The 138,680-nt window shown below is 36.4% G+C and overlaps 6 protein-coding genes across 7 annotated transcripts in view; 1 reads left to right on the forward strand and 5 right to left on the reverse strand.

The window, feature by feature from the left end:
- Positions 1-4,223, forward strand: part of LOC129235486 (uncharacterized) — a 10,472-nt gene extending 6,249 nt beyond the window's left edge. Inside the window, exons 2-3 of the mRNA XM_054869353.1 lie at positions 536-783; positions 3,406-4,223. Of these exons, the coding sequence (XP_054725328.1) occupies positions 536-783; positions 3,406-3,835 (678 nt within the window). The 3' untranslated portion in view covers positions 3,836-4,223. The remainder of the gene's footprint in view (positions 1-535; positions 784-3,405) is intronic.
- A 16,098-nt stretch (positions 4,224-20,321) lies between these two features.
- LOC129253038 (uncharacterized) lies at positions 20,322-32,164 on the reverse strand. The gene is made up of 3 exons (XM_054891266.1): positions 31,854-32,164; positions 21,394-21,633; positions 20,322-21,296 (listed from the first exon to the last, which is right to left on the reverse strand). Exons 1-3 carry the CDS (start codon positions 31,869-31,871, stop codon positions 20,472-20,474), a joined length of 1,083 nt encoding a protein of 360 aa, XP_054747241.1. The 5' UTR covers positions 31,872-32,164; the 3' UTR covers positions 20,322-20,471.
- A 19,087-nt stretch (positions 32,165-51,251) lies between these two features.
- LOC129235490 (uncharacterized) lies at positions 51,252-53,496 on the reverse strand. Its single transcript, XM_054869356.1, has one exon. The coding sequence runs from the start codon at positions 53,458-53,460 to the stop codon at positions 51,574-51,576; it is 1,887 nt and encodes a 628-aa protein (XP_054725331.1). The 5' UTR covers positions 53,461-53,496; the 3' UTR covers positions 51,252-51,573.
- A 7,898-nt stretch (positions 53,497-61,394) lies between these two features.
- On the reverse strand, positions 61,395-86,006 carry LOC129235493 (transcription factor SPT20 homolog). Of its 2 annotated transcripts, XM_054869361.1 has the most exons (8): positions 85,425-86,006; positions 79,959-80,386; positions 77,654-77,812; positions 70,937-71,510; positions 67,801-67,913; positions 67,329-67,721; positions 66,898-67,239; positions 61,395-66,504 (listed from the first exon to the last, which is right to left on the reverse strand). In XM_054869361.1, exons 2-8 carry the CDS (start codon positions 80,256-80,258, stop codon positions 65,995-65,997), a joined length of 2,391 nt encoding a protein of 796 aa, XP_054725336.1. In that variant the 5' UTR covers positions 80,259-80,386; positions 85,425-86,006; the 3' UTR covers positions 61,395-65,994. The 2 variants fall into 2 exon arrangements, with proteins under 2 accessions (XP_054725336.1, XP_054725335.1); XM_054869360.1 differs by lacking the exon at positions 61,395-66,504 and having other exon boundaries at positions 67,181-67,269; positions 67,353-67,721.
- Positions 86,007-92,402: 6,396 nt separating this feature from the next.
- Positions 92,403-93,813, reverse strand: LOC129251048 (uncharacterized). The gene is made up of 3 exons (XM_054890495.1): positions 93,455-93,813; positions 93,288-93,376; positions 92,403-93,214 (listed from the first exon to the last, which is right to left on the reverse strand). The coding sequence occupies exons 1-3, from the start codon at positions 93,724-93,726 to the stop codon at positions 92,538-92,540; spliced, it is 1,038 nt and encodes a 345-aa protein (XP_054746470.1). The 5' UTR covers positions 93,727-93,813; the 3' UTR covers positions 92,403-92,537.
- A 4,462-nt stretch (positions 93,814-98,275) lies between these two features.
- LOC129235494 (prosaposin) lies at positions 98,276-120,167 on the reverse strand. The gene is made up of 12 exons (XM_054869362.1): positions 119,951-120,167; positions 119,715-119,796; positions 105,970-106,252; positions 104,946-105,902; positions 101,369-101,695; positions 101,078-101,300; positions 100,882-101,009; positions 99,822-100,002; positions 99,395-99,751; positions 99,180-99,325; positions 98,975-99,116; positions 98,276-98,910 (listed from the first exon to the last, which is right to left on the reverse strand). The coding sequence occupies exons 1-12, from the start codon at positions 119,994-119,996 to the stop codon at positions 98,906-98,908; spliced, it is 2,877 nt and encodes a 958-aa protein (XP_054725337.1). The 5' UTR covers positions 119,997-120,167; the 3' UTR covers positions 98,276-98,905.
- Between the last annotated feature and the right edge of the window lie 18,513 nt (positions 120,168-138,680).

Consider the following 138,680-nt stretch of genomic DNA (forward strand, 5'->3'; position numbering starts at 1 on the left):
TCCTGGCTAGTGCTTGTGCGTACTATAAACTGCTATCATTCTGGCGTCGGATTTATTGGTATTGCCTTGCGGTAATTTGTGCCGTTGCTGCGGTCCTAGAATCACTGCGTTTGTGCGGGTGATAAATGTTCGGAGTAATGCGCGCTGTTGCCACGGTTTGTGTGCGGCATTTACCTACACTGGTCGACCCTTCTCCGTTTTTGGTAAATTTTGTCTATTTGTACTCTTTGTAAATGTTGTGAATTTATTTAGATATATATTCTTTCCCTCTCTCTCTCTCTCTCGCATTCTCTCTCGGGTCTCTCCTTCTTTCTTGGTCTGCCTTGAAAGTTTCACTTCTGTTATGTGCACTACGCTACACGTATTTTTTTTTTAATTTTAAGTGAAATGATTTCTTTATAATGTTTTTTTTTCTCGAAAAATTTAAGCTTCCAGCTCACTATCACTTACTTAAATAAATTTCAAATAATTACTTGCAAATATAAAAAAATGTCTATAAAGTCACAACTAATTTATTTTTTCCCCTTTTCTGCAGTTCGTTTTAACCACCTTGATTGCCATTGCTGCGAGTCAGGGTTACCATCAAAATCCCAAGACAGCGGCAATTATCAGTGAACAACGTTACCTGGCCGGCGATGGCAAATTCGGTGCAGCCTACACACAAGAGGATGGCATCAACTTCAAAGAGGAGACCGACTCCGATGGTACACGTCACGGCAGCTACAGTTATGTTGATCCAACAGGCGAGCGCCGAACAATTTCCTACACAGCGGGCAAAAATGGGTAAGTGTAAAATTGTTTTTGGAGCTACTAATTGATTCGGTTACTAGTTACTAAATTAATTAAGCTGCGAAATTTATTTGAATTCCATTGCATGACTTATAAGTAGCTTTTGGAATATAATGTTGATAGAAAAATTTTTAATATAACTCATCGAAGTGGTTTGTAGAAAATTCTATAAAAAATTGAAATTCGATTATGTGGAAATTCTAAAACAATTGAGACACACCTGCATTAATGTTACATCTGGAGCCAGGTGCCTATTCTACTAACCCAAGTATAAGTGCTTGTAGGGTCAAAAATACAAAATACCATCAATATCTGACTGAAAGTAATGAGTAAAATTATCGCTCTCTGATTAGGTCAATGTACACGTCATAAATAATTCCATTTTGGGGGCGAGATACGTATATCGAATGAATGTTTCAGAGCTACCAGAAGACGTTGGCTGATTATTTTGATAACAAAATGTCACTTAAACTGAAATATAGAAATCAAGGGGAAAAGGAGCCTGAGATCATAGTGCCTATTCTGCTACGCTCTACTAAACCAATCAATCACTTTCACTGTTCTTTAGAATCTACTAGGCTCAATTTGAATGCTCCAGTGCCTCTTAATAATTTCATTTCATGCAAAAATATTATATAACATATCAGCTAAACAACATTAGGTTCTGTTAGGTTGACCTGGCTGGCTGAAAGTCATCACATAGAGCTTTTAGTCCTTAGTGTTACCTGATGGAGATAGACTTTTACGTTTCTTTTGCGAATCTAAGTAAACTCTGCAGCTCTAATCCCGAAAGGCTTTCTAACTTCTCATACTGTAAAGCTCCTAAGCATTTAAAACTGGTTCTAGTTAACGCAGCGCAAAAACATAGAAAGTGTTCTAGCGTTTCCCTCTCTTTCAGTTCATGTAAAATCTGCAGCTATCGTTGTTTGTAATTTCTGTCTTATATGTGTGTGCCGATTGCAAATTATGGCCTGACAGTATACTTACGATAGTTCTGCTTTCTTTTCTAGACAGAGGTAGTACGAATCGTAATATATTAATTTCGATTTGAATCAAACCTTACCTTACCATTCTCCCAGCTCTGGTAGTAGTGTTGAGTACGAGACATCCTATTTCAGGATCTAAGATATTCAGTAAAAGGATTGTTGTTGTTAATATACGAATATGAATCCAACGCATTCAGATTACTTGTCTGTATAGAAAGTACCATTTTTTTCTCCCTCGCACTTGATTTAGTATCTGTGTAATATCCTGGATAGCCAGCACTTACACTTGATATTCACTGCAGTGGACAACTTTCCTAGCTCCAATTATGAGCAAAAAGTTTATGTTCCGAACTCTCTTGTCAACTTTAGAACCACTCGGATATGTAGTATGAAGTAAAGTCAAAAATTCATCAACGTCTTTTTAACGTTGAAATTAAGATAATTGTAATTACCCTTATGCAAATACCATCGCACCACAAAATTTTCCGACTAGTCTTTAGAAGAGAACTTCTGCTGGCTGTTCTTCGGACAAGCTGAAGGAGGACTCCAGCCTACCCAACTCAGCCGCGTTTCGCTACCTTTTACTTCACAGAATATTTATCGCATTATGCATATTGCTCGTTTTCCTGAAGAATGTCATAACTAAAAAGGCCAAAGTGTGAGAAAAACGGCTTCAAAGTTAATAATGTATTATGCCTCCCTTAGTAAATCTAAATGAATTTATTTCAAAGCGCACTTATCTTTTTTGGATTATGACACTTTTGGTGGCGATATGGTGTGGTGTGTTGTACTATAAGTAGTTCTGTACGCGAGCTAAGCCTTGAATTAATTTAAAGACAATGTTACGAAATGGGCGAAGGAGTTACTTCAGTAATAATTAGAAAGGTCGGACAATCACTTTGCTGAGACTTCTTATGAAGCCGAGTTTAAAATAACCGATCAATCAGTCAGTCGTACAGTAATAATTACTCCTACAAGCACAAGCACAAGTACAACTAGTCGGCACTTCTATTGTGCTTAAATGTGAATGTCTTTTGCAGTCTCGCAATATATTTCCATTTGTTGATCGATAAAGCCTGTGGTCAGTCGGTTAGTTATTGTGCAAATACTTGTACTATATATAGTTGGCAATTAAGTACGGTGAATTATTGCAGCCACCCCACACCCAAAACACAAACTCGAACAGGCGTACAAAAAATTTTGAAATAAAAAAGCTGCATAAATAAATTATTGTTATCGCTAAAGTGAACTGAAGTGTGGTGATTGCAGACTTTTTTTATTATTAGTTCTTTGTGGGCTAAGTTGTTGGAGCGTTCAGCTGTGACCATTGAACCAATTGGTAAACAAACGTAAATGCAAACTATTAAAAATGTTTCGAATTAGTAATAAAAAATACTTACAATACTCGTATTAGCATATGAATGGTCAGGCGCGGTGTGTGTGTTTTTCATGTGACAAAATAATTGAAGACAATTTAAAAAGCTGTATTTATGAGTATTGAATTGTTACCAAGTTAGTGCCAATTATACTATAAATCATAAATTTATTAGTAAAATTTTATTATAAATTATTGACTAAGCCCCTCATTTACATTTTTTCTCACCAACTTCTATTCCATCTCTTTCTACAGCTTCCAAGCTAGCGGCGATCACTTGCCCGTTGCGCCACCAGCCCCACCACAGCCCGTACCGCAGCCTGGCTATGCACCACAGCCGCAATACCAACCACCAGCACAGTCCGGTGGCTACCGCAGCAATGACTACGATGACGGTTCCTACGATACCCGCTACAATGATCCCGGTTTCGATCAAAAGCCCGGCGCATATCAGCCACCACAACCACAATATCAGCCACAAGCGGCGCCTGCTTATAATCCACCACCAGCACCAGCATACAATCCACCTGCGCCACAATACAATAACTACCAGCCACAAGCTCAACCACAACAACAATCCTACTATCAACCGACCACACCCAATCCACACCGATTCGCGCCACCCGGCAAATTGTCGCTGAACCGCACACCGGACGGTTTTAGCTACAGCTTCAACAAGGTCTAAGAGCGTACATGTGTGGGTGTGTGAGGAGTAAGTGGTTGAGGCGGGGGAGTGTACAAGTTGGGGGTGAGCGATGATAACACAGTCTGAACTATGCTATGCGCACGGTGTGTATGAGGAGAAGGTATGTTCGGCAAAGTTGAAGGCGTTTCACTGTGGGCATAGGACAGCCGCCGCGCATAGTCTGCATTTCTGTTTTCCCTAACTCCTAGCGATTTTTCATACAATTTATTTCTATTATTTCTTTAAATTTTTCGCATGCTTTTTGTTTCAATTTCAATCTAATTTTAATTTGAATTTGCTTTAGTTTCTTTTAGCTGAGTTTTCAGGATCGCGATCAGTTCTTTTGTTTGTTTTAATTATTTTAAAGTTATAGTTAATTATTTTTTCTTCTTCTTTCTTTTTGCTCATACCTTCCTTTTTTAATTTTTCATGTTTTTATTAAATTGCATTTCAGTTTTCACATATTTCAATTTCTCTAGCTTTTGTTTCCTTTACATGAACGTTCACTTTGTGATATCTAAAAAAAAAGTAATCGCATAAAATTGTTGCAACAATTCCTTCAGGTTACTTTTATATGTAATTTATTTGTGCTTCCTTTTAATTTGTGTATTTTGAATTTTGTTTAATGCAAATGTGTCAAGTTTAAATAAAAAAAAATGTTTTATTGTGAATATTAAATAACAAAATTTATTTCATTGTTATATGTGTATGCTCGTATGGAGCTTAATGATAGTGTATTCGAAACTATTCAGGGAATGCCTGGCTTCACTTCCGATTGCATCCGAATTGTTTGACATAAAGCTAATTTGGGTTCCTGGTCATAGCGACATTGTGAAAAACCTGCCTCCTGGAAGAATGGGCTTAGCGTCAAACTCAGCAAACTTTGGGCAAGTGCACAAACTTGTAAGGTCGCCACGCCTTCTGGCCACGTGTGGATTGGAAGCGTTCGAGAGATCTTCTGAGATGAGACAAAATCTCAACACTCGAATTTCGTGGGTGTCTCACAGGGCACTATCTGCAAAGTGTACATGCTGTGAGACTTGAAATTACTTCGAGTCCTTTAGTCAGCAATATGGTGGGTAAGGGGGAATCATGTCAGCACCTTCTCCTTAGCTGCCCACCTCTCGCGGGTCTAAGATGTATGCATCTTGACTCGCACTTCTTTATCACTTTTGTTGATATAGCAGGCTTTGATATTAAAGATCTGTTGATCATAAAGGATAAATTTCATTTCTTCGTCCAAGTGTGCCCAAGCTTTTGGCAAACATTTAACCTAGTCTAACCTATACATGCTTATCGCTCATGTGCTGGCAGGGAGTCATAATAGTAAAAAAATTTGTTTTTAGATACATAAAGTTGCAGAAATGATTGTGGACTCATTAGTTGTATTTCCTTTAACTTAGACATTCATAGTAAATAGAAAACTTTGAAACCGCTTTTCTCAACATTTTATGTTTTGAGTCTAGACAATCTTCGAAGTAAATGAGCGATATGTGTAAAAGGATATACAAGTATTTTTTGAATTACTACGAATTCTTTTTTGAAGTACTGCATCGTTTGATTAGCTGACATTATTTTGCTCGAATTTCGAATGTGGTACCAAAAGTCGTAATTTAGTTTATATTTTCTTTATAAACTCTTTTAAAACATCAATGGGCGCGAAATTCGTTCAGAAACGTGTGAACGATTTTTGAGGCCTCCTAAACTTGTTTGCGGTTTAAAAAAAAAATAACTGATTCTTCTTACATTGGTAAAAGAACATAATAGACCCTAATTGTACAAAAATTACATAATACAATACAAAACAAAAAAAAAAAAGTATTTTAAATGAAATAGAAGCGCGTTATATTCCAACAGCAGTTAAAGAACAAAAATAAAAAAGTGTATACACCTGCCTTCCCTTAAACGAGGCTACATATCCGGTGAGTCCAATCTAAACATATACAAGGTGACCCTAAATTAATCATCCATTTTGTTTTTAAATAACTTTTTTACAAAACCAAAAAAAAAAGGTTTTGAGTGATGGAAACCTTTGTTTTGACTTCTACGCGATCCTTGGCTTGTCTAGCTCACAAGTGTCAAATATGATTGGCGTACGACGCCATTTGCAAAATTTATAAATCTTCCGATAGGGTGATTAATTTTGTGCCACCTTATATGATTGAATAATTAAATTAAAAATTACCAATATGAAGTGAGTGACTATGTAGGGATAAGTTTTGACTTTTTTTTGTTTAATCAGTTTTATTTTTATTTTTTTTTCTTTTTTTTCAAAAATATATTTCATTCTATGATATAACAAAAAACATTTTTCAAACATTTATCCATTTGCGTCAACCTTTCAGACTTTTTATTCAGTATTTTCAAAAAAATTTTAGGTATGCAATTTATAGCCTATTTAATTTTGTTATAATAAAATATTAGCTTGAAGTTGCTCAAAATTCTCGCTGCTTTTGATAATTTGTTCCCGTGAGTGTGTGCTTATTTTCTTTACATTTTTTCATATGTCGTGTTCGTTTTGTATTATATTACTATAAAATATTATTATATATAATTAAAAATAAGGAGACTCGCAATCCATTTTAGTGCTATGCTTCCATGGACTTTTCGCCCAGAATTCTGAGTAGAATACATCAATCGCCAAAACAAAGTAGAAAAAAAAGTTGCCACGCTCTAAGGTATGAGATCTTCTCACTATTCCAGAAGCAGGACGTTGCCAGATGGATTAACACGGCTACCTGCAAAATAATAATAATTCAAAAAATGTGGCCCAATTTCAACAAATTCAGAACTGACGAGTTGTTGAGAAAGCCACAAGCAAACATGTTTAGAATTAAGTCAACAATAACCGTGCCAGGAAAATGGAAACAAGCGAGTAGTGTTAGAAACAAATTAATGTTGTCCGCAACCTGTTTTCGCCTGAGAGAACCCCTAACAAATTTTCCGTGGAAGTTTTTCATGAATCACTTTGACACTCCATCGTCTCTACAAACTTAATATTTTAAAGTTTTTTTAAATAAAAATTTTTCAAATTGATTGCCCAGTTAGAAATGTTGCGTTGAAATATATCACAAAACGATGCGCCATTCAATTTCATCATAAGCTCATAAAGACAATATTAATGGTAAATGCAGTTTAACATGAGTTTTCCCAAGTAATTAATTTAATCAACTTAATTGCAAATTAAAAAAAAAATCAGGTCACTGTTAATTCCAACTGTGATGTTTAGGAACAAAATCACAGGTGGTCCAATATTCTACAACCAAAGCTCTGCCTTTTTCTTAGCTGCGGCACAGCGTTACTCGTATTAATTTCTGAAATTGCAAGCACATATTTGTGTATAGACCAACTTATTTCGAAGCAACAGTGCAACATTATTAGTATCATGTAAATATTATTAAAATATTTCTACACCAACAATACGCAATTAACCTTCATAACTGCATTTTTTCCGATTACAAAGTGCTCTCTAATTAGTTGGAAATAGTTAACTGATTTGGAGCTTTCGATAGCAAAAGTGTACTTGTGTTGGTTAGAAGCGATTTCGGGGCGCTCAAACTACAATAGCTGGTAATTATATATATTACAGAAATATGTATGTATATAAATATTTTAATTGTTATTCGTTGAGGTTCCGTTTGCATTTGGTAACTGTGGAAATAATTGAATATAAAAACACTCATAAATACAGAAGTACATAATTACATATACATACGTACATTCTATATACATAAATATATATATACATAAATACATATAGACACATACATAAGCACATACGTGCATATATTGTATGTATTGTTTAAATGCTGAAAGCTGAACCACAAATGTCCACACCCACATGAATTCAGTAACCAAGTCAGACCACATTGCCCAAGTTGATCTTAGATGGCGGCAGCTGCGTTGTTGGCAAAACTTACGCTGAGCCAACTATGTTTGTGTAATGTAGCACACATACATACAGAAATATATATATATATTTATTATTTATATACATCTACATATATATTTGTGCATGTCTGCAAAGCGCGATAAATACAATTTACTTCTACCTATAAGGCACTCTGCGTGGGTTGAGCCGGAAAATCGCAAACTTTTAGATTTTATGTCATTTTGCACAATTCAGATTTTTCACACAACGTTCACCTCACAATTTAATATTTATTTTTTGCTGCCATTTTATGTTTAACTCTTAGTATTTGTCGTTTTTGTGTTTGCCATTGTTTTATTGCATTGGTCGTTTTGCGTTGCAAGTTGCACCTGACATGTGTACGTGTATATAAATATATATATTTTTTACCCTAGCACAATCAATTTCAATTGAAACTTCAATTTTTTTTTTCAATATTTTTTTTTTCAACATCAGTGAAAAATATTTCTAGCTGATTTTTAAAGTAATTTTTATATACAAATTCAGGAATGTATGTATGCTAATAGAATAAGAAAAAAATCGCATACGGTACATCCCTGCAGGAAAAACTACTATCAGTTCACTTTTCAGCTCAACCAGTTCGTGTTCAATCATTTTTCCACTTTAGCAAGTGGTACATACTTGCAACACGGCGATGCCCTACGACCAAATCAAATATACGGCCATGCATCAGCAAAATGCCAGTTAAAATGCCAATTCATGCTAGCCAAATAAATTCTAGTCGAATATGGTTCTAAAACAACCAGTTGGATACCAGTTGAAATATTAGTTTGGGGAAAAAGAAATGCATTATTTTCTCGGTAGAAGACTGTAGAGATAGATAACTCGTAAAGTATCGATCCAACAATTTCAAGTTTATACTCGTTTCTTTTGTTATTTTTTGTTTGTTCCATTCAATTGTGAGTTACAGGGTGTTAAAAATGGAAGTCAACAAAGTGAAAAATCTGTATATTTTACAGTTTTTCTTTCATAAAGGCGAAAATGCAAGTCAGGCCGCTGAAATTGTGAATGGTATTTATGGTGCCGATACTGCAATAACTAATTAGTTGCAATTTTGGTTTCGTCGATTCCGTTCAGACATTTTTGATGTTTAAGAAAATGTCGATAAAACCACAGAAATAGTCGAAGTTGACCGGCACATTAGTAGTCGTAGCAACCCCCAGAAGCAAAAGATGGACCATAAAACAGTTTTAAACCATTTGCGCGAAAATTTACACAAAAAATAATGGATATTTTCTCCACAAACTAATATTATAAATCTGCGCCTCAAATCTTACTGACTTGTGAGGTGAGTTTACATAAAAAAATAAATTTCAAACAAATATAGGGTGGGCCATGTAAAATTTGCTTCTTGGATCGGCTATAAAAAAAACTGATCAATATTTTTTCAAACTTTTTTTTATTTTGAAGATTGAACATTGTCATTTATGAATAAAAAATAATATCGTTCAATTGACTGCCACGACTGGCTTTACAGTAGGTCATTCGATCAACCCAATTTTTAAGCACACTTTCGATTGTTTGGGCTCCAATTTCATGAATGGCAACTTCGATTTCGTGTTTTAAAGCATCAATCGTTTCTGGATGGTTCGCATAGCTTAAGTCACAGCTACGAGGCGGCCAATTGATATCGAAAATTCGGCTGATTATTCGGTTTTCAAGTGTGACAAGTTGCACCTCTTCAATTTTTGGAAACGACTCGTTGAGCATGTCACGATAACGCTCGCCATTTACTGTAACCGCGGCTCCTCGCTCATTTTCGAGAATAATTGCCCAATGATGCCACCAGACCAAAAACCGCACCAAACAGTAACTCGTTGTGGATGCATTTGCTTCTCTACAGTAACGTGTGGATTTTCTGAGCCCCAAATCCGACAATTTGGCTTATTGACGTAGCCACCGATGTGAAAATAAGCTTCATCAGAAAAGAAGAAGAAGACTCACCACTTTGGAAATAGGTTTTCAATATTTCCCAATTTTGTTCAAGCGTATAGCGTCCCATTTCGTAAATGTCAAACCTTTAAGTAAATTATGAACACATTTGACATGTCATTTGTGTTACCATTCTCAAAAAATAGGTGGTTTAAACCGCAAACGCTATATGGCCCACCCTGTATTTGTGAATTGATGATTTTATTTCACAGACTTGAATTAGTCATTTTCAAATAAATGCATTCAGTATCAGTATCTACAAGGTGGCACAAAATTAATCACCCTATCGGAAGATTTATAATTTTTCCAAATGACGCCTTCGTATGTTAGTCATATTTGACATTTGTGAACTAGTAAATAGCTGCAGTATACAAACAGGCATGCAATAAAGCGCTTGAAAATAAAATAACTCAAAATCTTTTTTGTTTGTTTTACTTAGTAAAAAAATATTCAAAAACAAAACTGGATGATTGGTTTTGCGCCACCTTGTATAATCTTTTTATTTATAAATTATTTAATTTTGGGTTTTCATCACCCAAAATAATTTTTTTTATTTTGCTTAGTAAAAAAAAAAATAATAATTGGCGCGCCTACTTCTGTTAGGTGTTTGGCCGAGCTCCTCCTCCTATTTGCGGTGTGCGTCTTGATGTTGTTCCACAAATGGAGAGATCTACAGTTTTAAGCCGACTCCGAACGGCAGATATTTTTATTAGGAGCTTTTTCATGGCAGAAATACACTCGGAGGTTTGCCATTGCCTGCCGAGGGGCAACCGCTATTAGAAAAATGTTTTTATTAATTTTGCTTTCATCGAGATTCGAACCAACGACCTCTCTGTGAATTCCGAATGGTAATCACGCACCAACCCATTCGGCTACGGCGGCTGCTTAGTAAAAACTTTGTTCAAAAACCTGATTGGATGACTAATTTTGTGCCACCTTGTACTTATTGTTGTTATTTAGTAAAAATTATATTAAAACAAAGATGAATTATTTTGCATCACATTGCATCACATTTAATATATCATCTTATTCAGAAAGAGATATATTAAAAAAAATGGATGATTAATTTTGCGCCACCTTATGTAATCTTTTTATTTGAAAATTATTTATTTTTAGGTCAAAATAAAGATTTTCAGAACTCAAAATAATTTTTTTTTATTTTAGTTAATAAAAGCGATGTTCAAAACCCTGATTCGATGATTGATTTTGTGCCACCTTGTACTTATTTTTTGTTATTCAGTAAAAAATTTATTCAAAAGCAAAATTGGATGATTAATTTTGCGGCACCTTGTGTAATCTTTTTATTTGTAAATTATTTATTTTTAGGTCAAAATAAAGATTTTCATCACTCAAAATAATTTTTTTTTTATTTGAGTTGGTACAAATGTTGTTCAAAACATGATTGGATGATTAATTTTGCGCCACCTTGTACCTATTGTTGTTATTCCGTAAAAAATGTATTCAAAAACAAAATTGGATGCTTAATTTTGCGCCACCTTGTACTTATATATACATATTTAAAGTCATTTTACTCCTGGAATTATTCTAGTCAATGCCCCCAGTTTCTTCTATTAAATACCAGTACCTGAATTAAAATGTTCCCATACGAGTTTTGCTGTTCCCTGCAGGGTTGTTACAACACAAAGTATGTAAGTGCACTCACGCTTACACACATACACGTCTGCATTCTAAATGTGTACACAGTTATATACATACCTCCATCTACCCATAAAATTATAGTGAGTGCTGCATATTTGTAGATTGCAAAAGTCAATTGCCAATCCCCGAGTTGGTTAAGTTCTTTCCAAGTCGATTTCCTTCAGCGAATTCTTTCTTACTTTTTTATGCAGCCGCTAATGCTGGTTAGTTGTTAATTTATGCACTTTACTTAAGTAATATAAATACGTAGCAATAACCTGGCTATTTGCAATTCAATCGTACAAGTGCAACACTTCAAAGTGCAGATACAAACAAAAGTGTGCATGCGTACGTACAAATATATTAACGTTGTTTTCCTCATTACATATCAAAGCAAAACAATATATGTATGTACATTTTTTCATCACATATTCATGAGTAAGTTTACTTTCAAGGCCACCATTGTTTTTAAAGTTTTTTCCATTTCGTCTGGCATGCTTTCTGTTTCTTGTTTATGGATTTTGCTGGCGGTAAGTCACTACTTTGGTTAGGCCATGCCTGCGGGCAGTGTTTGAATCCATTAATCATATGAGTAGTTATTATGTGTTAACTGGTAAGTACTTTTCTCTGTGCTATTGTATTTTTTAACAGTGAACAGCTAAACTCTGTACAAACCGATGTTAAATTTTTTCAACATTTTCTCAAACAGTCAAAGTTTAAAGGTAGTGCAAAAGTGGGCAGATAATGTTTCTTCATTAGTTGTAATAGGTACCTTCTCTCAGTAGTCAGAATATTGTATATATAAAATGCCAAATGAATCATCCTATCGGAAAATCTATAATTTTTGCAAATGGCGTCGTACGTCAATCATATTTGGCAGTTCACAAGGAACATCAAGGCGCGCACAACAAATAGGAGGCGAATCTCGGCCAAACGCTCAACAAAGGGTATACGCGTTAATTAATGTTAGTTTGAGGAAAAAGAAATCCATTATGTCATTAAGTATCGATCAAAAAATTTAAAGTTTATGCTAGTAGTCAAGGTGACATTTCACACACACCTTATAATTTTGCACCAGTTGTATTTGTCTACTCTTCTTTTGCCTAACACAAATGATGTTGTTTTTGTTGCTCCCTATGTGAATTTGTTTGCCTTAAAACGCTTGTGCATATAAAAAATATTTTCCCTAACCACAATAAAATATACAAGTAAAACTATTGTACCCTTATAATTATGCAACGCGGTGTATACTAAGCTGTTTCCGTATGAAAGAGTTAAAAGTTTGCTCTGCGCTTGCGGTTGGTGACACCCTACACTTCATTTCCTATAAAAGACCATCCGTGCTGCCTACTTTTAGGCGCAAATGTTTTCATAAGTTAAGTAAGTAAAAACGCAGAGTATATAGTGAGCTAAGTAGCCAAACCAAAAAATGTTTACAAGATTATTTGACAACTCGTTTGAATAGATTGGTTGACAACTTTCATTAAGTGTCATTAGTTTTAACCCGAATGAAATTACTTTGGAAAATTGGAAAATAAAAATTTTGTACAATATAAAATAATAAAATTAAGAAACCAATGCTGCGAAATTCGGGAGCTGACAGTAAGTTTTTTGTTTTTATATAGTGCTGAAATCTTAGTATTGGCCAATCTAAAATTTCGGGCGAGATTGGATGGTTATGGGTGGAAAATTTTTAAATAATCTAAAACTTTTGAAAATGTATGCTTAGAAATTAATTCCGCGAAACATGATTAGCATTAAAAATTTAAGTGATGCATTATTGAAAAAAGCAGCAACGTCGCAATTGGCATAGATGTAAAAAGGTTGTTTTTCAAAAGCAGGATCCATTTCAAACATTTGAACAAAATTTTGAAGCAGTACGAAATAAAAGTTTATTATAAAAAAGAAAACTTATTTCAGACTTATTTTTTTAATATTATTTTAGAAAATGGTGTACAAAATATCATATGAAATTCTTAGGTACTTTTATCGTATCTCCTAGCTATGGGTTAGTGGAAGAAAACTACATATAAATCTCTTCACATACAAATTGTCAAATAAGCAATTCGTCAATGGATGATTCCCTGTCAGTAAACGCAATGAGAGAATACCAAACGACCAAACCAATCACATAGAAAGAGCATATGAAAAAATTTGATTTTTTGAAAAAGAAAAATTACCAAATTTTTCAGAAAACTCCCAAAACGATGGGGTTTATTTGACCGACCGTTCATACGAGAATTTGAGTTATCGATTGGTCACCAGGAGGCAGCACCCGCCACATGTAATAGTTTGGGCCACTGTAACCGCAGATGGACGCTCTCCAATCGGTTTCATCGAGCCTGGCGTCAATACGAAATGTTATCGGAAAAGTATTGTGAAGATTGCTTTGAAGCCGTGGGTAGACAAACATTTCGGTAGCAGATCATGGACGTTTCAACATGGCTCGGCACCGTCTCACAAAGCTCGAGTGAACCAAGAATGGCTAAAACACAACGTTCAAAACTTCGTAACGTTCACACAATGGCTCTTAAATTCACCAGAACGAATACGATGGATTATTCTCTTTGGGCCATTTTGGAGAGCAAGGTCCAAACTAAAAGATTCACCGGTCTTGGGGCGCTGAAAAAAGCCATTGTTCGCGAGTGGACCAAAATACCTGCAAGTCACATTCGGACAGCTTGCGATTCATTTCTGGACCGTCTCAAGGCAAAAGGTAGTCATATCGAGCAAAAGTAAATTGATTCTTAATTTTGTAATATATTATTTTCACACATCTTTTATTTTGAATTGAATAAAATAATTTTCCAAACTAAATTGATGGCATTTTTAATTGGTTACACTTCGAGTGCCTATGAAGCATGGGACCAAAGTAGTATTTCTAATTCATTTCGAAAGCAGTTAGGGCGTTGGGTATAAAGTGCGTATGTACTTATGTGCACATATACTTATGTACTCGTATAAGTACATACAAATTATCGGCTTCTTGATTACAAAACCGAAAAAAAACTATATGTTCAAAGTGATATTTATTGGTTTAGCTCAACCTTAAAACTACGCTTTACAAAATTCATCTTATTATTAATATAAACTAAAACTACTTAATCCAGCATTTCTGAATACTGGAGAGTCGCATTTACTCTACGCATGACGGCTGTTGTTTGATGACCCTCTCAGCTTCTAGTTTACTTCCTGTTGCTACTGTATTGCAAAAATTATTGGCAAACTTGTTGTTGTTAAGTAATATAAAAGATATTAATATATGTTAGCGTTATCTATCAAATAAAGGGCCTTTCAATTTTTTTCTACAAATTATGCTTCAGCTGGTGTATAAAAGAATTTTAGAACACTTAAAACTCTTATTGATGGTTGGTACGTCTATCCCTCTCAATGGTGCGTGAGACAAAGTTGGCAACGGAATTCAACACAAATAATTTGAAAAAATTAATTATACAACTATGACAAGAATATCCAAGTAAAAAATGTGTAATAAAAACATGCAAATCACAAGGAAGGTAAAAAATGAATAGCTTTGCCATATCTCCAAAACCATTACCTGGCGGACTATTTTGCGTATTTCGCTCCATACTATTGTAATTACTACCTACTTAAGTATTTTTCATACCTTATATACTTGCAAATGGTCTTTCAAAAGTGACACCTAGATATCAGTGAATAATTCCTAGACGGTGTATTTTTTATCTCATCTCTGGAATTTGTCAAGTAGACAGATATACAGTTTTACATGATAGAACAACGCGTTAAGATTACACAGGCCGACAGCATCTCAGACCCAGAAACCGGACTATATATTTTCGAAGGATTTTGATGCGATAAATCCAAATCTGGCCTCAGAATTGCTCTATAGCTCTGGTTTTCGAGATATCCTAACCTAAAAGTGCAAAAAACACAGTTTTTGCCCATATTTGAGGTTATGTAGCCTTGCAGATGTTTTCTTTCACCAAAATTAAAGGATGGGATCTTTAAATACAAGCCTTCTTTTTTCAAATGGCGTTGAGTTTGCTCAATTATCATTTTTTTTCGCTGAGATATCGCATTTTGAAATTTTCATGTTTCTAAATTTTCCTACACCTGAAAATCGATTTCATAATAATTTTTTTTATTACAAGATTCATCAAAAAGGAAAAATTTAAACAAACTGCAGTTTATTGAAACGGCTACTTTAAGATGCTAAATAGCGTTTTTCCATAAAGAAAAAGGTTGAATAACTTTTTTTCTTTTTAAGTTATCTGTTCCATTTTTGTTTTAATTTGCAGATTGATCTTTAAGATTTATTAAAATGGATAACTGGGAAACGCAAACAAGAATTTGGATAGTCCGCCGCTATCACGCACTGGAGTCCGTAGTTTTGGTACAGAGAGAGTACAGACGGATGTTTGGCGGCGATCCCCCGAGCAGATGGACCATAATGAGACTGGTGAATATTTTTGCTGAGCAAGGAACAGTCGCAAGAAGGCCTTATCATCGAAACCCACCAGTTCGGACGGAGGAAACGATCGCTGCTATAGCTGCAGCTATACAAAGCAATCCAAGGGTTTCAACAAGAAGCTTATCTGCTCAACTTGGTGTCCTACAAAATTCAAATGGTTAACAAACTGAATGCAGCAGACTTGCCGATTCGCTTGGAATTTTGCCAGACGATCCTGCAAATGGTGGAAGAAGACCAAAACATGTTAAACTGCCTTTTCATGTCTGATGAGCCCCATTTCGATTTAAACTGCAATGTGAACAAACAAAATTGTCGAATATGGAGTACTTGTAACCCACAGATACTCCACGAGACGGAATTGCCTCCTCTTCGCGTGACAGTGTGGTGTGCGGTTTCTTCACGCTGTATTGTCGGGCCTTATTTTTTTGAAGAAAATGGTCACACCGTTACGGTTACTGGAGACCGTTATTTGAAAATGCTGAAGAATTTTTCTATCCAGAACTACGCCGAAAGAGAATTCCTTTCAACTCTGTGTGGTTTCAACAAGATGGGGCAACGTCTCACATAGCCCAGACTGTTATGACAGAGTTGCGACGAAAATTTCCCAATAAACTGATTTCAAGAAACTCCGAATTTCGTTGGCCCCCCAGGTCGCCTGACCTTACTGCACCTGACTTTTTCTTGTGGGGTTTATGTAAACAAGAAGTTTATAAAACAAAGCCAACAAATTTGGATGAACTAAAACAATCCATTCGGGCAACAATTGCGGCTATTCCTGTCGCAACTCTCAAAGCAGCAATGAACAACTTTTTACTAAGATGCCGCACTTGTGTCAACGAGTATGGGGGCATTTAAATTCAATTATTTTTAAAACTAGTTAAGCTACATTTAATAAAATTTAATGACCTTCAACTTGAAAAAAAAATAAATGAATTCCATACACTAAAAAAAAAGTTATTTGAGTTTCTTAATGTAGCAAAATTCATCAGCCACCCTGTATAAGGTTAAATCTCTATTTTTTCGCTTTTAGGCTAAGACATTTGATTGGGTGGTTTAGCTCGCTTGTGGTATAAAATTAAATTGTTTCAAGAAAAAAAATGCGTCTAAACTCGCTGTTTCTTGTGTTAGGTGGGTTAGATTACTTGCGGTGTAATAGGGGTGGTTTCTAAGTGTTAGGGGTTTATGGGGGTTGGTGGGTTATACGTTAAGTAAATTAGCCCACTTGTAGTACGAGATATCAAGAAAAATAAGACTTATTTCAAGAAAAATATGCGACTAAACTCGCTGTTCCCAAGGTTAGGTGTGTTAGCCTGCTTGTGGTTTGGCAGGGATGGTTTCTAGGGATTAGGAGATACGTGGGGGTTGGTGGATTAGGAGTTAAGTGGTTTAGCCTACTTGTGTTATGAGACATCAAGAAAAATAAAATTTTTTTCAAGAAAGATATGTGACTAAACTCACCGTCTCCAGGGTTAAGTGGGTTAGCCTGCCTGCGGTATGGTAGGGGTGGTTTCTAGAGGTTAGGGCTGTGTGTGACTCGGTACCCAAAGGTTAGATAGTGTAGGGGTGTGGGAGTCAGCACACTTATGGTGTGAGACAAAATTTTAAGAAAAATAAGACTCAATTCAAGAAAATTAGTAATCGACTATATCATGTCGATGTTATCTCAATCGATTTTCAGGTGTAGGAAAATTTAGAAACATGAAAATTTCAAAATGCGATATCGCAGCGAAAAAAAATGATATTTGAGCAAACTCAACGCCATTTGAAAAAAGAAGGCTTGTATTTAAAGATGCCATCCTTTAATTTTGGTGAAAGAAAACATCTGCGAGGCTACATAACCTAATTAATTCATTGAACGATGGCTCATTTATTAATTTTAGAAATTTGTTCTTAAAACTTACAAATGCCCTTTTCCTGCTTAAGCTGAACATCTCCATTGAGCATCTGAGCATCTTAACATTGTCCATTGAGTTGCAATTAAATCTGGTACGCAATGTATTAAATAACTCAACTCTGCACTCAGTAATAAAATCGATATTTATTGGTTAGACATTATATTTATAACTGCAAATTACTTTATTCTCCTACCGGGTTTCTTTTAAACTCCAGCGCATATTCTGTAACTTTATGTGAGTGTATGGCTCAGCACTTTCCTGCAAGACTTTGTAAAATTTTTGTTATATATCCGGAAAGATGATTGTTGCAATGATAGTTTCATTGGGCTCACAGGAGTCAGATTGCAAATGAAAATAGTTTTCAGACCATGCAGTAACTTTGACTGCATTTGAATATTAATTTCCGTAAAAAATTTGAAGTTTTCAGAAGCTAAACATCGCATTTTTATTTTGAAGAACGCTTCACCATAAGATCAAATATTCAATTCAATACCTCCCTCATTAAAAGTAGATATTTTCAGTTTGTAGCATAGTTTACCTAACCTGTTTTTGACTTCTAGAATTTCGAGCGAGCCAAATCAATGAGTCTGCTATTGACACCGAGAAGTCGTGATTTATTTCGCCATATTGGCTTAATGGCATCGATTAATTACATCAAGAAGCATTTTTATGAACAGACTAGGATAACTAATATCAAATATAAAATAAGTATAAATTCATACAGTGCACAGCATAAATCTTGATACCCTACCATTTCTAAATATAATTTTAAGAAATTTCACAACTATTATAGATTCTGCAAAACTTTATTAATATATGAATAATACATTTTGGACCCGTTCGTAATCAAAAAAAAAAAAACGAATCAACTTTGTCTGCTGCATCAACAACGGCAAGGAAAAATGTTGATACGCTCGCACTTTAACGGTAGTTTTGATTTGCGATGCTTCGAAATATTATAGTATTTGTTGGCGGACTAGATACTGTATTGCAAACATCTCTAAACACCATTGTTTCATCGGATATAAGAAATGGAATCAAGAAATGGAAAAAATCCCTAGAAAAAATCCCCTTGTCAGTGATACTAATTGAAATAAAATTTGCCAGAACTTATCAAAGAATTTGACTTCTGGGACAAAGTAATTCTCTTCGACCCCTAAATCCAAAAAATACAATTAAAGCAGTCAAGCATGGAGGTGAAGGCGTCATGGTTTGAAGCTGCATGTCCACATCAGGTGTTGGCAATCTCGTTATTATTGATGAAATTATGACAAAAGAAGTATATTTAAAAATCCTTCAAGAAAACTTGTTACAAAGCGCTGAAGAAATAGGATTGTCTGGTGGATTTTAATTCCAGCAGGACAACGAACCCAAGCACACCGCGTCCATAGTGAAAATGTGGCTAATAAATAAAGTACCTCATTTGTTATCAACCCCTCCACAGAGCCCAGATATGAACCCTATAGAGCATTTATTGGATTATTTGCAAAAACGATTAAGGAAACACGACACTACTTCCAAAAATCAACTTAAAAGCGTGCTCCAAGTCGAATCGCAAAATATAAAATGCGATAATACAAAAAACTCAATGCCTGACCGACTAAAAGAGGTTATTAGATTACGAGGATATCCTACTAAATATTAAATGTAATTTTTCTCAAATTGTTATTAAACTTTTTCATACATAAATACTTTGTTGCAAGTGTATCAACACTTTTGCTGTGCGAATTTTCAGATTTTCTGTGGTTTTTCCTTCTTATTTGAGAATAAGATTGGTTGGTTGGTTAGAGTGGTGATTCATCTAGAATCCAAATAGTCTGTATAGATTGTAGTGTCGAAGTTGTTTAGGAAAAGTCTATTGTTCCATTCCTTAAGAAATGGAAAGATATTGGCGAAACTCCTATTAAATGTTACCGCCGGGACGATGTAATGAGTCCTTCCCGAGGTGAACTGAGTTTTTCGCAATAATAGACTGGCATAACCACACGTTTTTTTCTTTCCAGTGATCCGCTTCATTTAACCTAAACCCACTCATGCTTCCTTTCTTCTTTCACACGGGAACAATTGGATTTATTTAAATTTTAATAAAATATTAAAATGCTCTAACTTTCGTGATACTTTTTATAAAACATATTCGAAGTGGTAAGGTATCAAGACTTCTGCTGTACACTGTATGTATTTAGCTAAAGATCATGTTTCACTGAAAATTTAGTAATAATGCAATTCCTTTTTCACTATCACTAAATTTTCAATGGTAATGGAGTTTGCATTTTAACAACCATTGAATAAACCGCGATAGCGCAATTTAGTGGTAGTGCAAAAATGCCCAACCCTACGTATTTTACATAACAATTGGAAAGTTTGATTCTTAGGTAAAAAAGTTATTAATTATTTATTTTCGAATTTCCAGATGAAACCGATTAGATATTACCCAGTGCATCGGTATACAAAGCTTTCTAGTAATTTAGAATATTTTACAACTTTTAGTAATTTTATTTCGTCCCTCTGTTAAGTAATTCTGTCCAGTTTGAATTGTCTATTTTTCATGAAGGAAGCAAAAAAGTAATTTTTATAATTTTACACAAATTTACGTTTATTTACTAATTTGTATGTTATTATAAGGTATTTAAAAAGATATTAAAAAATCAACATCTTAAGCAAAGCAATCATAAATAAAAATTAATACGTGCACTAGAAAAAAATCGTAAAAGCACCAGTAGGCGCGCACCATATCTCTATAACTAACTGAATTTGTTGACATGCACAAATATCCGATAGGCTCTGCCACCCTCAAACATTGATGACAAGTGCTGGGCGAAATCGCCGCTTACTCGTGCCAATTATGGGCGTCGGGGGCTTCGGTGGTGACTTCGGTGACCGCTTCAATTCTGCACCCTTTGGACGTCTCCTTGCACGATTCGATTTGAATGTTAAATTATCATCGAAATTTGAACGATAAATTGGTGGAGGTTGCGGGTCGACAGGCAATTCCTCATATTCCCCCTCATCGTAGTGATGTTCGGCGGCATCTTTCGTCTTCATCAAGTGGTGAAATTTTGGATTATTCAACAGCTGTAGCTTAAGCGCTTCATCTAGTAATTTTTGCTGATCTTCTAGATATTTTTCGATTTGCTTCTGTGAGGCAACACCCTTAAAACGTTCGCGCAGCTGAGCTTTGACTCTATTCGAATTGGTTGGATGCAAATCGAAATCCTCTTGTTCCGGCTCATACACATTATAGTTGAGACTGGGTGTTGGCGACACAGCGGAGAGTGCGGGTTTGGGTGGTGCAACAACATGGAAGGGATCCGATTCATAGTACTGTGTGTATTTGTGATGATGTATGTGTTTCTTCGATGGCTGTAGTTTAGTGTCGTGCGCCTCGGTAGAAAGATTCACATCCGCATAGGTGGTACTCTTGAAATGATTGGGTAAATGTGTGCTGTACTTGGTATGCGAAGACGTGGATTTCTTTGGTACTGTTATAGGGTGTTGCACACGTATCTGTGTGCCAATGGTGTATTCGCGACTATCATTTTCCTTCGAATTAAAATTATGTGCCTCATTTGAGAACTCACTTGAGCCGTAGCGTTCGCTGGAGTTATCTTCCTCTTCCTGTGATTGATTACATAGATTATAGGGGAATAGGAAATTTATGGTATTTAGGATTTTCAAACAGTTAGCTAAACATATAATATTTGTACTATCTTACAGAAGCGATATGCCGATAGGATATTTTCTTTGCATACTTCTTGGAAGATTCCTTTCGTTTGCTCTCTTCGGTGTGTAAATCGCCGGCGTAGGAGAGTGGCATAAACTCGTGGCTGCTGGGATGCGAGGAGAAGTAGTGTGTGGGTGGTGAGGAAATGGGGCTGTAGTAAGTGCGACGGTAGAATGAAGAGCTTTGCGCTCTCACAGAAATTCCAATCCACAACAAGCTGAAGTACAGTAACTGCAATTAAGAAGACAGAGAAAAGAAAATAATATATTTTTTAATAAGCAATGCTACTTATGCATGTGTATGTATGTATAGCAATATATACAATAGCATATAATGCTAATGCTGATTATGAGATAAATCATGGAATGTTGGAAATGTTTTAATCGAAATTATGAATAATTACATCGCTTTAACCGTACAGGCAGTTTACTATTGCTCTCAATGTACGCCTATATGCATGTATGAATGTAGTTCAATAAACGACGTTGACCCTGAAAATATCACTGTAAATATCTTTGCAGTTCATTCAATGTTTCACACTTAATATTATAATGGAACGATTGCTCGGAATTATAATTTTTTTGTTTCACAGAGAGGCCTTCTAAGAAATTGCCGCTGATAGCAAATGGTTATTTCGCAATCTGTTTAAATACTTGTATCAATTAAAATTAGTGTTTTGGCAAATAATGTATGCGAACACTCATTTTAACAATCTATTTATACGACCTTCGTTTCTAAAAAAAAGTTAAAATATTTGATGTGAATTCAAACAAACATTGCTTGATAAGTTGAACTAAAATGTGCAAATCAAGTCTGGTTGAGTTTGATAAAAAGTTTACAGACATTTTCACGAAACTTGGCACTGCCACACCCGTTTACCAAAGTCTTTTTATCGTATTTCTTTCCTCACTTCGCATCACTTAAGCACATTTTTTAGCAGATTTTCACTGTTATTTATAGAAATTTTGCGTTCTTGGTATATTTGAAAATATCCGTTATATGAAAAACTCAACCATTGGGCGACTAGAGTTATTTGGTGTATACGTGGGTTGCCTTTTATATTTTGTGTCTTTCCAACATTACGGGAGATGATCTCTAATTCTATATTTTTATTGAAAAGCTAGGTAAAGGGTGTTTTTTTAGAGGTTAGGTTTTCAAGTAGGCACTACTTTTTTCGTAGATGGTCTTTTTGACAGCTGTCACTTGATTTATGCTCAGTTTGGTTTGCCATTTCATAATGAATAGACTTACACCTGAACAACGTTTGCAAATCGTGCAAATTTATTACGAAAATAATGGTTCGGTTCGCGCGACGCATCGAAGAAAATTTTGTTCAGCGATGAAGCTCACTTTTGGTTGAATGGGTATGTCAATAAGCAAAATCGTCGCATTTGGAGTGAACATAATCCACAAGCCATTGCTGAGACGCCGTTACATCCTCAAAAAGTCACTGTTTGGTGTGCTCTATGGGCAGAGGGAATCACTGGTCCATATTTCTTTAAAAATGAAGCCGGCCATAATGTTACAGTCAATGGAGAGCGCTATAGAGCTATGATTAATGACTTTTTCGTGCCTGAATTGGACGATGTTGATGTGGACGACCTTTGGTTCCAACAAGACGGCGCTACATGCCATACAGCCAACGCAACAATCGATTTATTGAAGGAAACTTTTGGTGAGCGCATTATCTCGCGCCGTGGACCTGTGACGTGGCTTCCAAGATCGTGCGATATAACACCGCTGGACTATTTCTTGTGGGGCTATGTGAAGTCGCTTGTCTACGCAGACGATTGACGTCTTGGAAGAGAATTTCGGCGCGTTATTGCTGACATACGGCCCCAATTGCTGCAAAAAGTGGTCGAAAATTGGGCCTCTCGGCTGGAATTTATTCGAGCCAGCCGCGGCGGCCACTTGCCCGAAATCATTTTTAAAACATAATGGCAAACCCTTATCTTTATAATAAAGCTAAATTCTTGGCCATAACATTAAATTATATACGTTTTATTTCATCTTGAAAACCTAACCTCTAAAAAAAACACCCTTTATTCTTGAGCATAAACGTACATATAACGTTTTCACTTACGAGCTTTATTTGTTTTTTTTTTCAGTGAGTTAGAAAATTCAAAAATAGAATTAACTCGTGAAAATTTATTAGGACTTTCGACGTAGATTATTGTGACAACAGTGCATTGATCAACTTATTTCGACTTTTGGCGTTGGAGTGCCACACTTAGCCACTGTGAAGCGCTGGTACCACGAGTTTAAACGTGGCCGTCGATTAATACAGGATGAATTTGGTGAAGACCGTCTAAAAACGGCTGGTGTGACAGAAGGAATCGATGCTGTATACAAATTGATAACACAATCGTCTTGTGACATATACCGAGACAGACGCATCAGTGGGACTGGCATACATTCAATATTGCTCGAACATTAAGTCGCCAAGAAAATTTGTTCTCATTGGTTATATCATAATTTGATAATTGCCAAAAAAGGAATCGTGTCGATTGATGTAAAGAAATATTGAAGAAACTCAGCCGTGTTGGTTCAAAGCACATCCGTAACATCATAACAGGTGACGAATCTTGGGTATCTGCATATGAGTCGAAAACAAAACAACAAGCGAGCTTAATCGAATAACATTTGTTTGCGGGAGAAGCACCTCAAAGCAAATGGAAGCCTGTTTTTTCGGAAAATCTGGTCATGACGCAACTGTACCACTAGAGAAACATAAAACAGTCAATTCTGAGTAGTACACAACTGCTTACTTGCCGAAAGTTTTCGAAGAATTAAGGAAAACTAGTCGCAGAATACAAATCCTACATCTCCAAGGCAATGCGAGCTCTTACGCATCAGCTTACACAAGAGAGTTTTTGAGCACTCAAAAGATTGAATTAACAGATATCCGCCTTACAGAACTGATTTGGCACATAATGATTTATTTCTGTTACCAAATATCGAAAATAAAATTCAAGGTGAACATTTTTCAGGGCCTGAAGAAGCTATTGAAGTCTTATAGCAGCTCGTTTTGAAGCTTTCCACTTAAGAATTGGTTCAAGCGAATGCAGAAGTGTATAGACTTCCAAGGAGACTATTTTGGAAAACAATGAAGCCATTATCTTTATTATTTAATTTTTGGGTGTAAAATATCGTACACAACACCTTTTAATGATAGTGAATTTTACGTAATGGATATTTCACCTAACAGATGAACGCCACAAATATTGATTTTTTTTCATTTTATTTGATCAGTAGATCAGTGTCATTAAAATATAAAAGGCAACCCTGGTACACAGTCGGACGCAAATTGTGGTTTTAATCAAATTTTAATAATTTTGAAAATCATATTTGATAGGGTTAAATCATCGTTTCTTTTATCTCCCATTGGAGCATAGAACCAATTTAATTACAATTTTACAGAAGTTTTATAAATATTGCTTTTTTCATACTTAAGTAGGTGGCGCCACGTTAATTTTCATATTATTTTTAAAAATCATACTTATTTCTCTGATTTCTCGTTATCATTAAATAATTTTTACCAAACTTATTTTACTAATCATATTTTTCTCAATTTTTGAAAGTTACCGTTATATGGAAGATGGTTGCTATTTTGCTAATTTTCAACATCAGCCAAAAACTGTGGTACAAGAACATATGATATGTACCTAGTAGTGTGCAGAAGTACGGACAGACACGACTAAATCGATTCCTCTTGAATATATTATTATGCAGATATTTGCAAATACCTATACTTCTGAAATTCTTTAGGCTGTTACAAAGAATCGTTATGTACTCGTAGACAAACTTATAACACCCTGTACGCTCTATCTTTCACAACTGTGACCCTTTAGCTCGGTATTCTTCACCCATTGTTTTTCCAAGCAATAGGTTTTCCCGAGATCATCATAGGCGACGTTTGTTTCACCGATGATATCTTCCGTCCGCTCAAATCTTTTCCCACTTAGCCACTTCTTCATATTTAAAAACAGAAAATAATTACAGGGGGCTAAATCTGGATAATATGATGGATGAGGGAGCAATTCGTATTTTAAACAAATTCATGCAATTTTATTATTGTTCTCCTGAGAGAAAATTTTTTTTACTCGCGTTTTGCTTTCGCTTCTACTTCCAATTAGTTCGAATCAATTCAACGGCTCTACTGATCTTTTCGCACTTTTGAATGATACTGCGTAAATATCACAAAACTCTCGCTATGGGCCTGTTGGCCAACAAATCTACTTTATAATAGGTTCACATATAACGAGATTACCTACTTTTTCGAGCTTAACTCCCAATCCGTAATTAAAAAACGATATTACCTATATAAAATTTCTCTCCCGGAATCCGGGATCATAAAATAATATTAGATTATAAAAATATTTTTTTCGGTACAACCCCGTGTTTTCTGTGTTATGGATAAAAAACGTCAATGTAAAAACGAAATAAAATGAACAGCGGCAAAGAAAAGAGGTTTGTAGATATAATTCTAATAAAATTCGTTAAACATTATTAATTATGCATTCGTATTACAGAAAAAAGCGTACGTCCGACGTTTTACCTGTTATTGCTTGTTACGAGTATGAAATGTAATTTCGAATTTCGCATGCGAATTGCTGCCATAATTTTTTGCAACCTCAGTAGACGTCGTTTACGGATTTCCTCCAACTGTCTATTACTAGCAGCAAATTGCGCTATTAAATTAACTTTTGCTTCTCTTTGCCTTTTCTTCATATTCTTTGCCATTCTTCATATTAAACAAACCAAAAACACTAAAATATTCTACCAAACCAATTTCTATGAATAAAAACCTTTCAAAACAGTCTTGACAGCTGATGGCCAATTTTGCAACTACTCTACCATACGGATAGATTAATTTTTCTGGATTTATTGCTAATCACGGCATATGTGAACGTACTTTTAGCCGTGTTTAGCATCGACTGGTTGGTTGAAAAAACTTATTCGAAATGGTTCAGTAGTTATTCTGTTAGTAGTTAATTTATAATGCAACAATCGCTGAGTTAATGTTGAACATTTTTTGTAGATATATGTATTATATAAAGTATATAGGTCTATCGATAAGTTCGTGCGGTTTTACAACAGATGGCGTAACTTGATTATTATTCCATCGATCCACATTTCCAAACATTCATTGGAGAGCTACTGTCGTAAGGCACAAACGTCAGTATAAGTTTTTTATTTGAAGCGTAAACAACAATATTTTTACCACACTTGAAAATGTCGAATTTCGTGCCAAACAATGTGCTTTTGCGGGGAATTTTTTAATATGAAGAAAAAAGCAGCCGAAAGTCATCGTATCTTGGTGGAAGTTTATGGTGAGCATGCTCTAGCTGAGCGAACGTGCCAGAAGTGGTTTGCACGCTTTAAAAGTGGTGATTTTGGCTTGGAAGACGAAGAACGCGAGGGTGCGCCGCCAAAGTTCATGGATACCGAATTGGAGGAATTGCTCGATCAAGATCCGGCTCAAACGCAAGAAGAGGTTGCAAAAACTTTGGGAGTTGATCAATCAACCATTTCCAAACGTTTAAAAGCCATGGGAATGATCCGAAAGGTAGGCCATTGGGTGCCGTATGAATTGAAGCAAAGAGACGTTGAACGCCGTTTTATGGCATGCGAACAACTGCTTCAACGGCACAAAAGAAAGGGTTTTTTGCATCGAATTGTGACTGGCGATGAAAAGTGGGTCCATTACGACAATCCAAAACGTCGGGCAACGTATGGATACCCTGGCCATGCTTCAACATCGACGTCGGCGCAGAATATTCATGGCCTGAAGGTTATGCTGTGTATCTGGTGGGACCAGCTGGGTGTTGTGTATTATGAGCTACTGAAACCGAATGAAACGATTACGGGGGATGTCTACCGACGACAATTGATGCGTTTGAGCCGAGCACTGCGAGAAAAACGGCCGCAATACGCCGATAGACACGACAAAGTTATTTTGCAACATGACAATGCTCGGCCACATGTTGCACAAGTGGTCAAAACATACTTAGAAACGCTCAAATGGGATGTCCTACCCCACCCGCCGTATAGTCCAGACCTTGCGCCATCCGATTACTATCTCTTCCGATCGATGCAACATGGCCTGGCTGACCAGCACTTCCGTAATTACGATGAAGTCAAAAAATGGATCGATTCGTGGATTGCGGCAAAACCGACCGAATTTTTCACAAAGGGAATCCGTGAATTGCCAGAAAGATGGGAAAAAGTAGTAGTAAGCGATGGACAATACTTTGAATATTAAATTTGTAACCATTTTACGTCAATAAAGTTTCAAATTTCGAAAAAAAACCGCACGAACTTAAACATAGTCCATTAATAATAAATATAATTGATATTTTACCAAAACAAAAAAACATTCTTGTGCAGCAAAACTAAATTAAAATGAGATTCTATTAATTAGTTTTTTTTTTTAACTCTTTTAAAACTTATAAAACTTATACTTTATGAATAGCAGAAAGATTACAAAAAAAAATTATTAACTTAAATATTTATTTTTTAGTAAATTAATTTTTATCCAAGCAATTTTTTTACAAATGCATTAAGGTAAAATAAAAATGGGTTTTTGTTCATTTAAAAATTTGCTTACCAAGGATTTACAGTTGAAAAAACTTATTCAAAATGTTTATAAAATATAAAATTTTTTTTTTTTGTTAGAATATAATTTTTTTGGTTATATAGACTTATTTACCGAAAAAATTTTCTTAGTTTTAGAAAAAACTCTTTCCAAATGCTTGTAAAATTTTTAATATTTATTTTCTTGACATTTTTACCAAAAAAAAGTTATTGTGTCTCAGAATTAAATACAGTTCAGACAATTTTCTACCAAAGGCCGAAAGTTGGAAAAATTTATTCAAAGTGAATTAGTAACTGTAAAATTTTTAACAACTTTTTTTATTAGTTTGAAGCTTTTTTTTTTTGTTTCTTGGTAAATTAATTTTTTTAGTAAAAGATTTGTTTGCAAATGAACTAAAATTTGACTGAAATAGTTTCTTATATTTACAAAAAAAATTTATATAAAATGGTTAAACAACACTAAAATTTTGAAATTTATGTATTTGCTTAAACATTTCTTTTGGTACATTAATTTTTATAAAAACAATTCCCTTTTATAAATACTTATATACCAAAGTAAAATTCAAATGGTATTCTATATATTTAAAAGATGTAAAGGCGAAAAGTTGAAGAATTTCATTATAATAATTAAATTTCATTTTTGGTGAAATGATTTGTTACTAAAATTTGTTTAATAAGTGTACCAAAATAAAATTAAAATAGTTTTCCATTACTTAAAAAATTGGTTTTCGTTCGATGGAACTTCTTTAAAACTGTAGCAGTAAAATTTTGAAAATCGTTTGTTTCTTTAAAGCTTTTTTTGGTAAATGTATTTGTAACAAATTAATTTTATTTACATACATATGTATATGAACATAAAATAAAATTGAAATGGTCTTTTTTTAATAAATTTTTTTTTTTTTTTTGAAAGTTCAAAAAACCTGTTAAAAGTACTAATCGGAAATAAAATTTTGGATGATTTTTTTATTAAAATTTGCTTGGACAAAAAACCAAAGAAACTTTTTGCCAAAAATAAAGTTTGTTTTTAATTATTTAATATTAAATTAAAATAGTTTTCGAATTTCTCACAATTTTTTTTATTAAAATTTGTTAAAAAAATTATTTGTACCGAAAAATTTTTACCAAAAACCAAATAAACTTTTTGTCAAAACAAAAAAAATTCCGAATGTGTTATATAAAATTAAGTAAGTTATCGAATTTCGCATACTTTTTTCTTTTTTATTAAATATTTGAAATTAGAACAAAAATTTTACCAAAAACCAAAAGAAATTTTTGTCAAAAAAAATATTTTAAGTGTTTTATATTGAATTAAAATAGTTTTCGAATTTCGTATGATTTTTTATTAAAAATTTGTTTTTAATTATTTTATATTAAATTAAATTAATTTTCGAATATCTCTTCTTTTTTTAATAAAATTTGTTTAAATAAATTTATTTGTGCCAAAAAAAATGTGTATCAAAAACTTAGAAACTTAAAAAAAAATTGAAATGTGTTATATTAAAGTAAATGGTTTTCGAATGATTTTTTTATTAAAGTTTGTTTAGAAAAATGTATTTGTACCAAAACATGTTTATCACAAACCAAAGAAAGTGATTGTCAAAAAAAAAATAATTTCAAATGTGTTTAATAAATAAAATAGTTTTCTGGAATTTTTAAATAAGACTTTCTGATATAAGATAGTTAAAAACCAATAATTGTTTTGTTAAATTAGTAAACCCACGAGAAAACAGTAAAAAGAGAAATCATGCTTATTTTACAATGAAAATTTCAAACATGAAATATCAATGCACAGGATAAAGCTGGCATGTAATAAACATAAAACTTTAATAACACTAAAAGATCAGCTATATAACCAGTAACCCACTCGAGTGTATAATAAAGCACATACTTATATACTGTATTTTGTCTCTACGCAAATAGGAGGCTAATGGCAATACAGTTTTTTTATTGATTGCATGCATGCCCCATAGCACCACTGGAGTCGGCGAAACAAAATAACATTTTTGGCACACATTCAAGCCATTCGCTGTCACTGAGTGTAGTACTATGCATGTATTTACGTATGTGAGTAATTTTAATAATATTTCTTTATATGGATCCCGTTAGATTTCGTGATAGGATTGATTAAAATTCATTACTAAAATATAGACTCATTCTCTTTAATGACACCTTTAATTTTTTTCCTTATATCTTAAGCCACCTTGGCAATTTATGGGCACGTATAGTACATACAAATTTAATCCATTTCTGCAGCTAAAAAGTGGTAATATGCTTAGCTGCCTCCTGCCGACATGTGTGATGTAACCTACATACACTGCACGAAATAATTATAAGACCAAGGGGATTATGGTTTCACATCCACAAAAATGAATAGTGTCATATATAGTATTATATAGAATTTCTAGACTCAACCGGTTGTCAAAAATGGAGGCCAGTGTGATAGCGCTAAAAGCCCTACGAAGTACGATTAATGTCGAACTCTCAACAATTGATCAAAATATTATAAAAATCAAAGTATCAAATCGATGATTTCAACAAGTTATTATATATTCAAAGGAGGATCCAACTCAAATTACTAAGCTACAAATTGTCAACTAACCCCAAAAATAATATTTGTTTATTTTCAATGTACTCGTCGTACTACATATGTACATTGGTCTAATACTTTTTTCGTTCTATCGATTTTACTTTTGTTAATAATTTATTTAAGTGTCGTGAAAAGTGTGCTTATTTCTAGTTATCATTAAAAGTTTATATATAAAAAACATAAATAGTTAGCCCTAAACTGATAATAAAAATATAAGAAATTTTGTTGGTCTCATAATTTTTTCGTGTGGTGTACTGTCAGCGTCAAAAGAAAGTGTACACACCATAGTGATAAGTTTTGACTTTTTATTTGTTTATTTTGTAATTTGAATTTTTTTATAAAAGTATAGTTCATATTACAACGAGAATCATATAAAGCAAAGTTTTGAACTTTGTATAAAATGTGTAAGAATTTGGCAAATTTCATATACAATTTTAACCCTTTTACTTTATGCAAAAATTTCAATTATGCAATTTTATAGCTCGTCAGATTTTGGTAGAATGCAAGTATCAAGTAAGTCAAAAATCACACTCAGTTTTGAACATTTTTTCGGTTGCGGTTTTGTGCAATTTCTCCATTTAACGCCTACTCCGCATTTTTTTATATGGAAGAAAACACCAAATACCGGTAACAGAAAATATAATCAAAAATCAACGGGATTCTTAAACCACTTGAAACTTGCATTTCATTATACCAAAATGAGCTATAATATATAAAAGTGCATACCCGATTATATTTTTAATTTTAAATAAAAAGTTTGAAATTTTGAAAAAAAATTTATTGAATTTTTAAAAATTTTGTACAAAGTTTGAAACTTTGCTTTATATGGATTTTGTTGTAGTATAAACTGTGGTTTCATAAAAGAATAATTGAAATTGAAAAGTAAATGAATAAATTGTCAAAACTTCTCAATATATGGTGTGCACTTTCTTTTGACGGTGACTGTACATGTTTGCACATACGATGCACTATATACAACTACATACATACGTATGCGTGTTACAAATATTCAAACTGGACACTCAAGAAGTCTTGTAACTGTGTATTTGAAATGCCGTGAAAAGGCTCATACGAAATTACAAATTATTACGTTTCATTGAACATAAACGAGTATTGGTTTTTATTTGCTCACGCACACACACATATGTATGGTATGTATGATAGTCAAGTGAGTTTTGATTTATTCATTAGATTCTCTGACTTCATCACCTGTTGCTACATCTGCATACATGCGAGTACCTACGTACATGCGTTCAATAATACTTACATTCCAAAGTCTCTTCATTTTCGCGCGAAAATCGAAAATCCAAAATTCACAAACACCAAAATGCCGCACAAACCGTCCAAGCACAGCCAGTCAGTCAATCGAAATTGCAAATGAAATTTGGCATTAATTTCGGCTATACAAATACATGCACGTATATCCTAAGTCTATTGCTTAATAACTGTACACTGAGTTTGAATAAACACAAAAGACACGAACCGACGCGAAGCGCACCTCATTAACAATGCTATGATATATGTATACGCAGAATTATATGTACGAGTTTGTAGACGCCACTAAGTCACAAAGCAAACCACCAAATAAAATAACTAACGATTTATGCGCCAACGTTGTCTCTATGAAACTGAAAGTTTTTCCAATGAGCGCTTTGGTTTTATGCAGCTTCCTAATGCCAAAAGCACATCGCGCCCTCGTCTGCACACCGCACCGCACCCCACATCGTTACCAGCCACAGCTCTGCTCACTCAACTCGCGGCTGCCATCAACTATGTAGCTGTCGGTTTGACAATGAGTAGTGGCTCTGGCACTGGCTATGCCAGCATTTGTTGGCCGTTTCGATTGTTATCTGCAAAGCAACAACAAAAAATGAATATGTTGCCAGTAGTTATTTGCCCCTCTCTTTCCTCTTTGCTAGCGGGCACCGCATCTATGCAACAAGTGGCGTCTATGTGCATTTGCATTTCCCGAGCCATTTCGAAGGAAGACATTATTGTAAGGCGATTGGAAAAAAGTAGGAAGTGGAGAAAACTACAGAAGTGGAGAAACGAGGTGTAATATTTCGAATGGTTTAAACAGCATAGCTACTTACTTCTAGTTTGCTGCTATCATTTTATGCTGCGTGCATTTGGTTGATTTTTATTTTATTTGTTTAGTTTTCTTTTATGACCACGACTCGACCGCAGTCAAGGTAATTAGTTTGCGCGCTGTCTTTAATGCTTTCATATATTATAATATTTACATATGAATCACCTCACTCTTTCTTTTTTTTATAATATTGCACTTTCCTCGCGTTGCGAAATTATACTGGCATTTAATAAAATGGGTTTGTTGCCCCCATTCAGCATTTGCCAGGTCAGGAGCAGCCAAGGTCAATGAATTTTGAAAGGATGCTGCATTTCAACTCAGAATGGTTTGCAACATTCCACACGGAAATGCTGGCAGGCATTCATATCAAATTTGGGCATGTGACAATTTTGCACGCTTTTACATTTGTGTGTATTTATCTTCTTGATGCCAGAAGAAATTTACACAGAATTCGACATTCGAAAAGCTTTTGTCCTTTCTTTGGCTTCATTTATTGCTTGTGAGTGGCACTGAAACGAGTAGCTCTCAATGTTATTTAGAAATGTAGCGCCAAAGACCAGTCAAATTTTTAGTGACCTCTTTCGAGCAAAAAATATTAATTCTTGATTAACTTTTATGATTTCAAGGCCGCTTACAACAAACATCTCATTCCAATAAATCGACTCATTAAGATGCAATTAAATTTTTGCGCTTTGAAGTACTTGTTTATAGTGTTTTATTGGGCTAGAACTTTCCGTCAACAGAGGTTGGCGTTTTTGCAGTCATTATTAAGATTAAACCATTTTCCTACACAATGGAAATGCGCGGAAATTGTTATGATTCCCAAGCCAAATAAGCCTGAAAATGAAGTAACGTCTTACTGACCAATAAGTTTACTGGCACTTTTCTCTAAAATATTTGAGAGAATATTTTTACGGAGAATATCGCCAACTTTAAAACAACATAATATAATACCTGAATATCAATTTGGTTTTCGCCGACACCATGGAACTCCCGAACAATGCCACCGAGTGGTCAACTTCATTGTTGATTCTTTCGAGAGAAAAGAGTATTGTTCATATGTCTTTTTGGATATCCAACAAGCATTCGACAAAGTTTGGCATCATGGTCTTTTATACAAATTGAAAAAAATCTACCCCTCACAGATATATTTAATTCTAAAATCGTATCTTACTGAAAGATCATTTTACGTGAAAGTGAAAGATGAAACATCTAGCATTGCATACATCAAAGCTGGGGTACCTCAAGGAAGCGTACTCGGTCCAGTTCTTTATACTATTTTCACATCAGATATGCCAGTAACTGAAAATATACTTATTGCAACATATGCTGATGATACCGCTTTTCTTGCATCAAGTTATTCTCCAACCGAATCTACCTCACTAGTACAAATTGCATTGAATTACTTGCAGGTCTGGTTAGACTGCTGGAAGATTAAAGTTAATACCAACAAATCTGTACATGTTTTATTTACACTACGGCGAAATGACTGTCCTGACTTGCAGATCAATGGAAACATTATTCCTAAATGTAACAGTGTAAAATATTTAGGCTTACACCTAGACAAGCGATTAACATGGAAGTGTCATATACAAGCTAAAGCTAACCAATTAAAAATTAAAACAAGAAAACTTTATTGGTTACTTGGACCTAAGTCACCACTTTACCTTGAAACCAAATTATTATTATACAAAGCCTTATTGAAGCCAGTATGGACATATGGCGTACAACTTTGGGGAACAGCCTCTAATTCAAATATAGAAATCTTACAAAGATATCAGTCGAAAACCCTTAGATTGATAACGAGTGCACCCTGGTTCATTACCAATAAAGCCATTCATTCAAACTTTCATATTCCTTTCATAAAAACTGAGATTAAAAGATTCAGTACAGCATATTTGCAAAGGATCAGCTATCATGAAAACCCCCTTGCAATAACTCTCTTAGATGAAACCAATGAAATAATTAGACTGAAAAGACAAAATGTTCTAGATCTCCCATTTCGTACCTAATCACTATTTATTAATATGTTTACAACATATTCATATAACGTTATCACATATATAGCCTTAACTTTGTATAAATATATGTATTACATATAAGTATATTATTATTGTTTTCACTGGAGATCAATAATACATGTCAAATAACCACAATGTTATATAATTTGCTTATTGTTCTTAGAATAGATTGCAAATAAAAAAAAAAACAAAAAAAAAGAGACAAACAAAAAAAAAACAACAAGCAAAACCAAATTCGGGCTCACGAGGGAAAACAAAAACTTATTCTACCTACTTTTCACACATCTTCCCAAAAATGTCTCAATCAGAATAAAACAAAATCAAAAATAAATAAAATGCGACACACGAGGTGTGGCTATTAAATAACAAGACTGACGCTGTAAAGCACTTTATTTTGAGTTTCCACTTACATTTTTCTTGTTTACTTCAATATATAAAGCACTTCCATCTCTACAACCATCGCCATAGCCAAATGAATTGGTGCGTGGACTATCATTCGGAAATGCACGGGTTCGAAGCATGACCACGAAACACCAAAATACGAGTATAATAGCGGTCGCCTTCCAGCAGGCACTTACAAACCTCCCAGTGTATTTCTACCATAAAAAAGCTCCCCATGAAAAAATCATTTGCCGTTCGAAATGTGCTTAAAACTTTAGGCCCCTCCGCACACTACAAATAGTAAGAGGAGCTCGGCCAAACACCCAAAAATATTGTAAGCGCCAATTATATATATATACATATATATATATCAATCTCTATCACTTTCATGTAAATCTTTCATTATTCGATCAATACTGGCCTTTTCAATGGCAGATCTTAGGAAGTAAATGAAAGATGAACGGCACATCCGAAGAATAAGATTGTACTTAGCCACACGGACAATGCGGAACGAAGCAGCGCATTATGAGCACTCACTTCTCTCAACGATATTTGAGTCAATAACATCTCTCGATATCATGTTCTTTCTCATTTCTCTTCCATGCCTGATTTTAAATCAGGGACTACTCGCCTAGCACAATGTGCAGCCGACGAAAGCTGAACACACTCTTATATTGAGCTATCGCTTCCATTCCGTTATTGTGTTTTGAGGCGTTTGTTAACCTACCTGTAGCTCTATATCGTGCAACTCAGCCCTGAAGACTAACTTTTTTGAGTCTTGCTTACTGTTATAGAATAACTTGGCCTTAATTAAAATACACCGGGGGAAGAGCTATTTTGAAATTTTTCTGAATTCCTGTATTTAACAGTATATTTTATAAAAATATGGCGGTACGCTTTGAGTTTCGAACTTTTTGAAGGACGAAGAAAGTTGTATGTGGGTAAAGCAGAAAAGAGTACCCAGTAACAGGTTAAGATTGAAACGAATGGAAATCTGTACCGAGGCTGTTGCCTTTGTCTTCACTGACGGGTCCAAGATGGAATCGGGAGTCGGAACAGGGATTTTCTCTAAATCAGCCAATTTATCTATTTCCCTAAAACTACCGAATAGTGCTACTGCAGGTATACAGAACGCTTAGGGAATGCGAGAGCAAGAGAGCGAGAGATATCAATATTTTTTCTGATAGTCAAGCTGCGATCAGGCCTATGATTTCATGGTTCAGGTCCAAATCGATCAACTCCTGTAAGACGGAGATCAAATCTCTTGGGTTTGCAGGTATCGTTTTTTTGATCTGGGTTCCAGGACATAGGAGCATAGAGGGAAAGGAAATGGCTCAAGAACTTGCCAGGAAGGAGTCGACTGAATTATTCCCTGTTGTAAAAAGAGAATTGTTAACTTGTTTCTCAGGAAAGCGCAGATCAGATGGAGCTGCATTTCTTCATGTTAACCCTTTGGACGGAGGACTCAGATAGTCTTGTGGACTCCTTGCTATTTATTTTCCCAACTCGTAGTTAAGTTAGCCGGTCATTAGACGAACAGCACACATTCGGAAAAGCTAGATCTACCATTTAACCGCCATTGCAAAAGCTGTGGGGACCTTTCAGATAAGGAGACTGTTGAGTAGTTTCTCTGTAAATGTCCAGGCTTGGCAGCTAGGCGATTAAGGTCACTGGCTGCTCCTTTCTTCAACACCCTGGGGCAGTGCGCCAACCTAAATGGCATTAATCTTCTTGTATGGGCACAGCACAGATCTCTCGAAGTCCTTGAGTAACGAAGTGTGGTGGAAGGGCATGTCCATGGCTTTTGCTACCCCCAACAGCTAAAATCACAATAGTGGCTGGAAATTTCGAGGGCATGACAACAGAAACCTCTGTAGGATTGGAATATAGGTATCTGTTATTCAAGTCATGTCTGCAGTTGATCTTTTGGTCTTGGTCAAAATATATTTGGTTAGAAAAAGCCATAACATCTCAGGCATTTCAGGTGTTTAATTTTGTTTAGAAGGGGTTTTGATCGAATAACTCGTCTTCTTCGCATAACGTAGACTTTATACCGGACGGATAAGACCTTCAGAAACATTAAGCTCCCTCAGAAGGACCTCATTGAAGAGTTTTCCTCAATGATAGCTTGCAGTTGTTGAATAAAATCTGCAGATCGGACAGGGTCAGAACGTTCAGCCAATGGTTCACTCTTCACATTAAAAATAATAATAAATAAATAATGAGCGCGTAGACTTCTGTTGAGTGTTTGACCGAGCTCCTCCTCTTATTTGTGGCGTGCGTCTTGATATTGCTCCACAAATGGAAGGGCTTACAATTTTAAGCTGACACCGAACAGCAGATATTTTTATATGAGGAGCTATTTCATGGCTGAAACACGCAAGAAGGTTTGCCATTGCTTAGCGAGACCCACCGCTATTAGAAAAAAAAAGTTCAATTTTGCTGTTTCATGCACAGAGATTCGAACTTACGCACTCCCGATTGGTAGTCACGCTTCAACCCATTCGGCTACAGCGGCCGTCATCCTTCACATTGATTTAATCAAAACAATGCGAGTTACGAAAACATCATTACGTTAATAATTCCCTTACCCATAACGATATAGAGGTATAGCAAATGTCCGAACATTCCTTTTAAATTTCAAGTTTGAAAATTTGAGCGAGTGGTTGTCACTACCAAAAAATTGTATGTATTTCCCACTTTTTAAAATACATTTCGTTGATTTTTATTCAGCTTTTAAATTCCAGAGTTTAAACCACGCAAGCAATTGTTAAAATTTTTACGAGTATTGCAACAGTAACAAAAAAACTTGATTGGTAATTTCGATTTCTGCCAAATATTGGTCGTAAGCTTTTGTGGCTACAACAGGTTGACTTATTAGTCCAGCCAATTTCGATCTGCTAGGTTATGGTAAATACATATATACATATGTTAGAAAAAAACACAAGCAGCAAATTTGGTTGCAAAGTGGCGCAACCCATCAGACTGGTTGAATGCAAAGATGTATAGTAAATCTATCTGCTTTATTACTGTAAATTGCAACATAGAAAAAATGCACACAATTCACATGCGTGTGTGTATGTGGTTCTCTTTGTTTTTTTCTTTCCTTTATCCACAACAAAATTGATTTAATTTTTTTGAAGTTCAGGTTCAAATGCAGGAAACGTGCGAGTGCAACTGAGCCACATTTCGCAGGCACGGCACCATTGCAATCACTTTTGCTTTTTGTAGTCAATCGGGTTGCCATAAAGCGTTAGCATGTGGCATGTTGCATGCTGCACGATGCACGCTGTTTGCTTGTACTGCCGCCACCAAACCCAACTAACTGCCTTGCCATTGACGTCGACCGCAGCAGCCAGCTGTTCATGTGGCGCAATCAATGGCGCTACAGGATGTGCTAAGCACAAATGCGGAACAATTTTGTTTGGTCGCTGGCTTTGCGCGCATTGGCAATTTATTTACTTGTATGTGCACGGGCCTCAACTGGTGGCCGCTCGACTAGCAAGTGGCAGGTTTCAGTTATTTTCCTCGATTGCTGCCGGTGTTTTTGCAATTGATTTTTGAACGCTTCTTTTTTTCGATTGCCTCTTTTTTATTTTTATCTCAGTACAAGTTGATGTTGCGTAATAATTTTGCTCGCTGCTTGATTTTGCGGCAGCGTATGACTTAAATATTTCAAATTACTTCATACTCACATTTCCTCGGCATATCCTGTCTGGCAGCTTTTTGTTTTTTTTTTTCGCGCCCCTTTCGCATTTGCTTTTTGTTTTTTTCGTCACGCACAAATGCGATTGCAATGACTAAATAATACTAAAAACCAATTGCTTTTAATTGCCATCAAGTAGCAGGCGGGAATATCCAAATGCATTTGATTGGATCTCTCCTAAAACTAAATAAATTGGAATTATGTACAGCGAGATTTGTTTTTAATTGCGTAATAATGTCACTTGCGCGAAAAGCGGCGAACACCCATACTCATACAACTACATAAACATAGTTATAACTGAATGTGATGCTGTTCGAAAAGTACTCGGAATTTCTCATTTAAACGAAAAGCGCTTCAGATATTTTCAAAGTCGAGTTTTCCTAAGTTGGCATATCTACCGCTTACTTCCACAATTTATTAAGGGGTATTTTCAGGATTTTTTTCCAATAAAAAAATGAAAAACGATATTTAAATTGTTTAGGTTTTTTATTTAACATTATTTAAATACAGAAAAAAATGGACATGGATGGTGTTGTCCATTTTGGTTCTTCTATTTATCTGAAGCCGTAGCCGAATGGGTTGGTGCGTGATTACCATTCGGAATTCACAGAGAGGTCGTTGGTTCGAATCTCGGTGAAAGCAAAATAAATAAAAACATTTTTCTAATAGCGGTCGCCCCTCGGCAGGCAATGGCAAACCTCCGAGTGTATTTCTGCCATGAAAAAGCTCCTCATAAAAATATCTGCCGTTCGTAGTCGGCTTGAAACTGTAGGTCCCTCCACTTGTGGAAGAACATCAAGATGCACACCACAAATAGGAGGAGGAGCTCGGCCAAGCACCTAACAGAAGTGTACGCGCCAATTATTTTTTTTTTTTATTTATCTGAAACACAAAAACCAAACAAATTATTAATCAGTATAACTGTAGCTAAAAAAAAAATATTTGACAAAATGGCGCAGTTTTGAATTTGACACTCGGGTCTTTTTCATTTTTTTTTAATCAAAAATATACAAAATAATTGAAATAATAATATGATTCTAGTACAGGCGATATCCATTGATGTTGTGAACAACATATTAAAATTTGAGACGATTCAGTAGAATAGTTTTTTTTTACAAAAAAGGTAGTTTTGAGATAATTGAGTTTAAAGTTTGAAAGTGGCCACGTGACGAATGTGACTCTACCTGCGAAAACGGCTGTAGAATCGAAAATAGTTGACAGAGAACTCTACAGTGCCCACGATATTTGTAGCGCGCGTCTTGATGTTTCCGATAAATGAAGGGGCCTAGGTTTTATGCCGCATATGGCACTCGGAGACTTGTCATTGTCTGCTGAGAAGCGACGGTTATTAGAAAAACGTTTTCTCTCATTTGGTGTTTCATGCCCGAACGATAATCACACACCAACCTATTCGACTACGACAGTCGCCTTATATGTACAAAAGAAAATTCCATCGTTGGCATTATTGCCGATGTGATGAGGCATCGGTATATGAATTTAGCATCAAAACAAATCAGCAGTCAGCGGAAAGGTGCTTCTAACATAAGCTAAGGTTCTAAAGCAGTCAGGAATTGGATCCAAATCAAAGTTTACTTAATCGTTTTCTTTGAGTGCCACAGAATTTCTTTAATCAATCTGAAAACCTAATAAGGAGTATTATATGAGTGTACCTTCTTAAATGAGAATACGAGGGTTCCTTTTTTATATTTTGCGCTAAATAATGAAAAAGTATTTAGTATAATAAATAGTAAGGAAAATGGGTTTGTTTGTTTTTCAAAATATTCTCCTTGGAACTCAATACAATTCTACATTCGCTTGAACCAATTTTCAAAGCACTTTTGTCAGTCAGAAGTAGATACCTCCACACTTTTTTATTCAGGCACAAAAAGATATCATTTAGTGCTAAATCGGAGTTGAAAGGCGGATAACTCATTAATTCGATCTTTTGAGCGCTCAAAAGCTCTCTTGTGTGAGCCGATGCGTAAGAGCGCGGATTGTCTTGGTGAAGGATGGTTCGGCTTTGCGGTTGGGTTTCCTTAATTTTCCAAACACTTCTGGCAAAAAAAATAGTTATGTACCACTCATAATTGTGTGTTTTAAGTTCTTTTACTGGTACAGTTGCGACGTGCCCAGATTTTCCGAAAAAAACGACCATTTGCTATGAAATTCGTCTATTATTCCAAGCTTTCGATAAAAATATCTTATTGCAGCTAATTACACCTCATGTTGTAAAGGCGCAAAATATCAAAGACAACCCTTTTATTTGTCACAAGATGAGAGGAATTGAAAAGAAGAAACTTTCATTTTGTATGGTGTACACCTGACCTGATAATGTATAGTATAACATAACTGTGCTTACGTTTTTTCTCGATAATAGACTGTATCCACAGCACTAGGCTATCCACAACTCTGCACTGGTGAAGTTCTTCATTAATTTACTCCCGAAGAAGTGAAATATTTCTCATTTGCGTGAATATTTCTCATTTTGCGTGAACAAAAAAAGCATCCACAATACATTGTAACTGGCAATGAAAAACGGTTCGACCGCAATAATTCAAATTCAATTCAGGCACCTCGCCTGAAGTAATAAATTGGCAATAAAAACGAGAATAATATTGCACGCGCTCATTGCCTGGTAGAAGTTTTAATCCAAGCAACGTCAGTTTTAGCAACTCTAGCGCGGGGAAAGAAACTCCCTATTTGGAACAAGACTATAGGGAAAGACCGGGTTTGTGAATATTCATGGCGACAAGGTTATGCGCTGTATCCAGTGGAGCCAACTCGTCTTAATATACCTTATCTCGTCGCAAAAGAGGTGAAGACATACTTGAAACACTGAAATGGATGGTGTTACCTCACTCTCCGTACTAAGATTGTTGCTACCGGTCATAATTTGTTTCGTTTGGTGGTACAAGCTCTGGCTGATCAGCACTCTTACTCACTCTTAGGAAGATGTCAAAAAATTAATCGACTAAAAGACGAGGAATTGGGATAGTGCGGAAAGATGTGAAAAGGTGGTGGCAAACGAGGATACACTAACTTCGAAACATAAATATGTGATCACTTTTTTAAAATAACGTCTTAAAGTTTGAAGCAAAATAAGCGAAAGTAAAGTTATGCACCTGTATCTTACAATGTTGTTGTTTTCTGTTCCTGTTCTGTACCTACGAAGTGGTTTTAAGAGCCTGCATTTCTGCCACGAAAAAGCTCCTTATAAAAAACTATTTGCCGTTTGTGCAACAACATCAAGATGCACGCCACAAATAGGAGGTGGAGCTCGACCAAACACATAACAGAAGTGTACGCTCCAATTATTTATTTTACTTCTAATTCACGCCTATTCTTTTTATTCACAAATTTCGGGTACTTTTTGAACAGAAGGCATGTCTAATAATCTGACATCCAATTTGTCTGTTACCGCACTCTGCGTTATTGGCTGAATCTCACACATACACATAAGTAAACAAGTTAAGCGCAATGTCGTACGAAGTGTTAAATTCAATTATTTGAAAAACTATTAATACATTTTTAATTTGGTCTGTTCATACATATGTAAATAGGCAGATGTTTTTGCCACTTTTGAACCAAAACTCAATGCGGTTTCTTACGACCTTCACTCAGTTTTCTGGAAGTTACATTTTTGCGTTACAACCTAGGCTAAAACTTTCTATAGTTTCCTGCGGAAGAGAACGCAAAATCTGTAGCTTTTTGGTTAATCCAATGACATCAGTTGCCGTATATGTTTGCAGCGTGACATTGATAAGAGGGAGGGCATCATGTGTGGAGTAATAAATTGGCAATAAAAATAACAATAATATTGCATGAGATCATTGTCTGGTGGAAATTTTAATCAAAGCAATGCCAGTTTTAGCAGCTGTAGGTTGTGAAAGGAAATGCCCACCACTGCTACTCTACGGCTTAATGTTATAGATATTCATTAAAAATTACTACACTGTGTATCACGATCAGGTTAGATTAGATTAGATTAGATTAGATTAGATTAGATTAGATTAGATTAGATTAGATTAGATTAGATTAGATTAGATTAGATTAGATTAGATTAGATTAGATTAGATTAGATTAGATTAGATTAGATTAGATTAGATTAGATTAGATTAGATTAGATTAGATTAGATTAGATTAGATTAGATTAGATTAGATTAGATTAGATTAGATTAGATTAGATTAGATTAGATTAGATTAGATTAGATTAGATTAGATTAGATTAGATTAGATTAGATTAGATTAGATTAGATTAGATTAGATTAGATTAGATTAGATTAGATTAGATTAGATTAGATTAGATTAGATTAGATTAGATTAGATTAGATTAGATTAGATTAGATTAGATTAGATTAGATTAGATTAGATTAGATTAGATTAGATTAGATTAGATTAGATTAGATTAGATTAGATTAGATTAGATTAGATTAGATTAGATTAGATTAGATTAGATTAGATTAGATTAGATTAGATTAGATTAGATTAGATTAGATTAGATTAGATTAGATTAGATTAGATTAGATTAGATTAGATTAGATTAGATTAGATTAGATTAGATTAGATTAGATTAGATTAGATTAGATTAGATTAGATTAGATTAGATTAGATTAGATTAGATTAGATTAGATTAGATTAGATTAGATTAGATTAGATTAGATTAGATTAGATTAGATTAGATTAGATTAGATTAGATTAGATTAGATTAGATTAGATTAGATTAGATTAGATTAGATTAGATTAGATTAGATTAGATTAGATTAGATTAGATTAGATTAGATTAGATTAGATTAGATTAGATTAGATTAGATTAGATTAGATTAGATTAGATTAGATTAGATTAGATTAGATTAGATTAGATTAGATTAGATTAGATTAGATTAGATTAGATTAGATTAGATTAGATTAGATTAGATTAGATTAGATTAGATTAGATTAGATTAGATTAGATTAGATTAGATTAGATTAGATTAGATTAGATTAGATTAGATTAGATTAGATTAGATTAGATTAGATTAGATTAGATTAGATTAGATTTGTGGGACCTCTCAGTAAGGAAGACCATTGTACTATACCCGGATAGATTACAATGGAAGGAATATAGGGACAGGACAGATATAGGGATGGTAAGACGGGCCAATTGGTTGGAAGTCTCTTCTGCGAATCTTTTGGATTCATTGATGAATCCTAAGAGATCCGGAAGAGGAAGAGTATGAACTTCATCCATGCTCAGAACATCGCACCTTAACAGCCTAAGTCTGAGTCTAGAGAACGCCGGATAGCTATAGAGAAAGTGCTCTGCAGTGTCCTCGTTTTCACGACAAGACAGGCATATCGGACCGTCGATGATTTCCATGGTAGCCATATGGTGACCACAGGCGTTGTGACCTGTGATTACACCTACCAGTACTCTGAGATCCCTTCCGCTAAGTTTTAGAAGAAAGGTCGCTAATTTCCTGTTTGGTTCTTTCATAAAACACTTAGCTACTCTGCAGAAGCCCAACTCATGAAGTCGTCAATCCGTAATTGAACCGATGCAGAATTCACTCCTAGGAAGGGTTGAAGGCCCAGTGGAGTGCTTGCACAGTCAGCTTATCAGCCAACTCCTTCCTTGTAATACCGCAGTGTCCAGGCACCCAAATAAGACAAACTTTTTTGTGTTTTGCAACACTGTTTATTGCTCAATTTAAGATGGCATAGACTTCCGTTAAGAATACCATAGCCATCTGTCCTGTAGCGCAGAAGTACTTAGTGTCTTCATCTAAGTACCATCCAGATCGGCTACCATTGCTGGTTTTGGTTCTGTCGGTGTAGAAAGTGTTCTGAAATCCTGTTAATACGTTATCTGGACTTAACCATTGATCTCTACTTGTGATTAAAACTTCATACTTCCTACCGAAGCCAACGTAAGGCACCCGATTGTCCTCTGGTGACGGTCCTGAAATTAGTATGATCAGGTTACAATGCAGTGTTCTAAAATAGAAAAATATTTAATTGAAAATTCTATAAAATATGTATTATGTTCAAAGAGGGGAATTCTAATATCATTAAAAAAAAAATAACTTAATGATATGAAATAAATTAAATTGAATACTATTTTTTGTGAAACTGATACATAAATTCTAAAAACAGAAAAAAAAAATTATAGATATTTTTATTTATTTTTATTTATAATTTGAGTCTAGGAAATAGTTACTTACTAATTTCAGGTAATTTCTTCAAAATGCCAACGAATTTGGCAAAGCTAGGACAGAAAATATTAAATAGTACGATTTTTGCTCGCAGTTTTGACTAAACAAAAGTATTGAATTTTAATTTACTTTTTCAAATAAGCTACGACAAGTAGCATTTCTATGGCTCAAAACCATTTTTTTATTTAGTAAACAAGTTATTAAAAAAAATTGGATGATTAAATTTGCGCCACCTTAGATAAACTAAACTTCTGATGCACAAAGGAACGTAGCACTCTGTATAGTGTATTTAATAGACGATTTACTCTTCTTGTTAGAAAATGTTTTTGTTCTAACGGCATCAAATATTCTCCATGAGGCTTTGGAAAATTCTGCAGAAGTAACAGTCCTTGGCTAGATATGTATGAAACCGGTTCGTTCCGGTGATATAGACGTATAGGACAGCCGGATCCAGTATAAGAGAATATCTCTCACGTCTGTAATAGAGAATCAGCGGAAATTTTGCGTCTTCGGCCAATTTCTTGTCAAGTAGAAAAAAGTTTCTCGTATCGCGAATAGGCAATGTATCGCCTTTGTCTAGCTTGATTTGATACTGGCACACTTTCCGTGGACAGACTTTGCACACATCTACGAGACTTTTGCATCAAATCGCATAGTATAAGTGGGAATGTGAGCTTCAACTTGTGACAAGTTGTAACACCTTAACTTTTCCTTGGATAACTTTTAGTTAGGAATCTATTAAAGAACTGAGTTTAGAAGTATTGAAATTTGAAACTTATATCATAAATTCCTCTATCAAGCGTGGATCATGAAGTTAAAACTATTTTTCTAATAGAGCCCGCTCTAGGAAAGCAATGATAAACTTTGAGTGCTTCTATGACATGAAAAACCTTTTCGTCGAAACTATTTGCATTTTATAGACGGCATGAAAGTGTATAGTAGGGTTTCTCTCTCGGGATTTCCCGTTCCCGATATCCCGGGTAATCCGCAAAAATATCTATTCCCGATTTCCCGAAAAAAAACGTAAATTCCCGGGATTATTTAACATTTATTATCATTTAAAATGAAAAATTCAAATTACTTTTTTTATTTAAAAATATTCAAAAACAAAGTAAGCTAAGCAAGCATTGACTTTCTTGTTTTCGTGATTATACAGCTGTGCAACACAAATATTTGAAAAGTCATAGCGTTTGGGTGTCTTTACTTTTTGTATTTTAAAAAGTTATATATTAAAAGTGGTTAAAAGATTTCTTTGTGAATTAAAGTAAGTTTAATTGAATTTTAATAACAATTAGTTATTATTCCACTGATATTTTAAATATTAAAATTAAAGGGTTATTAAAAAATACGAATGTCGTCAGAAAGAAATTGGAGATTTTATTTTACCATTGATTCTACTAATAAGGACAAAGCAAAATGCAATAAATGTAATCAAGTGATTATGAGAAAGGGAGGTTCCACAAGTGGAATAAATCGTCATATGCAAATCCAACATGGAATAGATTTGGTTACCAAGAACAATAAATTCGACGCTCCAAGTACTTCATCGCCGGACAAATCTGATAAATCAATTTCAGGAAATCAAAATTCCATTTTAAAATATGTAAAGAAACAATCATTGGAAGAAATTCTTGCAAAACTAGCAGCTGTAGATGGAATTTCCATCAATGTTATTTCGAAAAGTACGTTCATTCGTGAATCTATTTGTGCGAAAGGATATTTTCTTCCTAAAAATCCTTCACACATAATGAATCTTATATTCAACTATTATGCCGAAGTTAAATCAAAACTTAAATATAGATTTTCAACTATTCTAAATGCAAATCAAAAATTTTGCTTAACTGTAGATGAGTGGACAAGCAGCCGTAATCGTAGATACATGAATATCAATGTTATGTCCAATGGTGGGATATTTGAAAATTTGGAATTAATAAGAATTGAAGGAAGTTGTGGAGCTGAAAAAACATTAGATTTAGTTAATGAGCGGTTAAAGGAATTTAACTTGAATTTATCTACAGATATTATTGCAATCATAACTGATGGAGCAGCCGTTATGGTGAAATTTGGAAAGTTAGCTCCTGCCTTCCATTTACAATACTACACGCATGGGATTCATTTGGCTGTTCTGGATACCCTTTTTGGTTCTACTAAGACAGAATTATTATTGCAAAAAAATCAGCAGCACCAAGTAGACCAATTATTAGATTCAGATGATGATAGCGACATTGATAATTATGATTGTCTTGACAAAGACGAAAATACAACATTTGAAGGGATGTCATATGAACATGATACAAATATAAGTGACCTTAAATTCAAAGATCTAAAACCTCATATCCAGGATGCAATAAAACAAATCCGCAAGATAGCATCATTTTTCAGAAAATCGCCAGTACGTAACACAATTCTTCAGCAAAATGTCAAATTAGAATATGGTAAAGAATTAAACCTATCATTAGACTGTACGACAAGGTGGAATAGCTTATTAGATATGTTGGAAAGATTTGAGCAAATAAGAATTCCGATTAAAAAAAATCTATGCGAAGTTAATGCTACACATCTACTTGAAAAGGAAGATCAGCTGTTCCAAATTGTAAGCACATTAATTACTTGTTTACGTCCAGTAAAATTAGCGTCCGATGCATTATGTCGACTTGATATGGATTTAATAAAGAGTGAGGGCGTTAGATAATTCAATATCTCGAGAATTATTACAAAATTTTAAATTCCGTATGACAACTCGAAGATCCAAAATTTTAATTTCATTGGTAAAGTACCTAAATAATTCAAGTTTATTGTACTCCAATCAAGATGATATGTTTTTTGAAATGTCGTCGAAGTCTGAAATGGTTAAATTATCTAAAGAATTGTTACACCGCCTATTTCCAGTTAATATCCTTGAAGACACCACTGTACTTGAAAATGAAGAAAGCGTTTCCGAAACGGAAAACAATATAGAAGCAGAAATGCCCGCGAATGTTTTGAAACGAAAGCTTGAAAGTGCTATAAATAGTATGAGCGCCAAAAAACAAAGTACTGGAGATACAGAATATAAGACTATATTAAAAGAATTTAATTTATTTGAAGCTAGTGGAAAGTTAACCAAAAATTTGAAAATGCTCTTAGATGCTCTTCTCTGCATTAAACCAACTTCAGTGGAAAGTGAAAGAGTATTTTCGACTGCTGGCGTTTTTGTCACCAAAATTAGGACAAGACTCAACGACAATTCAGTTAATGCGCTAGTTTGTCTCAGAACTCATTTTAAAAACTCTTCTAATAAATAACTTTTTTTTTTGTTTTATGAATTTGAATAAATATGAATTTTTTTGTTTTGTGAATATGAATAAAATATGTGAAAATGAATTTTTTAATTGTTTTTAAATTAATAAATTTATTTTAATTAGTAAATATAAAAACTCGATTTTCCCGGGAATCCCGGGAATATTTTCGAAATATTCTCGTTTACCGGGAATCATTATGTGACGGGAAATGAGAAACCCTAGTATATAGAGACATGGATCTGTCGAATTTGACTTTAAAAATCCAATCCTACACATTGCAGATAACAGCAATAAAATAATAAGGGTTTTCGCGGTACCTGGATTAAAAAAGAAAAGTTTTTGGGTTATTTTTGTTAGATTTTTATTAAAGATTTTTTTGTATGATTATTTAGCCTTAATATAAAATTTACATTGATTTCAGTTAAAACTTAATATTAAAAATAGTAATGTCAAATTTTTGTCTTTCAACATACACTGGTACTGAGGTACAACGAAAGATAGAATGTCAGCACCGTTCTTTGAACTAAAAATTAATTGTTTTGGAAACAAAAGTTATGTATGTATATATATACACTCACTAATAACATTTATTCGGTTTTTTATAACAAGTTCCATACTTAGGGAGTTATATAAACAAACAAAAATTAGTAAAGGCGCTAATGCTACAACTTCATACAAACATTTTCAGGTTCTGCGGTTTCATTTCGTGGAAAAGAAGTCTGATATGCTCGACTGTTTTTGAAGATGAGACATTTTGAGATAGAGCGCTCTTTTATATAAGTTTCTCAAAGAAAAATCTTGGCTTACATAGTTATATATATATATATATATATATATATATAGTATTACCGATTACACCCATTATTGGGTGATTGGCCTGCTCATATTTGTGGTGTACGTGTTGATGTTGTTCTATAGTATAGGGTTTTCCAATAACAGGTGTTACAGGTCAATGGATTGATTAATGATTAACGATTTTTTATGGCCGGAATTGGATGGTATTGATCTGGACAACGTTTATTTTCAACAAGACGCCGCTACGTGCCACAGAAGCAACGAAACCATAGATCTTTTACGGGAAAAGTTTCCGGATCGTGTTATCTCTCGAAGAGGTGATCACAATTGGCTACCGAAATCTTGTGACTTAACACCTTGTGACTTTTTTCTTTGAGGCCACGTGAAAGAGAATGTCTACGTCAACAGCCCAGGGTCGATTCAAGACTTCAAAGATGGAATTCGTGAGGCACCTTGCAATTCGGTTATGGAAAATTTCCTGAAAAGGATGTTGTCCTATAAGCGTAGTCGCGGTGGTCATTTGCCTGATGTTATTTTCCACTATTAACGGCATACCCTCCTCTTTATAATGAAATAAACATCCGATAATTTATATTGAAAAATAGCATTTTTCTTTGAATATCAAATAACACCTCTTATTAAGAAACCCTTTATAAATGGAGGGATCTGCAGTTTTACGCTGATTCGGAACTGCAAATGGATTTTTATAAAGATACTTTTCCATGGCAAAAATATACACGGAGGTTCGCCATTGTTTGCCGAGGGGCGATCGCTTTTAGAAACAACTTTTTCTCTCATTTTCTGTTTCAAAAATTGTCGATTGGTCCACATAGTTTTCTTCAAATCATTTGTTTTCTTCAAATGCATTTCGCAAAGCTTTGAATTTAGTCCAGATACAACTTCTATGGTATCAACTTTCTCCTCATCCAAATAAATCAATAGAAATTTTATTTTTAGCACTCATATTCTCTCCAATGCACAGAGTAAGAAACTAGCAAAAATGTGTAAAAAATATTTACCAAAAACTACTGGAGTTTTAAACTGCGCATGCAGTTGATGTTTTGTTTTTTGTAAAACAATCAAAGACAATTAAAACGCAACGTATTCGTAAATCGAGTTCTTCTATGGAGTAAACTATGCATTGAAAAAAAGTGTTCGTTATATCGGTATTCGTTATATTGAAACACTACAGGTACTTTACTCTAAAGCACACATATGTATGTACATATGTATGTATGTATGTAGATTTATTAAAAAATTAAAAGCAATACCATACATTTCTGAGCAGTTATTCAACAGCGATAAAGAAAATTTTGAAAACAAAAACTTGTATTAAATTATAAATGTTTATGTGAAGATTTATTTTGTCTAGTTGGAAAAGTGTTTAATATTACAATTAATTGATCGTAAATCTCAGTAAAATGTTTGATCAAATTAAATGTCAGGTATATCAAAGCTACTGTTGATACGGCCTTTCTACTTCCTATGAGGCAAGCAAGAATCTGGACTAATACCTTCCTAAGTTAAAGTCAAGACATGCAATCAGTCCAAACTCAAGCGTAACCGCTCAGAGGATTGTATGATTTTCGTTCGTATCTTTTAATTTTAATAATAAATTTCTGTTGGACCATGAATTTTGCGTTTTAATCGAAAAGCTTTGGGTAAATTTTGTCAGCTATGCTGTAAAATAAAATCTTGAATATACAGATTAATGGAATGTAGCCTTCAGCGCGCCCAATACAGCAATGCACATCAGCCAGCGCATAGAAGAAACAAGAAACAACAAACCAAAACACTATTCGATACTCATAACACGATTTAAACGATTATTTGCTTTTGGCCACACTGTTGTGTGTATGTATGTGTAATCAATTAAACTTAGAGTTAAGAACAGCATTAAAATTATTAACATATTTCTGTAGTATTTTTACACACAATTGTTTACAAGTGAGTGCTCTTTGAATTCTGTGTAGGTTGCGCCATACATGACTTCATTCTTCAACATCGCGCAACTCCATAAAAAAGTTGAGTTCCAAACAAACACAACCAAAACCTCATTTTTGTTCATTCATATAGTTTTTTTGAATATATGTAAGTGCTTGTATGTAGAAAGTGCATGTATGTAGTATATGTACTGAAGCATACATACCTACATGTGCACATATGTACTAGCGCATGTGTTTGAATTAAAAGAAAAAAAATTAATTTGCATGTGCAATACTTAAAGTCACTTTGTTAATTTTCCACTTAAATTCAATACATGTTAAGACAAAAACAAAACCCACTACTACTTGGCTCAGATAATATGTATTAGGATTATTACGTTCAATGTAATAGCGGGCGCGCGCCTTTGGGGGGTGCAACGTTTTAGCCATTCACTATGCCCGCGGTGCTCCACACCAATGTACTTATAAATGCATACACATGTAGATGTGTAAGCAGTTTGCAGTAATAAACTTTAAATTACAACTGCGCGTTCAGCTGCGCCGTCGCTCACGTCAGCGCCGAGTACAACTCAGATTATTAATCGGGCAGACCTACACTAACGCGCTGACGCGTCGCTGTGCTGCGCGCATTGCGCGTGGGTGCTTTTGCAGACGTCGCACCGCCGTCATCGCTCGCTATAATCTCGCCATTGTGAAGGCAGAGACTGCTGCGCAAATGTTTTTTCACATCAGTTCCCACCGCTTCAGCTGCTTCCACAGCTACGTTCGTTGTTGTGTCGGCGTTTTGCTTTGTTGTTACGACATTAGGCATTTTTGGTGTGATTTTCCGTGCAGCTGACGCGATTGTTTGATTATTGAGTCTACTTGTCGTATTATTGTAGTTCGCATTCTTGTTGTTATTTATTTTATTAGCCAAACTGTTGCGCTCTTCAACTCTATTATTACTTTTGGCAATGTAACTGCTGCCGACATTTAATGGCTTGATTGTTGTTACATTACCGCGCATGTCGTTTTCCATAAATTTTTCCTCCAACGCCTCATTAGCATCCTCCACGAAATCAATTTCGCTATTGTAATGTCGTAGCTGGCCGCTTCCGGTGCGCATATGTGGTGGTGCGCGATTTTGCGACGGCTCGCTCTTCGTCAGAGGTCGTTGTGACTGACTTGGCATTTCCTCATCGTGCGAGTAGGTGTCATCGCTATAGGTGACATGCTTTTTTGGCGATGTACGAATACGCGAATTCCTCATGCAACCCTCTATATAATCCACATCGGCATCAGCGTCTGCATCGTTGAAATCTCTGTTGTTGCGTATTTTATTATCCCTCTCTCTGTAGCGGTCATTGGCTCTGTTAACTTCACTGCTTCTATAGCCATCATGGCCATAGTCACTGTTATATCTTCGTTCTCTTATGGGATTTCTTAGTATACGTTTAGGTGGACTCGTAAAGCGTCCAACACTATTGGAGCGTCGCACTGCCACACCATATCGTGCGCTGGGTGCATAATCGGGCAGCTCATAGTCATCTTCGTAAGCCTCACGAAAACGACGCTCACGCCTATAACTGTGCTCAGGACTCACAGTTCTTCTACTTTCCAAGTAGTCCAGCTCACGCAAGCGTTCGTCTCTAAGACGTTTCTCGCGCAAGCGCAAGTTTGTTTTATTTGCCAACAAATCTCTGCCACTATCTTCGAATTCTTCATCAAATCCTCTGCCCGCATATCGGCCGTATTCTCTGTCATCCACCTCGTCGTACATATTATTTTTGTGTGCTATTTCAGCATCATCCCTAAAATTGGTATTCTTCATTCTCTCTATCTCAACTTTCTCACGGCGTTCTGCTGGATACAGCTTTTCGTTTGTGCTCAAACTGTGCATATTGTTTTTCACTTGCAACTTCGGGCTGTTCTTCGAATTCCGCTCCATCTCCTTCTTATCATTCATATCCATTTTTGCGCGTCTCAAATTATTGCGATTATTTAACTCATCACCCGCATAGTCGTAGAATTCGATTTTCGATGTAAAGGCTTGTTTTTTCTTGGCGGTGGTGTAACCCGTATTCACCACATTCTCCGGCAGTGGCAATTTCAGAGCTGTCGGCTTAGCTGTCACCTCACTACTAACGCTCCTGTTGCCTCTCAAAAGCAATGGCTTCCTTGGTTTTATTTCATCGCATAGATTATCCAAAAATTCAATTGATGATTTTGAAAATTCTTTTTGGAATAAATGTTTTGTATTCACATCTGCATCGCCACTACCGCTCACCGATGATTGCATGCGAAGTTGTGGGCGTTCGGTTTGTGCAATTTGTAAGCTGTTACGTCGTTTGACACGCGTCTCCAACGCCGAATCGACTTTGGTGTCATCAGGCCAGAATATACTTGATTGCAGGCGATTACGTTGGGTACTGCCGCGTTCAATCATATTGGGTGGCAGACCCGTATAGAATTTTCCGTTCAGCATCTTGACATACGATACCAAAAAACAACCGTCTACGCGAGAATTGAAAACTCAACTGAACAGTTGTCGTGCACTCAGAATCGATTGAAGGTAATAAGTTGGTCGGCTGGCTGCTGCAGCTGACACTTACTGACGCTGCCGTGTTATGGCCGAGATTACATATTAGTTTTGTTGGTAGATACTCTTATGTAGTTATTCCGCTTGTAGGCGTTGTTGTTATTGTTTAAGTGTTTAATATTTAATTTTCTGTTCTGTGCTAAGTAATCCCAACCAGCATTTAGATGACTCAAATCCAGCAATCACTAAGGGAATTGAACTTGAGTTCATTACATTTATGATAAGGATGAGATCGTGATTAAAAGTAATGTAATTAGATATATTGATTGTATATTTCCATGAATTACTATTACGCAATCGAATCCTTTACTTTTTTATTATAGTTTTTCCTTGAACTTTCTAACTCCTCCACAGCTTTCGCCTCCGACCGGTTTTTGTAAGAAGTTTTTCATGGTCGAAATAGACTCGGTGATTTGAAACTGCAGTCGAAGAAGACCTCTACTACCTTTTCTATCATAGGATGATTCTTATCCACAGTAGTTTTCTAAACTGGACTCTCGGGCTGGTTATCACGCGCGAAACCAGTCAACTGTAGCAACCGCCTGGGTTCGGTAATTAATTTACATATACGCACATATATGGATCATGTGGCGTGGGAACGGGAAATCACGACTTGTTACTTCAAAATTCCGGCTTCTAGCGAAAAAACAATCTTCCTCAAATGATGCAGTACCCCCACACATAGTACGGTTCAGTCCGTTGAAAGGAGCTCGTAGTGGCCCTTTACATGGCAATCAAAGTAAACTGTCACACAAAACTCACTATTTTGAATTGACTTTGATGTGGTTTTTTGAATTTTGGTTGATTTTGGAAGCGCCATTCCGTTGATTTATAGACCCATATCTTATGACTGGTAATAATAATTTAGATAACATTTTGACCTAATAAAAGCTTGATTTTTTTGTCGAGGAAATCGCTATAACTTGTAATATTCCTAAATCAACATGTACCGACCAGAGCGGCACATGAATACCTCCTGCTGCCACCCTCTAGTTATATGTATTTATAATCGGAGCGTACACTCTTTTTTGGGTGTTGGGCCGGCTGCTCCTCCCATTTGTGGCGTGCGTCTTGATGTTGTTCCACAAATGAAGGGACCTACAGTTTCAAGCCGACACCGAACGGCAGATATTTTTTATGAGGAGCTTTTTCATGGCAGAAATACACTCGGAGGTTTACCTTTGCCTGCCGAAGGGTGATCGCTATTAGAAAAATGTTTTTCTTGATTTTGTTGTTTCACCGAGATTCAAAACTGCGTTCTCTCTGTGAATTCCGTAGTCATGCACCAACCCATTCGGCTACGGCGGCCGCCGTTAAGATAACGATATTCGGATAGATATGCTTTGTCGACATTTTCGAGCCTCCGTAAGGAGAACTATAGGAATGCTTAATTTTAGTTTACATACACAGTAAATGTCAAAAGCAAGTCCACATAAGATTTGAAAATTTTAATCATCTTCTTAATAATATTCAACTTTTTATAATTCTCATTTAGTTCAATTCATTTTTAACGACGTCACACGTGGCGATATCATATATTTTCAAAGCGCTAGAAGCTTGGAATAAAACTTCGTTCCCTTTACAAGCTACTTGGACAAAAATCAGAGCTTTCGCTGGACAAAAGCCCTCGAGCTTCAAACCTATCACACCAAACAAACGTCCCATGCAGACTTACAACTGCCTACTGATCTGCCACAAAGGTTTAAAATATAATATAAACTTAAGAATAGAGTCCCTATTAAGAGTTCTTACACATGTCATCTTTTCAAAATTTTAATTAAATGTAATACTGAATGTTACGTATGACAGATTGTATTTAATGAATGGAGTTAAAAAAAAAAACATTTTAATTTACAAATTTCAAATGCAAACTAGGAAGAATACGACGTTCACTACCGATGGAGGACAAAGAGTTACGGAACGTTAGGTCAGACTACAGCGGAGTGAGTTGACGTTTTAATATCGGCAGTAAGTTCAGAATTCGGTGTCCCTTGCAAATATAAAATATGAAAATGCTAGGAAACTAGTTTCAAATTTCAATTGCCTCTGAAGTGATAATTTACGTAACTTGTTGTATGTACCTTGTTAAATTAGTTTTTGTCTGCTGAGATGCAGAGAACATTTTTACCAACGACTGATATACTTACTTAGATTTGTATAATCCTATGTCGGATATGTTTCCATATCTCGAATGATCATCAACATTTTCATTAACTGCTTGAAAGTAGACTTTCCAGTGGTGGTTATATCGTTTTAAAAAAATTTTCAAATTTTCTAATCGTTGGCGTCACATTTTATGCCTCCGTTGGTTTCAAATCTGACAACTTGAGGACATTTTGCGATTTTGGTTCCCAAACTACTAAATTTTTGGGAAAAAGAGCGTTACGTTAACAAATGTAGGTAAAATAGATGACTACTAAATTAGATGCGGTCACTCGACATACCATAGCTACAAACAAAACTCGGATCAACTTAGAAAACTAAAAACTAGGTTATACTTTGTTAAAAGTTTGTTGGCTTATAAAAGAGAAAAATACGACTTTTGGTTATATTTCAGATTTGATAACCACCGAGTGATCATAAAAGTAACAGATCTACGAGTACACCATTTTCAGTCGGATTTTAGAAAGCGTTAATTGAGTTCTTGCATAGTCTCTTGCAATCCATTGAACAATTTTCAGACTTGGGTGTTATATTATATTTGATGCTAACCATGTCATAAAACGATGATATTCGATGCCGAATTTCGTATGTCGAAATTTTTCTGCACTCTCTAACCCCCACATTCTCAAAACATTTTATTATACTTTTGTCAGATCGAGGTTAGAATGAGCATATGTTATCTGGAGCCCGTACCAAATACATAGGTCTCTTTAATTGGATTGAGGGAGCTCAGAGAGTTTTTCTACGATTTGCGCTCCGATCTTTAAGCCTTTCAAAACTCTTATCATCGTACCGCTCTCGACGCTTATTGATTGACTTAAACCCACTTTATAGCAGAAGATCCATTCAATCGTATTCATTAATTATTAATATAATTACTGGGACTATTGATTGTCCTTCCTTTTTGAATAAAGTTCAGTTTAATGCATCTAGCAAGAATCTTCGACAGTTTCAAACCTTAAAACTTGGCTTCTTTATGACGAGTATTTGAGGAGGGTTGGTGCGTGACTGCCATTCCGAAGACATAGGTTCGAATCTCCGTGAAACACCAAAATGATAAAAAGTTGCTTCTAACAGCGGTCGCCCCCCAGCAGGTAATGGTGTACTTCGGAGTGTATTTGTGCCATGAAAAACTCATAAAAACTTTGCCGTTCGGCTTACAACTGTAGGCTCCGCCATTTGTGAAACACACCAAGACGCACGCCACAAATAGAAGGAGCAGCTCGGCCAAACACCTAACATGGCAGATTATTAATAATAATAATGGTGTGGAATATTAACGATTTATTTGTTAAACAAATTTTGAATTTTTGTTTTCCATTAGAAGCCCTATAACACTGTTGTTCACTGGGTTAACTCATACAATCACACACAATCTATATGCACACACACATGCAGCTAGATACAGAGCGATTGCGTAGAGTAATTTATGCCACCACTTGCTGCTTTTGGCTCGTAAAATGTTGCTTTGTTGTTCTTCTTGTCGTAGCAGCTATTTTTGCAGCAGCAAGTTTCTTTTTATGGTCAATACAACAGTTCGAAAACAGTTTGATATAAGTGATTGGTGTTTGTCGTTTTTATTTATAATTATTCGTATGGTTTGATGGAATTGGTAAGCAGGCATTTTAGTTTGAAAGACTTTGGTCAGAAACTTCTAAGCTGAAGTTTCATAGGCTTTAATTGGGGAAAAATAAGAAAACAGCCAACTTGTTTGGTATCTGTACAATGTTGATAATTGCACAACTGTAATTTTTGCTTAGAATTACGGTAAAGCATAATGCATATGGATCGGCCTTAAAGTTGCTAGTTGACAAGTTTTCCTAAGTCTTTTGTTTTCTCAATGTCGTGAATTGAAGCTACTAAGGTAATCTCAATAATCAAATGAGTTTAATTGGCGTAAACGGTATTTATCTTGAATATCTCATTATGTGAGACAATTGTTTACACATTTAGATACAGGGTGATCCATGCAGTATTTCTTTTATTGAGATATGTTATTTTGAAATTTAACATTTGTTTGTCGCTGGAAGTCTTAGCTGAAAGTCAGTATCTTATCTTTGCGAAACGAAATGAATCGTTTTACGCTTGAAAAACGCTATGAAATATGGAAAACTTATTTCAAAGTTGTGAACACCATACAGTGCGGTTATTGGAAAAAAATGTTTGGCCAAAATGAGGCAAACCCTACGCCTGCTGTACGCAAATTTGTGCAAAAAGATCTTTAAACTGGCATACTAGTGGACAACACTCAGGGTCTCCGCCTTCGCAAGGCACGCACAGAATACTGAAACACTGTATCGCCATCGATCTCAACAACTCAACATATCACGCGCCAGTCTAATGCAAATTTTGTGCAAAACCCTCACACTATTCTCATATTATACTTCTAAGGTTCAATAGACTCAACCACTGGAGGCACCCGACCGCTACAGAGTGCTATAGAGGCATAATAAACGATTTTTGTGGCCGGAAATTGAAGACGCGGACTTGGATGATCTTTAGTTGGAGCCATCACCAAGGTCTTAGAAAACTTTGTTTACGTGATGCGCTACTGCGAAATCAACTGAGGAAGTCACATGAATGGAATCGTGTTCCATAAATAATGGGAGTGTTTGTTCTTTCGAATAAACCAATAACGTACAGCTAAAATTCAAAAAAGAAGCCACTATATGTGCCACCCTTTTTATTATTAATTAGGCTATTTTACGAACCTAAAGAAAGAGGCGTTGTATGAGATGCTTTTGATTACTCTAGTAGTTGGCGCAGAAGCTTGGACGATGACATGAGGCAATATCCCTTGGAGTGTTAGAGTAAATATTCTGCGGAAGACTTTTGGACCTTTGCACGTTGTTGACGGCGAGTATTGGTGGCATTGACATAGTGCAGCGAATAAAGATTCGTGGCTTCGTTGGCTAGGTTACGTCGCCCGAATGGATACAAACGCTCCGGCTCTGAAAGTATTCGATGCGGTACCAGATGGTGGTAGCAGAGGAGAAGGAAAGCCTCCTTAGCATTGGAAAGATTCACTTGGTGTGTGCAACTGGCACCGATTAGCACGAGAAAGAAACGACTGGCGCGCTTTATTAAACCCGGCCAAAATCGCGTAAGCGGTTGTTGCGCTAATCAAGAAGAATTAGTTGGCAACAAAAGCGTCTGGAGTTTGAGCCGTTCATTATGCTGATAGCAAAAATTTTAAAATCTCATCTAAATTATTATTATTCGAAATCATGCAAAAAACCGAGGCAATAAATTGAATATTTTATCTTAATATTACGCTGATGTTGAAGTCTCATAGTACAACTAGAAATTGCGTTTCTTTTATCCGCAAAAACTCTCTCCATCCATAAACATGATTTCTTATCAATTTGTACTGCATGTAGCGCTGTAGTATTGACCTCAGAAATGCGTAGATATGCACATTTCATGCCACAGAACACCTTTCAATGCTAAGAGGTAGTCATACTTTTCGATTCTTTGTTAATTTGATATAAAAATGGGACCCTCCTTCGTTATCTTCCATTCTACGCATCAGATTAATACCTAAAATTTTGGTATCTTGAAAATAATCGACTACTTTTGTTCATACATTCGCTCTCTGACATTTTAGGCTTGAACGAGCTCACCTTGAAACTACTCATCTCCCCAGTACATTAGATGAGTTTGATTAAACTAACCTGCTCCATGTGTTTTCCCTCCACTTCATGTATTCTGCTGCACAGTTATCTCTACACCGACTTACACTTTTAACGCATTGATGTTGATTTGCCGAGCAATCCGATCGAGCAGAGCAATGGTAATGGACACCATTACTCTGTTTGACCGACCTGATTGTCTGTCTTCTTCATATACATTCGATTATTTTACCAATGAAGGAGCTCTAGAGATTAACAGTTCGTTATTGTTTGTGGTTTTTTTGTTTTTGTCTACACAAGTTTTTCGTTCTCTGGCAAATACTATCTCATTATTTTAAGAAGGCATGTCTGCTTCGAAGTCTTTCTGGCCCATTTCAGATACCTTGCTCAGCTCATGAACCAAACATTTGCAAAATCGGTTTTGTGATGGTTTTCCAACTTTGAAGAATTGAACTTGTTTTTAGACATTCTCCCTTGCAACCGACCAATTACTTATTCTGGGGCGTCTTTTTGTACTACAGGACAGGGAAATAGAAAGAAGTTGCATGACGTATGAAGTAGTGTAGGTATGAGATGTAAAATAGCATAAATGACGTTGAGTCGTTGTGGCAGCAGCTCTTGGTAGAGAAAATCTCGCGCCGTCCCGGTACTTAGAACAGACTACCATGGGAATGATTCATACCTAAATTAAGGAACTACCGGATTCGATGGAGAACAAACAGGGTTATCAGAGTCCAACCATTAACCAATTGCATATAAAAAGCTTTAGCTGCCTCGTTAAGTTAGCGTTCCCCTGTCCCATATACATATAATTGGCGCTTTCAACCTTTGCTAGATATTCGGCCGAGCTCCTTTTTCCATTTTAGTGTCCGCCTTGATATTGTTCCAGAAATGAAATTTAAGTGACCTTACGGAGATGATTTTTATGAAAAACTTTTTATGGCTCAAATAGCCTCGGAGTTAAAACTGGATGCTGAGGGGCGATCGCTATTAGGAAAAGTTTTTCTATCATTTGACGTTTCATAATACACACAACTGGTTTCGAACACGGGATATTCCGAACAAGAGTCACGCAAAGACCAATAAGCTAGGGTGGCTGTCATTGCAGTAGCTTAAACTTCTACTTGGCCAGAATTGATTTCGACATACACAATAAATGTTCAGCAAGTGAAGGTACTCCGCTTAACCCTAACCACCTCCTCACTGTAATCCTAGATAAACGGTGGCGTTAATCAGGATAAACGACTTAATTCGTAACTATATCAGATTGTATGGAATTATATCGGATTGACAATTAGACTTAATTCTCATAATTTAAGCGAATTAGGGAATTTTCGATGGCAACATTCTCGAAAAATGACAGTTAGTATCTATTGTGAATGAAAAACAATGAAACTTTTAAAGAGAAGAACAAGAAAGATTGAATGCAGTGCTAGTTTGCACTAACACGTACGAAATTACATTAATTGTTTTGATATTTCAGAGCAGTTTGTAAAATTACAATTAAAGATTTTTTTGAATAAACAATTATTTCTTAGTATCAGGACAGCTAATACCCATATTTGTTCCATCTTTTACTGACAAAAGTAACCAATAAGCAAATAAGCTGCTCACTAATCCTGTCACATTACAATGTTAATAATATATAAGACTCCTCTGTTTTTTTCCTACCCAGTCGAAACTGCTCGCTTACTGTGCCTGCCGTTGGATAGTGGCAACGACTATTGATGATTTCACCGATCTAGGCAGGGTTGTGTAAGCTACAAAAGCAACAACAACCATTTGTAAAATATCCTTATCAAGGTCTTTCAAGCCAAAAAGGATCGAGGAAGTTAATAAGAGCAAGTTTGTGTCCTTAGATGCTGATATGCATATTTCGATATTTCTGCAGTGGTTGGTTGGTTGACGCTCAGCAGTCGTTTAAATATATGGAAATCACTGAGGAAATATGAACTATGATTCGTGATTTCAAAGAAGAAATACCATTTTTTTATTTATTTTTTTATACTTTTCCATTTTATTTATTATCGCAAATTGTGGTTGTTGTTTTTGTTTTTGCTTTTTGCATCAACTACAATACTTGCGTTCGCTCTCTACATTTGTTTTTGTCTTTATTTTTATTTAATTTTTTTGTTGTTTTTTTGCTGTAATGTTTTCTTTCGACAATCTACACATTTAAGTTATCATTTAACGAGCCTTCAGCTCTCTAATACTACAAATATGCATACATACAAATAATATTTATAGGTAATAATTACAAATGTATATTAATTAATTTTAAAACAATTCTTTAATAACTCAGTATTACAAATATATTATGTTTACAGTATGCATGGGGATGTTTGTGTAAATCTAGCTTGGGGCAAATAAAACAATTTCAAAACTCGTGCGTGCAACAATTAATGGAACAAAAAAAACATGTACTCTAAAAATGCATTTTGACTGATTTTGGTTTGAGAATTTAAAAAAAGTTAAACATTTTTTCATACCAATTTAAAATGCACATGTCATTTAAAATCGAGCGAACTCTGACAGTTAGTTTGCGAGTGAAGTGCCTGAATTCGAGTACTCCGATGCTCTCCCTGTTACCAATGGACTTACAATATCAACGAATACCCCCGTCAGAATAAAAGTAGGTTATTTTAGACAGCCGAAGACTTATTTGCTACATCAGTTTTTACTCCCACTACCCTAAACGCTAGAATAGAGTTTAAGGTAAAATTCCCCATCCGAAATAAATGTGATTTGAATTCAGTAATCAAAGAGAATACAAGATGGATTGCGGCGTCGGCGGCGGTGTATATCCGAAAGATCTCAAAACTTCCAAGCCTTTTCACCTGGGTAATCGGAATAGTATTTTTAAAGCAGAATAAAATAGACAACATAGGCAGAGTCATAGTCAAATCAAGATAGTTGAACTAATAAAAAGCAACGGTTCTAAAAGTGACGTATCAAAATGGAATCTTTTGTGTTAATTAGGCCTGGATTGTGACTCAAACAACACCTCTGTGGGGAGAGAGAGAGAGAATTATGAGTTTTGCACTACTGTTATAAGGGGCATCCCAGTTTAATGAGCATCCCACCAAAAATCTCTCAAGTCGATAAATACTTCACATACATTGTGAGACTGCTTTACTTCCTAAAATCCTGTTTTACAGACTTGCTGAAAGCACTTTGCTTGCCACGTCGGACAGTGCCTTTATCGCTATGATTTTAATATGAAAACGAAATTGAACTTATAAATAAATAACGTATGTATCACAAGCTGATGGTGGGAATGACGGAGTAGCAGAGTTAGTCAAGATGTTCATAAAATTAGAATCATATTGGCAAAAACTTAATTCATTTCAAAGTTAAATTTCTAAATAAAGAATTTATTGCAGCTTTGTTTTTGTTAAAAATATCAAGTTCACAGTTTTTGTTAAATTTTTTTATGCCTGGATGTAATGTAATTTAAAATTATATTTTCCATGCCGAAGGCCCTAGTAGCCAGCGCTTAACTTTAGTGGATTAATTATTCATAATTAGTTATCATGTAAATAAATAAGTATAAAAAACAATTTGTTTTCCATAAATGTATGTAAATACAAAGAAGGTTTAGCTAACTGCCGATTGTTTAAGAGTGCTCTATATTTTCTTCTTTTCTTATCCCAGATATGTACTTAAAGTTTTTCTTAATACTACTCATACACAAACATAGTTTTTTGTTTTTCTTCTTTTAAATTTATGAGGGCTATTTAAGGATACATTTTATGCTCAACTTTTTAGAGCTGGATTCCTCTCGTCACTATAAAATCATTTACAAATTTCATTTTAAAGTTATTTTAAAAAGCGCGTATGCAAAATTTTGTGGGTGCTACTACATACGTACATGCACACATACATATGTACGTGTTTCGCTTGACTCTGTTTTTCTTTTTTATAAGTAAATGGCGCTGTTTTTCTTTGGTAGATACAATAATTCTTTTCTTTTTTCTTTTATTTATGTTTTAGAGTAGTTTAATTGTATTTTGTGTTTCTAATTCATTAAATTATTTACAAACTTTTTCTTTTAGCTTATATTTTTTAGTTGTACATAAATAAATTATTCTTAACTAGTTAATTCTTAACTAGTTAGATTTAAATGTGTAGCTATTGCAACATCATGGCATTCACTTTTTTGGTTCTTTGCATTTCGTTTTTAGGTGACTTTTATTTTATTTGTAAGTTTTTTTGGGATTTTTTATTTTTTTTTAATTTTTTATAATATTTTTTTTTTATTTTATTTTTTTTTTGGAGTCAGCCTAATGCTGTGAAAAGCAAATACTCAAACTTCTTCTCTGAAATCAATTTACAGTTTCAAACTTACGAGTCTATACAATTACATTTAAAATTTAAAACTTTGCAGATAACGAAACGAACCATAGAGAGACATTTTTAATGCATACTTGCAATGCTTGAATTTCATTTTTTTATTTTTTTTTTATTTCTTTTTACTTTTTTGAACTATTATTACAGACATCTTAATAGCGAACCAATTTCCTACATTGCAATTTCTCCCAACTCACATATGTGTAATTTTGTATTTATTTTTCTATACCCAACGCGCTTCATGCTCAGTTATAATGGTTACACAAACCAAGTGTTTGAAAGAGTGAAAAAGGCGACCAAGTGCAATTCACAATGCCGAGTCAAATATGCCGAGCACTTATGCTTTTTATTAAAAACGCGTTTAAAATGCCTGAGAGCCCCATTGGTTGAGGGTCTTCGCCAAAAGCGCTGATATCCTGCATGATGTATACTTTCGATATTCATAGAGGTCGGTCTCCATCTGATATAGCTAGGGTCTAAAAGGTCTATGCGTGGCTTGTTGTCAACCAGGCTAACATAAAATAAGCTATGCTTTTTTACTCTCGAAAGGTTTTCCAAGAGAGAACAATCCACACCATGAGGAAGATTGTAGTTATTGGAAAATCTTCGGTGAGTGACAAAGCATGGAAAAGGGTAGACACTGAAAAACAATGGCTCTGTTAGCACTGGCCATGAAAAAAGTTTTCAATACCGGAAACTCGGTTAGTAAAAGCAAGGTTTTGTAGGGAATTAGTACTGCTCACTATTTAATAAATGTTATGCTGAGCTGCATTTTTCTATTTCTGTTAATCTACTCTGGATGCCACGAGATAGGGTACTGTAAGGCAAGTGAGTTAGATAGATTGATTTCCTTGCTCCAAACTAGGCAGACAAGGTCGACATACCCATACCCTTTGCAACATATAAACTTTTAATAGGCATGCACATCATTACAATTGCAAATTCCAACCGACAACAGTTAAATACCTACGCTATCAACCGACAAACGTGGCCCGAATGGGTCGCACTAAGAATCTACTCAAATTAAGTACGAAGGATCTAAGAATCATAGTAGATGACCTATCTGGGCACTATGTAATAGGAAGACATGCCAGTAGATTAGGGGCACCATAAAATGACTATTGTAGAAGATGTGACGATATAGAAGACAGTCGAACACCTTGTATGCGGGTGCATGGCTCTGTAAAGAAGACGATTGGGAATGCTCGGTCTCGCTTTTCTGGACAACATTGCGGATATTACGAATCTCAAACTAGCTAGTATAGCCAGCTTTTTCAAAGCCACACCATGGTTTAAAGAGAACCAAGTAGAGTAAGTTTAGGGTAGTTCTAATGGTCTCTAACTGCCCTATGTACATCGAAGGACAGCCACTTCACCTAACCTAATCCAACCTATGCTGAGCTAATTTGATGGTATGGCCCTCCCGCTTGATACAATTGAAGGCGTAAGAACCATTCATTAGCCAATGTAGTACCACAAGAATCCATTTTCCTGGTTCCCATCTGTGAAGTCTTATGTACGCTGGGTAAAAAACAGATTTTGATGTGGTGTGGTTCCAAGAAGCAGCCGCAGAACATCTGCAATAACTTCACCGTGACTGCAATGAATCTAACTGCCGTTTATTGTAGTAGTTCGAATTAATAGTGGGTTAGGGCAAAAGACCTTAGTCTTGCTCGTCGGAGTACCCAGCAGAAATACCTGGGCGTAATATTGGACTACCGCTGCAGCTGAATGGGTTGGTGCGTGAGTACCATTCGGAATTCAGAGAGAACGTAGGTTCATATCTCGGTGAAAAACCAAAATGAAGAAAAAGTTGTTTCTAATAGCGGTCGCCCCTCGGCAGGCAATGGTAAAACTCCGAGTGTATTTCTGCCATGCAAAAAGCTCCTCATAAAAAATATCTGCCGTTCGGCATATTAACCATAACTCAGTGAAATCTATTTACTACCGACTCTGCATGTGCATTGGGTATAATGCTTGTGTATATACGAGACTAACCTCTTAAAATGTTAGTATTACTAGTTTCCACTCTAATTTAATGCCTTCCACTTAAGCTAAAAAGTAGAAATTTGGAAAACCATTTAATTTGTTGATTTCGATTTCTCGTTTACAATCACTCTGCCTTCCTCACTGCCAGGCAGCCAAGCTGCCCGATAGGTTGTTTGTCCGCTGCCTTCTGGCTTCCTACAATTACCGCCAATAAATACACTCCTTCCATTCCTGGTAAGCCATTTCGTTACACCGCCCACCTGTTGTCGTGCCGCCCAATTTGCATTCAATTCGGATTTTGCACCTCCACCTGCATTGGCACGTGCATCTGCATTTGCATTGGCACCGAAACGGGCATCGCTGATACCGGCGACATCAGAATGATATTCGTTTTGCCCTCCTTGTCGGTGGTGAATTGGCCATGAATTTGTAGCAATTCCGATTTCTCTGCGGCGCCCGCATCATTTCGTGTGATTACACAATACTGATTGCCATTGTAGGTGACGACCGGTACACCGGCCGTATTGCCACCGCTACCGCCAGTGGTGGTGTTTGTCGTATTGGTGGCGATAGTGGCATTCGAGTTGATGTTGCTATTTGAAATTGTGTTGACGTTGGCGTTGACGTTGGTATTGGCGTTGGTGTTGGCGTTGGCGTTGGTGTTATTAACAGAAGCGGCAATGCTGTTGGTAACGTTGGCGTTAACAGACCGGTTATCTGGAGTGAAATTGATGTCGTTTAGTTGCGCTTGGACGTATGTGGCTGCCGTGGGGGAGTGTGCAAATAAATGGGAAATCTGGTGGAAATGAAGCGAATAATTGTTAGTGAAAGTGTTGACTAAACTGGAGTTGTTGCGGGCAAGGTGGGGAGGAAGTTGTTGATAAACAATCAAGTAGAAGAAGAAGAAGAAGAAAAAATGCATACACGCATAACTGTATTATAGACACATACATACATAAATACATATACATAGTGTAAGTAGATAAAAAGATGTACAAGTACTGAGAGACGCTGTAGGTGAGGGAAGTTATCAGGAGGGGTGGGCGAGTGTCACTTGTCACTGTCTGAGATACAACTGTATGTTTCCGCTGTTGAAGGATCACTGGGGTGAGAATAAATATAATTCTACTACACAGACATAACTACAAATAGAGATATAAGAAAAAATTGCTTAGGTAATTTTAGTTACTTCATTTTGATTGCGATTGTTGTTACTATTGTTGTTGTTATTGCTGCTATTGATACTACTCATGTTGTTGTTGTTGCTGTTGTTCAACATTGCCGCCGTTGTAGAAAATAAAGTTGACGGTTGTGTGAGCTTCTTAAACTTTTTACTAATATGTGACTGTTGCTGTTGTTGCTGCTGCTGCGGTTGTTGTTGTTGTTGCTGCTGTTGCTGTTGTGTGCTTATAATCATTTGATTTTGAATAATTATTTTCTCTCTACGTGCCTCGGCCTGCACTGTATTCGAATTGGACTCAGTTTGAAAGCTGCGTTGCTTTACCGCATTGGCTATTGCTGTTTTTGTTTCCTCCATTGTTTCCTGTTCCTGTTGTCAATACTGCAAGCAAATACACATAACAATAAGTAAATAAATATTATATAAATACATTTCTAAACACTTTTCCCCGTCAACCAACTCACCTCTAGATGGCTCTTGGCATGCAATGTCCACTCGTCCCGACTCGAGAACATGCGTCCGCATAGCTCACAAGTCCATGACAACTGTTGCTGATGGTGATGCGGTATAATGATGCCCGGTATAGCTGTGGTTTGTGTACTATGCTGGCCACTGGTCGTTTGCACTATAATATTTTGTGTTGCCACTTGTACGGCCTGTTGTTGCAGTTGCAATTCCAGATTTTGTTTATTGTCCTCGGGCTCAGGCTCTTTCTTCTTCACCATATTATTTAGCCGCTTGCCCAATGGCGCTATATTCGTGGGCGTCACATGTTTAAATTTATTCATATGAATCACAAGTTTATCGCGTCTAGCGAATGCTTTATTGCACACCTGCAAGTAAGAAGATTTATAAAATTTTTTATTAGAAATGCTCCAATGTTTTTTTTTTGCAAAACATTTTTTTATATACTTCACAAATATAAGGTTTCTCGCCCGTATGGATGCGCATATGTATTGTCAGCTTGTCCTTTCTGGCGAGTCCTTTGCCGCACACAGTACATTCGAAAGCCTTATTGTTTGGATCTGCAATTGGAATGATAATTAAGTGTTAAAATGAGAATTTAAAAATAATATTTAATAATAATAAAAGAATATTAAATAAAAATAAATGACGCATGCACTTCTGTTAGGTGTTTGGTCCAGTTCCTCCTCCTATTTATGGTGTACGTATTGATGTTGTTCCACAAATGGAGAGCCCTACAGTTGTAAGCCGACTCCGAACTGCAGATGGTTTTTATGAGAAGCTTTTTGCATGGTTGAAATGCACTCTGAGTTTTGTCATTGCCTGCCGAGGGGTGACCGCTATTAGAAAAAAAAACATTTTTATCACTTTGCTGTTTCATGCACGGTGATTCGAACCTACGCAATCCCGAATGGTAGACACGCACAAACCCATTCGGCTACGACAGCCGCAATATTTACCCAAAAAATAGTATTATAATATGGGTTCCATTCATAACATAATGCTGGCACATATTAACCCCCGAAAACCGGAAGCAAAACTATACTGTAATATTTGGTCCGAAGATGCAATAGACCTGTGAAAGATATGGTTCCGTCCAAACACCTCAGTGCATTTGGATAAATGGGATAAGTTTGAGAGGCTGAGCATCTATATAATACACCTTTTCCTTAAATTATTTACTTTCAAGTAACTTCTATATGCTTTAAGTATGAGCCAAATAAATTCATACATGATTTTTAGTAATAGCTGAACCTTAGCCCATCTAGTGGGTTCGTCAACATATCGTATTTCTTGCCGTGGAAGAATTCTTGTATAAATATGGAACCAATCGGACCCCAAATAAGATTTCATAATACTCGACCTTCTTCTTCTTGATTGGCGCTATAACCGCTTAAACCATTTTGCCCGAGTTTAACAAAGCGCGCCAGTCGTTTTTCCTTGTGTAAATCGATGTCATCCGCCTCATTGGCCAAGCTTTTACGCTATATAATAGCACGGGAATGAAGAGAGAGTTATAAAATTTTAGTTTGGTACGTTGATAGACGACTTAACAACTCAATTGCCTTCTAAGTCCAAAGCAGCGGGCTTTGCAAATTGCTTAGGGAATACGGGACAGAGGGAGATAGTCAAATTTTTTCCGATAGTAAAATCGCGATCAAAGCTCTGTCGATGCAGGTCAAAACAAGTCTACTCCTATAAGGAGGAGATCAAATCCCTTGGATGTGCAGGTAACATTTCTCTGATCTGGGTTCCAGGACACTTGAACAAAAAGGAAAATGAAATTGTTGATGAGCTTGCCATGCAGGAGCCGACTGAACTGGCCTCAGAGATGTCCTGCCCGGCCATCAGCATCCATCTGACTGTTGTTAAAGGGGAATTGCAAAACTTATTCTCAGGAAATCGCAGAAAAGATGAAGCTCCATTTCTTCATGTGCTATCCTGTGGTCCCAGTACAATAGACTCAGAAAGTCGACCATTAAATTTCCAAGCTCGTAGCTGTGTTAACCGGTCATTGGCTGATCGACAGAAAAGATAAGTTTACCATTTAGCCCCCGTTGCTGTGAGGACCTTTCAGAGAAGGAGCTTTAATACTACTTGGGGAGTGTCAGAGTGGTACTTAAAGCATTTTCTCTACCTCACCTGCCAAAGTAGCATTTATTGGTTGGAGAGATTTTCGATTGGATTTCAAAACTGTCATAATTATCAGCTGCCGCTGTAACCGAATGGGTTACTGCGTGATTACCATTCAGTGGTGCACAGATTCAAATATTCTGAAAGACGGCAGTCAACAGATAAACCATTTTTCTGAGCCCAACTTCCTCAAAAAAATTTAGTATTTATCCTATTTTATTAGCAAAGGCAGAATAAAACGGATGGTCTGAAACTTTTACAAACCAGATCTTTCGAGATCAACTCCAATGCAGGCAGATTCAACAAGATAGGGGATGTTAATCATTGGGGGTGAGATGACCAAACAAAACATATTCGCCCTCACTCACGTTCCAGATCATATACCCCTATGAGGAGTGAACTGTACTAACGAGGAAAGTAGGTACGGTAGCAGAGTGATTGCTTTTTTGGGCGAATCCAATGCACTAAATTCAACATTAAAATTCCATTGGATTCCATTTACATTAAAAAACAAATATATAAATATTTTGATAATTGTCTACAAGGTAAGACACAATCTTGGAAAACAACTCGTTTTTTCCACGTATCTATATTTCTAGTAGACAAGCTAATGAAAAATATAAACAAAGTGCAGCTTATCGTCACACGAAGTGTGTACAGACTGTAAATAATCGGCATATTTACTATCATATCAAGAAGGAATATTTTCAGATTGCTTGTTATAATTGGAGGGAAGAGACCTTTTGGTCAGCACACTAATAAAATGGGCGGGCCTCCCGTAGATTACTCAATGCCTCAGGTGTAAAATCGACATATGTATGCAGTATTCAGTCCTGACGAGCTACGCAGAACATCCTGTCTACTAACTCGTTCCATCATGTTAAATGCCTTATGGCCGGAAACCCAATAGAAATGTAGCTTACAATACGCTGCCAACCTTTCTACTGCCTCCCTGCTCTGGAGAACGATTTTGGACGTTATACTAAACGATGTAATTGCTTTAATTGCTGCCTGACTATCTACATATGTAAAAGTGAAACAAGCTAGGTTTGCTACCTTTCTAACTGCGGAAATCTCAGCCTGGAATACACTTCAGTAATCTGGACGTTTATACGACTTCCTTAGGTCTAACTCTGGATAGTATATTTCAGCGCCTAATCCACTAGTCATTTTAGTCTGCCTGCAGACTTTGCGGCAAGGTTTTTTGCAAAAAGATCTACCGCTGGTAAGTCAAGTTTAAGCTGATTCTTCAAAAGGACACATTTTTTAAGTAAAAAAGTTGGACCAAATCATTTAAGTTGGTTTATTGAAATATCATTCATTAACCCTAAATATGGAAGCTCAACCTCTTTGGTTTAAAGTGTAGACAGACTCTCCGCAGTTACGAGTAATAGAGAAAATTAAAAGAAACATTTGAAAAAAGTAAAAAACTCATTTCGACCCTACTCACTTTTAGATGGATTCGTTTTGCGCACACCCGAGGAGGCTTGTTGCACCTGTTGCAGTGCCTTGAGTCGGCTGGCCGGATGCATGGAGCCACCCTCGACGTAGGGTTCGGTGAATGGTATAAGATTCGGTTTAGGTATATTGTAGGTAACATTATCCGGTGACCAACTACCTAAACTTTGTAGCACACGTACACCACCCTCGAAACCCATCCCCACATCATCGGGTACAGTAAAAGTGCTCTCCGCACCACCCGAACTGGAGGAACTTATTTGTGGGACCTTAATCGTACTGGCATAATGTGCTTGCTGTTGCTGTTGCTGCTGTTGTTGTTGTTGTTGCTGCTGCAATTGCTGCTGTGTCGAATTGTTGTTGTTATTATTGTTATTATTGGTTGTGGGGGAATTCTGTTGCTGTTGTTGTTGTTGTGCAGAATTCGTGGACGTTTGCTGCTGCTGTTGTTGCTGTTGCTTAAATTGTATTGCTGCTTGCGCCATTTGTTGCTGGACTGCCATGTGCGCCTCAAGGTATGCATTCTTTTGGGCAACCGTCATTTTATCCATATTAACGGTACCGTCCTGAAAGTAAAGCAGGCAAATTTATGAAAAGTGAATAGGGCACAGCGGAGAAAATGGAAAAAAAGTTTGTCTCCTTAAGTTTAAATACACTTAAGTGTTCCATGTATGCATATATTATATGTAGTTTGTATAGCATTCAAACTTTATGATTTGTTTAATATTTCACATTTTTTATTTCACCAAATGCCATTTTGTTTCACTTTGCACTTTCCACGAATTTCATGCGTTTCACTAAGAATCAAGTTCACACTCTCGCATTACAACGCGCGTACTTCCTCGCACGCTCTTTCACTCATTATCTCTCTCCCTTTCTCTTTCTCACACACACACTTTCTCGCTCTTACACTTGCACTCACTTTCCGTTTCGTTGTCAATTATTCAAGTAAGAGGTGGTCATTTTACCCTTGGAATGTTTGAGGAAGTGAAACATATTTTGGGGCGCAAATTACGTTATTCAAATGTTTTTCTTGCTTTAATTGTTCAAACCGGGCACTAATCATTTTTTCCTTGGCTACTTCATTATTGCATGTATTTTGTGTATTGAAATGAGCTTTTCCTGAAGCATTTCAACTTTTTAAGTTCGTCAAATATAATATCTACTCACTACGGAAATGCTGACAAAAGTAATTTGTGTATGTGTATATGACAAAGTCAATATATGGCTTTGTGCCTGTATGTTTGAGAGTGAAGTTTGTTGTTAGTATTTGGTACATATGCCGGTTGAGCTGGTCTTTGCCGTCTATTATGTATAGGTATGAGGTGAAAGTGCTTTAGGACGATTTTATGCAAAAGCGAGCATTGCTCTCCGAACAATGAAATAACCTTATAAGGTCCAGCTAAGGACAAAATGGCATACATACATACATATTTAAACATATGTATATGAAAGCGTATGGCTAAAAGTGAGTATGTAAAAATTTCGATGTACTTTAAGCTAATATGAGTATGAATATATGTATGTGTGTAGATATAAAAGAGATTATTAATAAAAAAAGTTAAAAAAAATGTACAGACTTATTTAATGCACAAAACTAATTTAAGTAATTGATATATATACAAGAAAAAAATTTGTTTTAAAATTCTGGTATACAAAACGAAGTTAAAAATGTAAATAAATTGTATTTCGAATTAAAAAAATTATAATAATAAAGTAATATGTTTAACTTGAATGCTCAAAAAAATTGAAAGTCAATTTTTATGTTAAGTCCCTCCACTTGGCTATATAAACTTTTTAAATATTTTCTCAGCTAATTTATTTCGACGAAATTTATCCCAATTACTAATTTTGATTATCGCTCTTGTCAAGTCTTCTTCGCCATCCTGTAAAAGTTTTAAATACGTAAAAAATTTCACTTCGCTTCCAAAACAAACTTTGCCACTTTGCTCTTCACTTCTCATAAAAATTTAAAAACTTTATACAAACTACTTTAGTTTAACTAGTTTTAGTTTAACTAGTTTATTTAGATTAACTAAATTTTTAAACTTTAATCTAAAATTTTTTTAATTTTTTCATTTAAATTATTCACTCCTTTGGATGAGCATTAGTCTTTTTTCATTTAATTTGCTCTTCGTATTTGCCTTTTTTGTTTTTTTTTCGGCAGCTTTCCTTTCTTTCTTTCAGCTGAAGCGCCGCCATTTGTAGGTATACTATTGGGGAGCTAACCGGCAAGCACTTCCGTGGCGGCGATATGGCGTTGCTACAGCTAGCTGCTTCCTGATTTCAGCGCTCTACCCACAACACCCACATACACACGCACATACACTTATACAGATTTTGACAATTGTGAAAACCTCTTTTCCCCAAATTAAAAAGTTTTAAATGCGCTGGTTTTTGTTTGAATTTTTTAGCATTATTATATTATGTAGCTGAACATATTTTTTTTAAATGCATGCATATACTTATATACATATGTATATGTACCGCTTAAACACTCATACGGCAAGCCAACATTTTTTCATTTGTCGTAAAAACTGTCTCTGTCACAAGAAAAAAAATCAATCGATATTCACATTTATTGTACTTCCGCAGCCTTGTAGTCTTTCATAATATGTGCATTTTCTATTTCACTGCAGAAAAAATAACAAACGTGAGTTTTCTTTTTTTTTAATTTAGTTGCAATTTTTACTATTTCCGTTAAATATTCCTTTTTACGATGTGTGTGTCGCAAAAAACACAACGCGCTTTGTGGGTATGAAAGTACTTATGAAAAAATTTTCATCATCACCTTTTGTTTGTGTATGTATTGCGAAACTGATTTGCCACTCATGGTATGCCTGCCTTCTGTTTTACTTTTTCGTGCATTTGAATTCACATTTGAGTGATTTCGGATTCAGACAGAACGATTGTTGTACTAACTGTAGTTTGTGAATCGTATCGAAGTGAATCGAAGTGTCTGCCCGCCGAAGTGGTTGCTGGTTGTTGGTTGTTGGTTGTTGGTTGTTGGCGCTAAGCGATCTCAATGTTGCTCCTTCGACCACCACCTTCTGCGTGCGGCCACTACCACTCTGAGGACTCACAGCTGCCTCATTTAGCTGCCAGTATCATCACACACAAACCATGCAAATTAAGCTCCAACTTTGTTCCAGGCATTCATTTATGTAAATTTGCTATTTCGTTTGAATGTTTATGTGCGCGCGTATTAAATATTTCTACTCGAATTCGCCAATTTTAGAATCGAAATCGGAATTGAAATAGCAAATTTAATTGCCATTGGAAATGTTGGTAGCTTGCCGGTTGGCCTCTGCTGTCCTCAGCGACGCGACGCTTCACCAAAGAATGGCAGGAAGAAATTTTCAGCGTTTACTAAGCTTTCAAGCGCATTCACGAGAGTACAATAAATTTTTCTTGCGCAACTCATCAACACCGGCTACCACTCGCCGCTACTCGTATCCTTGTGACTCTTCGTCTCCCTCCCACAAAAAAAACCACGTTGCATGGGTGCACAAAACCCTACACAATGTCAAAGTTAGTGTTCGTGTAGAAATTTTGTGTGAGTATCCACTCATTGCTATGCCTTTCCCAACTTTTTTCTACGTATTTGTGCTCGTACTTATTGTATTTGTGTTTGCAGATGCCGGCCGGTCGTTCGTTTGATGGTGGGCGGTTTTTGGGTGGTTTTTTTCTTGCCAGTTGGCATTCCAAGAGTGTCGTGGAATGCGTGAAAATGAAACAATACGTAAACCACTTGGCTTCGAAGATGTATTAAAGTTTCCAAAAGCTGGATGAAGGAAAAAAGAAACAAAAGCTGCCAAACCAGTGATTCTTAATCCAACCTTTCAATTTTTCAAGCAGTCCAGTAAATAAATAAGTGGGCTCTCGAAACTACGTTCCTAAAATCGCTCGCTAGAAAGACTATTGCGCATTTGCCTACTCAGGAGCGATGACGGTGTTGATGATCTCTAAGTATGCGAAGTAGTTGGGACAGCTGACGAATTGATAACTTTAATAAGTAGGTATAGCCATGGCTTCTTTGGTGGCGAAAAGTATGCGACTGCTGCTCGAGCTGTCCGTTGAATAAGATGGGAAGTCATACCAAATAAAGCCGCGATTGATATTAAATTACTCATACAGTCAATTTTCAAATCGTGTAGTCCAAAATAATCTCAAGCTAATGTTAGCCGATTACACTTCGCTTCCGAGGTATGCCAAGTGACTAACAACTAATCCGTGGTAGATTTACCAAGCCTGAAGTTATATTAATGAAATCCAACGGAGAATTTCTCTTACCAACAAGATAGATTGCCTATGTAGGGAATTGAGTAGTAAAAACCTCTCTCGACGAACAAAACTAGCACTTTATAAGGCTCTCATCAAATCTGTCCTAACGAATGACGCAGAAGCTTAGACAGTGACAATATCTGATGAGGCTTCCCTTGGAATGTTTGAGAGAAAAATTCTGCGAAAGATTTTTGCACCTTTGCACTTTGGTGAACAACGAACTACATACATATATAAGCTTATCGACGGCATAGACAAAGCGTATTGAATAAAGATCAAGGGGCTACGTTGGCTGGGTCATGTCGTTGGAAAGACCAGATGGAGAAGGACTTGGCTTCACTTGGTGTGTCCAACTAGTGCCGATTAGCACGAGAAATAAACGACTGGCGCGTTTTGGTAAACTCGGCACAATCAAGAAGAAGAAGAAAGTTACACTAACAGGTCCAGTTATTCTATTCAATCTTTCATTCTACGCAATATTCACGGTATTTAAAAGATTGATTTAACCATAGCTTAGGTTAGTTTGGGCGTTCGCCTCCAATGAGGAACACTTTGGTTTCGAACGCTTTGTGCATTCTCAATTAGTAGGTACTCAAAATGAATTTCTAATATTCAAAGTCCTGGCTGTCTTAAGTTTCCTAAGGAAAAGTCCATCGAACATCGCTTTTGAAATCAGCGATATTTGCTCCAGGGGTTTGATAGCCGCCTAACTTCTAACAAAAATGTGAATCACGCGACTCATTTTTGGAAACTGCCACCAGTTCTTTGCGAATGTTTCTATAATTATCAGACAGTAGAAAATATGATGATGAGCTGTCAGCTGCAAATAAACTCTGTCCCAAACACTGCCATCAAGTTTAGACCAAACTTTGTTCAATTTGTGAATCCACACTTTCTAATCGCGACAAATTTCTACTAGCCTCTAGAGGACATTATGAGAATTTTGAATTTGCATGAACGGTTTGAGGATAGTGGTACTTTTTCTTTGGATATCACGGTGTGTTCCTTTTCTATTGCATTCCGAGAGGTTCAATTTTCTATGACACTGCTGCAAAGATTAGGTGGAATTTGAGCAATGTCCTGCGTTATGTTTGCTTTAAGAGCATCGGTTAAACGCGCCTTATGAGCGTAAACTTGCTACTTCTAAATCTCACAAGAAAAATGCTAGCAGAGTCTAATTGTATGGTCTCGGTGGCCAAATCACGCCAGCTCCGCGAAAAAAATCATACCCTCAAATCGTTAATGCAAAATGACTAAAGAAGCCACCGACGCGAAAACTTTCAAACTTTAAAAATTGTATGATAAAACTATCTTTCCGTGGAAATATCGGTGTTAATTTAAAATATAACGAATTTTCACACTTTTTTTGACGTTGTCCTGCATTTTCTTCATATGAAAAATGCTGTGCATTTAATACAATGAGAAAATTGTAAGGAAAAAAGAAAAAAGGAAATATTTCAGCAACTTCACTGGAGATGCAATATCACGAACTTGCATTTTATTTTATGTACTAAAATTTATTGAGCTAATATACATATCTGAGAAACTACATATCAAAAATCTTTCAAGAAATTTGAATTAAAAACCGTGGAATTCGGATCAAAAGTTTGTAGAATTTTGCAAATTATTACACAAAATTCGAAAACTGGATTTGTACGGTTTTAATTATGCAACGAGCTGTATTTTAATAGAGAAATAATGGACATGCAAAACATAGAAAGAAAAATAGTCAAAATTTAGCCAAAATATTGACGTGCTACCACTTTGATGCGGAGTGTAAATATGTGAAGGAAACTCAGATTCCGTTGCTCTCGATTATTCATTAACTCCACTTTTTTGAAAATAACCTCGTTTTTTTGTCTAATTTTCGCACTACGCTTCAGAAAAAATACAACTACAGAAAATAAAGTATGACATTAATTTGTTATTCAGCTTATGTTAAACACATTCTGTTGCCGAGAGATAAGATGTAGGCGGAGACAGTTAAAGCTACCAATAAGCATTTTCGACAAACAATAAACAATAAAAATGTAAAAATAAAATTCTGATCAAATTTTTTTATCAAATACCAGATAATGTGTTTATGATTTGTTTTTCCCCCAAACACAAAAAATATTTTTTTGCGTTTTGTTGTGATAAGAAATATAATCCAACAACAATATTTTAAGATATGGAGTCAATGAAAAAGTTTGTACTGATTCACCTGTTTTCAGAGTTAAATTCGAAAAATTATTAATTAAAAAATTGTCTACTCTACCCACATCCTAAAATAATTTAAAATAAATTTAATAAAAGTGGTTTAATAGCATTTTTATTTTTGACCTAATCTCGTGATATTGTTTGGTTGTTGAAAATTTCTTTTGTATGGGTGCCGACCCGCTCTAATACATGATTAACGAGTATAATGTACGAGTGCGTTATTCACCTGAAAATTAATTGTTGCCGTCACTGCTCTCATCGAGTCCGCGTAATTCTGCAGAACATTTTCAATCTGCAAAGACGATTGTCGCCAATCAAACAGTTGCTCCACTTTGTGCACGCACTGCTCACAGATATTCTTTGGAAGGTAGTCGTCCTTGGATATCTGAAAATGCATAACACAAACGCATTTGAGAAATGTAAAAAATTGAATTACTTATAATTCATTGGATTTTAAAAACAAAAATTATGAGAAAAAGGAAAAAAAAACAGAAATGTTGGGCAGATAGAGTTACGTAAACCAGGCGCATTAAGTTACTGTTGCAGTTATATTCATAGTCACAATCATAGTCATGGCCATACACTGCGTTAAATATTATTACTATCTATTACTTTTTAATCAGAGTACTTAGGGAAATTTGGAGCATTCGTTAGAGAAAATACTCAAGACCGCCGGCAAAAAACAAAGTCGTAAACCAATCCGATTTTTGAGCTACTTGAATCATGCACTTCATTCATACCAAAATTCAATGGGCTGTAAAACTGCATTTTTTCAAAATTCTAATTAGAAAGGTATAGTTTTCATGACAGTTTGTTGAATTTTTCTAAAATTTGCAAAAAGTTTGAAACTTAGATTTATATGGTTTTTGTAGGACAATAAACTATAACTTTAAAGAGAAATCTTAAAAACCTATCAATAAATCCCAATAATATATAAGTTAAGTATTTATTTAATGTAGTGTACATATAATAATATTCACAGTCATAGTCAAATTCATAGTCAAAGTCATAGCCAAATTCATAGTCACAGTCATAATCAAAGTCATAGCCAAATTCATAGTTACAGACATAGTCAAATTCATAGACGTGGTCATACGAATACAGTCTAGCCTGACCACTTCTTTTTTGAGCAAAAAGAAATACTTTTTTTATTGAAATTGTAGGCACAAGAAGAAAAACAAATATAATTTCGTAACCAATATTTCAAAACGAGAAAAGAAATATTCTTCTTCAAAAAAAAAATCTTATTATAACGTTTTATGAAAACTGAATCGAAGTTTCTTTATCAAAAGTAGTTGCTGGCGAGGCACCCTCATGATATTGTACTTCTGTGGCAATGAAATTTTCTTCAAAAAATCTGGGTTTTCTTTCAAATAGCCCTAGAACTTTAAGCATATTTCTTCCAAATTATGTTAAATGAACAAGATGACTTCAGCGTTTAGAGTTTTAAGCAATTTTTTTCGGTCGTCCAGATACTTTTAATTGCCAAAACGACTCGTTCAACTGGCGCAAATGTCCCTGATAGAATAAAAGCATATTCAACAAAACCCTGAATTCTGGGAAGCGTACACCATTTTTTAAAAGATATTTGAAACACTGAACCTCCGTTCAGTTCACCAGATGGCTAGCCATCTCTGATCCATTCAAAATTTATTTCTTCTTCGGAGATCCAAGAAAATCTTCTAACGGCGTTAGGATTTGCTCAATAAGGAAGTTTCCCCCATATTGTTACGCTAGCTATAGTCGTAAAGCATAACAGCGGTGCCAGGACTATTTTCCAAAAATTTCAAAGAATCTCACAACTTTCTTTAGGATTATTTTTGGCATTAAATTATCTAAATTTTTTTCTTGTTTTCTACCTTGGCTTAGGATAAGTAAAACAAAATTGCCGCAATAGAAAAAGATAGCGTATTCTTAAGAACGTGGTGACTTTAGATCAATTTTGGTATATGTTAGGTTGTCCAATTCGAGATATTCGATTTTTAAGTGCGATAGAGCTTTCAGTGCCAAAATAAAATGTCGATAGCCACTTTCTTATAGGGAATGGGAAAGCCATTTGTAGTAAGTCTGAGACATTGGTCCCATTTCGCTCATTTAGAAAGCCAAACTTCCACGGCCTATTTAATATTTGTACTGAATAGGGATATGATTTCTGCGAATTTTGGGAGTTTGGACAGTGTCTGTCTCTCGTCTGATTGAGGGTTTTGTGCATATGTATGTTTGTATGCATATCTACAGCAACCATTTCATAGACGAACTTCTCAAAAATCTTTATATATTTAAACGTTGGGTATAAAAAGTAAATATCTGAACTCATAAAACTAATAAAACATTAAAAAGAATGCATTTGTCTCCAACCCTCCTCAACCCCCACAAACCAACCATCGGCAGCTTTTGATGTTGGTCGCTACATTGAAACAATGAAAAAAAACTTGCAGGCACTATTTAATACATAAAAAGATACCTTTGTTTGTGTGTGTGTGTATACATACATACATACATATAATATATGAGTTTTTGTTGACACTTACATTTGTTGACATTAGCGTGCGCAGTTTGTAGACCAAATTCCTCTGCTCCGCTTCTTTTTCGAATAGATGAATTTTGGCGGGACCATTTCGTATTGAGCAGAGGCGACAAAGTTCAGCGAATGTGGTGAAGTTCAAATCGCCGTTGTATACTTGTTGTGTTTGTTGTTGCTGTTGCTGTGTGTTATGTTGTTGAAGCTGATGCTGATGTTGGTGCTGCGCGTGGTGTTGCTGTGTTGATTGTGATTGTTGTTGTTGTTGTTGTTGTTGCTGCGACTGTTGTGTATTGTTGGAGTTCAACATAACTAGACTTGTTTTGCTACTACTTATACTTTGGTTTGTTTTTCTTCTATTTTCTTTTACTGTCGTAAAACAGGCATCCGGTGCCTAAGATATTATCGCATTACTTTTCGTAATTTTTGGATTGAAATCTAAAAATGGAGGAAATACTCATATAATAGTTAAAATTGATAAATCATTAGTGTAAAGGATAATAAAAAAGGAAACATCTATTTGAATTCAATCTCAATCATTAAAGGAAAATCTTTCAGAAATGTTAGGGGATAGGAGGTGATAGCTCTAGGGGACGAATGTTGCACTCCAGGAGCTCTAAATAATTTATGAAGAATAAGCCGTAGGAAACGACTCAAGAAAAACAAAGCCTCTGGAGCCGACGGACTCTCTGCTGAGCTACACAACGCTGGAGGTGAAGAGCTGACAAATCTTATGCATCAGATCTTTTACAGGATATGATCGGATCAGACCATGTCCATCGACTGGAATCTGAGTATGCTTTGACCAAAATATTAGACGGGTGATCCAGCAATCTCAGCAAACTACCGTGGGATAAGCCTACTTAACATCGCATATAAGGTTCTGTCGAACGTATTGTGAAAGAATGAAGCCCATCGTCAAGAAACTATTTGCCCTTATCAGTGCGGCTTTAAACTTGGGAAGTCCACCATAGGCCAGATCTTCACAATACACCAAATTCTGGAAAAGACCTACAAAACAAACACACACCCACTCTTCAATGGTTTTAAAGCCGCCTTTGGTAGCACAGATAGAAATTACCTGTATGCTGCTATTTCTGGGTTTGATATCCCCGCAAAACTATCAGGGATGTGTAAGATGACGTTGAGCGCAACCGCATGCTCCATCAGAATCGGAAGTAGCCTCTCCAAGCCGTTCCATACCAAACAAGGTTTCAAACAAGATGATTCGCTATCCTGTGACTTTTTCAACTTCTTACTAGCAAAAATCTTTCACACTGCCGAGTTAACCCAAACAGGCATATGCTGATGGCAACGGCGCAACCAACGGGCATACTTCAGCTTAAACAAAAAGGCGAGCAATGTGGGTCTTGCGGCGAATAAAGAAGAAACAAGGAGCATTCGCATCTTGGACAATATGTCAGTGTTGACAACCAGCAATTCGAACTTGTGAAAGACTTTGTCTACCTTGGGACCAGCATCAACCACAAAAATGACGTCAGCCTCGAGATGAAGAGGAGATTAACTCTTGCGAAGAGGTGTTGCTTTCGGCGCAGTATGCAATTGAGAAATAGAGCTCTCTCTCGGAGAGCCAATGTTGTATTCTATGAAATGCTCATCATTCCCGTCCTGCTATATGGTGCAGAAGCATGGACAGTGTAAAAAGTAGATAAGAAAGCTTTGGGACATGGATATACATAGATAATCGTACGCTTAAAAGGAAGACGAGACCACTTCTTCGTTTGAAGGATCCAGTTCGGCAGGACCTGTCAGCGCTCGGAATTTCTAACTGGCACCAGCCAGCGCAGGACAGAAGCAGCCGGCGCTGTTTTAGGTTCGGCCAAGACCAACACATTTTATTAGCAACAAGTAAGAAAGCTGAAACTAGTCCGCACCGAACTTTTCATACCCGCGCACAGGCTAGTAAAATTTAATAATTTGGTAATTATCCAACACAAACTGTAAATAAATTAGCTTCCAAGGAATATGTTAAGAACTGTTTAAATAGCATCCACTTTCCCATATTTCTATTATTGTACAGATTTATAAAAAATGATGAAATAGCTTCTTATTGTGCTAAATTCCCTAAAGTATGGCTCAAATCGTCCGATCCAAGATTTGCTTACGGATTTTTCCGTCGGATGGTTCAGTCGTGGATATCCCTGTACTCTATACGTTACTAGGTATGGCTTTAGGTTCTTACATAACATAAGTATCTATATTTTTCGGTATTGAGATCAACCTCAAATGTTTACCAGGTCATCTCATTTATTTGTATGTAAAAAATCTGCGTTCAAGCGAGTTGTATCACAAGAAGGTACGTAAGATGTATGCTGTGGCTTTTCCTTATCATTGCACCTCTCATATGATTTACGAAATTATAAATTGAAAGCTGACACTGCCTGTGTACTAAAACCAAGTATTCAATATAGGAAGATTCTTCCCAAGAGTCTCATGAGCCGCAAAGATTGAATAAGTTTGAGAAATAGTAGTTTGCCGCTCCCCATTGGTACTTTGCCCCGAGTTGCAAATCTGAAATAAAAAAAAGAGCAGAAATGTTATATCCCGAGCTCTCCTCTCTATCCTCGGTTCCCTATTATCCTTATGCTAATTTTCCAGCTTAAGAGTTCGCCTAAAAATAAAGTCATAAACCTTAATTACCCGAAATACTAAACCTCGGAATCGAAATGAGTTATGCTCATTATTCCGATTCCTATAACAATTTTTATATTGCAAAGGATGTACTCTAACTCCGTAAAAACGGCAGACACTTGGATCTATTAGTCCTAGCTTCCTGAAATGTGAACAAAAGCTACAATACCCCATATAGAAACCACTGAGAGTTCGTAGGTTTCAATTTTAGGAGCCTATTTGATGCTCTCCTAGGATAAACTGTTTTACCTGCCTCTGTCCCAGACTTTCCATCCCGAGTTGTATGAATCCTGGACCTTCCCAGTCTTTTGTAGCATCCTTTACGAGGTTTTTCGTAAGATATCTTGTGAATGGAATTTTTATGTTGTGCCTAATTTCGCTACACAGACCACCGGTTAGCGAGGAGAAGAAATGAGTGGAACACTTCTTTAACTCAAGAACAACTGCGATTGTTCGTTACCGTCATAGGCTTCATGTCTTGAAAACCCATCCCAGTAACACCTATTCGGCTACAGACCTTCCCTCCATCCTTCTACCATTAAGGAAGCATGAACCTACAGTTTCGCGCCACCTCCAAACGGCAGATGGTTTTTTAAGAGGAGCTTTACAAGAGCAGAAATACACGTGGAAGTTTGACATTGTCTGACGGGAAGCAACCGCTATAAGAAAAAACTTTTTCTATCAATTGGTGTTTGGTGCCCGGGGTTTCAGGCATGTGCTCTACAGAACGGTGATCACGCAGAAACCCATTTTGCTACGGCGTCCGCCTTGGCGCATTTTGTTTTGACGCCTTTTCCAAGGCTCGCAATTATTACTGCCATATCCCCGTCATTTGCCGTCACTTCACTATTCCACTCGATCTTTATTCGATTATTTTAGCTTCTGAAAACGTCGTCAATGGCTCTTTTTATTATTTCAATGTTTCGGTTGTCATCCCTCGGAGCTTTGTCGTTCTTCATGTGGTTTATTGCATCCCCAACATCCTAACATGACAAAGAGTCACAAAAATATCTGCCGTTCGGAGTCGGCTTGAAACTGTAGGTCCCTCCATTTGTGGAACAACATCAAGACGCACACCACTCGGTCAAACACCCAAAAAGGCTGTACACGCCAATTATATATATATATATATATATATATATGGCTTTCCGATTATCACACATCTTTCTGAGTTGCTCCCTTTGCCATATGATTTTTCTGTCCTTACTGATTTATTTGTCGAGTTGTCTCTTTTTTTAAGAGCTTGAGAACTTAAAATGATAATGCAAAACAGAAATATTGTTGGAACACATTTTTTTTAATTATAATCTAGTAGATAAATTCATTGTATTTATTTTTTGAATATGATATTTAGTTTATGCCTGCATCGGCTGAGAGTTACATGGTCAATTTAATCTGTCCAATTTTTTACGTATGGCGTCAACGATGGCTTGAATATTGCAATACATCGATTGTTAAACGCGCTGTATGGCAAGTTGCGCTGTTTTGTTGGCACCACATTTCGTCGATGTTTAGCTGATTAATTCTTGGAAACAGAAATTGAGTCATTATTTCAGAAGAAATAAGGACCGGTGATGCCGCTAGTTCTCTAGTAACTTCGCGAACAGCTTTACTCATTTATTTTATATCCACAATTTGGAAGCGTTGTTCTAGCGTTGAGCGATTCATGATGACTTGCCAAACCTTACTTACTTACTTACTTACTTACTTACTTAGATGGCACTACTACCGTATGTCGGCTTTGGCTGAATATAAAACATTGCGCCATCTAGCTCGGTTCGTTGCTAGCTGACGCCAGTTAAGGACATCGCGTGCTACTAGGTCATCGCGTGCCTCAGTTGGTCTCCCCCACGCAGATTAGGCCTTCCTCTTCCTCGTACACCACCAGTGGGTTACCTCTCGAAGGACTGCCGCGCCGGATCACTTTCGTTCATTCACGAGACATAGCCAAGCCACTGTATATTAATACGCTTCACTATGTTTACATCTCGGTATCGTTCATACAGCTCGCTGTTCCATCGGACAAGAAACCCACTCTCGCCTATGCGAAGAAGACCAAAGATTTTTCGAAGAATTTTTTCCCAAACGTTCCATGTGCCAAACTTACTGAACAGAAACGTCAACACAGTTTGGAATATGGCTAAAAAAACGCCCGATATTTCGTGCTCAATGCTCTTTCCAGTATTTCGAGTCAATGTTCTCAGTCTTGCGTAATTTTTTCGTTAATTGGTGCCATTTTAATTTACAAATGTCACGAGGTCAGGCCAGTTACATTTAATTGTGAATTGCCCTAATTTGCAGGCTAATTTTTCTTTCAGTGTATTGCACTTGTCATTCGACAGTAAGCAAGTATTGACTATTCACAACCCGTTAATCGGCTGATTCAACTGGCAAATTGCGGCATTCCGTTACAAAGTGCAATGCGCTGTCAATTTAATTGGTTGACAACAGCACGACGATGACATGTAGGACGGGGTAAAGAAAGGTAAAAAAAATTCATTAAAAAATAGTTATATAGTACGAATTCGGCGCTTCAAGTGAACATCAACTGCAAACGAGTGTAGGCCATTGCAATGAAAGGCTCAGCATTGGGCGCGCAACAACCGACCACCCACTAACCTTGGCGAAAAATCGATATTGCACTATCCCAATGACACAAAATTCGCTGCGTTACGAACAGAATGCCAAAACAGCGAAAGATTAGGGGGACAAAGCACAACACATACATAAAATAGACACTTGACGGTATACACACTGGCAAAAGTGTCACTTGCTCCTTGCAAGAAGCTGGATGCATTTTACGAGCCATAAACTGCCCATTTACCTTTTTCCACAAAAGTTTGTTTACTTATTCCAGCCGCGCAGCAAAATGCAATGCACTGCAGAGGAATTTGTCATTTGATGACGATTACATTACTGGCGCTACTGCTGCTGGTGCTGCTAATGAGTAATACTCGCACTAATGGAGATGGGCATTGCATTGCAAAAATCGCTAATTTTTATACTTTTCCACTTTTTACACACACACACGCACACTTGTACACTCACAGATTGTGTATTTATTATGTTCATTATTTGCTTATTTGATTTGAATATTTTTTTAGTATTTCTTGCTTTTTTTCTCTTTTGTTATTGCATTGATGCAATTTCACTTCTCAAACCACTTGAAAAACTCTGCACTGTGCACTTCTTCGATTTTTTCCTTTTTCGGAAAGTTCAACTTCTGCAAATGTACACTGAAAATAATTTCTTGGCATTGCTATTCTTATTATTGTTGTTGTTGTTGTTGCTGTTGTTGTTTTGCAAATGCACTTTGCACTCTGCAGTTAATATGCGGCAGTTAAATATTTTGACCAATGATATTTCCGGCCTACTGCCTTCCTGCTGCCAGCTGGCCGCCACCTCCAACTGCTGTCGCAAATGTACTAATGTCAAAATAACGTGTCCAAAAAGTTACAGTTATCGCAATCCAAGTGTGGGAGTAACTATAAAACCCTCCACAACAAAAACCTTGTTGGCATTTCCGCGTATGCGCACTGCGTCCACTGAAAGGAAAATAAGTACATATACATACATACATACATACACACATGGGTATAGGAGAAACAGAAAAGGATGACTGTCAGTTTGTTGTGATTGGTAATGGCAGATAGCGGGATTTTGGTTTTTAGTGAAATTTCGAACGCAAAGTAGTTAATAGAAGATTTATTGAAATTTGGCAAATTAGCAGTTTGTGACCAATTTCTTGTTTTCTGCTACCAATTTTCACTCGCCATAAAAGAAGTCACAAAATTCAACTCAAGGCAGGCAACATTTCCGAATGCCACATCGTAGCTGCTGAAGCCGTCAAAAAAAGCCAACAGGTTGGCCATTAAGTAAAATGTTTGCCACTAGCCCATACTTAGATGAATAATCAATGCAACAACGTACATATGTGTTTGTTGCACGCATACACATAACAAACTCACTCACAAGCATCAACAAACTCACACTTTTGTGCTCGCTCTGCTGGCTGCCGAGTTTTTCAAGTAATCGATGTATATCTAATGTCAGAATTTGGAAACGTTGCACGCAGTAGGGTCAATAATGAACCCGAAAAAGCTCTCTCCCTCTTTGGTCAAGGCTTGCATTCAATGTTAGTTAGCTTAGGTCAGTTTAGACTATCTTATAAAGGTGACTCGACTCCCAATCCTATCTTTAAACCATCCCGTGTATTCGGGAAAAGCAAACAATGCTATGGGTTAGGTTAGATGAAGGTGGCTGCCGTACCACCAAAATATTTTTAGCCGAGCTGACTCATTATGATAAGAAGCTAGGCAATAACTCAAACTTTGCTCTTTCTTACGATACTTTGGCTTTTTTAAACTGAATAAAGAAGCGAGGCGAATGGGTGTGGGGGTAAGAAGAGAAAGACAAAATATCTATTCCCAATAGTCCACGCACTTGTTAATGATGACTCTTATAGTCAAAGATGATAGATTACCAGTTTTGGGCATCATCAACTATATTGAAAATTCTGTTGTAACAGTGGAGCCACCGAAAAAGAAAAAACTAATGGCATCGTACAAGGCTACAGAGGAATAGGGACACACTAAATCTTACTGCGCTAAACAGTTTATGGGTGTTAAATATGCCATGAAATATCTGAGCAAAGGTTGTCCCATAGAGAAAAACTATCCTCCGAAATGTGCTAATTCTTTCGAAAGTTGTACTGCGAGGTACAAAAGGTGCAGAATTTATTAGGAACTAATTGCTCGAAAAGCAAACAAACACAATAGCCGTCTCAATTACACTAAAGTAAACTGCAAAACCAAACCAATCTCAAAATTATCAACATAATAATCAGCCAACATACGCTGTAATAAAAGTGACACAGCACCGTTCCCAGAAAACAATTCGCTGCAGCTTATTGACTTACTCAGCATCATAAATCTTTTGATCACCAAGATCAAAACTGGATGGCCTAACTGAAGTTTGAAGGCTTGTCTAAAAGCAAATAGTGACCATTTCGAATTAAAATAAAAAAAATCTTTTTTATATGAATATGGTAAATAAAACTAACTTCATTAAAAAAAGTATTATAATTTCAATTCTATAACGGACTTAACTTGTAACAGAACTCATGGCAGAACTAAGTAGTTGGGAATATCCGTGATGGCGTTCGAGATTGATAAATCCGAAAGGCAGCGAACTTTATAAATGTATAAGAAACAACAATTCGTCAGCACTCTATACTAGAAAGCCTACACATTGGCCACCAGACCCACAAAAAATCCTGACTTGATGGATTTTATTGTTTACTCTAGCATACCTCAACACCACCTTCAGATAACAGAAAGTTTAGATTTAATCACCGACTACTCGCCTTTAATAATATGCTACGATAATGTGGTTCAACAAAACTCAAATCGATACAAAGTCATAAACATCTAAAACAGGCATTGGAGAATTCAATAATTTCCTATACGAAAAATTTAATCTAAACATCTAATTAAAAGCAGGTGCTGAAATAGAATGGAATGCATTGGAAATTTCACCAACATTATTCATGAAGCCAGCTTCTTGAGTACTCCTCTGGCTGTTGATAATCATCTGAACCACTTTCTTGCTCCTACCGAAGTGAGATCGCAAATTAAAGTTAAGAGAAGACTACGAAAAAGATGGCAACAAAGTAGAAGTCCAATTGATAACCAAATAAACTAAAATAAACTGCTAGAACTGAGTGAGTAGGCTCTCCGGACTATCTAAATATTGGACCCATCATAATATCATCATTAGCACTACATTCTTGTGTAGACGATTCCTTCCACTTTTTTTTTTTTAATTCAACTCCATTGCATTTGAATTTTTTACGGAAGCTTATTTTTTTGCCTTAATTTTCTTAAGATAAAATTCCAATTACTTACCCTCTAGAATATGACCATCATAACGAGCACATTGTCCTGAGCGCGATCAAGCGCAGGATCGACTTTAGCGAACTTTTGACCAAGTACCATACTGCTTCATTACTTTATCATAGAGCGTCTTGTGCAGCACGTCGTTCACATCTTCAGTTTTCTAATGCTTGAGTTTACGTTTTCGTCCTAGAGCCAGCTTATAGTGGGATTTATACCATTGACGAAATGGTAAATGTGTGTTCTTTACCAAAGTCTTAGTACGCACCAATTCATTGTTCGATGCATTGTAAGCAACATCGGTTATGTGTGCGGCCGGCAATGTAGTCACTATCGCGGCTAATACCTATTTTGGGTAGGAACAAAAAAGTCGTTGGTCATCCGAAGCAAAATTGTGAGAGTAACTTCAATTTCCACGTCACCGGGGACGTGGGCACATTTTACCCCTATTCATACACTCGTCCAATAAGTTGTTATTTAGACGGCAACGAAGTACCATAAGCGCTGGTTACGTTTTTTTTTTCGTATATCACCAACACAATCTCAGTTTTTTCTTAAACAAACTGCTATCATAACCCCGGTTACGTCAATTGAGAATTATTTGCTGGTAAAGGCAGAGCAAGAGAATATCACTATTTATATTGAAGAGGCTAAATAGAGAAAGACCCCGGCTAGTTTTACTGGCTGAGTTGAGCGCGAGAGATTTTGTTGAACTGGGTGGTCAAACCGCTTAAGCGGTTACTGAGACAATCAAGGAGAAGAGCACTTCGTTAAACACTCCGCTAAATATTGAAATAACGACGTGGCATTTTATACCGAGGGGGTAGGACCAGAGATAGTGTTAAACACTCTCCACTTCAACTTTCCCTCGCAACTGCACCAAAACCAATTGATGGTGAGCCCATCACCTTTAGGTATATCACCATTGCTCCAATCACTGACTATAAGAAAAGACGATCGAGGTACAATAGCGACTTAACCCCGATTTCGTGGGCTTTGTCTGGTTATTTCCCAAGTGGGCCTCATGGCGCATCTGTTATGTCAATATGTAGGTATTTGCAAGAAACGCCCACATTTTGATAAGCAGCTTGTACAGGGTTTGATTGAAAAGTAATGGGCCTTATATTTTTTAAGCAGTTTTATTAAACCTTTTGGCTTATACAACTAATATTCTTCAACATAGGACCCTTGAGCGTCAATACACCGCTGGTAGCGGTCCTTCCACTGCAGGAAACATTTTTTAAACTCATCCGCCGGAATCGCGTTCAATTCAGCTGTCACAGTTTTTTGGATCGCCTCGATGGAGTCGAAACGCCTCCCCTTCAGCTTTCTTTTCAGGCGCGAGAACAAGAAGAAGTACGGAGGGGACAGGTCTGGGATGTAGGGAGGGTGGGGAAGCACCGGAACCCCCATCTTGGCCAATGCAGAGGTCTTCGTCTGTTTGCGTCGTCGAAGGCCTTCCAGATCGCTGTTCGTCTTCGACGTCCTCCCGGCCTTCCTTGAACGACTTGTGCCACCATTTTACCTGGGCACTGGACAGAGATTTGTCCCCGTAAGCCCCCTTGAGAAGCCCAATGATTTCAGTACTTGTTTTGTTTAGCTTTACCCAAAATTTGATCGAGAAACGTTGCTCCAACGATCGCTGCATTTTCGCCACTGCAAAATCCTAACACACTTTTAAAAAAGCTTTCCCGCGCGGAGCGATGTTGACTGCACCGCTGTTGCCAGCGAACTGGGACCGGTTTCTAGTGGAAGGGGAAGGTCCAAAGATCATTTTCCCCCACCAGCCGATTCGGTTGATCGCTTGGCAGACGCTCCGTGCGGGAAGGCTCATTACATTTCAATCAAACCCTGTACGTATACATTATAGCCACCTGATATACTTATTTATTGTAGCCAGTTCATTCAAGACCTTTTTACATCCCATTGTACCTTCGTATTTATAGAAGTAGAAGACAGCGCCCTCATGGTAAATAAAGGAATAGCCAGTTGTACTCCTTACATCTTGCTTTCAAATCAGGACTTGTTAGATAAGGCGACCCCATAAAAGAATATAGGTTGTACAACCGCAGCGTACAATTAGTGTACTAAATATTTACCCTTTTATTCCCAATTGCTTGCCTATAGAAATATAATAAATATAAAAAAGTAAAAAAATGTTCCACTGTTCCATATACTACAGATTCTTGTAATAGCGTAGAGCTTCATTTTATTATAATAAACACTTTACCACAATATTCCCTTAAAAAGAGAACGGGAACAGTGGTACGGTAGATGATGAAAATAGAGTCAGTAAAGTAACTGCCGGATCTAAGTTTGATGAGTAGGTAGGTGGGGGAATTTACTCTGAAAAGCTAAGCATCAGTACATCATTTCGCTTGCCTAATCACTGCAGTGTCTTTCAGAAAGCTTCCGCCATAAGAAGTTGCTTATTGCTCTTAAAGAAGAGACCCCTAACTATAGAGGAAGTGTATATCTGCTCCGATAGTCAAGCAGCTCTGAAATCGTTAGAGTCAGTAAAATATTTGTCGAAAACCGTAGTTGAGTGCCACAAATTATTAATCGAAGTATCGCAATATTATAAAATAAACCTAATCTGGGTGGCAGGCCATAGAAATGTAGAAGGTAATTGCAAAGCGGTCGCCCCTCGGCAGGCAATGGCAAGCCTCCGAGTGTATTTCTGACGCGAAAAAGCTCCTCATAAAAAACCACTTGCCGTTCGGAGTGGGTAAAAATTGTATGTCTCTCGATTTGTGGAACAATGAAGACGTACATGTTGTTCCACAAATCGAGAGACGTGCACCGCAAATTCAACTTCTAACAAAAGATGTAACTCATAATATCTATACAAATTTATGTCCGGGTAACGCGAGCTGAACGAGAAACCTGAAGTTTCTGAAATTGGTTCGTAATGGGACACGGATAAGGCCAGTCAGGAGGCGAGAATTTGTGAAGGTAATTATATTTGTATGGGGTCGGATCAAGTAGTTTTCTAATTTTCAAACCTTGAACAGAAGTGTGCGCGCCAATTATTTATTTATTTAATTGCAAAGCAGATGAGCTTGCAAGAAAAGGTCCAGCGCTAAATATTCACCCAGATAATATACTAATCCCGACTTCTTTAGCTACGTGCAAATTTTTAATAGACATTTTGGCAATAACCCTTTGCCAAATAAGCAGGCAAACTTGGCCAGAATGGAACCATTGAATTACCAAAATTCATTAAATCAACATGTTGGTTCAGAGAAGACTCTAGAGTGTAAAGGACGAGCTCCAATGGTATCACAATGCGACTATTCAATGGGACTGCTAAGTGTGTTGGATGACAGTCACTCAACCTAACCTAACCTAAGTTATCTAAGAAGTAAATAGATCAATTTAGTTCTGACTCACATTGTGGATTACAGGATTCTTCTTGATTTGCGTGATAACCGCTCACGCGATTTCGGCCGAATTCAACAAAGCGCGCCAGTTATTTCTTTCTCATGCTAACCGGCACCAGTTGGACGCACCAAGTGAAGCCAAGCCCTTCTCCACCTGATTTCTCTAACGCAGAGGAGGAATTCCTCTTCCTCTGCTGCAACCAGCTAGTACCGCATCAAATACGTTCAGAGCCGCATCGTGTGTATCCATTCGAACGGCATAACCCAGCCAACGTAGCCGTTGGATCTTTATTCGTTGCGCAATGTTTATATCATCGTAAAACTCATACATCTCATTGTTCAATCGCCTGCGAAAACGTGCAACAATCTTCCGTAGAATGTTTCTCTCAAACAATCCAAGGAACGCTTCATTGAATTACAGGACTACCGTACTCAAAAACAAATGTGTAGGAAACCATCATCACATTGTTTCTCAACCACAAAATGGAGACATTAATACCATTAAAGTTATAAATGAGCAGCAAGACAAATTTACATTACCATATATTTTGCATGAAAAAAACTCAATACTTATTTTGTTCCAAAATATACACAGCCCAGAAATTGGTACTAAGGTAAATTCCAAAAGCGTATCAGCAAACATTTTCTGATAACCGGGTCTTATTCCTCCGTCAGAAAGTGTTCCTCCTCGATTTCCATTTCGTTGATGATCTCTAGATCCCTACCGCCATACGGTAGCACCTTTTTCATTTCCTCTTTATCGACACGTAGCTCTGCCTTCCACTGTTCTATATGATCCTCACACACTTTCATGACCATTTCATCTTCACATTCCTCCTCCTCCTCCTCCTGCGCTTTACTTTGCAACGGTGCTGTCTTTGGCGCGAATAACTTCTCGGCCTTCTTGCATTCATCCTCAGTGCTCGCATCGGCATCAGTGCGCTCGAATGGCCGACAAGTCATGCACGATGAGGTACTCATAACTATTGAGCCGCCAGAAGATGAGCTTGAAGAGGCAAATGTGACATCTGCAGAAGTCGGTTCACCACCAACGCCGTCAGTATGAAACACACATGGCTTTTTTTCTCCTGAATCCAAAAGATTAACCTGCTGAGCCTTGTCCTCGAGAAAAGCCTTAGTATGAGTGGCGCAGGCATTGCTTATAATTGGCAACTCTGGATTTGCCAGAGTCAGCCACTCGGCCAATTGTACTTTCCAGCTTTTAGTTTCATCATTCGACTTTTGCACAATCTCATAAAGTTGACTAATGAGCGGCGCAATAAGGGGATCTGAAGTGAATTTGTGGCGCTTGAAAAATGGTATGGGCTCCGGAATATCTGTATGGCGAGACAAGAAAAATGTTGATAAAGTAAAAGATAATCGGTGAAAGTAATTTAATTTTACAATTACAATTTACAAATATGAAACTTATCTCGCGCCCTGCGCTCTCTGCGCTCTTCGAAACGTGCACATTGCGCTCCATTTCCGCAGACGTAGTGCTTTAGTGCAAGTGAGTATAAGAACTTTTTGAGTTAGTAATCAATTTTTTATGTATAGATATCAAGAGCAGATATTACAAATAGCAAACCATATTACAGATCAAATCTTCTACCGCATTCTCCTTGGTCAGTATGAAGGCCTCGCTGTTGCCCTTCGACAGCAAAATTACTTGTAACATGAAATCTTTGTCTTCCGCCAGAGGTTTGTAGAACTCTGCTGCATTCTCGGGGGAAAAAAGTATTTTGCGTTGACCTTTAATCATAAATCCATTTTGTAATAAATGCATCAATACTGGCTGGCGCTTGTGTAGGTAATCCGTTTTTATAATGAGAAGAGTGTCTTCGAACATCCTGAAAATTTCATGCAAAACAATGAGAATTAGAGGGAAATATTTGTTTGAAATATTTCAATTTGAAAACCGAAGGAACGTATATGACGACTACGTGATTTTGAATTTTCCAGGACAAGCAGGGTTTCAATCTAATAACTTTTTTAAAAAACTATTCATTGAAAAGTTTATGGTTATAGTCATTGAGCACATTGCACCCAAATGGGTAAATATTGTTTTTTTTTATCCATGTAGAAGACAACCAACTATTATATTTACCTCTACTATTATTAATGAAATAAAAAATATAAAAAAATGGCGCGTACAACTCTGTTAGGTGTTTGGCCGAGCTCCTCCTCCTATTTGTGGTGTGCGTCTTGATGTTGTTTCACACAAAAAATTTTACAAAGGAGTATCCAAGTAACAAAGAAGCTAAAATAGAATCGTCATCATAGGACAGCCCGGGGTGAGCTTTAGCTTCGTTCACGAATCGTTTCCATACATCTCGATCCTCGCTAACAGTTCTCCAGTTTCTAACACCCAGTGTCCTCAGTTCCATTAGAATTTGTTCAATCCATGTTAGTCTTGTTAGTACTCGTACTTTAGGCGCTACGCGGTTGAACGACACAATTGTTTAATAAGATATTGGTTCTTTTGGTCCTATTACTTTATAAGTACTTGGTGTGATCAAAAAGTAAGGAGAATTTTAAAATTTCGCGGGCTAAGTACGATCGACTTTCGATTATTTATTTTTTTTTTTCTGTTGGTACACTCCTCTCGAAGATATGTTCACGGTTTTAGCAATATTCGTTTGTTTGTGAGAGGTGTAAATAATACCAGTGTTTTGCGTATTCGACGAGCTTCTGCTATCGAAAAACAAAATGGATTAAGTGCTCAAATCAAATCTTTTGGCGGCTACAAGTCGCCCGGACCAGATGGCATATATCCTGCCATGCTGAAGGAAGGCGCAGAGTCCGTGACAGCAGCCCTGAAGAAAATCCTCTACTCACCACCTTAAACGATAAATATCTTGGAGTAATCCTCGATAGTAAGCTCCTATGGAAATCACACGTTGAAATAAAGACATCCAAAGCACTGACAGCTTTCTGGCGGTGCAAAGGTGTTTTTGGGAAAACGTGGGGTCTTTCTCCTAGCAAGGTCCTATGGATCTACACGGCTATGATAAGACCCATTATCACCTATGCATCAGTGGTCTGGATGAGTAGACTCTCTCTAGTGGGAGTCAGGAGGACCTTATCGAGACTACAACGCACTGTGGCCATCTGTTGCCCCGGAGCTTTTCCGACTACTTCAGGCACGGCATTAGATGCCCTGATTGGTTTACCACCACTTGATGCTTTCATCCAAGGAGAGGCCTTGAAGGCCATCTGCAAGCTGAAACACAATGGGAACTGGTACGGCCCCTGTCCGGCATTGTAACACAGAGAGGGCTGGATGTCGATCCAACGATTCTCTCCATGCCCCTTTACTCCATACCATCAAGAGTCGTACTTGAAAAGAGATACAGTGTAGTGCTACCAGAGGCTCAGTTGTGGAAAGACTCAGAAAATGAGCGCGACAAACACTGTTTTCGCATTTTTACGGATGGCTCCAGGACCGAGCATGGCTCCGGCTCTGGGGTCTACGTGGAATCCAGCGGAACAAAACTGCACTTTGCTCTTGGAATGCATGCATCTGTGTTTCAACCGGAGGTGTATGCAGTTCAAGAAGCGATGAACTTTGTTGTGAAAAAGCGATGGAGAGGCAGATCTATATGTGTCTGCAGCGACAGCCAAGCTGCGCTTATGGCCTTAGACAGCCCTCCAACCACATCAGAGGTAGTCAAGTCCTGAAAATCCAGGTTGAATTATGTCAGTAGACATAATAGCCTGATGCTAACATGGGTCCCGGGACACGTGGGTATCGCGGGCAACGAGACCTCTGACTCCTTAGCTAAGATGGAATCTAAGGCCAACTCCTTTGGCCCAGAGGACAATGTACTCTGCCCAGCTTATGAAGAGGAGGATGAGACAGCGGACTACTTCCTGTGTGTCTGCCCCGCCTTCGCTCGAATCAGTTTTGAGGTCTTTGGAACTGATGTGTTAAGAAGCTACGATCTTGGCTCCTTGACACCACAAGATCTACTCAGATTTCTTCGGAGATCGGGTAGATTTAAAGAAAATTAAAAAGGGTCGAATCACAATTAGAGAAGTTGCTGAGGATGTCAGCATATCCGTTGGCTCATGCCATGGAATCTTTTTGGAAATTTTGGGCATGAAGAGTCTGCCAGCGAAGTTCGTTCCAAAATTGCTGAATTTTGACTAAAAACAATGTCGCATGAGCATCGCTCAGGAATTGTTGAATGACGTCAACAATGATCCAGATTAGCTTAAAAGGTACAAGGCATAACTGACGACGAATCATGGGTATATGGTTATGGCATCGAAACCCAAGCCCAATCGTCTCAATGGAAGAGTCCAGAAGAGCCTAGACCAAGAAAAGCTATCAAATGTCAAGGTTTTACTCATTGTTTTCTTCGATTACAATGGAGTAGTGCATGGGGAGTTCTTGCCACAAGGTAGTACGGTAAATAAGGAGTACAATCTTGAAGTTATGCGTCTTTTAAGCGAAGCAATACGAAAAAAACGCCCGGAAAAAATGCATGCCTTTTGCATCATGATGATGCACCTGCTCACTCATCTTTGCTTGTGATAGATTATTTGGTTAAAAACAACACCGTTATCATGCCTCAGCCACCGTATTCACCAAATTTGGCCCGCTGCGCCTTTTCCCTGTTCCCAAGATTGAAGAGACCAATGAAAGGACGTCGTTTTGCGTCGATCGAGGAGATAAAAACTGAATCGCTGAGAGAGCTCAAGGACATACCAAAAAGTGCATATCAGATCTGCTTCGAGGATTGGATAAAACGCTGGCACAAGTGTATTACCTCTGAGGGGGACTACTTTGAAAAAGGTAATTAGAAATTGATGAACAAATAAGTATGTTTTGAGAAAAATGAAAACTCACCTTATTTTTTGAACACACCTCATATGTACCTATATACGATTTAAGATATAAGATACCGAGTTTTCAGTTACTGTCTATTGATGGAGTAACACTAACCCTATCAAAAGAAGGGAAGTATCTTGGCATAATTCTGGACTCAAAGCATTCTTGGAATGGAACACCAAGGCAAGGATGAAGAAACCTTTAAAGGCCCTCTTTATTGGCAAAAAGAAGAAGCTCATAAAAGTGCAACGACTAGCTTGTGTAGAAATAACAGGTGCACTCCAATTGACGCCCCAAGCGACACTGGAAGTGATCTTACATATTCCACCCATTGATATATATGTTAAAGGGATAGCGGCCAAATCTGCTTGCAGGATTAAAGCAGCGGGCACGCTAAAAGAAAACACGAACGGTCATCCTTCAGTTTTCCTATCCGTGGAACACTTGCAAGAAGCATCGAAAACAGATTATCTGGCTCTCAAGATAGATCTGAAAAAATACTATAAAATAAGACTACCTACCTGACAGAAAGTATTGGCAGACCAGAGTCATATCAGAAGATAGAGGTCACCATATTTATACAAACGGCTCAAAGATGGATAATGGCACTGGATCGGGAGTGTGCTCGAAACAATTATCTTGCAGAAGGTCGCTCTCGCCTATTCAACAACATAAAACCACACTTTGCTGGGTTCCCGACCACTCTGGAGTGGGGGGAAATGACAGAGCGGAAGAGTGTGCAAGGAAGGACTCTGAGCTTGACCTTCAGCCAATGGTAGAGGACATTTGCATTCACCTAAACGAACACTAACTAACTGCAGGGTATCCAAAGCGCTCTGGCCAAAACTGAATCTTAAAAGGACAAAATGTCTGCTTGGATTCAACAGATCATCTAGAAGTGGCATCAAAGGTGTTATAACTGATCACTGCGCTATTGGCACCATAGCCAGTAGAATGGGTGTACTTGACATGACTTCTGCAGAAGTTGTGGATATAAAGAAGAAATTGAGTCGTGAATGTACGGCACTTCAAAGAAGCCGTGCCAAATACCTTGGCGATTTCTTTGAATACCTGGGAAATTTGCTAAATGCCTCACTAGAGGGATTCGTTACCTTCTTATAAAGATCTAACTGGTTTGAGCAACTTAGTTCGGGGATGGAAATCAAATGCAGGAGGTTTCACAATAGGTCTTAGAGCCACCGAGTGTCTTGTCTTAACAAGCAACCTGGCTAATCTAACCTACAAATAATTGACGTTGAAATTGTTTGTTGGTTGTTTGTTTTCCACAAACGGAGGGGCCCTGCAGTTTTAAGCCGCCACCAAACGGCAGATGATTTTTTGGGAGGAGTTTTTTCGTGGCTTTTTCTATCATTTGGTGATTTATGCCCGAAGTTTCGAACTGAACGGTATCACGTACCAACAATTTGGCAAAGACGGCCGCCATACGGCAGTCCATGCCATTACCTCCTTGAATATTTTATAATGTTTTCTAACACCCTGTATCCTTGACACATGTAAATATCCGGAGTACCAAACCCCCTTAAAGAATTATTCGGCAACATTTTTGTGTTATTAAATTTTAAAATACACTTTTATTTCGTTACTAATAACATTACATACTTGTATTTCATATCAATTAATTGGAATCTTATCATAGAAAAAATCGTTCAAACCGAATGTGACATACAGACTTTACCGTGATATCAGTGCTTTTCATTACATAGTAGATATTTTCCTTTTCGTTCTCAAAGCAATGTCGCTTACATGTATGTATATATATATATATTTTTTATTCTTATTAACATAAATCTTTTTCGTTTCTATAAAAATTTTGGTACCATTTCATGCTTCAAGTTTCTCAACCAAGCTTTATACAAAACCATTCAAATTACCGCAGCACTTAAGCAATTAAAATATACATTCATAATTTGGATATGCAAAAGTGCAATTTATCTTTTTTTATTCAAAACGGTAGAATGTGTTAATGATAATTTAGTAGTAAACAATAAAAGTAATTTTCCGCGTTCTTTACATACATAGGTAATCTAATTTGTCTATATGAAATTAAAATAGTATACAGATTTCAGAAATTTTAAGTAAAAATAATGGTTCAAAAGAAGTCAATTGCATCACACATAATTATTTCGCCTTCGTCCATAGTGCTTACTTTAAAACTTCTAAAAAGCGATTTTTAAGCTGCAACAAAATATTGAAATTAAATTATTGAAACCAATCAACTCACCACGCTCGCCCTACTTACCGGAAACTCTGGCAAAAGCTAAGCTTGATTTCTCGCCGCTAAAGCACTTGCCAATCTTTGCGCAAATGCTTGATTCATCAGTTTCGCCTCCCTGTGCCAGATTCAATATGCTCTGGCCGTATGTTCTAATCATGTGGTTACACTGTAACGTAAAATTAAATTAAATTAAAAACATATATTTAAAAAAATAGACGAAAAAACGTACAATATCGTAATATTTGGCATCGAGTACTTGACAACCCTCCAAAAGCATATAGTACTCCGTAATGGACTCGTGGTCCAAATGTTGCTTGAAGTATGGCAGCAGAGCAGAGGTGGCGCCATGACAAACGCCGCATTCAATGACCTCATCTACACAGGGTAGGGAATGGTAGAGAATTTGTAACCTCAAATTCTGGTTGAAAAAAGGCAATCACTTACCGCTAACCACGTCCAGCCCCGCGAAACACAACTGCATTTGTTGACACATCATTTTGGGTGGTACGCTGCCGATCAACGCTAAAATCGTGCTTGTATATTGATCGATGAATTTGTTGCAGCTTTTAGTAACAGTTTTCGGCATAATTTTGCATATATTCTCAACAGTGTGTTTAATTTCCTCCTGTGTCGATGCGTTCTTTATTTCGGATTCTAGTTTAGTCATGACAAATTCACATAGCACACAAGTGGGTGGATCGTTCACCATTTCATCCATGCCGACAAAACGATCGTTGTGTGGCTCATATTTTTGCCCGGGCAATACAACAACATCATACTTCAAAGCCTCATCGATATCCACTGCGTATTGTAAAATTTGATAAAAGCGTATTTTGAATTTGCATTTGTAAATAAACTTATTTTCACTTACGATCCTCTTGTTCACTCCAAATGCACAAACCGATCTCGCGGCAAATCATTTTCGGTGCCATTTCCTTAACCAACAAGTCGGCGATTTTATCCCCATATTTAGCTACGTATTTATGGCATTTATCACGTAAATTTTTGCGAAGTTTATCGCACGAATGATCCAGGGATTTCTTAATTTCATCCTGGAAGGGAAATTTGAAATTTAAAAATTATTTATTTGAGAAGCAGTATAGAATCCAACTTCAAATATCAACTGCTACCTGAGAAATGCTCTCGATACATATACTAGGTTGTTCAAAAAGTTTTGCGGTTCGAAAAGACAAACACAATTGTATGCTTTGTTTGCTGAAGTGAGAATCTAAAAGGGCTGCAAAATACGCTTTCGCAGCTGTTATGACCTCATCATATGATGAAAAACGTTTCTCACGCATGAATTTTTGTAGGTCTGGAGACAGATGGAAGTCGCTAGGGGTCAATCCGGTGAATACGGTGGAGGCTCCAACAATTCGAACTTTAATTCATGGATTTTAGCGCTTGTAAAAATGCTCTTGAGACACGCTGCATTTTCCTGATGAAAAATATTTTTTTCTTTTGCAAACTGGGTATTTTTTCACTAATTTTTTCCTTCAGCTGGTCTAAAAGGTCACCATTATATATATTCAAAATTTATTTTATATAATTTTACCAGTTGCAAGTAATCCACAAACAAAATTCATTTCGCATCTCAAAAAACTGATGCTACCACCTTCTTGGCCGATTTCTGGACACGAATTCGTTTCGGAGCCAAAGACTCGAAACAACAACAAAAAATCAGGTTAGTAGCAACGCTCTCTCTTATCGAACCACAAAACTTATTGAACAACCTAGTGCATAACAGTGCACATTTAAAAATGCTACGGCAATACACAATAAGCAACAACACAACAACATAGTGAATATAATTGCAGTCGTAATTTCAAAATACCACAATCCACAGTTATTTTCACTTAATTGCGAATTGCCCTAATATAAAGTTCTTCCAAAAAATATTATATACAGAAGTAAACACTTTATGCTTATACCTTGGTTGTGTGCTTGCCAATTCTTTTCTCGGCGATCTTAATGACCTCCTCACATAACAAACAATTGGGTGGTTCAATGCGTCCAAATGCAAGTTCCACGGAATCATTGCTATCGATTTCATTTACTCCTAATAGAGAAGAAATAATATGCATTTTTTTATTTATTTATTTTTAATAATAACTTCTCTCTACCCACCTTCTTCGCGGCTATTGCTTTCCAAACTAATGCCCAACTCATTCAGCTCATCGCTTGAGTTTTGACATAGTTTTATAGCAACACAGATTTCTTGTGGCTTAAAATCGGTGATCAACATGTCGATGAGTTCGTTCATATAGGTTTCAACAAAATCAACACATTCGGATTTTAATTTCGACGGTAAATGTGCACACAAATTATCGAGTACATTCTTGATGTTTGCCTGCAAAAAAAAAAAATATTACTAATAGCGCTGTAAATAGTGAGCAGTTTATTGCATTGCTGAGCTACCTTTGACTTGTTGTCCTTAATCTTTTCTTGCGCTTGTTCGACAGCAAACAGGCAAAGTGGGCAAGTGGGTTTATCGCTTTCATCAACGTGTGGCATTTCGTTTACTGGGGGCTTAGAAATTTTCGGGGCAAATATCTCTACGTCATCGAAATTTTCGTGATTGGCTGGGCACATTCTCATTTTAGGACAGACTTCACGTGGATTGAGACCTTGAACGAGGAGCGCAATCACAGCATCGCCGTACATATCAAGGAAATTGTGGCATTCGCCACGAAGTGTGCGACCCAAACGGCTGCAAATGTTATTAACGACATCCTTGATTTTATCCTGAAGGGGGAAAAAAGAAAAAAAAAAAATCAAATGAATAACAAATGTATGCTTTGTGAGCATTTACAATTTTATAAATTGAGTGTGTGCTAATAGTATTTTGTACTCATCAGAATAAATCAAATTAACGCCGTATTTTCTCACCTTTTTATAGTTTACAAAATTACTTTTATCAAAATGTTTAAGAAATATAATAGAGGCCGTTGCCGGTAGCCCTACGTAGTTTTTTACTATCCTGAATGATATTCCGAGTCCTATCGGTATATGGTAAGTTAAGCTAGATCAGAGAGTTTGCATGTGAATGAATAGAACCTTTTACAGCCTTATTCAAACCTACATTAGAATATCAATTTTATCACTTCAAAATTAAGACGTGATCTGCTCTGACCTTTAGCCATGTTTCCTTTTTTTAGTTTTGTTTATTTTATATATATTATTATTGTATATATATTTCAGTTTTATACAAGGTGGCGAGAAATTAATCACGCTATCGAAAGATTTAAACTTTAAATAAATGTCTATCATATTTGTGAACTAGACAGCTGCAGTATACACAGACAAACAAGCAAACGCGTAAAAGTCAAAATAAAGATCAATTTATTTATTATTATTTTATTTATTTAGTAAAAAAGTTATTCAAAACCAAATAGGATGATTAATTTTGCGCCACCTTTTATCATCTTTTTATTTTTATTTAATTTGTTTTTAAGTCAAAATAAAGATTCCCATCACTCACTTATTTGGTAAAAAAGGTATTCAAAAACAAAACATTTCCCATACGTGTAAGGGAAATGCTGCTGAAGTGACAGTCCTCGGCCGGATATAAATTTGAGTCGTTCCGGTTACGCAGAACCGACTGTCGTGAAAACATGTGCCACCTTCTATTATCTTTTTGTTTTATTTATTTTTATTTTTGTATTATATTTTATTTTATTTTATTTATATATTATAAATTATTTTATCTTTATATATATTTTATTTATTTTTTGTTTTATTTATTTATTTATTCTTTATTTATTTATATTTTTTATTTATTTAATATGTTTTGTTTTCAATTTTTTTTTGTCATATTTTTATTTATTTTTCTATTTTGCCTTTATTTAAATTCTTTATTATTTATTTATTTATTTATTTTTAATTGTTTGATTTGCCTGATCTGTATTTCGCTTTCGCACAATTTCGAGCTCGAAAACGAATTGTAGGTATAAGCCCGTTTATTCAGATTCCAATTTCTTCGAAGTGCTACATCTGAGTTTACTGAATGAGATATGAATCAATGGATTTTTACTTAGAATTGGAAAATAACAAGGTAATAAGTTGAGTGAGGCGGCCGCCGTGGCCGAATGGTTTGGTGCGTGATTACCATTCGGAATTCACAGAGAGAACGTTGGTTCGAATCTCGGTGAAGGCAAAATTAATAAAAAAAAACATTTTTCTAATAGCGGTCGCCCCTCGGCAGGCAATGGCAAACCTCCGAGTGTATTTCTGTCATGAAAAAGTTCCTCATAAAAATATCTGCCGTTCGGAGTCTTGAACTGGCTTGAAACTGTAGGTCCCTCCGTTTGTGGAACAACATCAAGACGCACACCACAAATAGGAGGAGGAGCTCGGCCAAACACCTAACAGAAGTGTACGCGCCAATTACTTATTTATTATTATTTTTTTTTTAATAAGTTGGGTGAACTGTAACATTTTGTATTAACGCGAATCGAACATGTCTCTATATTTGTTTTTATTATTTTTGTTTTTTATTAAAAAAAAAAATGTATTATTCTTTTACGGTGTTATCCTTTTATTTATATTATTATTGTTTTTTATTACTAATATTTTTATCATTTCTATACAATTTAAAATTTATTTATTTTTTTTTTAGTTTTTTATTATTATGTTACATTTTTTATTTTGCTATTTTATTATTATTATTTTTTCTTTATATTATTTTTATCCTTTTTTAATATTTTTTTTTTTTGTTTTGTAAATTCTTAGTTTTCTTGCATTTTTATATTTAAAAAATTTTTATTATCCTTGTATTTTTTAATTTATTTTATTATTATTTTTAATAATTTTTTAATTAATTTTTATAGTTTTGTGTTATTTTTTATTACTTTTCTTCAAATTTTTATGTTTTAATATTTTTAATTATTTTTTATTGTTTTAATTTTTTTTATTATTTATATATTTTTTAATTACACAGGTCTGCAAAAAAATGGGTTCGGAATGTTCTATAAAAGTGTAGTGTCATTTTCGAAGTACTTTTTTGCGTAGAATCCGAATCCGGGGTTTAAATTGCTCTATCACGTCAGGACTTTGAGATATCCTAACCTAAAAGTGCAAAAAACGCTGGTTTTGCCCATTTTTGAGGTTATGTAGCTACGAAGATTTTGCTCTTCATAAAAAAAGTAAACATAGTATTTTAAAGTATAAGTCTTCCTATTTAAATTGCCGTTGAGTTTGCTCAAGTATCTTAAATTTTCACTGAGATATTGCATTTTGAAGTCTCAAAAATGGGCAAAAACAGCGTTTTTGCACTTTTAGGTTAGGATATCTCAAAATCCTGACGTGATAGAGCAATTTAAACCCCGGATTCGGATTCTACGCAAAAAATTACTTCGAAAATGACCCTACACTTTCCTAGAACAAAACGTTGTTGACCTGTGTTATCTTTTTATTTTTTTTATTACTTTCTTTCAATTATTTTTTTATTATGTTTTAATGTTTTTTATTATTTATTTTCATTTTTATTTTTTATAAAATTCTTTTATTTTTTATGACATATTTTTTTTTTTTTGTATTTTTATTTAATGTGTACTTATATTTTATTTAGCTCTGCTTTATTTTTTCATCTTATTATTTATTATATATATATTTTGTTTCCAGTTTTAGTTTGATTTATATTTTATTTTTTAAATTGTTTGTTCTTATACATATTGCCTATATATTTTTTGATTAGATTTATTAATGTTCCGAGTATTTTTGTAGTTCTTTTTCACCTTGTCCACGTCGTTTGGATTCGCAAGGCCAAAACGACCTGGATTAATGTACATACATCCAGCCACGGCCCTCTATATCCTATCACTGCCCAAAAATGCATAAAACACCACTTCCCTTATATATATTTGTAAATACTGTTTAGGTTGCAGATCCTTGATCATGTATGACTAAAACCCCTGTGGTATTTTTAACTATTATAAGCCACAACCAAATGCACGTTTGATTAAATCTAAATAATCATTAAATCAATCCTACCCACCTCTGTGGTTGACGTCGACAATTCGACTTGAATATAATGCAGTACATATTCACAGAATGTGCATAACTCTCCGTTATCGACCAGCAGTCCAGGATTAGCTGCACCCATCAATGTATCAATTGGCAAGGTCATAGAATGTATCTCTTCCTGTGTGAATTTCGGTTCGTTGGCACCCAATTTACGTAGTGTAACCTTGATTACAGCTGGTTGCACGGAAGGCAACAATGGTCTGATTTCACCTTTGAACGCCTCAGCATTACCTTTCGGGCACACACCAATCATAAAGCAAGCACCATTAGCATCCAAATTGTTTACCAATGCATTATAGATAACATCATAGTACTGGTCCACCAAGCTGTTGCATTCCTCGCGGAAACCTTTGGTTTGATTGCACAAGCCATGCAATACGTCTTTAAATTCAGATTCGGTTGTATTAGCAATCAACACGTCACGCAAATGTTGTACTAATTGTTCGCACAATTTGCATGGTATATCATCGCCCAAAGTGGATGCGAGGGCAACAGCATCTTCTGGCTCTGTGGGATCTTCGGAGTGTTTGTGATAATTGGCAGCGCACGAACCCGACATGTGGCATATGCCAGCAGCATTCAAGTGCTCCTTCATGTGATTATAAATATCATTGAAATAAGTAAGTACAATATTGGAACAGGCATCAGAGAAGGACGACATTTCACCGCAGAGATGCAAAATATTTTCGAGAATTTCATCGCGATTGGCTTTGTTGAATTTCTCTGTAATAAGTGAGCCCAAGTGGTTGCAATTGCTGCAAGTAAGCAGGTGCTGCTGTTGGGGAGCTATAGCATCCACTTCTTTGCTTTCCTTTGACTCATCGGATTTCTCCTCCGCCAGTGTGCCATCCAAAGCCGATTGATAGTAGAATTGCAACAATTCATCGATACGCGCATTATTGCAAAGGCCAGCAACCGAACAAACTTGCTGTAATCAAAGAGAAATATGGAATTTAATTAAAAAAAATTGTTCTTTTAATTTTACTTTCACTTACATCTGGATTCATTTCGGAAGAGAGTGCCTCAACCAATTCAGGCACAAAGTCATCAGCCAATTTGGTGCATTCCTTCTTTACAATTTTGATCGGTATGAGAGCACAAGAGCCTTCGAACACTTCCTTCAGCTCTTCCATAGTTTCATTACTACGCAATTGGTCGCGTGCCTGTGTTACCATATCTTTGCAAATCTGACAGATAGAATCGTCGTCCACGGGTACATTTTGAGTCTCCCACACAGTTTGTATGCAATGTCGTACAGCATGGCAACCTTTTGCATTTCTATAAAGCAAGAACAAAAGAACATCTGTTAGATGGATGCAACTCACGGGAGCAAAGTTCGCTTCCGGGAATATGTAGGTGACGTCGCAGACGTATAAGTTTATTATAGACAGTATTTATTATAACTAGCGCCCGCTGTAGCTGAATGGGTTTGTGGGTGACTACCATTCGGTTGCCCTGGGTTCGAAAGCCACAGTAGACACGAAATATCAGAAAAGTTTGTGCTGATTGCGTTCGCTCCTCTGCAAGCAATGTAAAACCCCCTTCAAAGTGTATTTCTGCCATAAGAAAAGTTGTTTATATTATAAAAAGCGGCAGTTTCGGAAGTGGCATGAAACTGTAGGTCCCTCAATTTGTTTACTCAATTGAAATAGCTTTTGATAAAAAATAAACTACGGACTACGCGCCGGCAAACTTAGCAGATGAAATTCTGTAGCTTTAATAAATATTGACAAATAACAGAATATATATGTATATATATAAAGGGTGGTTAAATTTCAAGGGCCGATGTTGAATGTGAACCACACCTAAACGTCAACGATACCGTTGAACTTCTTTCTTTGGGGTTACTTGAAAGAAAATGTGTACGTCGATAAGCCAGCAACAATTCATGAGCTAAAGGATGAGATAATTCGGCACATTAACGGCATAGAACCTCAATTATGCCCCAGCGTCATCGAAAATTTGGACCATCGGATGGAGGTGTGCCGCCGAGGCCGCGGCAGCCATTTGGCCGATATTTTGCTCCATACGTAATTGAGCCATACCAATATTAGCATAATAAAGAGAAATGACAATAATTTCCTATCCAAAATCAACACCGGCCCTTGAAACTTAACCAGCCTTTACATATGTATGTTTATAACATTGGGTTTACGCTTTATACTAAAATAAAATAAAAATACATCTAAAATACTGTTGAATTGGCTGCCGTTGATTAGTTTTAAATCAGGATCATTCTGGTAGTATTGAACAAATTGTCGACACTTATTTGTCTTGGATAATATTTACTAGGGCCGTTGTTGTTGTAGCAACAGAAACATACATGTACTGGGAATACCGCTGGAGTGACAGTCATTGCCCGGATATCATCAGGGTCGTTACGGTAACGTAGAACCGACTGTAGTGGAAACGTAGGTATTCTCTAAGTATTCAAGTATTTGAAAATACTTACTAGGGTCGGGCACTTTGATTTATATATTTAGTATTTGCTGTAGAATGAAAAATGTATAGAAAATAACAGAAAAACAAAAAAAAGGTAGTTAAAAACTGGTTAAAATATCGCATTTCTATTTAGCTGACCACGGGCGTGTACTCTACCCTCTAACCAGTAATTTTGTGAAATTTACAGAATGCTGACAAATGAGTTAATAACTGAAAAAGAAATGGTGGGAGGAAACAGGCTTCTCTTTTATTAATTTATTTTTTTATCAATAATTAAATTTTCACAACGTAATGTCGCAAAAAATTGTTGAGGAAACATGAAATTTCTGAATCTGTTCAACTTTCACGTGATTAAAACGAAAACAGCAAAAAACCTCTTTTATTTCATCGAAATGAGTCATTGGGAATATTTATTGAATACGAAAAATTTTAAATTAAAATTAAAAACCAAAAAAACGTTTTATTAATAATTTAAGCAAATTTTCCACAATTGGTAGCCATTATTTATAGAGGCATAAAGATATACATATGTATATGCGAAACAATAGGTGAAAGGAAGCTAAATTTTGTATCATCATGGGAAAATAGTAGCTTAAAAACAGAAAAGTCGAAATATTAATTAGTATACCATATTTAACACATTCGCATCGGGAACCGAGAATTCTCGTTTACAAAAGAAAAACGTTGTGGTCGGGAAACGAGAATTCTCGTTTTGTGAGAAGTGTGTTTTCCTGGACTGAACAGAAAGGATATTTACATCCCGGTCTCCTTTGGCTCTCATTTAGGTCGACACATGTTAACTGTTTACTTCGAATATCTCATTTCGGGTTTTTTTCCTATATCATAGAATACAACAAATTCATGAAAGGTGTTGATCGTGCAGATCAATACCTTATCTATTATTCTATCATACGAAAAACAACCAAATGGACCAAAAAGGCAGCACTATATATAATGAATATTGCACTATTTAACAGCTTTGTAATGTACAAAGCGATAAATATAAATAAAAAATTGTGTATCAAAAATATTTATTAGCAGTTGCGAGGGGCTGGTTAATGAAAAAGTTGATGAAATGCAGCCCACAACATCACGAGCTACTGGTCCAACTTCAACATCACCTGGTAGATTGTCTGGTGACATGAAAAAGCACACCCTGGAGACAATAAAGCCAACAAAGAATAAAATATATCCCACAAGAATATGTCTAGTATGTAAAACACATGGGGTAAGGATCGAAACACGATATGTATGCAAATTCTGTGAAGTACCGTTACACAGAGGAAGCTGTTTCACCGACTATCATACTAAAAAAAAAATACTAATACTAAAATAATTATCGCAGTTTTTATACATATATGTTTAAATATCTTTACATTGCTAAAATACCCCGATTTCTATGAAAATTTAAGGAAAAATAGCCTGATGCGAGTGTTAAGAAGAAGCATTTAAGAAGATAAATTAAAAAGGTTTGCAAACAAATACCTTCAGATTATATGTAAAACTTTTTGACCTAACACCATCCGAAATGCAGACTTGTGGCACATCACCGAGCAAGAACCAATCAAAAAGTGATAAGAGTTCGTAAATGATGCTGGATCGGATACACTCTCAGAAAGGACAGGGAGATCATAAGAACAGCGTTGGAATAGAACCCTCAAGGACACAGACGACCCGGCCGTCCACGTTGCCACGACAGTTGTTTCTACGTTACTGGATCGACCCGGATTTATATCCAGCCAAGGACGGTCACTACAGTAGCATTCCCCGCACATGTATGGGAAATGTTTATGCTGCTACAACAACAACAACCCGGCCGTCCAGGAAATACCGAATATACGGTAACCTTTAAGGCCAAGAACAGCGGCCCAGAAAGGGAATAGAGCAGTATTATAGGACTTGTGAAGAAAGATCTAAATGTAACTGCTCCGAAAGAGAAAGATGAAATGAGCAATATGTTTCAAAAATATATTAGAGCTTTAACTGCCAGAACAGTCTTACCAAAAGTCATGAAAGAAGTTTACCTAATAAATAGCAAAAAACGCATTGTATATATGTTTCAAAAATATATTAGAGCTTCAACTGCCAGAACAGTCTTACCAAACGTCATGAAAGAAGTTTACCTAATAAATAGCAAAAAACGCATTGCTTTCGCAAATAAGAATAAACACAAGCCTCAAGAATTAAAACAAAAAATGTTATTTTTTCTAATGCAAGCAAGTTTTGCATTTTTGGTATCAAAGGAAAAAAAATTGTGTGGAAGGAGTCTGGTGTAAAGCTGAATAAAGAAAATGTATTACCAATAGTTAAACATGACGGTGGTGGGGTGATGCTGTGGGAGTGTAAGGCAGCTCGTAGCGTGAGGAAATTCCAATTTATTGATTCGACAATGGATAAATATGCTTATTTGGATATTTAAAAAAAATTTAATACATTGCGCTGAGATACTGGCGTTATCACATTAATACTGCTTTCAACAAGACAACAACAAACAGCCGTTGAAAAATACTTAAAACGATATCCAGTTCTCACCTTTTGTTCAATAAAATTACTTAAATGTTTTTCAGATTAGATTTTATTTTATAAATTTAAAATAGTTTTCTTTTTTAATCTATATCAGTCTAAGAAAAATATATATATTTTGTTCTTAATACAATTCGAAAATTCTGCGAGAAAAAATACTTAAGAACGAAGAAAAATAATAGTCAAATCATAAAATAGGCGAAAGGGAAAAGTATATATTAACATTTTGTTGATGATACTTTTTGCTTTATTGCTGCTGCACAGCACCTTTGTATTGGCATTATTAAACCACTACAATATTCAACAGGAATGGATTCCCATACTGTCCTGGCCTTTCCAAATAACTGATACAAATTTGTGGTATTCTGCGTACTGAATGTATTTTTTACGTCGTTTGATCTATTGGATGAAATCAGCCCCCGAAAATGACCAATCCATAACAGTGATCAAATTGTCTTCGAAAAACTTGTTTGCCACAAGAGAAGTGTGCTTCGGATCATGGTATTGTTGAAATTTCCAAATCACGGTTAAATTCTCTTTCGCATAAGGTAGCACTTTTCCTTTCGTTATTGGCTTTTCCAGGTGAATTTAATTTCTCCATGTATGTCAGCACCACTCTCCCTTGCATCCTGTTTCGACAATCTAACGATGATTCTATCAATCTGCTCTGCCATTCGACATTACTGAATCGTTTCAACTGAAGTAAAATGCTACAGGAATACTCCAGATACTTTATTTTTGACTTACTTACATGTTAGAATATAGAGCAGAAAACAATTCACAAATTTTGGGCGAAGACCGAATCGTTCTTAAGGAGGAGTAAGAAAAGATTACTGTCGAAGAAGTTACCAAATGGGTTTTTGAGTTTTTTGAAGGTTTTAAATTTTTTATAAATGAGCGTAGATTTTGGAGTGTGTAATTTTTTCGTTTTGATTAAAAACTATCTTTTGATGCCGTTATATAGTTAAAAATAAATTTATGATTTTAAAAACTGAACAACTGTTTTAAGTGTATGAAATCAAAATAAAATGTTGTGTAAGGCGCCAGGGTTTTTTCTAAATAGACACACCTCGTATGTATGTATTTACAGCATATAGTAAGTCTGATGTAACAAGGTCGGACAGATATCGAATTGGGTCACAGGAGAAACATAAACGCGATAAGAGTCGTGCCGAGCACTGCCACATGCATCTTCAACATACATACGTTCGCATACGTTACCACTCGTATCTACATGTAGATGTTTATAAGTTACTTCGAATTTTAACATTCAATAGAATTTAGTTGCGGGAATCACAAATGTATACAATTCTTAATTAGTCTTTGTAAAAGAAACAGAAAAAATGCAAATAAATACAATGACTTTTAACGATCCCACCACCAATCGTTCTCATAAAATTCATAAAATCCATACAATTCCAATTTCCTCCCTAAAATTAAAAGGCATTGAACATCCCGCAAGCGTAAGCTGTAGGCAGGAAATATATTCAAAACAACAAAACATACTTTTGTCTGCACATAAAATGCATTATCAGCGAAAATGTTCCGAGTCAGTCAATATTAAAATAAATATTTATATTATTTGATTAATTTTACTTCAGCACCACGACGAACCTCCGAATCAAGGGAATTTAAATGAAATATGAGTGGAGATCAAAAATGAAGTGAACCGCAAAATTTGTGACATTATTTAATTTGTACATTATTTAATTTGGAACATGCTTACGGACATAAAAAGAAGAAAATTCACTTATTTCGGACACATAACAAGAGGTGACAAATATGATATTTTAAAACTGCTGATGTAAGGAAAAATTGAAGAACAAAGAGGGATTGGTAGGAAAAAATGGCATGGTTAGACAACATCAAAGAATGGACAGGTCTCAAAACAATCGGTGAACTGACAGCGGCAGCGAGAAACAGACAAAAATATAATGGCATCATTAATATGACCTGACTACAGTACGACTAAGATCATAATGAGGTTTGTATGTAATCGCGAACATCCAGCATGGATACGTCGATTAAGAAAGATTTAATTTGTATAACACCGACAGAAAATTCGAGCTGAAAATTATTTAAAGGCTAATCAAGCTGCGAAATATTATATTTATATATAATACATTTGCATAAAAAACATAAAAATGTAAACAATATAATAGAAATATTAACAAGCGATAAGAAGAATGCCGATGGAATTAACGACTAGTCAGCAAATGCAGGTCATAATAATACATTGCCATATTTTCTAAACAAAAAAATTGCACAAAATTTGCAACACTACGATCACAATTTATCACCATTTCGATAAATGTAAATAAAAAATTGAAATTATACACTGAATATGAAATGTATTCTTGTTTTCATTTTCAAGCAAAGCTTTCCTAGCGAATGTAAACAACGACCATTTGCATTAGCGACGCTGAGGCGCAGATAAGTGAAGCGTAGCCAGTTGAACAAATGATAACGGACAAGCAAGAAGAGTTGATGAACCTAAAGTAATCGCTACAAAAGCGAGATGTATAAAACACATACAGCTGGTTGTTATTTTAAAGTCTTTTGTCGGAAAGTTTAGTTATATAGATGACTTAATAAAATACGCACATAATTTCCCCTATACCAGTACAATCTGTTTTTACGTACTAATGTTTAATTGTAGTAGTAAATTGAAGACAATACAAGGTGTTGCAAAATTAATCACCCTCTCGGAAAATATATAATTCTTGCAAATGGCTGCAGTATCAAAACCGACAAGCAATGGAGCTTGTAAAAGTCAAAATAAAGATTTCCCTCACTTAAAATCTTCTTGTTTTTTATTTAATAAAAAAGATATTCAAAAACAAAATTGCTTAGTTAATTTTTGCCACCTTGTACATAGTATATATGTATAATGCTAGATATAAGTATAATTTTAATTTAATATAAATATAATTTAATTTGTTTGAAAAGTTAGTTTTACGGGACGAGTGAAGACATGATTAATGATATGCCGGGTGCTTTTCACATTCAGTGCAAATGTAGAATAAGTCGGGCCAATTTAGGATAGGTAAAATTTATATCTTTTTTTATAAGAGCGTACAATTGTTGGTGTTTGTCGATGATATTGACATTATGGGCCTTAACAACCGCGCTGTTCCAAATAGGATAAATAAGCAAAGCGAATGGGTATGCTGGTGAAAGAAGTACCTCCTGTCATCAAACGAACAATCGGCGCATCGTGTATCGGCCCTAACGTCACTCTTGACAGTTTTGATTTCGGGGTTGTAAGAGACTTCATTAATCTAGGAACCAGTATTAACACCGATAATAATGTCAGCCTTGGAACTCAAAGGAAAATCTCATTTGCCAACAAGTGCCGCTTTGGACTAGGTAGGCAATTGAGCAGTAAAGATCTCTCGACGAACAAAATTATCACTTTATAAGGCACTCATCATGCCCGTTATATCGTATGGCACAGAAACTTGGACGATGACAATATCAAGAGGAATTGAAAGATTCTGCGGAAGATTTTTGGACCTTTGCTCATTAGCAACGGCGATTATCGCAAGCGATTAAACAATGACCTGTATGAGCTTTACGACGATATAGATCTAGTGCAGCAAATAAAGATCCAGCGGCTTCGATGACTAGGTTATGTTCATTCCCATGGCAGCCGGTTCTACGTTACCGGAATGACTCGGGTTTTTACTCCCGACCAAGGGCTGCCGCCCCAGTACACTAGCCCTGTCTAGTGCACCGTATTTTACCCTAAACCTTTCGTCACAGGAGCAACTCATTGCAGCCAGTTTGCTCCAAATACTTCTCTTCCGGGCTGGCGTCGAACCCAACCCCGGACCTTAAGTATTTTACTGCTGCATTTGCCACAAACGGCTCCACCCGAACTCCACCTCGGTTAGGTGTAACCAGTGCAACGGGTGGTGCCATCTTAAGACCTGTTCAGGCCTTAAGACTCACAGGGAGTGGTCCACAAGGTATGTGGCCACGTGTTGCTCCCGCCCACAGGCGGTCACCGCCTCTACGGCGACACTGCCCTCAGTGCCGGCACACCACACTGCCGCCACTAACAACACCTCAACGGCCAGGAGCCCCCAAGAGCAACACGACTCCCTTTCCAACCCACAACCCTCCTGCTCCTACCCCAGTGCGGGGACAAACCAGCAGCTCTTGGTCCCCCGCACAGTCTGCTCCGTGTGCCAGACCGTAGTACCTCGGAACCTGACAACTGTCCAATGCAGTTCTTGCAGTGGCTGGTGTCACTTTCGGAGGTGCTCCGGCCTGCACACCACCCGTGAGTGGACGCGCGACTACGTTGCCCCCTGCTGCAGAGCTCTGCACCCGCAACCGCCCCCCGTGGCGCGGCCTCCCGACAACATCAGGCCACTCCCCATTTTGCGGAACGCACAGCAGGTCCAACGCAGACAACATCACGCATCCCTCACCCCCCGAATTACGACGACCCTCCCGCGAAGCTTCAAGCTTTTGCAACTGAACTGCAACGGACTAACGAGCAAGATTGACGAAATAGTCGACTTCATGAATCGGTTCGGAATTAAGATAGCTGCGGTCCAAGAGACAAAACTGCACGCTAGCTCCCCCATGATTACCTGGGACGGCTATAACGTGCACCGAAAGGACCGCGAGCGAGACAACGGTGGTGGCCTAGCGTTCATAGTACACCATTCAGTGCAGTATCGTCTTATCGATGAAGGCATCGACCGCAGGGACAGCACCTTAGAACGTCAAGGTATAGCTGTCCGGTCAGGCGATGCCGAGCTCGAAATTTATAATATTTATATACCCCCTGTCACCTGCTGCCCGGCAGGATATCTCCCCGATATTGGTGCGCTCATCAGGGGAGAAAACCGATTGGTAGTAGGTGACTTTAACGCGCATCACGATCTTTGGCATTCAAGCCTGCCAAATGATCGTAGGGGACAGCTATTGGCAGAGCAGATAGACGATTCGACGTTCAGCACTGTAAACGACGACGCCCCCACTAGGGTAGTGGGCAATTGTAGCAGCTCGCCTGACATAACAATTGCTAGCGCTGGTCTGATAAATAGCATAACCTGGCGACCTATGCTATCGCTTGCATCAGACCACTTGCCCATTATCATCTCGATCGAGAGACCCGCCGATTTTGTTTCCGCGGATCACCGGTCATATATCAACTTTAACAAAGCTGATTGGACCAGATTCGCGGAATTTACTGAGAACATCTTCGCAGCCCTACCCACTCCCACCGATGTGCGCGCAGGCGAACGCGCATTCCGCAAGGCGATTACAGCCGCCGCGGCTCGCTTCATACCTGCTGGACGGATCCGGGAATTACGTCCCAATTTCCCAGCCGAAGCAGCCGTTATGGCAAACGAGCGTGACCGTCTACGCCAGGCCGATCCCGGGGATCCTCATATAAAGGATCTCAATTTGGAGATCCGGCAACTGGTCACTCAACATAAGCGGACCAAATGGGTAGAGCATCTGAAGTCCTGTAACTTCACCTCTGGTGTGAGCAAGCTCTGGTCCACCGTAAGGTCCCTGTCGAACCCGACGAAGCACAACGACAAGGTGGATATCACCTTCAACGGTCGTACTTCGTCGGACCCGAAGAGATGCGCGAGCTACTTTAGCCGGCAATTTATATTGCATCCTCCGGTCGACAGATCCAAGCGTTGTGCCACCAGACGGCTGCACAAACTGCCCTACAACAGTGCACCGCTTACTTTCACCAGCGACGAGGTTCAGGGGGCCATCAAACACATGAAACCATCAAAAGCCATTGGCCCCGACGGACTAAACATGCTGATGCTGAAAAAGCTGGGTCCATTGGGAGTAGAATATCTCACAAAGGTCTTCAACCTGTCTATGGCCACTCTCATCATTCCTGATAAGTGGAAATTAGGGAGAGTGGTCCCACTGCTGAAGCCTGGGAAACCCGCCAACCAAGGGGAGTCTTATCGTCCGATAACTCTCCTTTCCCCAGTAGTGAAGACACTTGAGGCCCTTCTACTCCCACTCCTCACTCAACACCTGACTCCAGCCCCACACCAGCATGGTTTCCGTAGAGTGCACAGTACCACCACGGCACTCACCGTCATAAACACCCAGGTAAACCGCGGCCTTAACCAAAACCGCCCCTGCGAGAGGACTGTCCTAGTAGCGTTGGACCTACAAAAGGCTTTCGACACAGTCAGCCACGCCACGCTACTAGATGACATTTTACAGTCGACACTCCCGCCAGGGCTGAAGAGGTGGACCGCGAACTACCTGAGTGGTCGTCACTCGTCGGTAGTATTTCGAGACCAAACCTCAAAACAAAGAAAAATAAAGCAAGGAGTACCGCAGGGTGGTGTCCTTTCACCCTTGCTTTTTAATTTCTATATTTCGAAACTCCCCCAGCCACCAGAGGGAGTCTCACTGGTCTCATATGCCGACGACTGCACGATAATGGCGTCGGGCAATGACATTGATGGCCTATGCTCAAAAGTAAACGACTACCTCGCCAGCCTTTCTCGCTTCTTCACTGCGAGAAACTTAAAACTTTCTCCCACTAAATCCACGGCGACCCTATTTACCACCTGGACAAAGGAGGTCAAGCTGCCACTTCAGGTTCACGTCGATGATACCCCAATTCCGACGATAAACAACCCCAGAATTTTGGGAGTCACCTTTGACAGCTTGCTCTCCTTCTCGGCGCACACAACCGCTATTGCAACGAGAGTACAGAATCGCAACAAGGTCCTCAAGTCGCTTGCCGGCAGCACTTGGGGCAAAGACAAAGAAATGTTGCTGTCGACTTTCAAAGCAATAGGCCGACCGGTTCTGAACTATGCCGCGCCTGTCTGGTCGCCTGGAACCAGTGATACGCAGTGGACGAAGCTTCAGACCTGCCAGAATACTGCCATCAGGACCGCGACAGGATGTCTCCTGATGACCCCTATTCACCACCTACATGACGAGGCGCACATGCTCCTGGTTAAGGAGCATAACAAAATGCTCGGCAAGCAGTTTCTGCTTGGGTGTCACCGTAGGCCTCACCCATGCAGACACCTGCTCGAGCCTGAGCCACCTCCCAGGCACATCAGGAGACACTTCCTCAACTACGTGGACGAGATCCAGGACAAAACGGACAGACCTCTCCAGGATCAGACAGTATACAGACAGGCTATTAACGACATTCATCGGGAGACACTTACCACCTTCCTAAGCTCCCGACCCCCGAATGCCGTTATCGGAGTCCAACCACCACCTATCGCAGACGAAGAGCTCCAGCTTCCTCGAGAGTCCCGCGTAATCTTGGCACAACTACGTTCTGGATATTGTAGCAGGTTAAACTCCTACCTATCCAGAATCGACCCCGACATACTAAACATATGTCCTGCATGTGAAGGTACCCCGCACGACACTAACCACCTCTTCACATGCCCCATCAAACCCACTCATCTAACACCTCTCTCCCTCTGGACCCAACCCGTCGAAACTGCCAGTTTCCTGGGCCTACCGTTAGATGAGCTAGACGAAGACGACCGGTAATTTACACTACACTGACAGGGCGAAGATACTGCTACAACAACAACAACAACTAGGTTATGTTGTCCGAATGGATTCAAACGCTCCAACTCTGAAAGTATTCGATGCGATACCAGCTGGTGGTAGTCGAGGAAGGGGAATACCTCTGCATAGAAAAGATCAGTTGGAGAAGGAGTAGGCTTCACTTGGTGTTTCCAACTGGACAACTGCTTTATTATTTTATTTGCTAGATTTGTAGTATTTGTCCTGTTGTTACGAAAAAGAAATATAAAGAGCCCTGGCTTAATGCGGTCTCGGTGGAATTCCGGAATAGGAAAAATAAATTTGTTTGAATGTTTAAAAAAAAGTAATACTTGTATATATTTTAGCTGTTATAAAAAGTTCTTATTTGTATAAAGAAGATATTATGCTCGAAGTTTTGAGTAAACTTAAAATCCAACCCAAGCCTCGTATTTTGGCATTTCATTAATTCGCAAAACTCATATTCGAGTATATCTCATCGAAATTTTCCTCGGGGACGAATCTGCTAATACACCTAATGCGGCTAATCTTTTCCTTACATTATTTAATTCCAACTTTCCAAAGAGAAGTAACGCCATACTTACTTTTGTTAGATGTCACAGCGCAGATTTCACTCCCCCACATATGTATATATATGGGGCTCGTTCGTTCGAGGTTTTAATATTAATAACAACAATTATTACAAACTCTATGCTTCAGGTCAGGCATTAACGACGTGCTGCTTTTGCTGGCCAATTTAATTCACCTCTACCGGAGATATCCATACCCTCACATGGTTCCTAATAATTTGCGGCACAATCATGCTACCTGCCATAGTTAAATGGCATAAATTGTTGGGTAATGACACAAAAAACAAACCACCAAAACAACCCGGACGACCCGTTCCTATTAGAATACCCTATATAGGTAAGTTGAATGCATAAAAATATATTATATATTTAATTACCTGCTATTTTTGCCCTGATTACAGTGCAATCAAAGCGATTTTGAAACGATATGTGAAGTGCGAAAACTCTTCAATATAATCAAATGTTAATAAAAACTATTCACACAAAGGGTGAAGGGACGAACGAATGTATCATACACAGATAGGATGTACATAATTTTGAAATATAAGGCGATATGCAAATTCCAAAAGCATATACAAGTGAGTATATAAAGCAAACAACCTAAGCTTCAGTTTGACTTGGTTTATAGTTTCATACACAATTCTCAGACGAGGCGGGAATTTGCCAACGAATATTGCCTTAGTCATACGATTTTTAAGCGATGAGTAATAAAAAATTACAGTCATAAGTTACATACTTATATATTTGCATGCAAGCGAGCCTAAAGTACAACGCGAGTTATTTTAAAATTACTGATTAGGACAATATTTTAAAGGCACTCAGTAGAAAACTTAGAAATGGCGTGAATAAGAATTCTCTACAAAGAATTAGTGAACAGTGTAGTGAAAAAATGTTAGGGTTATCAGCTTATGGCCGTTGCTCCATTTACTGCCAATGCTCGATTGTGCAAAGGGGACATAAAACGCATCGTTAAAGCGACACCCGTTCGCCAAAGAAAAAACAAAGACCCAGTGTAGAGCGAGTATTTTCGCGAAATAGTACAAACATTCTCGTACACCTATTTGCTTATCAAATTGCTTTTTCATAATAAATGAAAACACACAATATATACTAAACATATAAACATATACATATAACAATAGAAAAACGAACTGAAAATAAAAATGGGTTGGAAAGAGAATCTCTCAAACTACATAGCATTTAGACGTATGCCGAAACAGTGTTTGCACAATGCAGTGCGCTCGTTGCGAACGCCGGCGATACTGCTAAAAAACCTATTCGTTACCACAGGTACATATGAAAATTCTTTTGTGTTCGATTATATTAGCACTTTTGCAAATGATGCATTTGTAGTAGGTGTTGTATATATTCTTCAACTCACAACTCATTTCACCTATAGCCCGTTGGACGTCACATTTGGATAGCATCCAGCGGCGCAATTCCCTTGCCTACACGCAGTTGCGCTATGTGATTTTTGTATGCTTATCTTATTTCTTTCTTTTTTGCCATTCGATTGTTTTGATTTTGACCATTGTATTAACTTTTTGCGTCTCACGAAAAGGTGAGACCATAAGAAATGTCTAGGCCCACATAGGTACACAGTGTTTGAGGAGAGGGTAGTCGTGGGTATAATAATTGATATATGGAGTACTTACGTTAGATTTTTACACCAGAAACTGGGTCCCCATGTGCATTGTTTAGCTCCCAACATTGGCGTTGCACTCACAAGGAGTGTACCTGCAATAGACGGAAAATTGTAGAAAATTCCGTAGTCAGAAAAAACACACACACATACACAGTATATTTTGGATAGACGTTGGTAATTTATATGGCTTAAAGAGTACGCAGTTACATTGCGAAAACACAAAATACAAGCCAATTTATTACTTACCAGCCAGTAGCGCGATTGCAGCGCAAAGTACAAAACTGCGTTGCATTTTGTTGAAAATCGCTATACACCACTTTGTATCGCTATTAATTTTCCTCGACAATCAATTACACTAATTTGAACAAACAAAATCCAATTTTCTAAAATACAATAAAATGGCAAGTTTAATACACTATTTTTCTCACAATAAGAACCGTGCAACGCAAATGATAGAAGATGAATAATCGGAAAATACAAGTCAAAGCAAATTTGAAATTTTTATTGTGGACTGAATGAAATCTGACAATTGAGGAGTGACATCTGTGGAACTTATTTGTTGTTCGCAGAGTTGCACACGTAGCTGATATTCAATAACATAAAGGTGTATTCACAGTCAAAACTAAGTCTACACCATAGTTAATTGCAGTTTTTTTTTGCTTTAGTGTCGACTAAGCTATGAATACGATTCATGAACTTAAAAATTTAGAGAAATATGAAATACCTTATATAACATTTTAGTAAATTCTAACATGGAATTCCGATGGAATAAAAATAATCAAAAGACTTAGTGTGGAAAGTGTTTAAAGTTCCTGGTACAAAAAGTATACCACCGCGCGGTATATACGTATGTAAATGACAATGGCTAAAAAACTTAAGCAGGGTTCGAGATATACTATATACGGGTAAAAGAGGAGATCTAGTCGAAAAAAAACTTGGAGAACGGGTCGTTCTCGGCTTAACTACTGATTTTGGGGGGGAAATACCATAAAGTTTTTTTCGATCATTTTTTCACTTCGTTCAACTTGATTCTTGAACTGAAAAAGCAGTTGATAAATGGATGCGGAAGAGTGCGAACCAATCGAAAATTTCTTCCTACCGATATTAGACATGGTAAGCAATTAAAACGGGGTGACTATGATTGGCAAATTAGTGATTCTGGTGTACTCTTTATGCAGTAGATTGACAAAAGAGAGGTTACAGCTTTATCTAACTTTCAAGATCCGAGTAAATTTGTAAAGGTACAACAACGCCAAAGCGATGGTTCTGTCAAAGAAATCGAAAAGCCTGAAATAATACACGACTATAATATGCACATGAATAACATTGACAAGTTACATCAGCTAAAGAAGTACTACGAGCTGAACAGAAAAAGCCGCAAGTGGTGGCACCGAATATTTTTTCACTTTCTTGATATTGCAGTCGTGAATTCTTTTATTATTTCTAAAAGCATAGGGTACCACTTATCCCTTAAGGACTTCAAACTTGATTTGATTTCAATACTATGCAGTGCAGCCTCATCACCTACTCTTGGAACCAAAAATAAAAAGCAAGCTAGAGTCCGCATAAAGAAAAATAAACCGATCCTCGTCATCTCACCAACCAGTCAGAACAACCTTACGTAGATGTGCGTACTGCAGCACGACAAGCCACCAAAGAAGGACTCAGTAGATGTGCTCAAGTTGTAATGTGCCACTTTGCCAAAAACTTGTTTCAATAAGTTTCATAAATAATCCTCGCACTCTATGCGCGATGGTATAAAAATCGTCCCACATCCTGCAAGGATAAAAATTTATTTTTAATATACATTTTCTTCATTAAATGTCTCAAATAAATGAAATAAAAAAATCTTTGTGTTTAATTTTTAGCGATTTTTTTCAGTGCGCCGGAAAGAGTTAATTATAAGTGGAAATAAGTGGTAAGTTTGAAACTATCTCATAAGTAAAATATATACTACGTATACAACCCAATCCGTATTTCAGAATCAATAATTTGGCGCTCTCAACTATGAAATTGTTTAGCAAAGAGACGCGGCACTAGCACATGAACTGAATAAAATGGAAACAGGCCATTTTTGCTAAAGCTCAATATGCTTTGAAGTGAAAATATATGTTAAGAGGAAAATATTTCAAATTGTCTTTAAATCAGCTTAATTTTAACAGTTATATATAGCATTTACCGTTTTGGTAATTTTTTTATTCGCTGAATGTTTCTTAGGAATTAATTTGGTATCCGAGTACTTAATTATAAAGTATATTCGGCATTCGCAGCTCTCAATTTTAAATCAAAATTACGAATTACAGGTTTGAATGGGTTAAGATTTGGCATTCCAGTCGCAATTCGAAAAAGAGAAATATTGAAATCACCTTGTTGAATGTGCTTGCATTATATTATATAAAGAAATAAAAAGCGAACAAATAAAAACACAGAGGATACGAAATATCTTTTACTTCAACCTCGTGCCTCGCTAGCCACGACATTGACCTTTAAGAGAAACCCTTCCGTTGCAGAAATTGCAAATTTTCTAGGCCTTGCACAAATCAACAGCCAAGATTCATATACCACCAAAGGAAGCATGTCGTAAAAGTTAAGATCTAACCCCACATCTTCACCTTTTGTATGTAAAAAGCTGTTGGAACAGAAATTTTGGGTGTAGAACGCGAATTTCTGCCTTAAAAATATTCATAATTGATATAGATCCATAAGTAAAAACACTCTCAGAAGGTCGTCAAAAAATACGCTCAGCTGAGATCACCTGATTCCAAAACGCTCTTTTATGTAACATGGTTGTATAAAAAATAATTAAATTTTATATTTCTTTTTGTCGATATTCTATTGTTATTAAAGTTATTAAAGTTACCATGAAAATTCTTATTTGCCATAGCGACCCCGCCAAAACGCTGAAACAATAAGACCAAACACTTACAGTATCACACACTATCATCCGCCGTAGCCGAATGGGTTGGAGCATGACTACCATTCGGAATTCACAGAGAGAACGTAGCTTTGAATCTCGGTGAAACAACAAAATTAAGAAAAACATTTTTCTAATAGCGGTCGCTCCTCGGCAGGCAATGGCAAACCTCCGAGTGTATTTCTGTCATGAAAAAGCTCCTCATAAAAATATCTGCCGTTCGGAGTCGGCTTGAAACTGTAGGTCCCTCCATTTGTGGAACAACATCACGACGCACACCACAAATAGGTGGAGGAGCTCGGCCAAACACCCAAAAAGGGAGTACGCGCCAATTATATATATACACATATATAATAAATCGGGGAATCCCCTAGTTAATAAAATTAATTAATAAAATTTAAAATGAACAAAACCATCACTGAGAAATGCTTGCGTTCACTCGCATACACATGTATGTACAGGGTGGGCCATATAGCGTTTGCTTTTTGAACCACCTATTTTTTTGAAAATGGTAACACAAATGACATGTCAAATGTGTTCATAATTTACTTAAAGGTTTGACATTTACGAAATGGGACGCTATACGCTTGAACAAAATTGGGAAAAATTGAAAACCTATTTCCAAAGTGGTGAGTCTTCTTCTTCTTTCTGATTTTAATATCGGTGGCTACGTCAATAAGCAAAATTGTCGGATTTTGGACTCAGAAAATCCACACGTTACTGTAGAGAAGCAAATGTATCCACAACGAGTCACTGTTTGGTGCGGTTTTTGGTCTGGCGGCATCATCGGGCCTTTTTTTCGAAAATGAGCGAGGAGCCGCGGTTACAATAAATGGCGAGCGTTATCGGGACATGCTCAACGAGTTATTTCCAAAAATTGAAGAGGATGACATGGACGATATTTGGTTTCAACAGGACGGTGCAACTTGTCACACTGCCAAATTACACTCGAACTTTTGGCTACCGTTTTTGAATTCCGATATCAATTGGCCGCCTCGGAGCTGTGATTTAAGCCCGTTGGACTTTTTTTGTGGGGAGCCGTTAAGGACAAATGCTATGCGAACCATCCAGAGACGATTGATGCTGTAAAACATGAAATCGAAGTTGCCATTCATGAAATTGGAGCCCAAATAATCGAAAATGTGCTTAAAAATTGGGTTGATCGAATGGCCTACTGTAAAGCCAGAGGTGGCAGTCATTTGAACGATATTATTTGTTATTCATAAATGACAATGTTCAATCCTCAAAAAGAAAAAAGTTTGAAAAAACATTGATTCGTTTTTTTTATAGCCGATTCAAAAAGCAAATTTTACATGGCCCACCCTATACATATGTACATGCTTTTCCTTCTCCTATGTTGAGTCGTCAATACAAATTTTCAACATGGTAAGTTGGTCATTTCATGCAAGCATAACTGTTACTTCATTTTCTTGCAAAAAAATTTTATATTAATCAGTTTATAAAATGCACCCAAAAAAGCATAAGTTTTTGACCTTAAGAGAAAAATCAGATATTGTACAATAGAATATTTACGAAAGGGTCAATTTATCGCGTAAATATGGAGTGACAAAGTCTACAATATGCGGAATTAATAAAAATACAAATGCTATCTCTAAATGTGTCAACAATACTTTTATCGGTCCTGGAAAGAGGAAAACTTTACGTCACTCAGAGTACCCAAAGAGGGAAAAATCTCTGTACCGATGGTTTTTGAATATGAGAGAATGAATTTAAGTATGAAAAACTTTTTGACTGTAATTAATTTTTTATTTGTTAACCCTACAGTAGTCGCGCCCCTGAAACTGACGTAATTGGTCGCGCGGTATACATATGTAATCCATTTTAAAATTAAAAATACAAAAGATAAATATTTAATTCTTCCATTGCTTTTATTTTAAGTATTCTTTTTATTGTTTAATTTATTAATATTAATCAAAAATAACATAAATAAACTTTCTGTTCTTACATAAAATAAATAAAAACCAAAACTTCATTTTTTAACAAAAAATTAAGATACTTCACAAAAGTATAAAATATATATAAAATAACCAGAAGATAATTGAGATGTTTTAATTGTTTTCGAAACATGACGAACATAGAGTCTTGGAATGATCAGGACAAATGAATTTATTGCAAACGTTACACACTTTACGGGTGCTTTTATTACGGGCCTTTCCACAATCGTAGCAACGACCGACGTAGTTATTGTGCGTTGGACCTTGATGAGTTACAACTTGTGGAAGATCCAGGAAGTCTTTTATTTTAAATGTCAGTATTCTAGGTAGCGTGGTAAGTGTTAATCTTTGGCGAGCCAGTGGTTTCATCCAAGACAAGGCTAAGTCTATGAGAAAATCACGCCTTTTGACAGATTCATAGTTACTGTTTGCTGTGTAAATGCATAATGCGTTGAGAGCATTGAGGTTTACAAGATTATAGAACTTAGTCAGCGGCCACCTTCTCGAATTCCTAGATACGTCATAAAGAGAACACATCTTGTCAACCAGATCAACGCCATTTTTAGTGCGATTATAGTATGTTATTATTTCCGGCTTTCGTTGATCTCCGGTGTCAGAATCAATCGCTGTATCGTTGTGCATTGTAGACATGGCTATTACTACTTTGTTGGCTTTTGGTACATAAGAAACCAGAGTATATGGAGAGTGAGTGATTTTGAGGAGCATATTGTTAGAGGCAATTCTAAATTCCCGGGGAACTTCTCTTTTATCTTTTCGAACGGTAGCAACCATTGTAATTCCATTATCAAATCATTGCTTTGCTATTTTCAGAGAGGAAAACTAATTGTCCATAGTAATATTGATATGTCTATTCAAAATTGGTTGCACCATTCTCATCACGATATCAAATCTCTCGTCGCTTAACCGAAATGGACCTTCGGGTTGTTGGCCGGCGTAAATTTCTAAGTTATAGGTGTATGGGTAATGAACATCTACATACAAGTGCAAAAACTTTCAGTCCATACTTAGCAGGTTTATTTGGAATATACTGCCGAAAAGAACAACGCCCTCTGAAGGACAAGAGTTGTTCGTCCAAAGTCATTTCAGCAGAGTAGCATACATATGTAAATATTATAAGGAAAGTTCCACAAAATTGTAAAATGAAAAATTATGCCAAAAGTCCACTTTTATTTACAAAGTATAACTAGCTATTAGCATAAAACCTAATTTAAAATACTTACGTAATCGGTCGCGCGGCATACATACGTACAGTGTTGCCAATTTAGCGACTTTGTCGCTAGAATTGACGACTTTTGCTTGAGTCTTGGCGACAAAAAAAAAGTTTTGACGACAAAAATGATTTAGCGACTTATCTGGCGACTTTTGGAGAGCAAATCAAAACCGTTTTAGGCAATAGATACTTTTCTATCAACTTGGTTACCCGTGAATGCCCTTTACCTTCCATACTCTAGAGTAACAATTTACTGACTATAGGTAAAATAACGCACTACCTATTGGTGTGTTATCGTCGATAAATTATCGATCTATAACACTGTGGTACAAAAAAAAAAGTTGCAAAAAAACTTTGGATCGGACATGGTGAGGGTTGTAGCTTATGAAAAACTGAAAAGAATGGTATGTATTAAATTTTGAATACACCCTCAAAATCTCGTTTTAGAGCCAAAAAACCGTTTTTAGGCATATTCATGTACAAAATACATCGTATCTTTGTCATTTTTTGACGAAATTAAAAATTTTTTTTTTCATTTTCCAGCTAAAAGTTTAACATTTCCAACCGTGATGTTCTGACCGTAACAAAACCTGTGCCAGTAGCCGTTGACAATTTGCACACAATGCTTGTAAATGATCAATTAAATTGTAATGAAGATCACCAATCTGTAAATATACTAGATTGTGAAGACAGTGATACAGAAAGTGTTCCTTCTACATCACATTCAAAATACATACATCATTGTCAAAAATATTTTGTGTTATTGAATATTGTTAGATAATTTAATAGATTAAAATGGTTTATGGAATTAATAAATTTTATAGTTCCTATATAACGAAAATATTTATTATTATTCTATAATATCAGATAAACATATTATTAAACTCTACACACTGATAATTTTGTGGAAAAAGTATAGAAAAGTGCATAAAATGCAAAAAAAAAAAATACGAGGAAGTAAGAATAGAAAAAATATCACATTATTTGTAAAACTAGTAAAGTGACTATAATCTTATAAACGCAATTCCTTGGATAATTTCTAACGAATTCTTTTGAGTTAGGGGTCATTAACAGCAAAATTAAATACACTTTTGATATAGTAAGAGAAAATAGATGTTTTATATAAAATTAAAGCTACCAACTAGTCTCAAAGTTGAAAAATAAGTAAAAAAATCAAATTTTTTGAAAGGTTTTGGTCTCTACCTCCATTAATTCAAAAGATAATAAAAAAATTCTTTCACGGTTGGAAAGGTTAAACTTTTAGCTGGAAAATGAAAAAAAAAATTTTAATTTCGTCAAAAAATGACAAAGATACGATGTATTTTGTACATGAATATGCCTAAAAACGGTTTTTTGGCTCTAAAACGAGATTTTGAGGGTGTATTCAAAATTTAATACATACCATTCTTTTCAGTTTTTCATAAGCTACAACCCTCACCATGTCCGATCCAAAGTTTTTTTGCAACTTTTTTTTTTGTACCACAGTGTAATTGAAATTTTAAATTTATTTTTACCTTAAATCTTGTTATAAATTTAACCAAAATCATACGTTGTATTAAGAAATAATAAAATATATTCCAAATCAATTACACCTTGCTTCACACAATTGTAATGAGTAACTAAATTATTTTTACCACTGATCACATATGTATGTAAGAGCAATGCGGTCAGGGATTCCCCGGATTTTATTATGTTCTGTACGTGAAACAATTGAATTGATATCGGCTCAGTTGATTGCTTACTATCCCCTGAAAGGGCAGCTCGCTCGAGAGCCTTAAGATTAAAAGGTATATCTGAACTTAAAAGTGGGGATATGAAAGGACATTTAAAGATCTTTGAAGACTTCCTACATAGTCCCACTCTTCATAGGAATGATATACTATCACCCAAACTAATACTCTTCAGAAACTTCCAAGTTATAATTAACGAGCGCACAGACTGGAGAACTAACTCTATCACTTTCAAACCTGGCTCCCAGCTATGGTTTACTGATGGGTCCAAATTGGAAAATGGTAGAACAGGGGCAGGAATCAATGGACCTAAATTCAAAAAATCAATTCCGATGGGATTCTACCCAACAATATTCCAGGCAGAAATACATGCTATTGAAATATGTGTGAGAGAATGCCTTAGAAGGAAAATGAGAGGTACTCACATCTACATACTTTCAGATAGCCAAGCGGCTCTAAGAGCCCTTCTATCAACAACTATCACCTCTAAATTGGTAAATGATTGCCTAAACCTTCTCAACACGTTAGGGAACCTCAACATAGTAACACTAGGCTGGATTCCGGGACATGAAGGACATGAGGGAAATGAAATGGCTGATGACCTTGCAAAACAAGGAGCAAATATGCAACTTACTGGTCCTGAGCCTTTCTGTGGACTCACAAAAGGCCACATTAATGAATTCCTTAGGAAATGGGAAGAAAGAAAGCTTGCCGCACATTGGCTAAACTGTGCCGGTCAGCGCCAAGCCAAACTATTCCTAAGTCCCAACAAAGGAATATCTGACAAGCTTCACTCACTAAGCAGAGTAGATCTGCGCCTTTTAACAGGATATCTTGCTGGTCACTGCAGCCTGAGGTATCATCTAAATAATATTGGTCTATCCGAGACCAATGTCTGCCGCTTTTGCGAAATGGACATAGAAAGCTCAAAACATGTGCTTTGTGAATGTCCTGCGTTGGGCAGACAGAGACTTCATCACCTTGGTGGTATCGTAGTATCTCCATGCAATCTTTGGAATAACAAACCCAAAATTGTACTAAAATTTTCAAAAAGCCTAAAACTCTAGGGTTCCAAAAATATTCCTTTCACAATAGATCAGCTCTGGTCGCAGTGCGTAATGGCCTTCTAATAATATTCCTCTAGCTTACTTACTTTTTAATTCATTTTAAGTAAATATAAAATATTTAAATCTATCTCGAGGTTGCTTAAATAATGAATTTACCTCTGAAAAAAAGCAGTATTTCAGGAGATTGAAACTAACTTCCGTTGATCTCAAATTTCAGTAGAGTTGGTATTACTGGTTTAATTATTATTCATCTAAAAATTGTGAGTCCGCAGTTGGCCTCTTGTGCACCTCTCAGAATGAAATTTAGGATACGCCCCTGAGGGAGTTAGCGACTTTCTAGCGACTTTTGATATTGGCCCTAGCGACTCAGATTTACTGGCGTTGGCAACACTGCATACGTAGACCATTAATTTCACGAACCTCTAGCGACACAACTGCATGCGACAATTAACAGCGGAAAACTGAGAGTGACTCTCAATTTGTTAGTTACAAGTAGCAAAAATCTCCGATGAAATCGATAGACGATTTTCAAGAAATTTAAAATTTAACAATGGTGGATTACATATGTAGACCGCGCGACTACTGCAGGGTTAAATGTGAAAAAATGAATAAACAACGTTTCTTTTGCGGTTTTAAATAAAACAAAAATCTCTCAAAACTAATTAAATAGAATATTTTTCAATTTAGTTGCCTTTCGTAAATATGAACAATCTCGCAAAACTAAACAGGCGTGGTGTTAATTAGTTCATATTATCGCGGGTGCATTGTATGTGTATGTAATATTTAAGTAACATACATACAAGCTATATGGGACAAACCAGCTTCATAATTTTTCTCCTAAAATAGCAGCACAATATTTTCTTGAGCTGCCTTAAGGTGACAGATGCCTGTAAAATTTCGAAAAAAACATTTTTTTTTCATAAAATGTTAATATAATCCTTTAAGAATATGCCAAAAAAATCTCAGCCCTAACCAAATTAGATGTGAACTTCTTCTCAATATTACGAAGAGAAGAATACAGCAAATAAAATTACAAAATAGACTGGCTCAACCAAAGCTTACACCACATCACAAGCAGCTCGACTCGAATTCGCCAATAATCAAAAGTTGTGGGATGATGAATGGAAATCCATCATTTTTAGCTATGAAAAAAATTTAATCTCGTTGGAGGTGATGGTTGTCAGAAGTATTGGCGAGATATTCGCGAGCCATGACAAACGCGTCACTCCCGAAACTTCCACGGGGCAAGACCCCCATTTGTTTTATTTCGCATAAGATGAACGCAGAAAATGACACAGAGGTCTTGGATAATGTTCTATTGAATTTTGCGGACCAGACCTAAATCCAATGGAGAACCTCGGGAGCAGTCTTGACTAGCAAGTATATAAAGGCCGACGCCAGTTTAATAGCCTATTACTCCTTAAAAACGCTATTCAAGAGGAACGACTAGTATCAGTCACAATAAATATTATTTTATATTGTTTTCTTAAGATTTAATTTACATTTTAGTTTTATCCCGTATATCTATTTCTTTTTACGCCCTTGAAAATTATTAAATTTGTGCAATAAAATACCGAAATAAACCCTTTAACATGGTTTATTCTTACGTTTGTTTTCTTCCCTTAAGCCAAAAGATAAAAAAAGATATGACCCCTGATTACTTTATTACAAGAAAAAACAAATGGTTTGTTTAGGGCCCCTTATAGCTATTTCGCTTCGTTTATAACACCCATAATCCAAATAATAAGCAAGCGATATATTCACGAGTTCTGTACTTCTCTTTTCTTGTTTTTTATTTGACCTATTTTCTATAAAAAATAGTTAATTTTCAACAAATACAACATAAACGTTTTACAATATTTAAAAAAACTGCACATAAACTACAAATATTTTAATTAGAATTAAATAAAAAAATTAGGATACCCAATTTTATAGACCATTAAATTTTAGTCTACTAAAGTGCAAGTTTGAAGTGGTTAAAATTCTCGTTGATTTTTCATAACTTTTCCTTGACAATGTTGCGCTTTTCTCCATATAAAAAAGTCGTGCGTTCGATATATGGGAAGCGTGTAACAAATGTCAGGGGAAAAACGTCTAATTATGGTTTGAAGCTTCTGGGAAATAAACGCCGCTCTCCTCATATATATCAGGAAGTTTAAAAATTAAAATACAATTGGGGATACATATAAATACATAATATACAGAGCGGCAGACTTATCACCTACCCTGTCAGAAATCAAACAGATTAACGAAACCAAGGCGAAAAAAGCGACACACAAGAGTAATCTTTTGCATTTACTTGAAGGCATGATTGAAGAGTAATAAACAATTTTTTTAACACAAATAAAAAAACAAAATGGTGGACATATGAGGGATCTCGCACAGCTCCTCGTTGCGCGCTAGTAAAACGGCGTGTAAGATTGCGGTCGTAGTTTTCACCTGAAACACAAAAGAAAAATATTGTCTTATTCAGAAGGCTTTCCCGCATATAATTGACTACTTTTGTATAAAATTATGAAAAAATGAATACACAATTAATTATATTATTAAAAAAGTGCTTTTTTCGGTGTTAAATAACATTAAAAAATGCGCATTTTAATTATCTTTATATAGATTATCGGTTTGAAACGATAACTTTTGTCTTATTTTAAATCTTACACGAAATTTTCAAAAACATGGTTTTAAGAAAACGTGTTTCAAAGTTATCAGAAGGTAGACAGTATACTCACACGAGGGACGGTACACAAGTCTGCAACTCCGACATCACTTTGAATTCCGCTATAAAATTTTGATGGTATATTCTCCTAAAGGGTGTTTTTTTAGAGGTTAGGTTTTCAAGTTGGCACTACTTTTTTCGTAGATGGTCTTTTTGACAGCTGTCACTTGATTTATGCTCAGTTTGGTTTGCCATTTCATAATGAATAGACTTACACCTGAACAACGTTTGCAAATCGTACAAATTTATTACGAAAATAATGGTTCGGTTCGCGCGACGCATCGAAGAAAATTTTGTTCAGCGAGGAAACTCACTTTTGGTTGAATGGGTATGTCAATAAGCAAAATTGTCGCATTTGGAGTGAACATAATCCACAAGCCATTGCTGAGACGCCGTTACATCCTCAAAAAGTCACTGTTTGGTGTGCTCTATGGGCAGAGGGAATCATTGGTCCATATTTCTTTAAAAATGAAGCCGGCCATAATGTTACAGTCAATGGAGAGCGCTATAGAGCCATGATAAATGACTTTTTCGTGCCTGAATTGGACGATGTTGATGTGGACGACCTTTGGTTCCAACAAGACGGCGCTACATGCCATACAGCCAACGCAACAATCGATTTATTGAAGGAAACTTTTGGTGAGCGCATTATCTCGCGCCGTGCACCTGTGGCGTGGCCTCCAAGATCGTGCGATGTAACACCGCTGGACTATTTCTTGTGGGGCTATGTGAAGTCGCTTGTCTACGCAGATAAGCCCGAGACGATTGACGTCTTGGAAGAGAATATTCGGCGCGTTATTGCTGACATACGGCCCCAATTGCTGCAAAAAGTGGTCGAAAATTGGGCCTCTCGGCTGGAATTTATTCGAGCCAGCCGCGGCGGCCACTTGCCCGAAATCATTTTTAAAACATAATGGCAAACCCTTATCTTTATAATAAAGCTAAATTCTTGGCCATAACATTAAATTATATACGTTTTATTTCATCTTGAAAACCTAACCTCTAAAAAAAACACCCTTTATAATATATTTATCGATTGCAGTCAAAACGATTTTTTGAAGCCGACTGATAAGAGACCCCCCTTAACACCTTGTGACTTTTTTCTTTGAGGCCACGTGAAAGAGAAGGTCTACGCCAACAGCCCAGGGTAAATTCAAGACCTCAAAGATGGAATTCGTGAGGCTATCGAGGACATTGGGCAGCCACTTTGCAATTCGGTTATGGAAAATTTCATAAAAAGGATATTGTCCTGTAAGCGTGGTCGTGGTGGTCATTTGCCTAATGTTATTTTCCACTATTAACGGCATACCCTCCTCTTTATAATGAAATAAACATCCGATCATTTATATTAAAAAATAGCATTTTTCTTTGAATATCAAAATAATACCTCTTATTGGAAAACCCTTTATATATAATTGGTGATTCCAACCTTTTGGGATTTTTGGCCGAGCACCTCTTCCTATTTGTGGCGCCAGAAAGAACTTTTTCTATTATTTGGTGTTTCATGCACGGAGATTCAAATCTACGCACTTCTGAACGCTAGCCACACCTTTCGGCTACGGCGGCCTGTGGTAATTAGGGATATTTTATATAAGTAATATTCTTGGATTAAAAAATCTAAAAGTTATAAATACAATTCTTGTTCTTATTGTTCGGAATTATTTTTTTTCGGATTAAAAAAATTCTACAAGTTATAAGTGAAATTCTTGTTCTTATTGCTTGGAATTAATTATTTATGTACCACTAAACAAAGATATTGTAATATTTGATGCCCATATTGTCATATTTTAATGTATTTTCTATTGTATTTTCGACTCCATACTTAGTTTTCCCCCACCATTTAACAACGTCATCTGAAAGTTTTACATTTTTATGCCCTTGAAAGTTATTCATACGACACGTATTACAAATTATGAAAGTAATGGATTTTTGGGAATATACGATACGAAATACGATAAGTTTTGCATTCGGACTTATTAAATGGAAAAACTCAATAGCGCATGCATATAAAAATATAATTCCCTTACTTACAATGGATATATTTTGAATTTTCGATTTTCTATTGATCACTTTTTTACGTTTCCCTATGAAATGGGGGTGGAATATTTATCGTAACTTTCAGAAGAATTTTAGTTGATATTGCAAATTGAGACAGAGATATTATGATTTGAAACTATTACGCAGAATCTCTAGAATCCCCAGAAACATTGTTATTACAGGAAGACTTGAATGCTCTAAATGAGCTCTGCAAAACAAACGATGTCGATAAAATATCGACACCATTAACTATTCAGATATACTACGCCAAATAAATTTCAATTGCTCTTTTCATCCATTTTATGTTGAAGATCTAATTACCTTAATTGCGCCCCTCTTACAAAAGGACTTGAAGAGTTGATTTTGCGATGCCAAGGTCTCTTTACTTACTTAGTCTTATTTTTTGTCAAATAAACTATCTATTTAATTTTAGTAAATAAAGAAGTAAAGAATGAAAAAACTAAGCGTCCTTGAGTATTTTGTAATAAAGTATAATATATACCTAAGACTCTTTCAGACCATATGTACATGCTTACATAGTATTGGGTGTGGGAATAAGTGTCCGCCCTCGTAAAAGAGGTGTCGCGGCTGATACTATTTTTGCGTTCGCTCTAGTAATGGACTGGTGAATTGAAGGTGTATATGTGAGGTCGCAGTAGTTGACATTCGTTTGAAGCGTAAAGATCCTTTTTATCTGATGTCAAAAATGTCTACGTTCGTCCCGAACAATCAGCTTCCCCACAAGTGATTTCATGCTTCATTAATACCTTTTCAAGGAAAGTGCAGCTGAAACGTACCGTATATTGATCAATATTTACGGTAATTACGCTAATTACGCTCCATCAAATACAACTTGTAAAGAGTGGTTTCGACGCTTCCAAAATGGCAATTTCGACGTGAATGATAAAGATCGCGAAGAGGCACCGAGAATATACTCAACTACAACAATTATTGGATGAAGACGTATGTCGAATCCTTGATGATATGTCTAAAGAGTTCGTCGTTGACAGATCAACCATCGGTAAACGTTTGCACGCGATAGGAATGGTCCAGAAAGCAGGTAACTGGATGCCCCATCAATTAAGGAGAGGGATATCGAGAGACGTCTGGTGACGCGTGAGATGTTTCTTGGACGGCAGAAAAGAAAAGGTTTCCTGCGTCGCATTGTAACTGGCGATGAAAAATAGATCTATTATGATAACCCTAAGAGTCGAAAATGTTGGAGCCTGCTAGGTGAACCAAGTCCATCGACAGCGAAAAAAAATATTCATGCTTCAAAGGTTATGTTGTGCATCTGGTGGGGTCGGAACTCCCTAAACCGTGTAAAACGATCACTGGCGATCGTTACTGACTGCAGCTAATGCGTTTGAATCGAGCTCTCAAAGAAAAGCGGCCGGAATGGGACGGTAGACATGGCAAACTGATTTTTCCAGAAATATTTAGGGGGACTGAATTGGGAAAATTTTCTCCACCCAACGTATTCCCCAGACATTGCACCCTCGAATTACCATCTGTTCCGATCAATGCTGTCAGCGCTTATTGGAGAGCGGTTCACTTCTTCCGAGAGCATTGCAAACTGACTCAATGAATGGATCAAAAGAAGTCGAGGAATCCGTAAGCTGCCTGAAAGGTGAAGTATAGTTGTAGCTTCCAACGGCACATACTTCACATAATATCATGTATTATTGAATTGTTTCAATAATTCGTAATTTTGGTTATGCAAAGACGGAAACTTATTCGCATACTCAGTTCTGCTCAGGTGTGCAACAAGAAAATGAAAATTGTAGGACGGTGCCTTAGTTTTAGCAGTTCCATAGATAAACACGGTCCATGCCAGGTTTAGTTTGTATGGGAGGTGATACACGCCATCTCTTCATACATATCTTCTTTCATATCTACCATTCCTTGATATTAGGAGAGTATTCATAATTGATGCAGCTTCACCAAACGCCAGTACTTCTGCACTAAACAGCGAGAACGTTTCCTTGCGTGGATGGTCTCACGCCTCGGTTGCAGTTAATATTTGTGCGTTAAAGATGAAAAATAACGCCAAATTGGTATAGGTTTCATTGAAATTCAGTGAACGGGACACGCCAAGATGGTGAATTCAATTTTTGAGTGTGGATTATTTATACATACCCGTATTTGTACCAAATGTATAAGTATCTGATTGACTAAAATATCAGCCTGATACTTACACTCTCTCGTTTGCTGGAAAAACATCTTAGCCTAAAAATAAAAAAAATAAAACTTTTTGAATAAGTATGCAGAAATAATCACAAGCTCTTCTTTTATGCTGTATAGAAAATTTATGGCATAGTAAATTGAAAATTTTCAAACCGTTTCATACACGATTCGGACTTCCATAGTAAAAAAGCATACCTCAGCTCAGCTCTTCGTATTTGCAACGAAACAATACATATGAACGAGTATGCACATTAAGGCGCTTCTTATTTATTTATTTTTTTGTTTTAATTTACATATGCCACGTGTCATACTTTAATTCTATTCTAAGATATAAAAGCACTATAATTTTTCACCGTCCAGCAAAACAAAACTCATGAGCTTGGTTACTGCTTTGTCAATTTGGCACAGAACAGAGCCGATAAAATGTGCAACGCAAGTGATAAAAACTTACCGTTACATCAGAAGTTGTTCAATGATATTATTTATCACGTTTATAGAAAAGCAAATTATTAAAATTTTACAGGAAAGCAAATTATTAAAATAATTCAAATTGTTTAAAATTAAATCGAATTATTCAAATTGAAATATAGGCATGTATATTGGATTATGCGTAAGCAATTACTACTATTTACCCGAAACAAGATAATTTTGTACAAGCAAATACTATTTAAAACCTGTGTGGAATTATGGCGCTCAGATATGGGGTTGTTCCAGCCAAAGCAATATTCAACTAATTCGAAGGTTTCAGAAGGTATCTGATCCCGAACATAACCTCGCTCTTGATTCAGCTTCAGACTCAATAATGAAGATAGCCAATTCTCATAAAGAGAGACTGAATAAACACATAAACAAAGTGTCTTCCATCCTTGCTGACACAAAAACATGGAGAAGAAGACTTTAGTGCAAAAAGCCACAAGACGGGGTCAATTAAAAAAATTATTTATTTATTTCCTTGATATTTAAGTAGAGTATCTCCAAAGTAATTTGTTTTATACAGATTCACTACAAATCGGTCATTAGTTTTAAATATTTTCAAATGAAATCCTCATCCATTTACAAAACTTGTTCATAATGGTCTCCAAATATTTAGTTTACGTATTTCAGGCTTGAGAAATATAAAATAAATAAATAAAAATTTACAAATAATTTACTTAAACTGCGACACGTGCTAGCGGCCCCTAAAACTCATTATAAAAATAGATTAAAAAACTCGCGCTTTTGTTATTTAGGTGACGCAAGGCAGTGCGAAATTAATCACTTTATCGGCACACTTATAACTGCAAATGGCGATGCACGTCAGTTATATTTAACACTTGTGAACTAAACAGCTGCAATAGCAAGAAATGGGGCGCGTAAAGGTCAAAGCGTCCAAAAAAAGGTTGATCACTTAATAACAATTTTTTATTTAGTAAAATCTTGATTCAAAAACAAAATTGGATGAAAAATTTTGCGCCACCTTGTAGAAGCAAATGGAAATCTAACGCGGTAACTTTTCGAAAGTGAAAATACCAGCTGGTGTAAACTTTATCACCCTAGCAGAAGATTAATCAATTTTGCAAATCGCGTTGTACGTCTATAAAATTAATTTGCGAGACAAAAAAACTATTATTTTAATGGTTTAAAACTATTTTATGGTCGATATTTAGCTCCTGGACTCCTGTCAACTTCGATGATTTCTGTGATTTTATCGATATTTTCTATAACATAAAAAAATACCTGAACGTAATCGACGAAACCAAAATTGCACCTAATTAGCTGTTACAGTATCGACACTTTTATCAAAGAAAAACTGTAAAATGTACAGCATTTTTTCTTGTTGACTTCCATTGTTAACACCCTGTAATAATACGTTCACATATAAGTAGATAGTCTACTTTTTCGCGCTTAACTCAAAATCCGTAATTAAAAAGCGCGATTTCCCATCCAAAATGTCTCTCCCAAAATCTGAGATTATAAAATAATCCAAGCAAACAGGTCTTTAAACATAATTCTAATACAATTTTTGGTAAATACTATTAATTATGGATGCATTTTACAGAAAAAAGCGTATGTCCATAAACGTTTTGTCCTCTTATTACTTATTATAAAATGTAATATAAAATATCCCATACGCACTGCTGCCATACTTTTTTGCAACCTCGGTGAACGTCGCATACGGATTTATTCCAACTGTTTATTATAGCAGCCAATTGCGCAATTAAATTAGCTATTCCTTCTCCTTGTATTTTCTTCATATCATTAATAATAATTAAAGAAACCAAAAACACCGAAATATTCCACCAAAATAATTTCTATGAAAAAAAAAACATCTCTCAAAGCAGTATTGACAGCTGGTTGTAGATTTTGCAGGTAATCTGCCATATGTGAACAAGTAGATTAATTTGGTGGATTTATAGGTGATTAATGCATATGTGAACGTATTATAACTCACAACTGAATGGAACAGGCAAGAAACAAAATAATATTTTTAAGTGTGAAATGTCACCTTGACAACGAGCATAAACTTTAAATTGTTTGGTCGATACTGTACGAGTTATCGATCACTACAGCCATCTACCGTGAAAATAATGGATTTCTTTTTGCCCAAACTAATATTATACCTATTTGACACTTCTAAACTAAGCAGCTGTTTGGAGTAGGTAATACATTTTTTATTCGGTAAAAAATTTATTAAAACCCAAAATTGGATTACTAATTAAGAAGCACCCTAATACAAGTGCATACATACACAGTTGCACCCAGCACAGTTAACAACCAATACTCATATAACAACATTGTTGCATATAGAGTGGAAACCAAATGGAATGAGTATAATTAATAGAATTTTTTATTTATTTACAAAACCTAATAAAAATGTATTTGAAGGAAAGCAAAAACATAAATTTCAACTAAACTACAAGTAGGCTTTTGATCCAATGAGTCTCACTACTTTTTTATTAGTATTCGACTTAGTATATGCTTGATGTAAGTATGTATGCGTGTGCATGTGTGTGTGTTTGGTTGTATGGCTGGATAAAATCAATCGAAATAATTAGTACGTACGTATTGGTATGCTTGCAAATAAATATATGTTTGTATTTTTTGTAACTAATGTAGGTATCTACAACATCAAAGGATTATATTCATTTTTATTATACAT

The sequence above is a fragment of the Anastrepha obliqua genome, chromosome 1, assembly GCF_027943255.1.
Source record: "Anastrepha obliqua isolate idAnaObli1 chromosome 1, idAnaObli1_1.0, whole genome shotgun sequence".
Classification (NCBI taxonomy): Eukaryota; Metazoa; Arthropoda; class Insecta; order Diptera; family Tephritidae; genus Anastrepha; species Anastrepha obliqua.

Excerpts from the sequence above, each read along its gene's own strand:
- LOC129235494 (XM_054869362.1), bottom strand. The coding sequence starts at position 119,996 with ATGCAACGCAGTTTTGTACTTTGCGCTGCAATCGCGCTACTGGCTG. Across the intron at positions 106,253-119,714 it reads TTCTGGTGTAAAAATCTAAC|AAATGCAAAAGGTTGCCATG; the intron begins GTAAGTACTCCA and ends CTTGCTTTATAG. Across the intron at positions 101,696-104,945 it reads TGTCGACGTCAACCACAGAG|GATAAAATCAAGGATGTCGT; the intron begins GTGGGTAGGATT and ends TTCCCCCTTCAG.
- LOC129251048 (XM_054890495.1), bottom strand. The coding sequence starts at position 93,726 with ATGTTCGAAGACACTCTTCTCATTATAAAAACGGATTACCTACACAAG. Across the intron at positions 93,377-93,454 it reads TGTAATATGGTTTGCTATTT|CACTACGTCTGCGGAAATGG; the intron begins GTAATATCTGCT and ends CTTGCACTAAAG. Across the intron at positions 93,215-93,287 it reads AAGTTTCATATTTGTAAATT|ATATTCCGGAGCCCATACCA; the intron begins GTAATTGTAAAA and ends CTCGCCATACAG.
- LOC129253038 (XM_054891266.1), bottom strand. Across the intron at positions 21,297-21,393 it reads CCTATCGGCATATCGCTTCT|GAAGAGGAAGATAACTCCAG; the intron begins GTAAGATAGTAC and ends AATCAATCACAG.
- LOC129235490 (XM_054869356.1), bottom strand. The coding sequence starts at position 53,460 with ATGCTGAACGGAAAATTCTATACGGGTCTGCCACCCAATATGATTGAA.
- LOC129235493 (XM_054869361.1), bottom strand. The coding sequence starts at position 80,258 with ATGTTGAACTCCAACAATACACAACAGTCGCAGCAACAACAACAACAA. Across the intron at positions 77,813-79,958 it reads GCACGCTAATGTCAACAAAT|ATATCCAAGGACGACTACCT; the intron begins GTAAGTGTCAAC and ends ATGCATTTTCAG. Across the intron at positions 67,240-67,328 it reads GTTGGTTGACGGGGAAAAGT|GAAACAAAAACAGCAATAGC; the intron begins GTTTAGAAATGT and ends GAAACAATGGAG.